Source organism: Miscanthus floridulus, chromosome 4 (assembly GCF_019320115.1).
Source record: "Miscanthus floridulus cultivar M001 chromosome 4, ASM1932011v1, whole genome shotgun sequence".
Taxonomy (NCBI): Eukaryota; Viridiplantae; Streptophyta; class Magnoliopsida; order Poales; family Poaceae; genus Miscanthus; species Miscanthus floridulus.
This window is the reverse complement of record NC_089583.1, coordinates 91,148,486-91,288,486: the sequence shown is the minus strand read 5'-3', so window position 1 is coordinate 91,288,486 and position 140,001 is coordinate 91,148,486. Positions and strand designations below refer to the sequence as shown.

Below are 140,001 nucleotides of genomic sequence, written 5' to 3'. Positions count from 1 at the left end.
TAGCTAGTCCGACACCTTAGTTTCTTAATTAGGATCTTTGCAAGGTGCTAGAGAACATAGATAGAGGGGTGTAGTCTTGGCTAGACCGATTGTTTTAATTCCATATTTATTTCAGTTAGCCGGCGTGATTAAATTTAGAAAGGACTATTCACCCCCCCTCTAGTCCACCATCTTGACCTTACAAGTGGTATCGAAGCGAGGTCTCTTATTTATGGTCTTCACCGACCTAAGAGGATGGCGGTTTATGGGCTAGATGTTGAGTGTCCATACACTTTTGATGGCACACACTTTGCACGGTGGAAAAATTGGATGACATGCAATTTTAAGTTTATTTCCCCCCAAATGTGGTGGATCATAGATGTGGGCTTTTCTTATGCGTTGGATGAAAATAATGCAACTAAAGTGCAAAAGAAATGCCTACATCTCGATTGCCAAGCTACTAACATTTTCTATCAATCCATGAAAGACAACATATTTGGGGAGATCATGTACATGAAGTCCATCCATGAGATTTGGGTTTATCTAAAGGAGAAGTATGGGGCGGTCTCCAATGATGATGATGATGATGATGAGCCCATGGAGGAGGTGCTTGAGGATGTTGAGCATGACCACAATTCGGTGATTGTGGAAGATTGCTCTACCTCATGGTCAAGTGATGGTGATGATCATCTTACCACAAGATCACTTGACAAAGTTGATGATGATGCCACAAGTGATGTACATGAAGATCCTACCCCATGCACACTTGATGCTAATGATGGTTCATGCTCAGGCTATGAGAGTGATGTTTCTTCAAGCTCTCTAACTACACCACATTGCTTTATGTTACAAGGTGATACCAAGGTATCAAATGATAATGTGGTTGATCATGTTGATTCATATGATGAGTTTGTTAGTAGACTTGCTAGCATGACCATGTCTTTAGAAAATGAGAAAGCTAAAATATTGAAATTGGAAAATGAAAACTCATTTTCTAAAGAACTCTTGTGAAGAACATAAGAAATTACTTGATGTTCTAAAATTGAATCATGAGACACTACTTGCATCTCATGAAGAATTATTAGAAAAACATGCTTCTCTCATTAAAATGTTTACAGAGAAACTTAAAAATAATGAGAGCTCATCACATGGATCAAATGATAAATTGTAAAATATTGCTAACCCTTGTGATGTAGGCAAGAAGAATGTATCCACCTCTTGTGATGATTTATTAGATATACCATGCTCTTCACATATAGATGCTTGTTCTACTTCTATGTTTTGTGAGACTAATATTTTGAAGGAGAACAATGAGCTCAAAAATGAAGTGAAGAATTTGAGTAACAAATTAGAGAGGTGCTACAACACCAAAGTCACCTTTGAGCATATGATGAAGAATCAAAGAAGCTATGGTGACAAGAGTGGCATTGGCTTCAAAAGAGCAAGGGCAAGAACATGAAGATGCAAGAAGAAAAGATATCTCATCTCATGTGCTACTGATGTCATGATATGGGACATCTTGCCAAGTATTGCCCAACCAAGAAGCCTCAAGTTGAGCCAAAAGCAAAACCCCAAGTTCAAGTCAAGATCAATCATCAAGATTGTGATTTGGGGATGAAGAAGAAGACAAGAAGAGGTGGTAAAGCAAGAGCAAGGCATCCAACTCCTAATCAAGATGCCAAGATGATGAGCAAGACCCAAGATGAGAAGAAAGTCTATGCTCACATCAAGTGCTTCAAGTGTGGAAATACGAGACACTTTGCCTCTAAGTGTCCTACCAAGTTTGAGAAGAAGGCTCAAGCAATCTATAAGAGGCAAGGCAATAAGAAGCAATACATGAGCAAGAAAGAAAAGGCTCAATCATAGAGAGTTTGCTACTCATATCGGGAAAAGGGACACATGGCACATTCATGTCCTCTAGGTAACAATTCTAAGCCTATTTCAATTGTTGATAATAATGTGCTTAGAAAGGATGGTAATAGTACCTATATGGTTGCTATTGCAAAATATCCCGCTACTCATACTAAGGCTTTGCCTAAGTATATTGCTCATAACTTGAGAGGACCCAAAATTGTTTGGGTACCATCAAAAAGTGGATGATTGATTGTAGGTACCATCGGCATTTGAGATTTTATTCAATTGATTTCATATTGATCATCATATGTTGAGTCAAGATATGAAGCCTAGTGCATATCTAAACCTAATGCCATGGTAATTGAGTGAAGTCCAAATGTGCTACATCATACAAGTGTTATAATTCAAGTTGTTGGTGATTCATTAGAATATTTGATGGCTTGCAAACAATTGAGTTGAAGCTTACTAGTTGGATGATCATGAGCTAACCAAGGTATATATCTTGTTGATCATTTCATTTGGGTGCATATAGTTGATTGAATTGGGTAAATATGCAATATTGCTTGCTATAGGATGATTGAATGGATAATTGCTTAGTAATCAAGCTTGGATTGATTTGTATTGGATAAATTCATGAGATGACTTTTAGTGAGTGGATTGAATGGATTTATGTCTTGTGAAAGTATTCAAACAAGTTGATTTTAAGTTTGATTCACATTTGATGAAGTATAGCTCAAATGATTGAAATATGTCCTATATTAAAAATCTGAGCTAGCTGTGATCTTAGCCATGGTTGACTGATCAAAACTTATTTGATTGGCATAAAAATTGATGTACATGCTCTAGACTTATGGTATAAGATGCTGTACAAATTTCATGAAAATTGGATAAGAGATACTTTGGTTATGGAGTGGATCTTGGCAGCTATAGTGCAGTAGTTTTCAGCATATAGCAGTGGTGGAAGATTTTATTTCTAGCAGTTCAAATGAAGTCAAATAAAGCTCAAATTTTTACAGTTGCTAGACAACTTGTAAAGCACATCTCTACCAAATTTCATGGTATTTGGATTTATACTTTGGGAGATATGCATTTTTCTTTGAAGAGTACAGAATCTGCCAGAAAAGTGACAATAATTGGATTTATTTGGAGTCACTTTGATTGAAAGGTCCTCAAGTTGGAATCATGTTTATAAGTGATTAAGGCACCTAAGTTTGGTTTTGAGATGATCTAGAAGCATGACAAACAAAGAGTACAAGGCCATTTGATTGAGGAGTGTACTTTGCACATATTTGGTACTCAAGATGAAGATCAAGACCAAACTTAAGATGAAGATAAAGTTTAAGTTATAGTGACTATTGGAAATCATTTGAAAGAAAGAAAAGGACTTAAAGATGGAATCAAGGCTACTCATCAAGTTAAGTCCATCACTTGGATCAATCAATCAAGTTATTTCAAGTGAGTGTCAAGAATGGTTCTTGGAGAAAGGTCACTTCTCCCTAGTGTAGGGGCTTGCCGTCTATGTGTAGGTAAACCAAGTGTGGTACTTGAAAGGCTAACATGGAAGTGGTGATCCGAGGGACATTTGAGATGCTTAGTTGAAGCAATCAAAAGAATTGATCAAGAAAAAGCAAGCAACACCCAAAAGAGAGCTAATCATGATATTTCAAGTGGTACTCTCACATTGTTGCTCTCATGCAAGCATTGATCAAAAGATGAAGCAAGTCAACCACAACAAGAAAGTGCACTTGATCACAAGTGGTATTCATTTCATATGGGTGAAGAATAGAATTCAAAATGGTATATATTGGTCTTCACCAAGCTTTTAATTGGACTTCACATTGCTATTGGAGTAATGAATTAGAATCTATGTGACTATTCTCTACTCCAATATAGCAAAGGTATCATTGTAATGTGCATGATCATTTCATCTATAATAGAACCAACCAATTATATGAGATTAAGTAAGGAAATCTTCCGCCGAAGCAGATAATTTAACAAACTTAAGCCCGTATAACCCGGTAGTCCGTGAAACCACAAAGGATTTCAAACCAATCGACATACAAACCAAGATCATAAAAGTTTAGCAATCACCGTCCCATGTTACATAAAGTTCGCAATGACAGTTAGATACATAAGAGTTTAGAGCATAAAGTTATTACAACCCAAGTTCAAACTGAAATAGTGGAAGCAAATAGTTTTAAAACCACACACACACTTTTGGTTCAGATACAGTGCCAGTAGGTAGCCATCTCCAACAAAAGCATCAGATGAGAGATACGGAGTGACCATTGCCCTTGGTCCTAGTTATCACCCATCGCCGGGTATAGGCAGTTAATGCAATAGCCATAGTGTAAGGAAAATGGACTCTTGGCCCATTTACTTTGGATTTTGGTGTTTGATGACCAACACAACCATATTGGACTAATGAATTTGCAAGTATTTATTTTGTAGTTCAATAGGGTGCAAGACATGACTTGGATGAAGGCGACGTGATGATCCGATAATCAACACCTTAAGAAAGACCTTAGGAGCACAAGAAAAGACTCAAGATATCAAGCAAAGTCCAAGCATGAAGATAGGAACCAAGCCATACGCAAGATCACGAAGAAATGAGCTCGTAGAGGTGACCAGACGTTGGAAGCATGACTGGACGCTAGACCGGTGGCTCGGCAGATAGGCGACCGGATGCAAGGACTGGACGCTGGCGGCAACCGACCGAACATAGAAACATAGCGTCCGATCGAGTACAGAGAGGTTCTAGGCACGAAACTGTGATCGGACACGTCCGGTGGCAGGCGACTGGACGCTGGCAGCGTCCGATTGGTGGTTCGCGGCTGCAACGGTCGAGACGACCGGACGCGTCCGGTCAGGACAATTCAGCGTCCGGTCAGTAGCAGATTTGCGGGAGTTTGACCCCAATGGCTACTTTCTCAGTGGGGCTTATAAATACAACCCCCAATCAGCCATTTGAAGAGAGGGGAGCTGAGGAAACATACCAAGGGTGTTGATACACCATTTTAGTGATCTCCACTTGCATAGTACTTAGTGTTTTATTAGGTGATTAGCATAAGTGCTTTGCGAAGTGCTTAGGTTGATTAGACCACCGCTTATGCGCTTGCTCTAGGTGTATGCCTAGTGTTTAAGTAAGGTTTGCATACCTCTTACCACCCCGTGCTTGTGAGCACAAGAGTTGTACATCGGAGGGGCTTAAAATCTTGCGAGATCGCACCAACCGCGTTTGTGGTGCGGCCGCCACCGTGTACCGAAGGGAACAAGGCCCGCGGCGTTTTGGCCGAAAGCTTGATAGTGAAGACGGCGGGGAGCATCCGGGAGAGGCTTGCCGGAAGGCATATCAGAGACCCACTTGCGCGTGGGGAAGGCCCGAGGCTATCCACAGAGTTACCCGACCAGGAGCTTGGCCCTTGCGAGGGATTCCTTGAGAGGGGCTCCAACGAGGACTAGGGGGAAGCTTGCGCCTTCTCGATACCTCGGTAAAAATACCAAAGTCATCGACGGGAGTTTGCATATCTCTACCTTGCTCTTTAAGCGTCCGCATTTACATTGATCATATTATTATCATTTGCGGTGGAGATAGCAACACACTAGCAAAACTGTAGTTGCACATCTAGATAGATTATCTCTTACATAGGTTTTGCTAGAGGTAGAAAAAGAGGCCATAGTTTTGGAGTTAGATTTTATAAGTTGCCTAATTCACCCCCCCTTCCCTCTTAGGCATCATGGTCCCTTCAATTGGTATCAGAGCCGGTTGGCTTATTTTGGACCTTTGGCTTAACCACCGTTGAGCCGATGCTATTTAGAGTGGTTGGGATGGATACCGCTAGGCCTCCGTACTTTGACGGCACTAACTTCCCATACTATAAAGCTAGAATGGCTTGCCACCTTGAGGCGGTTGATTTAGGTGTATGGAGAGTCACTCATGACGGGATGAAACCCATCAAGAATCCCAAAAAACCCACAAAGGGTGATGAAAAAGAAATGCATTTTAATGCTAGAGCTAAGAATTACTTGTTTGAATCTTTTTGCATGGATGTTTTTAACCAAGTGTTTACTTTAAATACCGCTCATGAAATTTGGTTAAAACTCCAAGAGCTCCATGATGGCACAAGTAATGTCCGTGAGCAAAAATATTGTCAAGCTAAGCAAAATTATGATTCCTTTACAATGAATGATGATGAGCTTGTTCATGATATGTACTCTCATTTGAATCTAATTATCAATGAGCTCCATTCTATAGGATTATTAAAGCTAGATGATGCGGACATCGTGAGGAAGATCATCTCTATGCTACCATAAAAGAAATATGCAAGCATCATCACCATCCTTCACAACATGGAGGACTTGAGCACCATGACCCCGAGCATTATCATTGGCAAGATAGTGGCATTTGAAATGTCACGCAAGATGGGTCAAGAAGAAGCCTCTTCATCGAGCCAAGGCAAAGCTCTCGCTTGTAGCGAGAAGAAGAAGATGAAGGGCAAGAAAGTTGAGACAAGCTCAAGCTCAAGCTCCTCAAGTGAAGATGAAGATGAGGATGATGATGATGAAGAAGAATCAAGTGATGATGATCAATCTTCCTCCTCCACCTCTGACCTTGATGAAGAATCAATCAAACTTATCAATAAGGTGGAGAAGATGATCCAAAGGCTCAATGTCAAGGGTGTGCCCATCCAAATTTAAGACCTCGTTTTCACTAATCAAAGAAACGAGCAAAGAAAGAGGGGATGCTATGGATGCGGCGAGTTGGAGCACTTTATGGAAGTTTATCCAAACAAGCCCACACCCAAGGCAAAGAATAAGGCATGCAAGTACAAAGCCCTCACATCAATAAGGTCATGGGATGATTCTTCAAGTGAAGAAGATCATCACAAGAGGCAAGGGCGCAAGCACTCATCATCAAGCTCTTCTCGTGTGTGCCTTATGGCACGAGGTAATGAAAGCTCATCCTCTAGTGAGAGCGATAGTGATGATGATTTGCCTTCTTATAATACAATTGTGCAACAAAATCTTAAATATGCTAAAGTTTGCACTAGTCAACAAAAGAAGCTCAAAAATTTAAAAGAAGAGCTAGGTAGTTCACAAGAAGCATACAAAAATTTGCTTGAACAATATGAAAACTTTGCAAATCTCAATGTTGAAATATCTACTAAAATTGAGCAACTTGAGGCTAGTGCAACAACAAATACATGCACAATCAAAGATAAGCAACTTGAAAAGAAAAATGAAAAATTAAAGGAAAAGTTAGCTAGCTCACAAAATGATTATCAAAGTTTGCTTGCTAAAATGGAAATCATGGGCAAACATTGTGATGAGCTAACAAATAAAGTTGCTAATCTTGAGGCCATCAAAAATACCCCGAACAAGGCATCTAAAAGAAATGACATAATTAAAAAGGATGCCTCTACTTCTTGCAATGATTTATGTTTAGACTCACCTTTGTGCAACCAAGTTTGTGTTGAGAAAGTTGTTGTAGATACATGCACACAAGAGGTTGCAAAGGAGAATGAGCAACTCAAGCAAGAAGTAGCTCGCCTCACCAAGGACTTGACTCAAGTGAAAGGCAAGGTGAAGCAAACCCAACTTCATCAAGATAACACCATCAAGGGAGTGAAGAAGCTTGATGAAGGACAAACCGTGGTTTGTTACGTGTGCCACAAGGAAGGTCACAAGTCCTATGAGGGCAAGGTGAAGAATGGGGGAGGAGCAAAGAAGAAGGAGAAAAAGCAAACAAGCAAGCTCTCCAACACCTACACCAACAAGGTAGACAAGAAGGCCTCCACACCTTATCTCTTGAAGAAGAAGAAAAATAACAAGGTGGTGGCCATCAAGGTGAACAAGCAAGCCAACAATGGGGTCAAACGCTTTTGGGTGCCAAAGGAAATCATTTCAAACATGAAGAGCACCAAGAAGGTTTGGATCCCAAAAGGGAAGTGAGAAGTCCATCGGACAATGGGGAATTTGGAGACTTGGCAATGTATGGGTGCATTTCATGGGGTGCATCTTGATGGACATAGTCATTGCCAAGTAGGTTAGTGAATACTATGGACCCAAATTCCCCTTCCCATGTTAGGTAACTAGATGTCATTACTTTCAATTAGTATTCATTTCAATTGGTTGTCCTTCAATTGATATACTCTTAAAGCATCTAGTTATCTTTCACGCCTATGTTTGCATTTACATGCTTAAATCTTCTATCATGCATTCAATAGGTATATCATATGGTAGGCTTGCTCGGTTTCATTATCAACCCTTGGAGCAAACCTACATGGTTTAAAATTATTTAGGAGCACAACACATAGCTTGTTTTACAATTATTTATCTAATATGTGCCAAAGTCCAAATTGTAGATAATCTCTCCCAAATATCATCTTTCCAGTAGTATTTTGATACTTAAATCAATGTGCACAAATTTTATAAGTATTCAACACTTGTGTGCACAAATTTAGGGGGAGCTTAATCTACAAGTTGGATGCTTTGAGACTAACACCTTTTCAAGCTTATCTTGTGTGTTGTAGTCTCATTGCATGGAAAATGGAGTCCCCAGAGTTAAGCATCATTCTTCAATTGGCATCATCATGTTGATTACATTTCTTTTTTATATGCTTTCTCCATGCGTTATATAGATTAAACTCTCTTGTGCAATAAATTGCTAATTATGCATATGTTTTGCTTTCTACCATATGTATGCATACTTTTAGGGGGAGCTTAGTCTATATAATGTGAGAGTCAAATTTTGTGATCCATTTCACTCTATACACAAAGGATCATGAAATTTGACCCCCCCTTGTGCTACTAATGTCTTCCTTTTCGGTGTTCGATGCCAAAGGGGGAGAATTTGAAGGACCAAAGGCAAGCATCAAGTTGATGTCTACAAGTGGTAATGGTCCGAGAAAGGGAGGAAAGTGAATTATGGATTAGTCTAAGTAATGGGAGAATTTTTTTTAGAAAGATAGGCTTTAATCCATAATATCACATGGGGACTTTTGCAAGGGCAAGACATCCTTTCAAGTAAAGTTTTAATTGGTATCTGTCAATTAGTATCATATAACCTTGCCCTTTGCATTACAACCTAGCAAGTAGGTAGTTTTTAACTTCCAAATTCTAATTATTTGCTTGCTTTGGTCGTGTTGGCATCAATCACCAAAAAGGGGGAGATTGTAAGGAAAATGGACCCTTGGCCCATTTACTTTGGATTTTGATGTTTGATGACCAACACAACTATATTGGACTAATGAATTTGCAAGTATTTATTTTGTAGTTCAATAGGGTGCAAGACATGACTTGGACGAAGGCGACATGATGATCCGATGATCAATGAAAGGATCAAGATGCCCAAGAGGGGGGTGAATTGGACTAATTCTAAAATCTCTTGCAATAATCAAATCCTACGGATAGCCCAATTAACCCCTTGTGCCTAGAAAAGTGTTTCTATTGAATTAACGCACAAAAGACTTGCAACCTATGTTCCAAACTTACTCTAGCATAGCAATTCTACAAATGTAAAGACAAGTATTGAATTGCTCAAAGTAAATGCTCAAAGTAAATGGAGAGAGGAACACGGCGATGTTTTGCTGAGGTATCGGAGAGTCGCCACTCTCCACTAGTCCTCATTGGAGCACCCACGCAAGGGTGTAGCTCCCCCTTGATCCACGCAAGGATCAAGTGCTCTCTACGGGTTGATTCTTCGACACTTCGTCACGGCGAATCACCCAAAGCCGCTCACAACTTGAGTTGGGTCACCCACAAGCTCCGCCGGGTGATCACCAAGCTCCCAATCACCACCAAGCCGTCTAGGTGATGGCGATCATCAAGAGTAACAAGCATGAATTCTCACTTGACCACGCGAAGCCTAATGAGAAGATGGATGCACACTTGTCTACTCTTGATTCACTAATGAGGTTTCTCTCTTGGATTCTCAAATCACAAACACCTCACTAGGACCTTGCTCTTCTTGGCACTCATAAATGTGTTTCTCAGCTATTGGAATGAGCAAAAGTAACTCCACACACGAGTGGAGCTTCTATTTATAAGGTAGCCTAAAAAATGAACTGTTATGAGCTTCTGCGGGATGACTGGACGCTTCGATCATTTTGACCGGACACTCCGGTCAGTTCAACCCGCGCAATAGTTTTCAAGTGATGACCGAACACTGTTAGGGTCTGGTCAGAACTGACCGGACGCGTTCGGTCGCTCTTGGATGCTTACTGTAATCGACCGGACGCTGGATACTCAGGGTCCGGTCACCACTGACCGGACGCGTCCGGTCACACTTTCTCAAGTCTAGATCCATACTGGAGTTGACCAGATGCTGGCCCTCAGCGTTCGGTCACATTGACCTTCTAGCGTCTGGTCACACCAGACTTGTTCTCCTCGGTCAAATGAACTGACCGGACCCTATGGCCAGCGTCCGGTCGCACCGAAGCCAGCGTCCAGTCAGTATTTGACCCTCCATTCACTTCCAACTCTCGATCATATGTGAATGAAGTTTGCTCCAAAGGATCTTAGGCATTCATAGGAGCTACCTAGAGCTAGTTTTAACAAGTGTGCACCACACCTAACTCACTATACTCAACTAGGTCAAGCTATCTGTTCATACCCCCCTTAATAGTATGGCCAAAGGAAAAACAAAGTCCTAAACTATTCTAAGTGTCTCTCCAACTCCAATCGACACTTAGAACTAGTCATCCTTAACCTTGTCGTCAATCCTTTGAAAACCGAAACGATTTCCATCGTAGGGGCATGACAACCTCGATTGCCCAATCGATCTCCATTACCATGACCTAACTTTATTTGCCTCTGCAAAACATACATTAGTCATAGTAATCTTGTATTGTTATTAATCACCGAAATTCAACTAAGGGCCTAGATGCTTTCAATCTCCCCCTTTTTGGTGATTGATGACAATACCACCTCGAGTATGTGAAAGAGTGAGGTTTTTGATGGGCTTGGTTCATATAAGCTTTTGTCGATAAGAACAAAAGTGTTAGTCAAGCTTATATGACCCAAGCCAACACAATGTACTGAAAGGATGTTAATTAAGCATGAGTACAAATAACAAAGCTCATTTGCTTTGAAGTTTAAACGCGGAAGCAAAAGCAAATGAGCATAACACAAGTGATATGACATTTAAATAAATGCAAAGTAGAAAGCACACATGTCATATATCACAATCACATAGATAGCACTACCACATATATATAATAGTATGCATGAAAGTAAACACACGAATGCATAAGTAATAGAGTATCACACAAATAAAACTCCAAATGTATATAATAAGATAATACTAGATAACTAGCTCCCCCTAAATGTAGCTTCCCTGAGACTACATACTCGAACTCCCTCTCCCCCTTTGGTGTCAAACACCAAAACCTAGAGGTCGGTCGGTGGGGCTGCAGCGGACGAGCCAGGCACTGAAGAACATGGGGCAAGCTGGAACTGGGCACCATCATCATCTGACCCTGAGCTCTGAACTAACTGACTCTCTATGGCAGGAAGTGTCGCTGAAGTGGTCTGGGTCTAAGCTGGGGCTGGTGCTGCCTGTGAAGCTGCTAGTATGTCTATCGTAGGATCTGATGAGGTGACAGACGAGGGGAGCCTCTGAGTGGTCACAGCGACTGGGGCTGTTGTAGATGGACTGATAGTATGCATATGAGGCGGAGTAGGCATGCTGGTCAACTCGCTGAAGGATGCTCCAAGACTCCTGGAGACTGACGTGTCAGGCACAAATAGCGAGGAAGACTGCTCTGGTGTGAAGCCCATCTGAAGTGGAGTGAACTGTGGGGCTACCACGGGTGAGGCTAACCACTGGGACACCTATACAAGAGGTGAAGCAAACTGAGCTAGAGGCTATCCCTGACCCTGAAGCCCGCTGGGCTGTATAGCTGGAGTCGTCATGGTGGAAGCAGGCTAAGCAAGCTAGGGCAAAGTCTATGGCTGTGGAGCCCCAAGAGCTGTCACTACGTGCTGCATGAAACCCATAAGCTGCTGCTACAAGAGTATCTATTGCTGATGCATCTACTGCTGCTGCTGCATGGCCTGCTGTTGCCTCTAGAACTCGTCTTGTCGAGTCTGAAACTGGGCAAAAGTAGCAGCCGTCTCCTATGCTTGTCTATCCTGTGTCTGCTGCATCCGCTCAAGAATAGCAATGAGAGTGGGGTCTGTCTGTGGAGCAGGTGGAGCAGAACTAGAGCTACCGGCCTCTGCATCATGTCTGCATGGAGGCATCTAAGGAATAGGCAGATAGTCATCGTCAGAGCTATCACTGTACTCGCTCACCTCCTGCTATGCCTCTAGCTCCTCCTCCTCAGTGGCTACAATCCCTCTAATGATCTCATCCTACTGAGATGTGGACTCTGGCATGTCGGGACGACGGCTAGGCTGTCTGGGTGCCTGAGAAGTGGTGTGTCTGATCCTCTATGACAGGTTGTAAGCTAGGAACTCTATGGTGGCACCTGTATACTCATCCATCATACCAGGGGGCTTATCAAGCACTACTCTGTGAATGAGGAACATGATCCAGTGAGCATAGGGAAGCTACCTGCGACCCTTGAATCCCTCAGCTATAGTATCCTCCATCTCTAAAAGAAGGAGGTCCCAGATATCAAATACTGTCTGCTGCATCAGGGCATTAAGAAGCCAGAGCTATAAGCGAGTCAGGCCCTCTCTATATCCCAACCTAGGAAGTAGTGTCCTCCTGATAATGGCCTCTAGCACTCTCGCTATAGGAGTCAAGTTACTGGGGTTCCTGCTCGACCCCTCTCCAAAAGGCTCCTTGAAGCAATGTCGCACTAAATCTGTAGGAGGCACCAACCCTCCATGAGGACGCCTGGGAGGCTCCTGCTGTCCATAACAAACCTCATGCATCTTGACAGGTTGCTTTTGTAGCCTCAGTATCTCTCTAGCCCTGCCACTCGTCACTCTATAGTCTTTGCCTCTGAAAGCAAAGTGAATGAATTTGTGATGTGGATCGATGAAGAGTGAGGCATAAAACTGATGAACCCAAGATGGTACATATATCCCCGTCTGTCCAACCAAATCTATCAGTCCTGGCAAATATGATAAGTAAGGCCGAATGTGCTCTCCGGCTGCTGCCACAATAGACTCTATCCGATAGACTCTCTGAGATCTAAACACTGCCCCACTGTTGAGATAAGCATTGTAGAAATCTTCCTGCAGTGGCGTGTAGAAACCCTTAGCTGCTCTCTCATCCCTCCTTGGAGGAAATCAAACCTCAAACTCAACAAAACGCAGCTACTGAACCTGTCTAGCAATGGCGGCCCTCAAGTCAAGATGCACCACTGGAGGTGGACCCTATGGTCTAGGTGGAGGACATGATCCTCTCTGCTGTGTCGGTGGCCTTGACGAGACTGGTACACAGGTCCATCCAGAGTGGCGAAGCTAGGGTGCCGGCTCTGTCTCCTCGGCCTCTTGGGTCTGCTGTGCCTGCTTGCCCTCTTGAGTCTATTGAACTGGCTCCTGCTCTGCTGACGGGCCTTCCTCAATGGCAACCCATCGTCCTACAAACATGGCAGTCCTAGCTGGACTACTGTGACAATGCTCAACCTCCTCAATTGTAGCTCTAACTACTGGTGAAACCAGCTGATCTACAATGACAACTCTGCTGTGGGTACCACCTCTCTCAGCACACTCTGCGGCCTCTGCGATAGCTACTTCTCTTGTTGTCTCTGCGTCAAGGTACTTCCGCTTCTTGGATGTCACCTGCTTGGTTGACTTGCCCTTCGATCCGGCTGGTTGGCGAGGCGGGGGCCTCCAATCATCATCACCTGGGCCACCACCAACGTTCTTGGTGTGAGCCATCTGAACTAACAAGATGATGAACTGACGTTGATTAAGATCAACAGACAAACTGAACCTCACGAGGCTTGGCCTCAATCCTTACTCGCAAGCTTGGCTCCGAGTTGACTGCCAACTGCCATAAGAACCACAACGGCACCGACATGCTGCACGATAGAATAGATGGATATACAAATAAATACAATATATATCTAATAGATGTGAAAACCTAGGAAGCAAGCAATGTAGGTATGAAATTGAGACGACAGGCAAGCTACCTGACGATCCGATGAACCGAGAAAAGAAAAAGGCGACACGCGGGGAACCACGGAACCGGCTAGGGTTAGGTCAAAAGCCCTAAATGCAATGGGGAATCAGTGCATTGTAATGCAATTTGATCTAGGCAAATCAAAATTGAACCAGGGAGCTAGCCTTATCGAGAGGAGGTGGGGCTAGGGCACACGGCACTTAGCGGTGGCGAGAGGGCTGGTCGAATGTGGTGGCACGGTGGCACGCGGGGAGGCTCGGTGGCATGGCAAGCTACGGGCGCGAGATGGCCGGCGCAGGGTTGCGGTGGCACGGTGAGCAAAGCGGTGGTGATTTGGCGGCAGCTTGGGCTAGGGCAAAGGCGAGGTAAGGGGTGAACAAGGGTACGGCTGTGGTTAAATAGTTCCCCACACGCGATGGATTAGGAAACGGAGAAAAGAGTCCTAAAGCCGCATGAGATCCACTGACTGGACGCTCCGGTGGTAGCGACCGGACGCTACCACCCAGCGTCCGGTCGATTCCAGAGAGGTCCAATTCCTCTGGAATCGGGACCGGACACGTCCGGTGGTCCATGACCGGACGTAGGCAGGGTTCAGTTAGTACTGCCTTTCCTTCCTTTGATCGACCGAACACTGAAGGTCCTCCTGACCGGACGCATAGACGCAGCGTCCGGTCACTCCATCGGTAGCAGTTCACCTCCTGTGAACTGACCGGACGCTGGACAGCAACGTCCAGTGCAGCATCTGGTGCCCCTTTTCCAGCAAATCTTTAAACTTCCTTGTCGCTGCCTGTTCCCAATCAAGTCCCAACTTGAATAAGATCCAAATAAACACCAATTGGGACTGATGTGAGTGACCTCTCTCAAACCCTCATATTTTTCAAAATATTTTGCCTTAGGCTATAATTCTTTTTAAGAAAATAGGCAACAAGAGGGCAAATGGAACAAAATGACAAAACAACATTCATGCATATGCAATACTTGTAAGTAAACCTAGTTGCTTGTCAAGTTTGATCCAAGGTTAAGCTTCTTCACACGCTTTTCAGCGGTTATCTTAACCATGTTAGACAAGCCCTATATGCATTGCCACAAATTAAGCATGTTGTATATTACAATGAATGCAAGGGACAACACAAGCTCAATTTTTAGTGAAGTTACTAAAATCAAGTACATTGAGCTCATTCCACAATCTACAAAATGTAGCCTCATCTAGCGGTTTTGTGAAGATATCCGCTAATTGATCTTCGGATCTTACACCTTCTAGTGATATATTATTTTTAGCCACATGATCTCTTAGAAAGTGATGACGGATATCTATATGCTTGGTGCGAGAGTGTTGAATCGGATTATTTGTAAGTTTTACCGCACTTTCATTGTCGCACAAAAGAGGTACTTTCTCTAGAACTACTCCATAGTCTAGCAAAGTTTGTTTTATGTATAATATTTGTGCACAACAAGCACCCGTGGCAATGTATTCCGCTTCGGTGGTGGATAAAGCCACACTATTTTGTTTCTTGGAGGACCAAGACACAAGTGATCTACCAAGCAAGTGGCACCCTCCGGATATGCTCTTTCTGTCAACTTTGCATCCAACGTAATCCGAATCGGAATAGCCAATTAATTCAAATAAAGCTCCTTGGGAATACCAAAGGCCAATGCTTGGTGTGTGCTTAAGATACCTAAGGATTCTTTTTATGGCAATTAAATGAGTTTCCTTAGGACTAGCTTGAAATCTAGCACTCATACACACACTAAACATGATGTTGGGCCTAGATGCGGTTAAATATAACAAGCTACCAATCATAGAATGGTAGAGAGTTTGATCAACCGGGTTACCTCCCTCATCTAGGTCAAGATGTCCATTGGTAGGCATTGGTGTCTTGATTGGCTTACATTCATCCATCTTGAATCTCTTGAGAAGATCTTTTGTGTATTTCTCTTGAGAGATGAAGATGCCTTCTTTCATTTGCTTGACTTGAAAACCAAGAAAGAATGTAAGCTCACCAATCATTGACATCTCAAACTCCTTCGACATCAATTCACCAAATTCTTTGCATGAGTCTTCATTTGATGATCCAAAGATGATATCATCAACATATACTTGACAAATGAAGATATGCCTATCAAACTTCTTGGTGAATAGTGTAGTGTCAACCTTCCCAATGGTGAAGCCCTTCTCAATGAGGAAGTCCCAAAGGCGCTCATACCAAGCTCTTGGGGCTTGCTTAAGCCCATATAGTGCTTTGGACAACCTATAAACATGATTAGGATATCTAGGGTCTTCAAACCCGGGAGGTTGATCAACATAGACTAGTTCATTAATAAAGCCATTTAAGAATGAACTTTTTCACATCCATTTGATATAGTTTCATTTATGATGTGATGCATATGCAAGTAGGATACGAATGGCTTCTAATCTTGCAACCGGTGCAAAGGTCTCTCCAAAATCCAAGCCTTCAACTTGAGAGAACCCCTTTGCAACTAGTCTTGCCTTGTTCCTCACAACAACACCTTGATCATCTTGCTTGTTGCGGAAAACCCACTTCGTTCCAATGACTCTTACACCTTTTGGTCGCTCTTCAAGAGTCCAAACTTCATTGCGAGTGAAGTTGTTCAACTCTTCATGTATGGCATTGATCCAATCCGGGTTTTAAGAGCTTCTTCTACCTTGGTAGGCTCATAGCAAGAGACAAAAGAGTGATGAGCAATAAATAAAGTAAGTTTTTGAGATCTAGTCATTACACCCTTTGATGGACTCCCTATGATGAGATCTTGTGGATGATTTTGTAGGAGAGGTGTATTTCTTCTATTGACCACTTGAGGAGGAGATTGTGGAGCATTAACATCTTGTGCTTGTACCACCATTTGCTCATGGGAGATATGAGTATCTTATTTTCCACTCTCCCATCTTTTTCACCATCTTGTGGTACACTTGATGAAGAAGGTTGGTTAATGACTTGTACATCATCTTCATCATCTTTTGGCTTGATGTCTCCCACCGGAATATTCTTCATAGCCTCCCTCAATGGTTCATCACCTACATCATCAAGATTCTCATGTGCTCCTTGGGAGCCGTTAGATTCATCAAATTCCACATCATATGTTTCTTCAACCAAGCCGGTGGCATGATTAAATACTCTATATGCTTTAGACTTCAATGAGTAACCAACAAGAAAACCTATATCACAACATCTTTGAAACTTCTCTAGGTGTTGCCGCTTCTTGTAGATGTAGCACTTGCAACCAAACACCCTAAAGGAGACATCTGGCTTCTTCTCATTGAGCAACTCATATGGTGTCTTGACAAGGAACTTTTGAAGAAATAGGCGGTTGGATGCATAACATGCGGTGTTGATTGCTTCCGCCCAAAGAGCTTCGGGGGTGTTGTACTCATCTAGCATTGTCCTTGCAAGAGTGATCAAAGTCCGGTTCTTCCTCTCAACTACATCATTTTGTTGAGAAGTATAGGTTGCGGAGACTTCATGTTTAATTCCAACTTCATCACAATAAGCTTCTATGTTTGTGTTGTCAAACTCTTTGCCATTGTCACTTCTTATCTTCTTGAGCTTCACTTCAAATTCATTTTGAGCTCTATTGGCAAACTTCTTGAAACAAGATGCAACTTCAGATTTGTCATGAAGGAAGAATACCCATGTATACCTTGAATAGTCATCCACAATCACAATACAATAGAGATTTCCTCCCAAACTCTTGTATGTTGTTGGTCCAAATAAATCCATGTGTAGGAGTTCTAGCACTCTTGTGGTTGACATGAAAGCTTTGGTTGGATGAGTGTTTGCAACTTGCTTGTCAGCTTGACATGCACTACAAAGCTTGTCCTTCTCAAACTTCACATCCTTCAACCCTCTCATCAAATCATTCTTCATAAGCTTCTTGAGTGAGCTCATCCCAACATGAGCAAGTCTTCTATGCCATAGCCACCTAAGTGTTGTTTTGGTGAATAGACAAGTCTTCAAGTTTGCATCTTTGGAGGTGAAGTCAACTAGATATAAGTTATTGTATCTAAATCTATTGAATATCACTTGAATGTCATCTACCTTGGATACAACAACCTCCTTCTCGGTGAATAAGCATTGAAAGCCAAGATCACACAATTGCCCAACGGATAGCAAGTTGAAGCTCAATGATGCAACATAGAGTACATTGGAGATGGAATGATCATTTGATATTTCCACTTTGCCCAATCCTTTAACCTTGCCCTTTGAATTATCTCCAAATATTATTTTCTCTTGTCCATCTACCTCTTCATCTAGTGAGGTGAACATACGAGGATCACCGGTCATATGTTGAGTGCAACCACTATCAATAACCCAATGACTTCCACTGGTCTTGTAGTTCACCTACACACAAGAGATTCAAGCTTTAGGGATCCAAACTTATTGAGGGCCCTTCACCTTCTCAACAAGTGACTTAGCCACCTAAATCTTCTTAGGCCTACTCTTGTTGGGGGGTCCTAAGAACATGACTTTCATCTTTCCACTAGAATCTTTTCTAAGCATGTAGTGAGCATTGAAAGCAAAGGGTCTAGCATGCTTGGGCAAGGGTTGTGGTGGTGGAGTTTGACACTCATGAGCAAAGTGGCCTTCTTGTCCACGCTCAAAACATCTCTTTGGCTTTAGCTTTGGCTTTGATTGTTGGTGTTGAGCTTGAGCCTTCTTCTTCTCTACACTTGCCATATATCTAATGCCACTTCTATCCATTTTCATGACGGTACTCATGAGTAGCTCACTTTGGAGATGCTTGCCTCTAGCAAACTTGCTCAATCCCACCTTGAGATGCTCTTTCTCCATCTTGAGCTTCTTGTTCTCTTCCTTGAGAATATCATTGTTCTTCTCTTCCTTGAGTTTCTTGTTTTCTTCTTTGAGCTTCTCATTCTCAAGAATCAATTCTTTGTCATGATCAAGAGTTTCTAGCACAATGGTGTTGTGACTTTTCATCTCTTCAAGATCTTTCATGAGCTTCTCATTGTCACTCTTGAGCTTGACATACTCATCATAGTCATTGCACTCAACCACTTGCTTGCCTTTGCTACTAGATCCATGCTCAATGCTCTCATCAATTAAATCATCACACGATGTAGCTATATCAATCTTGACAACATGGTTAGTAGCATCATGTGGCTCATTTGGTAGAAATTCTTGAGCAATAACAAGAGTATCATGATTAATCTTAAGAGTAGTGTATTCATCTTTTAGCTTGTTGTGACTAGTGATAAGCTCATTGTGCACCCACTCAAGTTTATCATGTTTATCTTTAAGCTCTTTCTTAGAAGATTTGAGCTCCTTGAGTTTGGATGATATAGAATCATTTGTTTCTTTGAGCTCATCATTAGCCTTTTCCAATGTATCACACTTAGCTAAGAGTGAATCATTTTTAGCATCAAGTTTTTCATTTGTAGCTCCACTCTTTCTAATGATCTTAGTGTATTTTCTTAGTATTTTGACAAGATCATCATATGTAGGTGAATCATCATCGCTATCGCTATAGGTGTGTAGAGGATGATGGCGATGGTGGCGGTGAGGATGCAAGATCAATAGCAATGGCGGCCACCTTCTCATTGTCACTCTCATCATCGGATGATCCACTTGATGAATCAATGTCCATGAGCCAATCACTGACAATGTAGGCCTTGCCACTCTTCTTCTTCTTATAGAAGTCTCTCTTTTTGCCATCTCTCTTCTTGTATGGCTTGTTCTTTTTCTTTTCATCTTCATCACTTGAATCATCTTTCTTGCCCTTGTTCTTGAACTTGTCTTTCTTGGGCTTTGTGCATTGATGAGCTAGGTGGCCAAGTTCACCATAATTGTAGCAATCCATCTCAGAGATTGGCTTTCTTCTTGAGCTAGTGAAGAACTTCTTCTTCTTGCCGTCAAACTTGATGCCACTCTTGTTTAGCTTCTTTAGCATCTTGGCGGTCTTCTTCACTATGAGAGCAAGACTTTCTTCATCATCTTCATTACTTGAGCTCTCATACTCAAGTCTTGCCTTGCCCTTATCTTGGCTAGCTTTGAATGCTAAGTCTTTCTCTTTCTTCTTTGTAGAGGATGAGCCATCTTGTGGTGTGATGTGCATATACATCTCATAAGCATTGATCTTTCCCAAGATTTGTGTCGGTGTAGCGGTGGAAAGATCACCTTGATGTAGCATGGTCACAATGTGCCCATATTTATCAATGGGGAGGTCACTCAAGATCTTTCTCACAACGTCGGATGGTGACATTTGAGTAAGTCCAAGCCCATTGACTTCCTCAATAAGAACATTTAAATGAGAATACATTTCATTAGCACTTTCTTTGGAAAGCATCTCAAAAGAATTTAGCTTTTTAATTACAAGATGATAGCGTTCCTCATGCTCACTCTTGGTTCCCTCATGGAGCGCACAAACATCCGACCATAGTGCATGGGTGTCTTTGTGGTTCCTTACACGATTGAACACATCTTTGCAAAGGCCTCTAAAGATGATGTTGCGAGCCTTTGCATTCCATTTTTCATAGTTTACTTCATTGCTTTGAAGTTGTGCGGCATTCTTAGGTGTTGGGAACCCTTGAGAGGCGGCTCTAAGAATTCCAACATCTAGAGCTTCTAGGTATGCTTCCATGCAAATTTTCCAATATGGAAAATCATCCCCCTCGAAGATAGGAGGAGGTCCATCCCCGTGAGACATCTTGCTCTAAGCAATTAAGCTTAAAAACGTGAGCACGAGGCTCTGATACCAATTGAAAGGATCAAGATACCCAAGAGGGGGGGTGAATTGGGCTAATTCTAAAATCTTTTGCAATAATCAAATCCTACGGATAGTCCAATTAACCCCTTGTGCCTAGAAAAGTGTTTCTATCGAATTAACGCACAAAAGACTTACAACCTATGTTCCAAACTTACTCTAGCATAGCAATTCTATGAATGTAAAGACAAGTATTGAATTGCTCAAAGTAAATACTCAAAGTAAATGCTCAAAGTAAATGGAGAGAGGAACACGGCGATGTTTTGTCGAGGTATCGGAGAGTTGCCACTCTCCACTAGTCCTCGTTGGAGCACCCGCGCAAGGGTGTAGCTCCCCCTTGATCCATGCAAGGATCAAGTGCTCTCTACGGGTTGATTCTTCGACACTCCGTCACGGCGAATCACCCAAAGCCGCTCACAACTTGAGTTGGGTCACCCACAAGCTCCACTGGGTGATCACCAAGCTCCCAATCACCACCAAGCCATCTAGGTGATGGCGATCACCAAGAGTAACAAGCATGAATTCTCACTTGACCACATGAAGCCTAATGAGAAGATGGATACACACTTGTCTACTCTTGATTCACTAATGAGGTTTCTCTCTTGGATTCTCAAATCACAAACACCTCACTAGGACCTTGCTCTTCTTGGCACTCACAAACATGTTTCTTAGCTATTGGAATGAGCAAAAGTAACTCCACACATGAGTGGAGCTTCTATTTATAAGGCAGCCTAAAAAACGAACCGTTATGAGCTTCTGCGGGATGACCGGACGCTCTGGTCAGTTCAACCCACGCAACAGTTTTCAAGTGATGACCGAACGCTATCAGGGTCTGGTCAGAACTGACCGGACATGTCTGGTCGCTCTTGGATGCTTACTGTAATCGATCGGACACTGGATACTCAGGGTCCGGTCACCACTGACCGGACACATCCGGTCACACTTTCTCAAGTCTGGACCCTTACTAGAGTTGATCGGATGCTGGCCCTCAGTGTCCGGTCACATTGACCTTCTAGCGTCCGGTCACACCAGACTTGTTCTCCTCGGTCAAATGAACTGACTGGACCCTGCGACCAGCGTCCGGTCGCACCGGAGCTAGCGTCCGGTCAGTATTTGACCCTCCATTCACTTCCAACTCTCGATCATATGTGAATGAAGTTTGCTCCAAAGGATCTTAGGCATTCATAGGAGCTACCTAGAGATAGTTTTAACAAGTGTGCACCACACCTAACTCACTAGACTCAACTAGGTCAAGCTACCCATTCATACCCCCCTTAATAGTATGGCCAAAGGAAAAACAAAGTCCTAAACTATTCTAAGTGTCTCTCCAACTCTAATCAACACTTAGAACTAGTCATCCTTAACCTTGTCGTCAATCCTTTGAAAACCGAAATGATTTCCATCGTAGGGGCATGACAACCTCGATTGCCCAATCGATCTCCATTACCATGACCTAACTTTATTTGCCTCTGCAAAACACACGTTAGTCATAGTAATCTTGTATTGTTATTAATCACTGAAATCCAACTAGAGGCCTAGATGCTTTCAATCAACACCTTAAGAAAGACCTTAGGAGCACAAGAAAAGACTCAAGATATCAAGCAAAGTCCAAGCATAAAGATAGGAACCAAGCCATACGCAAGATCGCAAAGAAACGAGCTCGCAGAGGCGACCGGACGCTGGACCGGACGCTGGAAGTGTGACCGGACGCTGGACTGGTGGCTCGGCAGACAGGCGACTGGATGCAAGGACCGGATGTTGGCGGCAACCGACCGGATGCAGAAACGCAGCGTCCAATCGAGTACAGAGAGGTTCCTAGCGCGCGAAACTACGACCGGACGCGTTCGGTGGTAGGCGACCGGACGCTGGCAGCGTCCGATTGGTGGTTCATGGCTGCAACGGTCGGGACGACCGGACGCATCCGGTCAGGATGATTCAGCGTTTGGTCAGTAGCAGATTTGTGGGAGTTTGACCCCAACGGCTACTTTCTCAGTGGGGCTTATAAATACAACCCCCAACCGGCCATTTGAAGAGAGGGGAGCTGAGGAAACATACCAAGGGTGTTGATACACCATTTTAGTGATCTTCACTTGCATAGTGCTTAGTGTTTTATTAGGTGATTAGCATAAGTGCTTTGTGAAGTGCTTAGGTTGATTAGATCACTGCTTATGTGCTTGCTCTAGGTGTATGCCTAGTGTTTAAGTGAGGTTTGCATACCTCTTGCCACCCCGTGCTTGCGAGCACAAGAGTTGTACATCGGAGGGGCTTAAAATCTTGCGAGATCGCACCAACTACGTTTGTGGTGTGGCCGCCACTGTGTACCAAAGGGAACAAGGCCCACGGCGTTTCGACCGAAAGCTTGATAGTGAAGACGGCGGGGAGCATCCAGGAGAGGCTTGCCGAAAGGCACATTGGAGACCCACTTGCGCGTGGGGAAGGCCCGAGGCTATCCACAGAGTTACCCGACCGGGAGCTTGGCCCTTGTGAGGGATTCCTTGAGAGGGGCTCCAACGAGGACTAGGGGGAAGCTTGCGCGCTTCTCGATACCTCGGTAAAAATACCGGAGTCGTCAATGGGAGTTTGCATATTTCTACCTTGCTCTTTAAGCGTCCGCATTTACATTGATGATATTATTATCATTTGCGGTAGAGATAGCAACACACTAGCAAAACCATAGTTGCACATTTAGATAGATTATCTTTTACATAGGTTTTGCTAGAGGTAGAAAAAGAGGCCATAGTTTTGGAGTTAGATTTTATAAGTTGCCTAATTCACCCCCCCCCTCTTAGGCATCACGGTCCCTTCATGTAGTACATTTGACCATCTACAACAACAATGGGAACAACGCCCTGAGTACGAGAAGGTACTCAGCTAGACTTACCCATCTTAAACCAAAATAAAATGACACCAAGGATTATGCATGGCTTTCTTTAGTGGGCTAGCTGACTTGTTTGTGAAAAGCATAAGCTATCATGAAGAAACCATTTTAAGTACTTTGCATCATCTTTATTATGACATATCCATCTAGGTAAGCACCTATACTATAGCAATCAATTGATTAACCAATAATATCCAATTACCAACTTAGATTTAGCATATCCCATACCATCCAGATAACCATCAGTGTTCCATCATAATTACTACGATGCTATAGCTTGAGTCAGTGCTCACTATCCAAGAGCGATAGCGATTCGAATCGATTTCTAACCAGCTGGTGATTTATTCCTCACACAAACCACACTCACCGATCAAGTGAGCTACAGATCACTAATGACACTTTCCAAGTAGCCACGGGATAACAGTCATGGACCGCACTACCCAGGGACCGCCAGATAGCCAGGACGCACCTTGGGCTCACTCTTCGCGTCCCCGTCATACCCCCTTCAGCACCAGTCTGCCAATCCGAGTTTATCCCGGCTTGAATAGTGTCACTAGCTTCACGGTCGAAAGGTACTTTATTCGGCCAGCTAAATGTGAGGCATATGTTCAACATGACAAGAGGGACGAGCAACGATCGGTCCTTAATCGACACAGACAGAAAACTAACAGCACCCTAGAACCCTGTCTGGTTGCCTCCAACTTTTCTGTTCGGTCTCCAATTATCCATCACACATGGTTAATTCTAGGATATCATTCTTTCCATAGCTAAATTCTTCCAGTAACCACCTATAAATGTCGGTGACCGTAAATCACCGATCGCTACCGGTCTAAGCAAGGCTAAGCAGTTATTTGATCCTGACCTAACAGGGTAAAAAGGTAATAAGGTAGGCAAGGATAGTAATAAATGCATCAACGGTTTCAATCAACTCCTACAACTTAATGCAACAATATATAAACTCATATATAGAAAGAATTGCTTTTATAAAGTAGGAGACTTAGAATGCTCTGGGGCTTGCCTCGTTCGAACGAACTAGGTTGATGATCCACGCACTCGGGCAAGTCCTCTCCTTGCTCCTCTTCCTCTAGCACCTCCTGTGCCTGGATTTCTTGTGGATCTGTCTTGGTCTGCTCTTCCTGAACTGCTACTAGCAACTCCTCCTGTGATCCTATATGATGCAGATGTATAAGTGCTCATGCATAGGTGCATCGGGGAGATAACATGTAATGATCATGATGCATGGAATGTAGATGAACATGTTTAACTTTATTAGACATAGTAGAAGTAAATCTCTTCTACAAGGTAGCCAACATCATCCAAGAACATGTACTACTATACTACTACTACAACCACTGTACTAACATGCCAAGTCACCACAGCAAGCTAAGATGCTTCAAAGATACACCAAAGCAAACATTATTAACTAAACATGCATTAAAGAAGATTATTTTATTTCATTTTAAACTAGGGCTACAACAGCAACATATATTTTTGGTGCTCATAAAAATCTAAGAAAATTACAGTAGCATAGTACTACTCTAAGTAGACTACCATGAAATTTTCATGGCATTTGGATAAGTAAAATAGCCTACACAAAAATGACAAGCTATGGCATAAATATGAGCATGAAAAATACTTTGTATTATGAAAAGTATCAAACAACAGATTTAATATTTTTCCTATGTTCTACACGGTAAACAAGCACTGCATAAAAATTATCATACACATGTTTTATACAATTTTTTCTCTCTATTAAAATAGCAAAAATCATCAATTAAAGGCACTTGAACTACACATCAATATTTCTCTATAGAACATGCATGACATATATTTTCACAGAAAGTACATCTCAAGAATAGATCAACCAAATTGGAATCATATTTTTCTGATGTATATTCTATTTATTAAGCATTTTCCAAGAAAACAACAAATACAAGAATTAAATAAAACCCTATACAAAAGTATCACAAAAACCACATGCAATATTTTTAACAGATAGATCTAGTCACAAGAAACCTAGCAAAATTTGTTTCATCAAATTTGGAGCAATATTTTTCGATTTATGAATTTCCAAAGCATTTAATTAAAATCTGTAAATCATTTCTTTTAATCTTTCTAAAATTCCCGGTTCAAAATTGCTAGATCCACCCTGGATCTGAACACGCGTGTACACACACAGGGGCTGACAAACGGGCCCGGGGGTCAGCGGGACCCCACCCGTCAGCCGAACCGAAACAGAGGAGATCACCGGTGGTGAGAGCTCACCGATGGTGAGGTCTCCGGCCAGCTAAGGTGACCAGCGTGCTCCCCACACTCGCACGAACCCAATGGTGCCTGTGGAAGGGGCCAAGGAGCTTGGGAAGCCGACCGCTGTCGTGCATGGTGGAGCGGCGGCACGGGTTGTCGCTAGTGGGGCGTCCCCTGGCCATGGCACGGTGAGCGGAGGCGCCTGGGAGCCTCAGTGACGTGGTGTGGTGCTCGTGCGCGAGAAAAAAGAGCGAGAAGGAGGACGGAGGGGCGAGGTCCATGGAGCGGAGCACTGTGGCGAGGAGGAGCTCACTCCGGTGAGCGATTCACGGCCGGTGGAAGCTTACCAAGGTGAACCGACGTGAGCACGGGGTGCGTGAGGTGGAGGTGGAGCTCAGGGCGAGATGGAGCGATCGATGGCGAGCTAGGGTGGTCGAGCGAGCTAACTCCGGTGAGGCACGGCATGCGGTGGCAGAGCTCGCTGCGCGCGCGGGAGCTGCGCTGCTGTCCAGGCGATGGAGAAGCGAAGAGAGGGAGGGAAAGGCGGAGAGAGGCTCAAACAGGGGTCTTGAAGGCGGGGCGGGGCCGGTCGGAACGGGGCAGGCCGGTGGTGCCGCGCGGCGATCTCGTCGGCGCATGGCCACCACGTGGCTTGCGCGCTCTGGCGCGGTCGGAGCGTGGGCGAGCGGGAGGCGCGGCGTGGGACTGGGCTGGCAAAGCTGCTACTAGGCCAGAGCGAAGCGCGCGGCTCGGGAGCGGGAGCGCGCGGGCGCTGCGGGCCAAATTCAGTGAGCGGGCCAGAAGCAGGAGCGGCGGCCCGGTAAGAAGCAAATCAAATTTTTTTTTCAAATTATTTTCTATTCCTATTACATTCAAATGCAAATTTTGAGCAATTTCAATCAGTTTCAAACTTTGGCCCAAAAATAAAAGTTGCTCTAAAATTTATTCTCTACAACTTTGTCAAAAAGAGCTAGGGCTAATTCCCACTAGATTTTGAATTACAAAATTAAGGTCAATTTAATTTCAAAACCGTATTTTGGAAGATTATTTTCAAAAGCAAAATTTGAGAAAACTTTTGAATATACACCTTGCTCCAAATTGCATCCTAATTACTTCTCAATGGTCTAAGTGATCAACCAAGGTACACACATGGCAAAACAAACATAGCATCCAATCTATTAAAACAAAACTATGCAACATACATGTTTCATTAGTATGTTTCAATTCTATATTTCATGTCATGCTTATGAATGCATAATAATGATTATGCTCATGATTTGCAAAATGTTAATGCATGCTTAACACTGAGCTGTTACATCATCCCTTACTAGTATATGGTTAGTGCATATAGTACATGCTTCATAGGATCATGTATAACAAATGAAATATTTAAATTCATAGCCTACCACTATTGCTTGAATGATTAGTTGATCTAATGGTTAGTATATGAATTTGTTCATGAGCTAGTGAACCCAAGTACTTGATTTAATTTGGATTGCTAAACAAGTGACAAGTACAACATTGGCAAGATAACCCTTGTAAGCGGTGTGAAGAAGCTTGTCATTGGTTTAAACCGGACTTAGGAAGCTTAGACAAATCAATTTAGTTCAAGTCAACTTAGAAGCTCATGATAAATAACAAGAGTACAAACACAAGACAACAATGCAAATGGATATCTAGTTTGTTTCAAGTGGTATCTAGACTCAAGTATTTCATCAAGAATTCAGAAGTGATGTCTAGATCAACTCACAAGTGATATCATATAAGTGGTACTCATGAAGATAGCAAATGTTCAAGAAATGGTCAAATTGACAAATCCAACAAGTAGTTCCATATTAGAAAATTCTTTCAAGTGGTCTCACATCTACACGTGGTATCAATCATGCAAGACGATGGTTCCACAAGTGATCCTCAACTTTAAGTGATCATCAAATGAAGAATGCATCATTCACCTATAAGAGCTCAAGTTTATCAAATGCACGACCCATACTATGACATTGGGGGAGGAGTCCCACAAATTGGTATCAACAAAGATCCTATGTGTGGTATCTCAAGAAGCCCTACAAGCGGTACCTACAGGTGGTATCTACAAGTGGTGTCATTCCAACAATCAAGTGATGTCTATAAAAAATGCAAGATTCAAGCTTCAACCATCTACCCCAAAATACAAACCTTTGCATCAATGAGAAGCACACCTTTTATGGAAATTGATGATAAAGAGGGGAGAGATTATACAAAGATATGAAAGCTTTGGAAGAGTTTGAAACAAATAAGTAGAGGTTGGACATGGACATAGACAAAGAAAGAGCAACATTGAAGAAAAGAGATGGATCAAAATTCTTGGACAAGAGAAGTACACAAGTAGGGGGAGCAAGCTCATGAACTTTGATTGGTTGTATTTGATATGTGCATAGTCATGTGCTTGCTTACATTGCATAAGTTTTAAAATTCAATATGCATTCTTGTGTGGTGTATGCTAGTTGAAGAATTTGATTGATGAAATGAAAACTAGCATGCATAGGATGATAGCTAGACACTTGGTATGCCTTTCAAATAATGCTAGTACCTTGCTTTTAATATTGATCTCATGAGGTATCTAGTGCTTTTATTTCCAAGTGATATTTAGCTAACCATAGTGCTAAGGATGAACTTAAAGGTGCAACTCCGATTAGTATCACACTTCAAAGGTTTACTCTATACACCTTAGCATCATTTGATAGTAATCAGTGCTGACCCTAGGGGTAGGGCACAAGGTGCAATGGCCGAGGGCCCAAGCCTAGGTATACAAACCTCGAGGTCAAGCCGGCTGGTTTTGGCTGGTACATAAGTCGGCTGGTTTCGGCTGATTCAATAGTATTCTATGAGGGAGAATAAGCTGAAATAAGCTGACTCGGCTAAAAAGTAGTTCAAGTGAACAGGGCATATCCATTAGGCATTAGCAAACTAATGAGAAGAGAGATATAGAACTGGCCAAGTGGTCCAAAAAAATAACATCGGCATTTCTTTCCTAGTTTTCTTTCCCCACGGCCCTCGGGTAGAGAGGAGGCGAGGAAGTCACGCTGCACACAGCACACTTTGATCAGTGAGTTCGCGACTTACGCCTTACACATGCGAAGCCAGCGAGCCACGTCACCTTGAAGAGCTAGACTACCGGAGACACGCATGAGGCTGATGACCAGGCAGGGCTCCACAACGACGAACATCTTGATTCTTGGCTTCTTACGAATTGCGATCATCGATCAATTGTTTAGGCCCAAGGTATTTTTTCCTTTTTATTTTTAATCCAAATTAATTATTTGTATAGTAGTCCAGACTTCTAGTACTTTGTACCCATATAGTCATATTTTTCTTCTAATTTAGGTGTTAGAATTTTAGAATGTTACCTAAGAAGCATTTGTCATGGGTGAGAAAAGAAAACAAATATATTACTTTTTTAGTCTGCATTGTTCCTCAATAATTATCATACATCTACAAATATATTGCTTAATCTATATTGTTCCTCGATAATTATCAGACATGTTAAATTAAAAATATGTTATTGAATTTACTTTCGTTTTGCAAGTAAAATTAGTGCCTATATTTTATAAGGTTTTATACATGGTCAAGAGGGGATCGTTGTGACTGAGAACGCCAGAGGGCCCTTAGAATCCTAGGACCGGCACCGGTAGTAATTACTCTCCCACAATTTCAATCTATGCATATGTGCGAGCTTCAAACCAAACACTCTAGCACATATGTAGGGGGAGCTAATACTTACCATTTCGGATTTGTGGTACTTGTCCAAAATCATTTACACATGGTAAAATTGCTTGGGTAAGCAACATGAATCCAAAAGAGCTTAATTTCAATATCTTTGTAGAGTTGTCATCAATTACCAAAAAGGAGGAGATTGAAAGGTCCTTGTGTGGTTTTGGTAATTGAGTGATAACCTAGGTGGACTAATTATGTTTATGTGAGATACACAGATGATTAGTCCATAGGTACATGTGTGTGAGCCATATATGCCATAAAGGTGAAAATTGCTCGGAGATGTTGCAAAGCTCACACATGTGATGATGAAGGAGCTCATTGAACATGAGACATGACATTGAGTCATGTGATCAAGGTGGAGAAGATCAAGACAAGACTTGGCTTGATGGACCAGTTGTAAGAGTGAAGGGTAAGTCAGGAGGCTTTGGAGTGATGGACCGTGTAGGCGGTGAAGCTTGAGCAAGACTTGGCGCTGATGGACGAAGGCAATGGTGAAAAGCAAGTGAAGTCAAGATCGATGAACCAATATGATCACGTGATGATATGAAGTGGATCATATCATTGTTGATCGTGTTGGTGCATGTGTTGCATCGACATTGGAGAAGATGGAATGGAATGCGCAAGGCAAAGGTATAACCTAGGGCATTTTATTTCATCGGTCATAGGTATGTAGAGAAGTTGATGACTGAGGTTTAGGATAAATGGTCATACTATCAAGAGGAGCAAACTTGTTTGTATATCGGTCATCTAGTGCCACTCGAGTGATCTAACTTTGCATCGTCGCTAGGATCGAGTGGCTGTGGCAAGTTGAGTGGCTAATCCTTTAGAAAATATTTGTAAAAAGCTAACACACATACACATGGTGGTGTACACTTGGTGGATGTTGGCACATTTATAAAGGAGAAGAAGTTGGAGTTGATGTGGATTAACTCGGTGAAGAAACGGAGGCAAAAGGAGGTCACTGTGAGTGACCGAACGCTGGTCACGCAGTGATCGGACTCTAACCCAGCGTCTGGTCAGTGGCGCACAGTGAAGGCCTCTCTCAGGTCTCTTGACCGGACGTAGGTGACTGGACTCTGACTAAACACTAGTTTAGCATCTTGTCATGCTGATGTGGAGGCACATAGAGAAGAGGGAGAGTGATCGGGCATCCGGTCATGACTAGAACCTTACTAGAAGTAATCGGACGCCGGGGTCCTGTGTTTGGTCCTACACTGTAGTGTGTCCGGTCTTAGCACTGTGCTATGTCATATCATCACTTGACCATTGACGTGTGGCAGCTGACCGTTGAGATCAAGCAACTGAGGTTGGATGGAGGTGACACGTGGTGTGCATCCATTGACCGGACGCTGGCAGGGTGCGTCCAGTCGATCTGACCAGAGCGTCCGGTCACCCTGAGCTATGCCCAGTAAAGGGGTACAACGGCTCTATTTTCATGGGGGCTATAAATAGAAGAGGGTCTCGGCCTTAGGCTAGTCGCTGAGCACACTAGAGCCTTGGTGGCTTATGTGGGAGTGCTTGGGAGCCCTCTAACTCAATGTAGCTTGATAGTAGTTCATCTGATTGAGTGATTGAGAGATTCTAGTGCAATTGCATTATGAGGTTGCATCGAGTGGCACTAGGTGGTCGTCTTACAAGCCAGTGGTGCTTGTTACTCTTGGTGGTTGCCACCTCCTAGATGGCATGGTGGTGGTCTCCATCGAAGCCCGCAAGAAGCTTGTGCGGTGCTCCAGAGAAGAGCTTTGTGAGGGGTATTGTGCTCGCCCCGCGGGAAGCCACAAAGAGCAACTCTAGTTGAGCATATCATTGAGGTGCCCTCACTTTCAGGGTAGGTTTTTGTGGTGCCTGACATGTGGGCTTGGTGGGTGATGCCAATTAGCCGCCAAACCCCCAAGTGAGCGGTCGACACAATAGGGATGTAGCGTGTTAGCAAGCACATGAACCTTGGGAGAAAATCACCATGTCAATATTGTTCTTCCCAGTTGGTTTGCAATCCCCTTACATAAGCTTGTGGTTACTTTCATATACATTGTGCTTGTGTAGTTGCTCTTGTAATTAGTTAGCTTGTGTAGCTCACTAAATACCTTCTTGCTTGTGTAGCATAGAAGTAGCTCCCTTGCGTGGCTAATTTGGTTTGTGTAACCTTGTTAGTCACATTGCTTAGTTTTTGTAGCTAAGTATTTATGCTCTTTAATTTGGCATTGGTTGCCTTGTTATTGAGCATTGCTAGTGAGCTTAGGAGCTTTGTGCTTTTGCTTACTAGAATTGTGTAGGAGCTCCTCGGTGTGCAAAATACTAGTGGCATAGGTTTGTGTGACCTTGCTCCTAGAATTAGGTTAGGTGAGCTCTAGCTAGCTCGATACCTTAGTTGCTTAATTAGGATCTTTGCAAGGTGCTAGAGAACATAGATAGAGGGGTATAGTCTTGGCTAGACCGATTATTGTAATTCCGCATTTAGTTTTGGTTAGCCGATGCGCTTAAATTTAGAAAGGACTATTCATCCCACCTCTAGTCTGCCATCTCGACCTTACACGGGTGCACCACACCATCAAGGCAACCTCAACCTCTCAGAATACGTGGCTATATGGGTACGCGAATTCATTTCTTTATTCTAACACTTAACTCTGCATAATTTCTAATCATATTGCTTTTTTTTGCAGTCGGCGGCACATGGTGACGAGCCTTGCTCCTAGTTCATGGCATATGCTTTGGCCCACAAGGGCAAGACGACGGCCAACGTTGTCTATAACCCAGAGGACCCACCCTCGGCGTACAACAATGAGTCCATCCATAGCCGTCTCGATGGATACACATTGATGGCAAGGGCAGGTCCATGGCCCAGAGTACGATCCGAGCGCCCATGACCATGATGGGGAAGTGGTCATGAGGACGGGAGGAGGCAAGAAGCATGGTCAGGTTCTGGATTGGCGACGACACAATTGATACGGTCAGTACTCCCACTCTCTCTCAGATTCGAGCACGGAGCACTCGTTCCAGCCCGATGATACGCCCACGGCTAGACTCTACACGGTTCTAGATGAACTGCACTCTAGGTTATTTCTGTTTTATTCATCGTTCATTGATTTTTATATACTTTTGCATTGTATTGTAATATTGGGATGAAATATTGTAGGCTCAGCTGGAACAAAAAACTGAGGAGCCAAGGAGGAGCTAGAGGCGAAGATGAAGACAGAGCGGCAGAGGGCCGAGGTAGAACGACAAAGGATGGAGGCAGAGCGACTGCAGATGTTTGAATATATGAGGGGCTGTTTACTGCTGCAATTGATCAACCTCCGCCACCAATGCCAGTCCCTCCTCCTCAACCTGCTCCAAATATTGTTTCAGGCACTGTGAATCACTTTATAACCTTATAATCATTGTTTCTAGTTTATGCAGAATCAATCTTACAAAGATGCCTAGACACTAGAAACTTAGTGACTAATGCTATATGTTTGTTACCAACTAGTACTTAAGCAATCATACTAGAGCATAATGCAACTGAGAAGATATTACTGATAGTTGCAAGGGTTATACTAGTTAGGCAGCAGAGAGACCATACGTGTTGTTTAATCTTATCTCACACATGTAATCTCTTCTCCTTTGTGCAGAATCAATCGGCGGTATCGAATGAGCCTCATAACCCAGCGTGGTCGTAGTGGAACTCGTGGCCTAAGTGACTACTTGTGATTTTATTTGCATTTGCATTTGTGGATTACCTGTGACTACTTGTGACTATTTATGGTTATGAATGAACATACTAGCCAGTGATTCTGAAGTTTATTTATATTTATGTGTTGTCGATATATATATATGAACTGTCTGTGATACTTATTATGAACTATGTGTGATGCTTGTAATGTTTATTTGAGTGAGGTATGTTATATGTGACCGAACAATAAAAACAGGGAATATATGGTCGCTTTGCCGAGTGTTACACTCGACAAAGAGGCCTTTTGTCGAGTGCCAGAGTAAAAACACTCGGCAAAGCGGACACGTGGCAAATTTCTGTGCATTCTAGGACTAAAATGGCTTCTTTGCCGAATGTCTGTGCTGTGACACTCGACAAAGATGCCAACATTTGTACGTTCTGGGTCAGTCTTTGCCAAGTATCCGGTATCTGACACTAGGTAAAGAAGACATGTTTGCCGAGTGCTCGGGATTTGACACTCTTATTTGCCGAGTGTCTAGGAGTTGACACTCGGCAAAGGAGGCAGGTTTGCCGAGTGTCAGGTCCGGGACACTCGGCAAACACGCCGTGACCGTCTCGACGCCGTCACGTTACTTTTTTTCATCGAGCGTCGGTTTCAACTTTCGACAAAGTATTTGCCGAGTGCCCGATAAAAAAACACTCGGCAAAGAGACGTTTGTCGGCACTGTAGATGTCGTGTGCTGTTTGACGAGTGTTACACTCGACAAAGCCTTTGCCGAATATTTTTTTATTCTTTGCCGTGTGCCCGCCACTATTTCCGGTAGTGCGTCCACGCATCCCACTAAACCCTAGACGTGCGAGGAGGCTAAGCCCCGGCAATTTGTGGTCGCTGCACTTTGCGGATCCACCATACACAACGAGCTTGACCGCAACGGCCAGCGTGTCTAGGGATGGCAGCATACTACGAATGCCTCCTCTGACGTGCAGGCGGTCTATGGAGGTCTGCTGTCCTGAAGTTCGAGTATTCGCTACCAGAGAGAAAGAAGAATAGAAGATCCAACCGTTACTTGGGCTGCTACTCTGGTGGGCTTAAGTCATTAGATGTAGAGGCCCATTTATGCACTTATTTTTGGCTTGGCCTGCCTGACCGTCTGTCCAACACGAAGAAAGACCAGACGTAATTGTTTCATCGCGACGTTTCATGTTTTGCGTGATCTGATCGTGCTCGTCGCCCAGCCACACACTGGCGCACTGCATGCCAGAGAGCAGGCCGCATGCCGCAGTCGATCGACGCCGTGCAGGCAACAGCTTATCAATATGAATGAAGGGCGGGCTCGGTTGCTCAAGAAGGGTTTATATTTAATTCGTTGACTGTTGGATATTTTGTTTTCTATTATATATGTTTTATACTTGACGTCGCTGCATGTGTATGTGCTACTTTAATTTAAAAGCTTACACTTTCCTGTTTATTATCTACTCTCTGACATACCTCAACTTTCTTCCGTCGTCCGCCACTGTTCACTCGTGCTCTCAGCAGCAGCGCTGCCACGCTGCCCCGAGATGAGCTCCTGAAACTATGGGGCTGATTGGTTAATCGCATTAGTATTGCATGGCATAGATGTTGTGTAGCATACTTTTAATCTGGACAATGCAATGCAATTTGATGTTGTTTGGTTTGTCCTGGATAAAAACATGTACAATGCTATGTATGTGTTGGTTTCCTGCATAAGTGGTCAGGCTGTGTCTTGGGCTGTAGTGTGGGTGCAGGAGGAAGGGTGCATAGCTGATAGGCAGGCTGAGCTTACTTTGAGGACAATGCTAGCCTGCTTCTAGACCCTATAAGTAACCAACAGAGATGAATTGCACCGCGGGGCCTAGATAAGCGATGCAAGCAACCAACTAGACCCTATAGGTACACAGTACATTTAGTTTTTCCTTCATGTCTCCTATGTTTTTTTTAACCTGGCGCAAAGACAATGCATGCAACTTTCTACTGATAAATCAAAATACAACCCATCTAACTCATTGTTCGTAAAAATCCCCATTTTCACATATAGAGGTAAACATGCTATGTGCTATTTCGCTACTGAATTCGTCTCGTCTATTACTATTTGTTAGGCCTGAATGGATTTAGAAACAGTTTAGGGTTCCCAATGCAAAATTGTTTATCCATTTCCATTATTTTCTGAAAATGATCAAATCCCTCGACATATGTGGGCAAAAAATTGTGCCCCGTGTAATGCACGGGTCCACTCTTCGAACTAATGTTCAAGGAAACAGAGATCACACAAGATTAATTAAAAAAAAGGGTGAAACTAATTTTGTTATGTTTCTATAAACTAGATCTACATGATATATGTGATAAATAAAGATCACTAAACAAGCTTTTATTTTATCCATGAATTAGATTTGTAGATTTCTTAATATATTCATCTGAGTCATAAGACAACAAATCATGCTCCCGTGCAATGCACGGGCATATATCTAGTAAACATAGATACTTGTATACATGTATATACACATATTTATAAACGTATGCATACACACTCCACTCTATATGATCACCTCCAGGTCGTTTACTAAAAAAAACTAATATCATCATTAAATGCAGAAATAAATTTCTCGCATTATGCTTCAAAGAGGAAACTCGGACTCACCGGGCAGTTCATGCAGGAATAATTTTGCTTCCTGACAGCGTTGGACTCAGCTAGCCTGGTCCGTCGATTCGAGAATGCCACGGATTGGCCCAAAAACTCATGGGCTTTAATTTGCACACCTGCTCCGGGTCTGGGTAAAACAATCCTGCACCTGCGATCCCGACGTAGCGAGCTGGTGTCATATACTAGCTCTTTTCTATTTCTATTAGTATATATAGCAAATATGCTTGTACGAGTTACAACGAGAAAAAATATTAAATATTTATGAAAATGAGTATAAATTTTTTTCAGTTGGGTCCAACTAATAAAAACTATATCAATAATGTGACGTGGAAATTTTCATTATTAAGGAAGGTGTCAAGGGCTAAAAAAGACCCATAATATTATATTTATTATTTCTGTTACATTTATTATTTGTTTTTGACATTTATAGGAAAAAAAAGAAGAAATAAGAATGGAGATGTTTGTTCAATATTAGGGTCAACGGTGAGAGATAAGAAAGAAAAAATGATATTGGTTTTTAATTAAGTTTTATAGGTTTTTTCATGTTCCTCCCCCTCCCAACACAACCATCAACAAAAGCTTCCGAGGATAAGAGGCGCAATTGCAAAGCCTGTTGAGACACGTCTTTTTTTACATAGTGCGACCCAATCTAACAAAAGCGTTTGACCATATTTTCCTTCCAATCTCTTAGATATTATCTCGTTTCGTTCCATGCGTGGCTTAAATTTTTCTTATGTCATACTATGACTCCTATTTGGTAGAGTTCCGAACGGCTCGGGCTCTAGCTCCTTTGTACATTGTAGTGGGGAGTTGTTTTCTCTCTTCTTAAAATGGACTAGAAGTCGATGATTATTTTTGTTTTACCAGCTCCGACTCCTTCCTACAATGTAGCAGGAGTCCATATGTCATACTACGTTCCGTATATTGACTACGAATAATCAATTCCCGATAGTTATTGATGTGTTTTCGATCGAATGATTTCATTTTTGATTTCCCCTAGTACCGATGTTGTATTTCCCAAACTCAAAATAATTGTTAAACCTACATGCATGCTGAGGAGTGGATTTCACGAAACTATGCATTCATGATCGGTCTAAGCATCGAACCAGGCTCGCTGCGCGTGGTGTAGTGCTCCTCTCATTCAATTCATACTCGTTCTGTTCCAAACAGAATGCAACTATGTGTCACGTCTAGTTAAAGTGGTCCATGTTTAACCAAATTTACAGTAAATGATATTCACATTTATGACTCTAAATTAATTTATTATAAAAATATATTCTAGAATTAAGCTAATGATATTCATTTTATATCATAAATATTTACACATTTTATCTATAGTTGATCAAATTTAAGATATTAAAATATAATATTTTGCTAAAATTGTGCTCTTGTTTGAACGGAGTACCATATCGATGGGTCTGATACTCAATATCGCACGGAAGCTTTGTATCCAACGGTGGTAGGTTGCCTGCCTCAGGTTTCGACGTGGGGCTACCAGCGACCAAACGCGAGCATTTTTCTTCTCCAAAACTGGAGTGCGTACGTGTCGTCACCCGCCTTAGTACTCTGTGGCGTGTGAGCTCAGTACGTACAGGTTACAGAATCGGCAGTTGCGCGTCGATGATGTGTCCCGGACTCCCGGATCTCTGCTCGGCTGCTCGTGCACGAGGACGGCCACGCACGCCTCCGGTTCGCCCCCTGTCGCATCCGTGTTTGTGTGCACACTCACCTCTCTCGATCTCGTCGCTACTGCCGACGCGACTGGGTAGACTGGTATTATTAGGTAGGTCTTGTTTAAATACAGAGTAAAGTTTTAGATGTCACGTAGGGGTGTCACATGAAAATATTGCACGGGGTTTGGATACTAATAAAACAATAAATTACAGAATCTGTAAGACGAATTTATTAAGCCTAATTAATCTCTCGTTAGCACATGTGTACTGTAGCATCAGTTATCCCATCATGAACTAATTAGGCTTAAAAGATTCGTCTCATAAATTAGTCGTAAACTGTGCAATTAGTTATTTTTTAATCTATATTTAATACTCTATGTAGGTGTCCAAACATTCGATGGGATAGAAAATAGAGTGAGGAACATTAGTACAGTTACGTAGCCTAACAGCTGGCACGTTTGATGGAATTTGGGTGTATATTGTCTTTTGCCCGATTGGACAAGCAAAAAAGGTTGCGAGCTCGATCGTTGACTCCACAGATATAGCCATCGTCGTCGGTGCTGTGCTGTGCATCACCCACCATTCATCCTCAGCTCTGAACCAAACCAAGCGTGCCCAACTCGACAACCGTAACTACTTCCGTTCGCGATCGGCGATCGATCCATCCATCGAGTCGAGACCCGCTGGTCGTTTCTCTCTGACACCGAGGATCCACCATTGGCTTAATTGGCGCGCTTCCTACGTAATGTCGCTTCCCCTTTTGTATGCCCCGCGCCAATCACGCCGCCATACGCAACGCGCGCGCGCACTGCTGCCGGTCAGGGTCAGCTTGCTGCGCGCGGCAACGGCAAGCGCCCAAGTGCTCACAGCCTCGCGCGGCCGATCGCCTACTACTACCAGCTAAGCTTCCAGCCACTACAGCCGACCGCGCGCCCATGCCGGCCACCGGCGCGTTGGCGCCCGTCGCGGCGCCTGGGGCTCGGCGGGCGCTCCTCGTCTTCCGCCGCGCCGCGCCGCGCCCGCAGGTGCCGACGACGACGACGCGGTGGCGGTGCCGCGCGTCCGCCGCCGCCGCGCACGGAGCGCCGACGCCGAGCTCGAGCGCCGCGGCGAGGAGGAGGCGAGGGGTCAAGGAGTACGTGGAGGCGGCGCGGGAGATGGCGCGGCAAAAGGACGGCGGCCCGCCGCGGTGGTTCTCGCCGCTCGAGTGCGGGGGCGCCGGCGCCGGCGGCCGCGTCCCCGCCGCACCCACGCTGCTCTACCTGCCCGGTACGTACGACCATTTTCCTTTGCTTGGTAGCAAAAAAGTACCATCTCGTTCCGTCATTCCCATGTGCGGTCTAGAAGTGCGCTGTTTGAATATTCTTTTGCAACTGGACTCTGACAAAGCACAGCTGATAGTAAGCTTAACCTGACCAATAATTAATAATCCCATGTGGAGCTATTGCCGTATTGATCTTTGTTACAGTATACCATCCTTTTCAGCCTGTGTATACATAGCCATCTACCATTCAAACCTTGTGTGTCATTGTCATTTGCGTTCCAAAGGCAGCAGTGCAGGATATAACATTTTCAAGGCACTAATAACAAGAATTGGTAACCACACAATAGTTCAGAACAGCAGTAATACTAATAGTATTTGTGCGCATTGTGAACAGAGCACAGCACAGCACAGCACTAAAATAGAAGCAACTTGCTCATCTGCAGATCAGGCCGATAACATAAACAAAGCGAGAGGGTTTGACAATTGACATGGCCCTGTTCGCTTGTCTTATAATTCGTATTTTTCGGCTTGTTTTTTTCAGCCGGAACAGTGTTTTTCTCTCACAACAAATCAGACGGAACAGTGTTTTGGCTTGTTTTTCAGCGAAGCGAACGGGGCCTGGAGTCTATGTGGCCCATGTGTTGCTTTCTCACTTTCTTTTGTTATCATATTTTTTAGAAAGGTTGCTTTCTCACCACTAGCATGCATGTGAAAATGGCTATTTTGGAACAGTTTACTGTGTAGCAGTTTTGTGGCTGATGACAGGTGCATCTGTGCTGTGTTTGACCATTAGATGGACAGCACAACAGATGTAGAGGCACTAACTGGGAACTTCGGTTGTTTTGCTAGCTTCAGACAGTTCTAAAAATACAATCTCGTGTTTTTTTTTTTTTTTTTTTTTTTTTTTTTTTTTTTTTTTTTTTGCTATCTCAGCAAAACTGTGCTGACCTGTGATGTTTTGGAACATATAAGCGATTGCCACCTTTCATTACTTTGGTTTCTGAGAAATTTTATCTGATTTCCATTCTCGGATCCTTGCAGGATTTGATGGAATTGGTTTAGGACTTGTACGGCACCATGAAAGATTGGCAGAGTAAGAATGAATTCTACATGGCCTTTTTTTTCTTACTTCGATGTGACTGATGATTGTTCTTTCTGAAGGATGTTTGAGTTGTGTTGCTTGCACATACCAGTTGAAGATCGAACGTCCTTTGAAGGTACGTCCTTTTCAAATGGATTTTTCAGAATGAAGGAAACAGCAACATGCCTTTTTCTGACTGTTGGAGGAAATAGACATGTACTTGCAAGTTTAGTTTTACACTGACAAATCTACCGGAACTGTATGATGGAGTACAGGACTGGTTGAGTATGTGGAGAGGACAGTAAAGTCACAGAGCTCAAGAGCACCAGACAGACCAGTGTATCTTGTTGGAGAAGCAGTAGGAGCGTGCATCGCTCTAGCCGTGGCTGCGCGAAACCCAGACATAGACCTGGTATTGATCCTAGTAAACCCAGGTCAGGCTGCAATTAACTGTGGTTTTTGTGTTTCTCTGATCTTACCAGTGATATGACTTTCTTTTCTAACTCATGGAGTTTGCCTCATCTTGCAGGAACATCATTCCATAGGTCACAGCTGCAAACTCTCTCAGCCTTCTTGGATATGGTCCCTGAACCCTTCCATCTGACCACTCCACAGCTGCTAAATTTTCTGACAGGTTTTTATTTACTTCTCTACACTAATTTTTTTAGGGATTCTACACCTTATTTTTTGAGGAATTATTCTTTTAGTTACTCGAGAGGCAAGTACTTTTGCCAAAAACAAAGATGGATGAGACACTGGCATGATCTGTTTCTTCAGTGTATAAGACACATCATTGTCCCTTGTTGTCAGATATGCTTCTTATAGTTGTACACTTCACATAGCACAATGTCTAGGGATAGTTGAAAATAGCATCAAAAGTGCAATCATTTTATTTGTATCTGCCGAGTTCTTATCATAGTTTAATACTTTTAGGGAACTTCATGAAGATGCCATCAACTTTTGTTGGACGTGGCTTCTCTCTAGAAGAAGCTGGTCAGACATTATCAGAGATCACATCCAATTTGTTGGATTCCCTTATGGTGAGTTCGAAAGTGTCAAAACATGTGAAGATATTTCTACTATTTGTTTTTGGAGACCATTTTATGAATATTCTGATGCTACTTTTTTCAGTTCAAATCAATGAATTTGTTGTTTTGTTGGACATACAGCAATTCAGTTTATTTCTTCGCGATGATCTTAATCCTTCTTTATTACGTTTTTTTTCTTACAGATTTTGGTTGATGTTCTGACAAAGGAATCTATCGTTTGTAAGTTGAAAATGTTGAAGACAGCATCATCATTTGTCAATTCCCGTTTACATGCAGTCAAGGCCGAGACTTTGGTGCTAGCCAGGTAAGACTTACAGAAAGCCACGCAAAGAAATAGGGAAGCATTCTTCCACACATCATATCTGCCCTCACTCTTAAAAGGTTGAGAAGATCAGTATGAAACATGCTTTACATGGAGAACCATGAGAAAAAAATAACTCTGAAAAATATTTTCCTACTTCAGACTGGGCCTGAATTCGATATTATTTTGTCAGTGGAAATGATGAACTTCTACCAAGCAGCCAAGAGGCTGAGAGGCTCCGTGGTGCTCTAGAGAAATGCAGAACACGTCTTTTCAGAGATAATGGACACAAAATCTTACTGGTGTGGTAGCTATTTTTTTTTCTCTTCTACATGACTAGATTGTTGCTATATTCCAAAATCTCATAAAATTGAGTTCCACACTCGTTTGCCAAGTTTTGCCTTTCATTTGTGTTCCTGTGGGTTATGGCCACAGCTAATTCCTCTTTGCAAGCATTTCTAAGCTTTGATCAACTATTTCACAATTCCTAAAAAGGAAGCCGATTTCGATCTCGCAACAACCATAAAAGGAGCTGGGTACTACCGCCGCACCAGGAAGACAGACTTCGTTTCAGACTACCTACCTCCTACTCCAGATGAGTTCCAACAAGCTATCAATCACGACAGGTACCATTACAAGAGACGGTTTAGGAATCCTATGAAATTGCCTCCGAACAGTCCCTGAAAAGCTACTGAACTGAACTTGTAAAACCTTTCAGGATCCTAAAGCTTGTCACTGACCCAGTGATGCTATCAACACTGCCTGATGGGAAGATAGTGAGGGGTCTGGCAGGGCTGCCAAGGGAGGGCCCTGCCGTGCTGGTTGGGTACCACATGCTCCTGGGGTTTGAGCTTGGACCTATGGTCACAGGCATCCTGAGCAGCACCGGAGTCCACATCCGGGGCTTGGCGCACCCCTTCATGTTTGACAAGAGCACCGAGCAGCTGATGCCCGACTCGGCGCACTTCGACCTGCACCGGATCATGGGGGCAGTGCCGGTCACAGGTGCCAATTTTTACAAGCTCCTTGCAGATAAGGAGTTTGTGCTGCTGTATCCAGGAGGTGCGCGGGAAGCGCTTCATAGAAAGGTGATGGTTTGGCAATATGTGATTTTGTTTCTCATATCTATGTTATATATATGTCTGAAGGCTGTGGTTCTCAGGGAGAGGAGTACAAGTTGTTTTGGCCGGAGCAACCTGAATTCGTGAGAATGGCATCCAGGTTTGGAGCAACGATCATACCATTTGGAGTCGTGGGAGAAGATGATATATGCCATGTAAGTGCCACAGTGCTTTCCAGTACGCTATCTCAGTTGAAGAACATGGCTTGGATGATGGTCAGTTACTCAGTTTACCATCTCAGTTGTTGTTAGACTACAACGATCTTCAGAAGGTTCCCTTCTATGATATACTCGACAACGCCTTAAACCGCGATGGACTGAAGCTAAGGTATGCTGGTCTAATTCAAGAGTCCTTTCTTCTCCTTTTTTACTCCCCCAAACCACCCCCCCCCCCCCCCCCCCCCCCCCCCCCCCTTTCATGTTATGTTTGAGTCTTTGAGATCCTGATGCTGAACTGTGGTTTCATAGGACTGATTCCATGGGAGAGGTAAAAAATCAAAGAATGCACCCCCTAGTGCTTGCACCGAAGGTACCAGGGCGGTTTTACTTCGTCTTTGGAAAGCCTATTGAGACAAGAGGTACATATTCAAAAACATTTCATTAAATCCCCTCGGTCTGTATTCTTCAGGCATTCTCTCAGTGTCAACTTTTAACAATGGTTTGAGCGTTTCTCGAACCTGAAGTTGGGTCAAAAAATTCTCATTCGGTTTGTTTGCTTGCATAGGGAGAGAGAAAGGACTACGAGACAAAGAGGAGGCGCAGCGCCTCTATTTGCAAGTCAAATCTGAGGTGGAGAGCTGTATCAACTATCTGAAGGAGAAAAGGGAGGAGGACCCTTACAGGAGTATACTGCCCAGGCTTCTCTACCAAGCAGTTCATGGTCCCAATGCAGAAATACCCACATTTGAACCGTGAAATGTTCACTTCGAGAATGCCAATTGTTTATATATTTTTTTTCTAGTCAACAAAGCTGTTTATTACCATTTTCCTCCAAAGAATTACGTTGACTGATTTTATCGTAGCCCATTCAAAGCATATAGAGGACAATAGAATTCATGTCATAGCTCATAACTGTAAATGTGTAAGTACAGCAGCAGAAGTATTTATTTTTGGCTCATACCATTGCAAAAAGCGCATGGGCTCAAGTCAAGAGGAGAAATGAAGAATAATCCGTGCCTGTTTGGATCCTAGCAGATTCCAGCTTTGGTATCCAAACAGCCCACGACCATCCAGCTTACACAATCTCACAGGCTGAGATAACCAAGCCTCTACCAGCTTGTGGAAACTGGTGGGGATCCAAACACTACCTTATACATAAAAAAAATTGATGAAATAAAGAATTTCATTGGAAGGTTAGTCTGTACATCAATGGCAATAAGCAGTAAAGATTGATAAGTTAGTGACGAAATGGTATGTACAAATTATCTGCAGCTTCACGAGTGTGGAAGGAGTTCTTAGTTGCTTATGTCAAAATACTTGGGATTTGCTGGGAAGTCATGCTCAACCCGCAGCTACAAGGAGACAAAAAAGGAATCTGTCAGCCGTGTATCTAAGCAGGAATGCAAAATATATTAGAATGACAGAGTCGAGCAACAACATAATAACTTAATCTTTGCAACCCAGCCGGTAGTTTTGTGGATCCTAGAATACTTTTTATGTTACAGGTTCAGATAATCCTATCTCACTAGTTCATAAAGAATTACTACCTCTGTTATAAATTAAAGTTTATAGTTCACTCTTGTCTTTAAGTCCAAATAAATCTAGCTTTGACCAACTTTAAAAAAAAAAACATGTACAAGTTCAAATAAATACACTATAAAAACATATTTCATGTAAAATTTAGTGAAACTAATTTTATGTTCCACATGTTGGTGGCTTGGTGCACACTTGCAGTTAGAAAAAAAAATTCGCTAAAAAAAGTTAGAAATTTTTGACTTAATATGAAGCTAAAGTGAACTATAATTTGTAATGGAGCTTAAACTAAAGTTGTGCTACAAGGGTGAAATAGACGGCCTAGACGTGTATCTTAATTGTCACATACCTTGCCTTCGTCAGAGTCTGAGTGCCTCTGAGGGAAGACAACTCTAATATCATTGTAAAGATAAAATCTTCTCTCTTCCTCAGTCCTACTGCGAGTGTGCGGTTCTGATGACAGATCCAATTTGCAATGTTGCCTTGATTTGGACGAGTTCTTGGAGAAGGGGCTCAGAAAACGTAAATGCAAAGCATACCGCAGTACCCCTCCAGCTGGAATATCATTGACCTTTGGAGATCTGCTGAAAGATTTCTTTCCACCTTGACATGAGTCTATTTGACAGCAGCAACCCTCAGCATTAGCATCATTTTCTGAATTCCCCGAAGTAGTGTATTCATTTGGTTCTCTAACGTCACATTCCATATCTGCAGAACCTCCCTTTTCCGACTCGTGCCCATTGTCCGAACCTGCAAAGTTAAAATAACTTTTAATTAACTTGAACTTTGTAATTTGGATTTATCTATCAATGGTATTGGATTTATTACATTCAGAAAATAGAGCACCGCACTCTCTAAGTTCACTTCCACACTGGACTGACTCGACCTTTACATCACTGGCCTTGCTTCCTTCTCTGGTCGGATAAGAGGGAGAAGCAGAGGATAGAGTGATCTTTTGCCGCATGAAAGTCTGTCCCATTTTACAATATCAGAATATGGATTTGAGAAAAAGAAGTAAAGGGATAAAACTAAATAATTGTGATTGCTAAAGGAAGGCACAAAACATCCATTTCATAAGAAAAGGCAGACATCATTCATGCAGCTGAAGATACTTGCAAGATGGTACCAGATGATTAAGGGTGTGTTTGGTAAGTTTGCCAGCTTCACCCTTGCCAAGAGTGGAGAGCCAATTTGGCTCGCTCGGCCTGGCATGGAAAAAGCTTGACAGCGCTGGCCCCGAGATGAACGGCAAGAGAACGAACTGTTACATTCCTCGCCCGGCTAGGCAAGGTGAGCTGCAGCAAGGCTTCCAAACAGTCCAAGTATTGTAACTTGTGAAACATCACAATTTACTCATTTCCACCCACCCATATACCAGTATAAATTGAAGTAGCAATACTTTCACTATAGAGCAGAAAAAAAATTGCTGGCTTAGTAATTGTTGAATGGGCCACGCTCACCGACCCCCCCCCCCCCCCCCCCCCCCCGAAGAAAAAAGGTCCCACCTACCCACAAAAAAAAAGTAAATAAAAAAATACTTTCTATAATCAGCTTTGCATAAAATCACGGAGATGGGATGCCCAAACACTTTTCTTGTTGTCTATCTGCCTAAAATATAAGTTCATAAATGGATCGAACCACATATGTGTCTCAATGAGTATATGGAGCCAGAATTATTAATCAAATCTCAACATAAATCTAACAAATTAAAAAAGAAAACATGCCATTTTAATAATTAACAAAATCAACAATCACAACAGAGTATGCCAATGCAATATTTTTTTTACCATCATACCATGTGAAAATAAGAAAAATAAGTGCCATGGTAGAAAAGACAACGAGCAAAAAACTGCAGTTAATATCAAATCAAAATACATTTAAAAAGGCAATAACATAATATTGATTTCTCATACCTTGGTTCCAGCAGGCATGTCACTCAAATCATAGGTACAGAAGAAGGTGTGAAGTGGTGTCTTCTCTGGGTTACTGACCACCTGCCGAGAGTAAAGAGTTTTGCTTGAAGTGAAATAGGCAAATCAATAGAAATGTGACAATCTAATAGAACTTTTCAAAGGACTAGATAAGTCTCAAAGTAAGCTCCAAATGTCGGTGCTAAAGTAGCAACATGAGCTCCATGTCCTATCAAATTTTATAATATGGAACTGAACTCCAAATAGTAAGTCCTATTTTTCCAGAAGCAGAAAAGTTCTGCAATTTCCTCCTACATGAGTCACCAGGTTACACAATGTTTCAGCTGATACACAAGAGAATGCAGACTTCAAGCTCAAAGTGTGATGTGCTATCATGTGAATTGATCAAAGCAAATGCTATTTACATATTTCATGCATACACAAGAAATTGTAAAAAAAAAACAAACAAACTATAATGCATTCACTTCCCATAACAAACTATACCAACTCAAAGTAAAATGTGCACATGCTAGTAAGAATAGGTAGTTAAACTTGCAGAAAACTTCCCATTACAATAGGTTCAAAACCGAGATAAATCATACAACTTTCTACTATATTATCATTAACTGAATAAATATCTTGGTATTACACCAATTCGAAAAATATATATAAAAGATGCACAGGCACAGTACATCCTGATCAAATTTTATTATAAGGTCAAGCAATTCAGTACCAGTTGTATGCGGCCTTTCACAGGGATGCGTAACCGACTATTTGTTGACCGCGAATCACTGTTATTGAGGCTTCTTTTGAATTTTGGGCCTTTGCTATTGTTTGTAGGCAACCTCCCCGCAAGATCAATCGATGAGTAGTACAACAAGGAGCTATCTTCATCAATGCTGGTCACTGTAAATGGGAGCTTCTGAGTTGGGGGAGAAAAGCTGCCGCCAGTCACATTAAGAATAGCCAGAAAACCATCAATGCTCTGTATTATGAGAGGATGGCATTAAGACCAAAAACATGCCTGGTATCCTCAACAAAAGCTGAGTAATTAGGAGTAACGGAAAACATGGCGAACCTGATTGTCCTTTCCACATGAATAGCGACCAGATAAGAGAGATTCCTCAAAGGAGCCAACCAATGACCTCCTTACAGGGAGGAGGTTCAAACTAATATATCCAATGTGTGCAGACACAGGGGCAGATTCTGGACCCAAGCATTGGAATCTCCTATGAAAACTTCTCTTAGGGGTCATTGTATCAAATCCATCATTCAAAATACTGGTTTCATCTAGCATATCCCTCATCCTTATTGTACCAACATATTCTGAATAATCGTCAAAATTTGATCTTCCCATTTCCTTCAAGCCAAGGAAATCATTTTCAATTTGTCCCGTCAAATCCCTCTGAGCTCTTGCAGCCTTCATTCTATTCATCCATTTTGGACAAAGTGGAGAAAGAGTGAGTGGAGGAGAATGTGATAATCTTGCAGGCGGTGTAGACACCTTTGCAAGATTCATAATCCTTTCACCTCCTGGTTGATCTGAGCATGGAAAGAATTCCCTACCATCAAGCAAAGGACCATCAGTGAATGTATTAGAACTAAGCTTACAGAAACCCTGCTCTGTACTCCAATCAGAGTATCCCAATGCTGGCCTAGTAGATGGCTGAAAGGAATAAAGAGTTCCAGTGTTAGCCTTTTTACTGTCATGGAAGCCAGAATAAGAGAGCTGTCTAACACGATGAGGGTTCTGTTTTTTTTCATCACCGGAACCAATATTCAGCGCATCACCATGGAACTGTCCAGAAGGAAGCATATTAGTTAATGGTGACAGCACCCTTTTCCTTGCCTGAACTTCGTGATGTTCAACTGATGAATCACAATTACCAATGACTAAAGATGAATGCATTTTGTGAGCTACCATTATATCAGGGCCACCTGTGGAATCAGCAGTTCCAGAATCAAACCCAACAACCCTCACTGCAGGCATCTGTACAGGAGATCTGATTTTAGGGCATGATCTATAACTTGGATCTCTCGATTCAGGATTTAGGCCTTGGTAGCCCGCAGGATCATCAACAGCATGTCTGGTTCTGATATGACTATTTAATCCATTCGAAGCACCCGATGCAAATTTTCTCTTGAAATCGCTGACGGATGGGTCTTGAAACCAACTTCTACTTGAGCTTCCCACACTAAGTTTACCTGAATCGCAGAGGCCACTGACACTGAAACTAGGACCGGTTACAGGTGTACTCCCTTCAGTAGGCTCTTCCTCCTTAACCATATGAATTTGAGGCAGACCCATCCCAAAATCGTTTCCTTCAGCAAACTGAAAAATGAACGTGCTCTTACTACCAAGAGGTGTATATTCAGATGCTACTGAGAAATGAACGTGCTCTTACTTTCCAACTTCCAGTGATACCAACACGAGAAGAAGGTTCAACTAATAATGAATCTCACTCTACCAACACGAGAGGGTTATACCTTAGAGCCACATTGAGATTTTTGACACAAATCCATCAATAGTGATTTTTGACACAAATCCATCAATAGTGTCTAGTGAGGATGTCCCACCACCAATCATGCTCCTATAGATACTGCAACTATTCCAGATAAAACACAACTCGGAGCCTGAACAAGCAACGAGAAACCTGGTACGAACAATACCGAGAGATCAGATTACAAATTACAATCCTGCAGATACAATCAAATGCTATCACGATCAGGGGCGGATCCAGTAAAGGACATAGATGTATACATTGCCCAAAAAAATCAAAGTTAGTAGGCATAATACTATATGTATAATACACTTGTAATTAGATCAGATCCACAGACAAATAGCATAAGGTAGGGGACGAAGAGAAAGTGTATGCGTACCTGATGTGTGCTCGTCGCCGGCGAAGGCCCCGAAAAGCACCTGGCCAAGGGCCCGACGATGACCTGGGCGTGGGGGGCGGCGGCGGCCGCCCACTCGTCGCCACGAGAGAGATCGCGCGAGAGAGAGAGCGCACGCGGGGGAACGGGGGAACCGAGAGAGAGAAAGATCGCGTAGGCTGGCGGACGCGAGAACAAAATGCACGATCGTAGGAGCGTGCTAGACAGATTAAGGGCATGTTTGATTCCCATAAGTCAATTGACTTATTAAATTAGGTGACTGAAAACTAGTGACTTATAAGTCATGTCTGTTTGATTGTAGATAACTTATAAACTGTGGGCCTCACATGAAAAATGGTGGCTTATAAGTTTTAAGCAGGGGTGAACTAACTTAAAACTTATAAGCAGGGGTGACTTATAAGTTGGTGGTGTTTGGCAAAATCAGTCACTTATTTCACTTTTTAATTTATAAGTGGGTGACTTATTTGGAACCAAACAGACCCTAAGGCAACAGACGAATGGAAAAACAGTCTCACATGTAGAAAAGTTGAATACCTAAAAATGTTGAATCAACAAGATATAAAAATCGACGCAATTCAGAAAATATCGGATCAATAATTTTGGTGAAAGTGTAAACTCGGTAACTAAAAATAATATTACTCCTTTCGTCATGTAATTCAATATAGCGCACATTTGAAATTTGTTCTAAAATATAGAGATCCAGGAAACAAAAAAGTACTCCCTCCGTCCTAAATTATACGTCATTCTAAGAATCTTGAAAAGTCAAACTATTGATCAAATTTATATGATAAGATAATAACATTTATGGTGCCAATTAAGTACCATTAGATTCTTTATTAATTATATTTTCATAGTATACTTATTTGATATCATAAATATTTATAATTTTTTCTATAACTTTGGTCAAACTTGAAATGCTTTGACTCTCTTCTTAGAATGTCTTATAATTTGAAATGAAGGGAGTAATGTTTACTAAATAGAAATACTTGATTTAGTACTTGTCATATTTTTGTATAAGAGATTGAGAGTTTATCCTTTAGTCAGGAGGAATAGAATCAGATTTCAATAAATTAAGAGGTTAAGTGAGGGGTACATGCCTCAGAATGGCTAGAATACACTGTATTTCAATAAATTAAAATAATGTTTAATAAAACTTTTTTTCACCTGCTTTGTTTGCGTTTTCGTTCTCCTGTCAAGAAACTTTATCATCCGGTATTTACTAGGTCTACTCGTGCTATCTAGATAAATAATTCTTATGTGTAAGAATGCATCTAGCTCGTTGAAACAAGTATACTACAGTATTTCAGTAAAGGAGTTACGATGCTAAAAGTAACAGAATTTGAACCATTCATCCCCGAAGATCATCATCAAAGACTTCATCAAAGTTCAAAAGGCAAAAATCCCTAGAAAAAGCAAGTGGTTTTGCGGCCGGCCTTCCGTATTCGACGTGCTCTTCTCTTTTTCTTTATATAATAACGAAGAACAAAAAGAAGCCGCATATAGGAATAGGAAAGCGTGAAGGGATGCTCGTGGGCGCGTGGCCACCGACCAAGCACATGGTGGCCAAGACCGTCACGTTGCGTGCCTTGAAAGCTGCGCCATGCCGTGCCGTGCCGTGCCGCGGAGAATTCACGGAAGGCACCGACGCGAACGCGACGTCCGGCACGGCACGGACCTGGATCTGACCATTTCGTTCGATCCGTTCATATCGCGAACAAGTGAAGACAGAAGAGTAGAAGACCATCTCAGCTGGTGAAATAGAAATACTTGCACGTTGTAGCGATAGCGTGTTGGTTTTAGCCAGAGCTTATCAGCCAGTCAACAGTATTTTTTTCTCACAACAAATCAGCACCAGCCGCACTTATAAGTCCAGAAACCAACCCACGGAGCATCTCGTGGGTCCTCTGATACCTGTACCAAACCGCTGCCTGGCCCACCCAGGGACCTCTTGCCGCCGCTGCTCATAAAGTCATAATAATCGAGGCGTGTGGTCAAGGCGCATAGTCGCCTGCCCGTCCTCTTCTGTAAAGGTACGGGTGGGCGTTGCTGTTGATTACTTGCACTCGTACTGTTGCTCCATGACTCACTGGGTCCTGCTCGATCATGTCATGGTTTGCTCAAAACCAAGCCGTAGAATCCTGCGAGTTTGCCAACCCAGAGTCGCACCCTAGTCGATGGAGAACGGATTGGTAGAACCGCATCCAGGGAACAGGGTCATTCTACAACTTTTTACAAAGTTTGGTGGATGTCGAATGTGGATGTTCTGCGCTTCTTTTCTGCACGCCCGTGGACTCAGGTTATGCTTTGACAGCTGCCTGTCTAAAAGGGTCATTCTACTGATCTGGATGTCTCTGTAATGTACGGTAGTGCAGCATACATCTGTACAAGCTGAGCGTAAATTTATTTGAATCCCAAATGGTTCACGAGGTCAAAAAGGAGAAAACATAACTGACAACTTTGTTGTTAGCCGAGTCATGGAGAAGCAATTGTGGAGCCAAACCCCTATGTAGAGCCAATACGACAACACAGCCCTTAGGGTGGTGAAACAGATGATAATTAATTACATAAGCACGGGAAACCAGGTGATAATTACATAAGCTGCAGAAAACAGATGGCATTCTGAACTCGCTTCAAGGCAAACAAGTTCAAGGGCACAACAACAAATCTCGCGCCAATCAATGAATCAATCAATCGGTGAGAAAAATGGGGATTTTATTTCCGCAAACCCATTATTTGCACAGACTACATCTTAACCAAAGGGCACGCGAAACACCAACTACTTCCGCGATACTGGCCACAGTTCACATGCTAATATGTACAGCATTCTTCCAGGAAGAGGGCTCAGAAGCCACTTGATAATGATAATAATCCACCTTCACACTTAATACTCTGCACATGAAAGGTAATAGAGAATAAGGTCAGTCCAATATTGCAGCACCGTGCTGTTGATTAGAAAGCACCAAGCAGGTGTCTACAGCTAGTTTTTTGGTTAAAGCAGAATGACATGTTTGGTGTATTTCTTATATGCTGGGACACTGATTTATATGTTTGCAGAATCCAAGGGAATTGATGAACTATATGGAGAAAAAATTGCAAAGCTATGTTCCAAACATGAAAATACAGTTATGAATGCTTTCTGTCATGACAAATGAGAAACTTCCAACTGCTGGTAGAAGCTCATACAACCCAACCTGAATCATTCATATTGCTTGTTTCCCTCTCATAGGAATGTCAGCTTTGTATCTATTTTGCATTTTTTTCTTAAAAAAGGGATATTCAACTTTGTCTTAAAAAAGGGATATTAAACCTTATTATTATGATCAATGTACACAGAACAGCTTCCTGTGGAGGCTGCAGGTGCACCAATGCTAAAAAACTGTGACGTTATAACATCACAGGTAGTGAAAACTCACCCTATGTTTTGCTAACCGATTCAGCAGCTGCTGACAACGGCTGACGATCTTCCAAGAATGTTTGTGCTGAAGGAAGAGAAGAAAGGCTCATTCTGGCAGCTCCCTTGTCTTGCTGATCTTCTGTCTCTTTACTGTCTGAAATACCTGATGTTCTCCCCCTAGAAGGTATAGAAAAACTGCGGGCTATAGAACCAGGTGGTGGAGTTGGTAAAGGTGAAGCAGTACTTGGCAGCGTTGGTCTTGCCCTAAAATGATCTTGAACTTTGGGTGCCAAAGATGCAGGATTTGGTACCAATGGGGCAGAGTGGGCAACTAAAATGGGAAATGTTGTATTTTTTGATGCATTAACAGGTGGTCGAGGAAGCTCATGAAGTTCCTTGATCTTCGGTGAGGAAATGGGTGGTGGCGAGTTGCCAGGGGATACTCTCATGTGCACTGGCTGATGTGCAGAGCTATGCCTGGGTGCTGCAGAAATAACATCAATGTTCTCTGTTGACCGTGGTCTGGAAGCTATTGGGCCAGAAAATGACCCTCTTTTCACTTTTTTGTTGTCAGATGTCTTCAAGTCATAATAGCCAGGTAAAGCCAGATCACCCACTGGGAGTACTTTCCTTGTTTCTGCTGTATTGGTGTTGCTCTCTTTCAGCACGGACTGTACATTAGACAATCTTGTAGGACTAGGTAGTTTATTGTCTGCAGATGGGTGGAGTGGAGATGAATGGAAGGCACCTTTGCTCTCGAGAGGTCCAGAAGTAGGATTTCCTGATGCTATCTGAGAAGTAGCTCGAACGTCATTTGGAGTAGGCAAAACATAAGTATTTAACTTCCTTGTCGCAGAACGCCGCAAATCTTTTATTCTCTCTTCTGTATTGAGCTTTTTCTCAGGAAAAAGTGGTGCTGACTGACTTACGATTCTTTGTCTTTCATGTGGAACAGAAGAATACTCTTCTTTGCTTCTGTTAAAAAATTCCTGCAGAAATCATAAAGTCGGATAAGAAACGGTCAATGGTAATAAAAAAAAAAGTTAAAATACATACTTGAGTCAGCTTCATTTTGAACCTTCCCATTTACCATTATCCATGAGCTAAGGATGATTGACTAATAAATAACTAAGTCTAATGCTGTGCTCACGACATTTGTCATAAACATATACAGCATAAAATGATAAGATATAACATTACTAGACTAGAACAACTGAGGATCATGTTGGCAGGGTCATTGTTGGCATTGCACATCAAGCAGTGTTCCAGAATATTGTTCAGTAGGATATTTGACCACAATTTAATAACAAGCTATGTTAGTACCTCTGTATGATTCCTAGAAGAGTTGTCAGATTCCTCAGCTTCCTTATTTTCACCATAATCAAAAGACAACTCTCCATCATGACTGTCATTGTAATCGTCATCATTATCATCCTCAACAAGGTAATCCTCTTCCTCAAGTGCGCTGAACTGATGATCAATGTGTTGCTGCTCAGCAGCGAGCCTAACATGTGGCTCTACAGCCTCAAGGGACTTGACCCCTTTTCTGAACAAATTTAGCTGGTTCACATGATACAATTATGTTTCACCAAATTAGTTTCCAGACAGGTTGCCTAAAGGAAAGGAGAGAATTTATAAGTGACCAGATGTGCACCTGTGCAGCATGATGGCGAGCAGCCTGTGTGAAAAGACTTCGGAACTGTCCTTGCTTCAATGACTTCAACCGGAATAGAAAAAGAGTTGCTTCCTCTTGATAATCTTCCTGAGCTTGTTTCAATTGCTCTGATGCTCCATTATCACCTTTAGCATTCTTAGACCTTCCCTTTCCTTTCTGTGCATTTAGCATGAATTCGTACAATTCTCTGAAAGGAGTATTGGAACTTCAAAGTTCACGTCAACAAAACAAAAAAAAAAAATGGGTGAGTTCTGTACAAATACCATACCTTTTTTCATCACATTGGCGCTTCATTTCCTGCAACGGGAAATACTCTACTAATCACACATAGTTGTCTGATGGGCATAGAACTAAAACTCTTAAAAGAGAGAGAACTTTTAACTCAAGAAATAAAGGCATCAACCAGCAGCATACAGAAATAAACTGGATGCAAATTAGAAATTTGATTGTGCCTACAAAGCAAGGCCATGTTTGCTTGGCATGCCTTTTGATAAACCTAGGTACTGTAGTCTGTAAGTATACGGGAAAAGTATGAGCCTATTTGTAAATATAAAACAGTATTACATTTGTCAAAGATTATTTTATAGTCCAGGGACAATGGTACAGATATGAGCATTTGACCACATAAAGCACATATCAATACATGGTTTTGCAAGTAAACATCGCCCAAACTACTAACTTTCTCCATTCCTGAGTAAACAGGGAGCTCATTTCTATTATATACTTAGAAGGCCACAGGCAGGATGAAAAGGTGCTGAAAATAGCAAACTTGATAAAGTGCACAGACCCAAACAATAAGAAAAAGAAAATATAAGCCTGCACATAACACCTAGAAGCACCAGCATGAGAGATCGTACCTCCACAGTTTGAAGCTCATTAAGAAGTGACAGCGATGGAGTGGTGATGGTATTAAGAACATGCACACGCTACAAAAAAGGTAGTTGTATGAACCAGCAGCAGAAGATTATAGTATATCAATTAGCAAGTTAAACAAATAAGCAATTAGAAACTTACATAACTATCTACAAGTTTCCGAAGTTCAAATTGTGATTTCCCAAGCAACAGCAAAACTTTATCTGGGAGATAAGTTATATGTAAGAAATAAACAGAAAATTGAGCAGCAATTAAAAGTTAGAAGACATGTTCAGGAAACATTAGGAGACCTATTTCACATTTTTGTTATATCTCTTTGTCTTTTTTTTTCTTAATAAGACAGTCTAGTGACCAGAAGTGAAGATGTCTAGTGCAATTTTATTTTTGGTTAACTCACTCTCATCCTCCTTGAAGAGCCTAACGGCAGATCCAAGACCATGAGGTTATTTAACTAAGTTTTGTAACATGGCATTTTTTTTCCTTTTTGTGACAAACAATCACAAGAGGATTAACAGTATCATCCAAACCCAAATGCCTTTTCTAGAGTAATTGCACCACTTTACAAAAGGACTGGAAATTTGTAAAAGAGACTCCAAAACTTATATAGACATGAGACCCCATACAGGCATTGGTATAAGACTTTCTGAATATTAAGTTAATAGCTTTGAAACCCTCAGGATAATGAGTTTAATGACAATAAAAAAAGGGCAGACCTAGTGCCGGAGGCTCCCACATGAGTGGGGTCTGGGAAAGGGAAAAACCGAGGCAAGCCTTCCCCCCGCAAAATCTGCGGAGAGGCTGCTTCAAACCCGCGACCTGGTGACTCAGTGAGACAGCTCTCACCGCTGCACCAGGCCTGCCCTTCTAATGAGTTTAATGACAATAATCTATCATAATCTAGAATAAGCATTATAATGATGCACATGCATTGCCATCAATTACCAAAACAAGCATGTTCACAAAGAAAAAAAACAAGACAGGACATAATTACCATTTATTCCATCCTTATTTGGTGTAACTCTTTTAAGCAAACAAGTTCCCATTTCTTGAAGTGCTTCAGAGAACTCTGCATATAACGCCATCTATACGTTAATATTTCACAAATACAAATGAAGTGAGGTTACACAAACACAATATCAGCTAGGTGAAATTAAGGTGTTTAAGATTTGCATTTCCTGCTTGATTAAGTAAATCATTAGGAGAAATATGTTCTAAATACGTTCAGCGTGATCTTTAGAGAGATGGGCGATTGCTATTTTATATTAAAAAAACAACGTGCAAACCTAAGTAATAAACATAAAAGAAAACATAGCCAATAACTAATATTTCCATGAAATGCCATTGGACATATATAAGGGGAAAAATGGACTTAATTAAGGGTCTCGGGAAGATGGGGGGCTTTAGACAGGAAAATTACCATATGCACTATTTGCAATTGCTGCAGCAACAGAAAGCAAGTTATCGTAACAGCTCCTCATATCTGTCATATCCTGTCAAAGAAAGCAACAATTCAAAACAAAACTAGCAGGAAGCAGACCCAGAACTTGAACCAAGAGAAGTTTTAACATCATCCATTATGGTATTCTGATGAAGCTATACAGCTGGTAAACAGCAGGACTAGGTTATCACTGCTTTTTGTTTTTAAGACACCCACACAAAATAGTTCAATTTTGAACAATTGAAGACTTCTGGACAAACTGATTGGGAATGGGGCACCCATTTGTCAGATCCAACTAGATTAGACAAGGTCCCAATTGGGCAAAATGCCACTTTCATTTACTGTAAGGAGTTCAGAAGTATCACGAGTTCTGCAGCTGCCCCACTACACTAGTGCATAAAGACCTGCCAAATGCATAAATGCATCTCCCACCAAAGCGACACCACACACAAGCATCGATGCATGATAATCACTCGATTACCACCTCATTGAACAGGAGAAAATGCATCCCAATGAAAACCAAAGCAAACATGACTCCGCCAAGTAACCACAGAAGTTGAGCTGAAATCACGCCACTAGCAGATCAAAGGAAATTCTCTCTCAAGACTATGCTAAACCAAATGTGAGCGGACGATTCCCACCGCACCAGGAAACAACCCCAAAGCAAAGCTCATTCCTCCCCGTGGAATCCCAACGACGTCCAACCGTGTGTTGTGAAATTGAGCACAGATCCGGACACTAGAATTTCTTATGCAATCCCCACGGCGACGATGCTCCACACTCTCACACACCAACAACCGAACTACGAACCGGCCATCAAAACCAATCGCGCGGAATCCATCAACCCGCGATGGCTGCTGCGGAAAACCAGAGCTCCCCCGCGAGATCTCCACACCCTCAACAGACTGACCCACCCACCCGGCTCGCTCGCTCGCCCACGAAGCGAAAGGGAGAGGCAAGGTCCACACACCTGGTCAGCCGCGAGGAGCTCGTCCGCCGCCGTGGCGGCGGCGGCGGTGGAGTGGCCCCGGCAGCGGTCCCGGTCCCGGTCCACCCGCTGCTCGTGGCGCTGCAGCGCGAAGCCCCGCAGCTTCCGCAGCGACGACTCCATGTCCTCGCCCCGCGAACCCGAGTCAGGGCGGGCGCCGGATCGAGCCCCAGATCGCCCGCGGCCGGGCGGCGATGTGCTCGCGGAAACCCTAGCGGCGCTAGTAGCCCCGCACGCACACTCCCACTGACGAGCGGGAGAGAGGGAGCGAGTGGGGAAATGGAGAGTTCTTTTTTCCTCCTTTTCGGAGCTCGAGTGCGGCGGGTGCTGCTGCGCTGGTGCGCGCTTTCTTTACTTCTTCCTCCCGCGGCCCGCGCACTGTTTTAATGTGCCCTTAATTAATTAATGGTAGTATTTTTTATTTAAAAGAAAATCTAGATGATCTTTTTCTCGGTTGCTTGCCTCGAATGAAGCTTTGGTCGCTGCTCCGGTCTTTGTTTGGTCAAACGGAGCCGTCGGCGTTGCTTATGCTAATAATATGCTTTGTGCTAGTCTACTACTACTAGTGCTTCACACAATGCTATATTTTCTTCGGAGCACAGAGGTTGTTGTTGCCCCCAGCTACTAAAATTAAAGAGGTGTATCGGGAGAATATTGCATAGAGGGTTCGGATACTAATAAAAAAATAAATTACATAATCTGTCAGTACTTGACGAGACAATTTTTTTAAGCCTAACTAATCTATCATTAGCATATGTTTACTGTAGCAAACATTGTCAGATTATAGACTAATTAGGCTTAAAAGATTCGTCTCGTAAATTAGTCGCAAACTATACAATTAGTTTCATAATTAGTCTATATTTAATACTCCATACATGTGTTTGATGGAACAGCGACTAAAATTTAGGAGGGACAACCAAACACCCTCTTAATGCCTTTGTTCTCTTATCTTGCCTTTGCTCTCTTATCTTTTTTTATATCCTTTTTCCTAACAGAGACTATCCTATTCTTCTTTGGCTTTGCAACAAATCGGTCCGCTCAAAGATGGGAGTGTTTGCGGAAAGCAGAGAAGAATGGGACGCAAATATCGCATGGGCATGTATGACCCATCTTTTCGTTCAACGACATCCGATGCCAATCAGCGGCGTCCTCGTCTCACGGGTTGTGGCTGTTTGGGTGGGCGTTGTTTAGGATTAGGAAAAGAAGACGGGACGCGTTCGGTGACGAGGACGTGCCATTATTATACCGCTACGACTACACTGATTGATGCTTACCGGCACAGGATCCGTGCCCAATTAAGCACACGGTCTTTTGACCGGACCATAATTTGGGCGTTTCATGATTAGCTGCGCCGTACTACGACCTTCTGACGAGGGTCGCCGTCACTGGCGGACCGCCCGTACCCAACATGTCGGTGGGGGATCGTTGTCGCGATAAAAGATGTATATGGGCAAGCAGATCGAACCGTCGGGACTCTGTTTGGGGGGCTCGTCTTGAGGTCTCAGCAAGAACAGAGCAATGCAGAAATCTCCAACAAATCCTAGAGTACAAGTTAACAAGATAGCAGAATGGCAACACATTTTGGTGTCCACTAATGTTAATTTCAGAGAGATACCCTGATTTTAATTTGAGACAGATAACAAAAGGGTGGCATGCATGATCGTTTTTCGAGAAGTTAATTTGAGGCAGGTAACAAAAGGGAGGCATGCACGATCGTTTTCGTGAGTAGTTTACCATCCACTGGCCTCGTGGCCCAAGTAGCAAAATATGCAATGTGATACGTTTGCATGTGTTGTAGCATTAAAAAACCGTAGGATTAGAAATCTGCAGTGTTAGAATCGATGTTTTAGGCCTTGGTAGCCCGCAGGATCATCAACAGCATGTCTGGTTCTGATATGACTATTTAATCCATTCGAAGCACCCGATGCAAATTTTCTCTTGAAATCGCTGACGGATGGGTCTTGAAACCAACTTCTACTTGAGCTTCCCACACTAAGTTTACCTGAATCGCAGAGGCCACTGACACTGAAACTAGGACCGGTTACAGGTGTACTCCCTTCAGTAGGCTCTTCCTCCTTAACCATATGAATTTGAGGCAGACCCATCCCAAAATCGTTTCCTTCAGCAAACTGAAAAATGAACGTGCTCTTACTACCAAGAGGTGTATATTCAGATGCTACTGAGAAATGAACGTGCTCTTACTTTCCAACTTCCAGTGATACCAACACGAGAAGAAGGTTCAACTAATAATGAATCTCACTCTACCAACACGAGAGGGTTATACCTTAGAGCCACATTGAGATTTTTGACACAAATCCATCAATAGTGATTTTTGACACAAATCCATCAATAGTGTCTAGTGAGGATGTCCCACCACCAATCATGCTCCTATAGATACTGCAACTATTCCAGATAAAACACAACTCGGAGCCTGAACAAGCAACGAGAAACCTGGTACGAACAATACCGAGAGATCAGATTACAAATTACAATCCTGCAGATACAATCAAATGCTATCACGATCAGGGGCGGATCCAGTAAAGGACATAGATGTATACATTGCCCAAAAAAATCAAAGTTAGTAGGCATAATACTATATGTATAATACACTTGTAATTAGATCAGATCCACAGACAAATAGCATAAGGTAGGGGACGAAGAGAAAGTGTATGCGTACCTGATGTGTGCTCGTCGCCGGCGAAGGCCCCGAAAAGCACCTGGCCAAGGGCCCGACGATGACCTGGGCGTGGGGGGCGGCGGCGGCCGCCCACTCGTCGCCACGAGAGAGATCGCGCGAGAGAGAGAGCGCACGCGGGGGAACGGGGGAACCGAGAGAGAGAAAGATCGCGTAGGCTGGCGGACGCGAGAACAAAATGCACGATCGTAGGAGCGTGCTAGACAGATTAAGGGCATGTTTGATTCCCATAAGTCAATTGACTTATTAAATTAGGTGACTGAAAACTAGTGACTTATAAGTCATGTCTGTTTGATTGTAGATAACTTATAAACTGTGGGCCTCACATGAAAAATGGTGGCTTATAAGTTTTAAGCAGGGGTGAACTAACTTAAAACTTATAAGCAGGGGTGACTTATAAGTTGGTGGTGTTTGGCAAAATCAGTCACTTATTTCACTTTTTAATTTATAAGTGGGTGACTTATTTGGAACCAAACAGACCCTAAGGCAACAGACGAATGGAAAAACAGTCTCACATGTAGAAAAGTTGAATACCTAAAAATGTTGAATCAACAAGATATAAAAATCGACGCAATTCAGAAAATATCGGATCAATAATTTTGGTGAAAGTGTAAACTCGGTAACTAAAAATAATATTACTCCTTTCGTCATGTAATTCAATATAGCGCACATTTGAAATTTGTTCTAAAATATAGAGATCCAGGAAACAAAAAAGTACTCCCTCCGTCCTAAATTATACGTCATTCTAAGAATCTTGAAAAGTCAAACTATTGATCAAATTTATATGATAAGATAATAACATTTATGGTGCCAATTAAGTACCATTAGATTCTTTATTAATTATATTTTCATAGTATACTTATTTGATATCATAAATATTTATAATTTTTTCTATAACTTTGGTCAAACTTGAAATGCTTTGACTCTCTTCTTAGAATGTCTTATAATTTGAAATGAAGGGAGTAATGTTTACTAAATAGAAATACTTGATTTAGTACTTGTCATATTTTTGTATAAGAGATTGAGAGTTTATCCTTTAGTCAGGAGGAATAGAATCAGATTTCAATAAATTAAGAGGTTAAGTGAGGGGTACATGCCTCAGAATGGCTAGAATACACTGTATTTCAATAAATTAAAATAATGTTTAATAAAACTTTTTTTCACCTGCTTTGTTTGCGTTTTCGTTCTCCTGTCAAGAAACTTTATCATCCGGTATTTACTAGGTCTACTCGTGCTATCTAGATAAATAATTCTTATGTGTAAGAATGCATCTAGCTCGTTGAAACAAGTATACTACAGTATTTCAGTAAAGGAGTTACGATGCTAAAAGTAACAGAATTTGAACCATTCATCCCCGAAGATCATCATCAAAGACTTCATCAAAGTTCAAAAGGCAAAAATCCCTAGAAAAAGCAAGTGGTTTTGCGGCCGGCCTTCCGTATTCGACGTGCTCTTCTCTTTTTCTTTATATAATAACGAAGAACAAAAAGAAGCCGCATATAGGAATAGGAAAGCGTGAAGGGATGCTCGTGGGCGCGTGGCCACCGACCAAGCACATGGTGGCCAAGACCGTCACGTTGCGTGCCTTGAAAGCTGCGCCATGCCGTGCCGTGCCGTGCCGCGGAGAATTCACGGAAGGCACCGACGCGAACGCGACGTCCGGCACGGCACGGACCTGGATCTGACCATTTCGTTCGATCCGTTCATATCGCGAACAAGTGAAGACAGAAGAGTAGAAGACCATCTCAGCTGGTGAAATAGAAATACTTGCACGTTGTAGCGATAGCGTGTTGGTTTTAGCCAGAGCTTATCAGCCAGTCAACAGTATTTTTTTCTCACAACAAATCAGCACCAGCCGCACTTATAAGTCCAGAAACCAACCCACGGAGCATCTCGTGGGTCCTCTGATACCTGTACCAAACCGCTGCCTGGCCCACCCAGGGACCTCTTGCCGCCGCTGCTCATAAAGTCATAATAATCGAGGCGTGTGGTCAAGGCGCATAGTCGCCTGCCCGTCCTCTTCTGTAAAGGTACGGGTGGGCGTTGCTGTTGATTACTTGCACTCGTACTGTTGCTCCATGACTCACTGGGTCCTGCTCGATCATGTCATGGTTTGCTCAAAACCAAGCCGTAGAATCCTGCGAGTTTGCCAACCCAGAGTCGCACCCTAGTCGATGGAGAACGGATTGGTAGAACCGCATCCAGGGAACAGGGTCATTCTACAACTTTTTACAAAGTTTGGTGGATGTCGAATGTGGATGTTCTGCGCTTCTTTTCTGCACGCCCGTGGACTCAGGTTATGCTTTGACAGCTGCCTGTCTAAAAGGGTCATTCTACTGATCTGGATGTCTCTGTAATGTACGGTAGTGCAGCATACATCTGTACAAGCTGAGCGTAAATTTATTTGAATCCCAAATGGTTCACGAGGTCAAAAAGGAGAAAACATAACTGACAACTTTGTTGTTAGCCGAGTCATGGAGAAGCAATTGTGGAGCCAAACCCCTATGTAGAGCCAATACGACAACACAGCCCTTAGGGTGGTGAAACAGATGATAATTAATTACATAAGCACGGGAAACCAGGTGATAATTACATAAGCTGCAGAAAACAGATGGCATTCTGAACTCGCTTCAAGGCAAACAAGTTCAAGGGCACAACAACAAATCTCGCGCCAATCAATGAATCAATCAATCGGTGAGAAAAATGGGGATTTTATTTCCGCAAACCCATTATTTGCACAGACTACATCTTAACCAAAGGGCACGCGAAACACCAACTACTTCCGCGATACTGGCCACAGTTCACATGCTAATATGTACAGCATTCTTCCAGGAAGAGGGCTCAGAAGCCACTTGATAATGATAATAATCCACCTTCACACTTAATACTCTGCACATGAAAGGTAATAGAGAATAAGGTCAGTCCAATATTGCAGCACCGTGCTGTTGATTAGAAAGCACCAAGCAGGTGTCTACAGCTAGTTTTTTGGTTAAAGCAGAATGACATGTTTGGTGTATTTCTTATATGCTGGGACACTGATTTATATGTTTGCAGAATCCAAGGGAATTGATGAACTATATGGAGAAAAAATTGCAAAGCTATGTTCCAAACATGAAAATACAGTTATGAATGCTTTCTGTCATGACAAATGAGAAACTTCCAACTGCTGGTAGAAGCTCATACAACCCAACCTGAATCATTCATATTGCTTGTTTCCCTCTCATAGGAATGTCAGCTTTGTATCTATTTTGCATTTTTTTCTTAAAAAAGGGATATTCAACTTTGTCTTAAAAAAGGGATATTAAACCTTATTATTATGATCAATGTACACAGAACAGCTTCCTGTGGAGGCTGCAGGTGCACCAATGCTAAAAAACTGTGACGTTATAACATCACAGGTAGTGAAAACTCACCCTATGTTTTGCTAACCGATTCAGCAGCTGCTGACAACGGCTGACGATCTTCCAAGAATGTTTGTGCTGAAGGAAGAGAAGAAAGGCTCATTCTGGCAGCTCCCTTGTCTTGCTGATCTTCTGTCTCTTTACTGTCTGAAATACCTGATGTTCTCCCCCTAGAAGGTATAGAAAAACTGCGGGCTATAGAACCAGGTGGTGGAGTTGGTAAAGGTGAAGCAGTACTTGGCAGCGTTGGTCTTGCCCTAAAATGATCTTGAACTTTGGGTGCCAAAGATGCAGGATTTGGTACCAATGGGGCAGAGTGGGCAACTAAAATGGGAAATGTTGTATTTTTTGATGCATTAACAGGTGGTCGAGGAAGCTCATGAAGTTCCTTGATCTTCGGTGAGGAAATGGGTGGTGGCGAGTTGCCAGGGGATACTCTCATGTGCACTGGCTGATGTGCAGAGCTATGCCTGGGTGCTGCAGAAATAACATCAATGTTCTCTGTTGACCGTGGTCTGGAAGCTATTGGGCCAGAAAATGACCCTCTTTTCACTTTTTTGTTGTCAGATGTCTTCAAGTCATAATAGCCAGGTAAAGCCAGATCACCCACTGGGAGTACTTTCCTTGTTTCTGCTGTATTGGTGTTGCTCTCTTTCAGCACGGACTGTACATTAGACAATCTTGTAGGACTAGGTAGTTTATTGTCTGCAGATGGGTGGAGTGGAGATGAATGGAAGGCACCTTTGCTCTCGAGAGGTCCAGAAGTAGGATTTCCTGATGCTATCTGAGAAGTAGCTCGAACGTCATTTGGAGTAGGCAAAACATAAGTATTTAACTTCCTTGTCGCAGAACGCCGCAAATCTTTTATTCTCTCTTCTGTATTGAGCTTTTTCTCAGGAAAAAGTGGTGCTGACTGACTTACGATTCTTTGTCTTTCATGTGGAACAGAAGAATACTCTTCTTTGCTTCTGTTAAAAAATTCCTGCAGAAATCATAAAGTCGGATAAGAAACGGTCAATGGTAATAAAAAAAAAAGTTAAAATACATACTTGAGTCAGCTTCATTTTGAACCTTCCCATTTACCATTATCCATGAGCTAAGGATGATTGACTAATAAATAACTAAGTCTAATGCTGTGCTCACGACATTTGTCATAAACATATACAGCATAAAATGATAAGATATAACATTACTAGACTAGAACAACTGAGGATCATGTTGGCAGGGTCATTGTTGGCATTGCACATCAAGCAGTGTTCCAGAATATTGTTCAGTAGGATATTTGACCACAATTTAATAACAAGCTATGTTAGTACCTCTGTATGATTCCTAGAAGAGTTGTCAGATTCCTCAGCTTCCTTATTTTCACCATAATCAAAAGACAACTCTCCATCATGACTGTCATTGTAATCGTCATCATTATCATCCTCAACAAGGTAATCCTCTTCCTCAAGTGCGCTGAACTGATGATCAATGTGTTGCTGCTCAGCAGCGAGCCTAACATGTGGCTCTACAGCCTCAAGGGACTTGACCCCTTTTCTGAACAAATTTAGCTGGTTCACATGATACAATTATGTTTCACCAAATTAGTTTCCAGACAGGTTGCCTAAAGGAAAGGAGAGAATTTATAAGTGACCAGATGTGCACCTGTGCAGCATGATGGCGAGCAGCCTGTGTGAAAAGACTTCGGAACTGTCCTTGCTTCAATGACTTCAACCGGAATAGAAAAAGAGTTGCTTCCTCTTGATAATCTTCCTGAGCTTGTTTCAATTGCTCTGATGCTCCATTATCACCTTTAGCATTCTTAGACCTTCCCTTTCCTTTCTGTGCATTTAGCATGAATTCGTACAATTCTCTGAAAGGAGTATTGGAACTTCAAAGTTCACGTCAACAAAACAAAAAAAAAAAATGGGTGAGTTCTGTACAAATACCATACCTTTTTTCATCACATTGGCGCTTCATTTCCTGCAACGGGAAATACTCTACTAATCACACATAGTTGTCTGATGGGCATAGAACTAAAACTCTTAAAAGAGAGAGAACTTTTAACTCAAGAAATAAAGGCATCAACCAGCAGCATACAGAAATAAACTGGATGCAAATTAGAAATTTGATTGTGCCTACAAAGCAAGGCCATGTTTGCTTGGCATGCCTTTTGATAAACCTAGGTACTGTAGTCTGTAAGTATACGGGAAAAGTATGAGCCTATTTGTAAATATAAAACAGTATTACATTTGTCAAAGATTATTTTATAGTCCAGGGACAATGGTACAGATATGAGCATTTGACCACATAAAGCACATATCAATACATGGTTTTGCAAGTAAACATCGCCCAAACTACTAACTTTCTCCATTCCTGAGTAAACAGGGAGCTCATTTCTATTATATACTTAGAAGGCCACAGGCAGGATGAAAAGGTGCTGAAAATAGCAAACTTGATAAAGTGCACAGACCCAAACAATAAGAAAAAGAAAATATAAGCCTGCACATAACACCTAGAAGCACCAGCATGAGAGATCGTACCTCCACAGTTTGAAGCTCATTAAGAAGTGACAGCGATGGAGTGGTGATGGTATTAAGAACATGCACACGCTACAAAAAAGGTAGTTGTATGAACCAGCAGCAGAAGATTATAGTATATCAATTAGCAAGTTAAACAAATAAGCAATTAGAAACTTACATAACTATCTACAAGTTTCCGAAGTTCAAATTGTGATTTCCCAAGCAACAGCAAAACTTTATCTGGGAGATAAGTTATATGTAAGAAATAAACAGAAAATTGAGCAGCAATTAAAAGTTAGAAGACATGTTCAGGAAACATTAGGAGACCTATTTCACATTTTTGTTATATCTCTTTGTCTTTTTTTTTCTTAATAAGACAGTCTAGTGACCAGAAGTGAAGATGTCTAGTGCAATTTTATTTTTGGTTAACTCACTCTCATCCTCCTTGAAGAGCCTAACGGCAGATCCAAGACCATGAGGTTATTTAACTAAGTTTTGTAACATGGCATTTTTTTTCCTTTTTGTGACAAACAATCACAAGAGGATTAACAGTATCATCCAAACCCAAATGCCTTTTCTAGAGTAATTGCACCACTTTACAAAAGGACTGGAAATTTGTAAAAGAGACTCCAAAACTTATATAGACATGAGACCCCATACAGGCATTGGTATAAGACTTTCTGAATATTAAGTTAATAGCTTTGAAACCCTCAGGATAATGAGTTTAATGACAATAAAAAAAGGGCAGACCTAGTGCCGGAGGCTCCCACATGAGTGGGGTCTGGGAAAGGGAAAAACCGAGGCAAGCCTTCCCCCCGCAAAATCTGCGGAGAGGCTGCTTCAAACCCGCGACCTGGTGACTCAGTGAGACAGCTCTCACCGCTGCACCAGGCCTGCCCTTCTAATGAGTTTAATGACAATAATCTATCATAATCTAGAATAAGCATTATAATGATGCACATGCATTGCCATCAATTACCAAAACAAGCATGTTCACAAAGAAAAAAAACAAGACAGGACATAATTACCATTTATTCCATCCTTATTTGGTGTAACTCTTTTAAGCAAACAAGTTCCCATTTCTTGAAGTGCTTCAGAGAACTCTGCATATAACGCCATCTATACGTTAATATTTCACAAATACAAATGAAGTGAGGTTACACAAACACAATATCAGCTAGGTGAAATTAAGGTGTTTAAGATTTGCATTTCCTGCTTGATTAAGTAAATCATTAGGAGAAATATGTTCTAAATACGTTCAGCGTGATCTTTAGAGAGATGGGCGATTGCTATTTTATATTAAAAAAACAACGTGCAAACCTAAGTAATAAACATAAAAGAAAACATAGCCAATAACTAATATTTCCATGAAATGCCATTGGACATATATAAGGGGAAAAATGGACTTAATTAAGGGTCTCGGGAAGATGGGGGGCTTTAGACAGGAAAATTACCATATGCACTATTTGCAATTGCTGCAGCAACAGAAAGCAAGTTATCGTAACAGCTCCTCATATCTGTCATATCCTGTCAAAGAAAGCAACAATTCAAAACAAAACTAGCAGGAAGCAGACCCAGAACTTGAACCAAGAGAAGTTTTAACATCATCCATTATGGTATTCTGATGAAGCTATACAGCTGGTAAACAGCAGGACTAGGTTATCACTGCTTTTTGTTTTTAAGACACCCACACAAAATAGTTCAATTTTGAACAATTGAAGACTTCTGGACAAACTGATTGGGAATGGGGCACCCATTTGTCAGATCCAACTAGATTAGACAAGGTCCCAATTGGGCAAAATGCCACTTTCATTTACTGTAAGGAGTTCAGAAGTATCACGAGTTCTGCAGCTGCCCCACTACACTAGTGCATAAAGACCTGCCAAATGCATAAATGCATCTCCCACCAAAGCGACACCACACACAAGCATCGATGCATGATAATCACTCGATTACCACCTCATTGAACAGGAGAAAATGCATCCCAATGAAAACCAAAGCAAACATGACTCCGCCAAGTAACCACAGAAGTTGAGCTGAAATCACGCCACTAGCAGATCAAAGGAAATTCTCTCTCAAGACTATGCTAAACCAAATGTGAGCGGACGATTCCCACCGCACCAGGAAACAACCCCAAAGCAAAGCTCATTCCTCCCCGTGGAATCCCAACGACGTCCAACCGTGTGTTGTGAAATTGAGCACAGATCCGGACACTAGAATTTCTTATGCAATCCCCACGGCGACGATGCTCCACACTCTCACACACCAACAACCGAACTACGAACCGGCCATCAAAACCAATCGCGCGGAATCCATCAACCCGCGATGGCTGCTGCGGAAAACCAGAGCTCCCCCGCGAGATCTCCACACCCTCAACAGACTGACCCACCCACCCGGCTCGCTCGCTCGCCCACGAAGCGAAAGGGAGAGGCAAGGTCCACACACCTGGTCAGCCGCGAGGAGCTCGTCCGCCGCCGTGGCGGCGGCGGCGGTGGAGTGGCCCCGGCAGCGGTCCCGGTCCCGGTCCACCCGCTGCTCGTGGCGCTGCAGCGCGAAGCCCCGCAGCTTCCGCAGCGACGACTCCATGTCCTCGCCCCGCGAACCCGAGTCAGGGCGGGCGCCGGATCGAGCCCCAGATCGCCCGCGGCCGGGCGGCGATGTGCTCGCGGAAACCCTAGCGGCGCTAGTAGCCCCGCACGCACACTCCCACTGACGAGCGGGAGAGAGGGAGCGAGTGGGGAAATGGAGAGTTCTTTTTTCCTCCTTTTCGGAGCTCGAGTGCGGCGGGTGCTGCTGCGCTGGTGCGCGCTTTCTTTACTTCTTCCTCCCGCGGCCCGCGCACTGTTTTAATGTGCCCTTAATTAATTAATGGTAGTATTTTTTATTTAAAAGAAAATCTAGATGATCTTTTTCTCGGTTGCTTGCCTCGAATGAAGCTTTGGTCGCTGCTCCGGTCTTTGTTTGGTCAAACGGAGCCGTCGGCGTTGCTTATGCTAATAATATGCTTTGTGCTAGTCTACTACTACTAGTGCTTCACACAATGCTATATTTTCTTCGGAGCACAGAGGTTGTTGTTGCCCCCAGCTACTAAAATTAAAGAGGTGTATCGGGAGAATATTGCATAGAGGGTTCGGATACTAATAAAAAAATAAATTACATAATCTGTCAGTACTTGACGAGACAATTTTTTTAAGCCTAACTAATCTATCATTAGCATATGTTTACTGTAGCAAACATTGTCAGATTATAGACTAATTAGGCTTAAAAGATTCGTCTCGTAAATTAGTCGCAAACTATACAATTAGTTTCATAATTAGTCTATATTTAATACTCCATACATGTGTTTGATGGAACAGCGACTAAAATTTAGGAGGGACAACCAAACACCCTCTTAATGCCTTTGTTCTCTTATCTTGCCTTTGCTCTCTTATCTTTTTTTATATCCTTTTTCCTAACAGAGACTATCCTATTCTTCTTTGGCTTTGCAACAAATCGGTCCGCTCAAAGATGGGAGTGTTTGCGGAAAGCAGAGAAGAATGGGACGCAAATATCGCATGGGCATGTATGACCCATCTTTTCGTTCAACGACATCCGATGCCAATCAGCGGCGTCCTCGTCTCACGGGTTGTGGCTGTTTGGGTGGGCGTTGTTTAGGATTAGGAAAAGAAGACGGGACGCGTTCGGTGACGAGGACGTGCCATTATTATACCGCTACGACTACACTGATTGATGCTTACCGGCACAGGATCCGTGCCCAATTAAGCACACGGTCTTTTGACCGGACCATAATTTGGGCGTTTCATGATTAGCTGCGCCGTACTACGACCTTCTGACGAGGGTCGCCGTCACTGGCGGACCGCCCGTACCCAACATGTCGGTGGGGGATCGTTGTCGCGATAAAAGATGTATATGGGCAAGCAGATCGAACCGTCGGGACTCTGTTTGGGGGGCTCGTCTTGAGGTCTCAGCAAGAACAGAGCAATGCAGAAATCTCCAACAAATCCTAGAGTACAAGTTAACAAGATAGCAGAATGGCAACACATTTTGGTGTCCACTAATGTTAATTTCAGAGAGATACCCTGATTTTAATTTGAGACAGATAACAAAAGGGTGGCATGCATGATCGTTTTTCGAGAAGTTAATTTGAGGCAGGTAACAAAAGGGAGGCATGCACGATCGTTTTCGTGAGTAGTTTACCATCCACTGGCCTCGTGGCCCAAGTAGCAAAATATGCAATGTGATACGTTTGCATGTGTTGTAGCATTAAAAAACCGTAGGATTAGAAATCTGCAGTGTTAGAATCGATGTGCAAAACTGTAGTTTAAGATAGAGAAAAGAGAGATATGAGCTTACTTATAGAACTCCTAAAAGACTACAGTTTTAGCAATACCATAATTTTCAAAACTACAAAGTTTATTGCTTCTAAACAGTTCATGTTACTCCAAAAGATACTTTGCATTCAATAAGGGCCTTAACAGGCACCCTGTTCGCTTGAGCGTTAAGCCGTACTTTTTCAACCAACAAACAGTATTTTTCTCTCACACCAAATCAGTCAACAGTACTTTCAGTCATGGCTTATTAGCCAAACAAGCAGTGAACAGGGCGAAGATAATTTGGCCGTGTGTAGAAATCATAGAAAAGCAAATGGACTTGAAACTAGAAAGAATGCAGCATATATCGACTAACGGAATAAATCACACCATGGCAGATCTACAAAATTAGGGCCTGTTTGTTTCCCATGGACTAAAGCATTTTAGACTAAAATTTGCACTTTAGTTGGACTAAACAGCCAAACACTTGGACTAAAAGTGGACTAAAATCCTTTAGTCCTTTAGTCCACAAAACTGGACTAAAATGGACTAAAAGTTGTTGGGGTCACCCATGCCTCTCATTTATTGCCCTCTCTCTCCACTTTAGTTCATTTTAGTTCAAGGAACTAAACACCACTTTAGTCCACTTTTAGTTCATGAACTAAAGTGGATTAAAACTTTTAGTCCATGGACTAGAGAACCAAACAGAGCCTTAGCTCGCTTGGAGTCTGGGGTCCGGCCAATTTGCCTGCACCTTATGAATACTACAGTTCTCTGGCTAGAGAGCGAAAGCCGAGGAAAGGAAAACAGAAAGGCTTGTCCACCAATCAGGCAGCTGCTGCCATTGGTACTGCCCTGTAGCAGGCCCGCTTTGCTGCCCGCACAATGTCATCGACCTGCAAGCAAGCACAGCCGTATGATCTGTTAGCCACGGCAACAACAAAATCAATGGGGCCTAAAGTAATACAAATTGCAGCAAATCAGAGAATTTTGCAATACATGCACATAAGCTTTCATGCAGACATGTTTAAAAAGTAAAGTATAGCATTGTAGCAAAAAAAAATATTTCGCTTTCCATGAGCAACCCAAAAAATGCTTCTCAATTATCTCCCGTATGAGTCATTCCACTACCAAACAAGATCCGGACCCAATTCTTACTAGTCTTAGCATCAAGCATTACAGCCAAGCAGCCAACCAATAATAGCGACGTTATGCTGTGTGACCACTTTGACCACAATGGCTACCTGGTAGGCACAACTAGACAGACAAAGAAACCACCCAACTCCTAAACATGGCAGGACAATCCTTCAGGCATATCCGGGTGGCGGATAACAGCTACACAAAGTGTGCAAAAATGCAGGTGCTGACAACAGTATCTGATTTGTGATTTAGAGTGGCCGTATGCAACCCAAGTTATGGTAAAATGTCATGCACATTTGATGGTTCCAAAGGAAACATTTTTTTATGACTACTACTGACCATACAACAACAACAACAACAACAACAAAGCCTTTAAGTCCCAAACAAGTTGGGGTAGGCTAGAGTTGAAACCCAGCAGACTACTACTGACCATCTTTTACACAATTAGCCACTGGTGGAATTTCTAAGGATTGGACATACAATTCATAAATGAAGTTAAATAAATAACTAGATGAAACCAGGGATACAGGATACGAAATGTTATCATAAATAGCATAAGAAGCATGGAAGAGGGAGCAGTCTTGAGCAGTGTATACAAGAGCTAATAGAAAAATCTAGGATGGAAGGCAAAGAAGAGGACCTGTGGAACAGCCATTCTCTCAAGGTTGGCAGCATAGGGCATAGGTACATCAGCTCCAGCGATCCTCTCAACTGGTGCATCAAGGTACTCAAAGCTTTCTTCTACAACAGACATGCTGCAACAAACATGTGTTAGAATACTAGATACCACACACAAATGTGTGAGAGGGTAAGGGTTAGAGAGAACCATATCTCGGCACCAATCCCATGTTGGGGGAACCCTTCTTCAACAGTCACCAATCGGTTGGTTTTCCTCACAGATGCATTAATAGCAGCTCTGTCAAGTGGTCTGATCGATCGAAGGTTGATCACCTGTAACAAATATGAACCAAAAGTAAGGTACTACAGATGGCATATGGAGAAAACTAGATGGCTATACTGAACAAGTGAAACTATAACATCTACAAAAGGAATTACCTCAGCACTGATTCCTTCCTTGGACAGTATCTCTGCAGCCTGAAGACAAACTGAGCATGAGAATGCACCAAAATAACAGCCCACTATGACGAAAAATGAAGATAGACAAGTGACATAAGCACTACTAAAACCATCAGTCACCTAAATATCCCTCTTAGAACAAAAATCAAGAGTACAATTTTCAAACAGACAACTTTGTAGATCAGTTTAATGAGTAACAAAAGTGCATTGATGCAGTACATCCAAATTCCTACAGAAGTAAACATATAATGGGAAACACATGCTAATTATTTGTCAACCTATAGGGTAATGATTAATAAATAATGGACTAATAATTAATCCTCCTTTACATTGTTTACAAAGTACATCATGACATACCTGGAGAGCATAGCCAACCATCTTGGAGAACGCAGTAATGGTAACATCTTTACCCTCACGTTCTATCTACAGAAAGACGAGGGCCACGGTAAAGTGCACATAATATCAAGTATAATGCGGAAATGGAAATGGGGGGAACCCATTTTGAAAGCATTCTTCCGTATATAATATATAATATATATACCTACAAGTCTGTATCTGATCTCTACACCCAAGGTGGTTCATCAATAGGAACTCCACTCAAAACCGTCCCAAGGTAAACTTGTGGAAATAGTCCTACCTAAACTAACCTCCTTCCCATACACCCATATGCACCCAAGACACAACATACCTTAGCTTTGCCAATTGGTAGGCAAAAACTAGAATCAAGCACTTCAGCAGAAACTGGGAAAGATTCTCCATAACTGCAAGTGGTACGATAGCATCTCAGCAAAATGATAGGTAGCTAGCAAAATGATTCAACAAGATCAGACTGACGTACAGCAATTCATTTTCCAGGAAAATAACAGGATCAGGATCCCTAATAGCAGCTTTGAGCAAGCCTCGGGCATCTTCTGAAGAGTATGGTGTGAGAACCTTAAGTCCTGGAACATGTGCATACCAAGCTGCATAACACTGCATACAATTGAGTTAGTAAATTCATGATAGTACAGTTATAATCTCATAATCAAGGTGCTAGCAAAAAGATGTATGAAAACAGGTACTATGTAATCATTAAAGCTCATGATCATAATGAAACAATTACAAAACAACTGCTCAGCTCCCTACAGTATAGACATGGTACAGTAACTCGCTGCACAATTTTTTGTAATTGCGCTAAAAACTTATCAGTTTATTTTACACCTTTAAGTTACAGAAGTGCTGCAAACAGGTTCACAGAGCATCAAAGGATTGACATCTTGACAGTGGCAAGTATAACTAATACAAACAAGCACAGAAAAGGATGGCAAAAACATAAAAATGAAAAATTAGGAAGTAAAAGGATGATAATCAGACACATAAGTACATAACTACATGAGCAATTCCGTCTGACAAACCTGTGAGTGTTGAGCACCAACTCCAGCAGCAGCTCCATTTGGTCCTCTAAAAACAATAGGAACAGATATCTGACCAGCTGACATATAGTTTGACTTGGCAGCTGAATTGATGATATGATCAATAGCCTGAAGATGCAGTAATGCAGTATAGATTACTCAGTTTTTTTCACAAAATATGGAACATTGAATTCGGTGGATGACATTAATGGGAAAAAAATCAGTATAGAAACTACTACTTGTCTCAGTCACATGAATTAAGCATGCACAAACGGTTGCCTTTTGACAGTAATTCAGGGAAAATAAGCATGAGGAATTGATGCAAGCAGCAATTGATAAAATTTCTCGATAATTATGGATCATTTGCAATCAATGTGGGAGAAAAAGTATGGTTTTGTTAGGGAGCACTTGCAAATTTGGAACTACTTTGAACCATTACTGCAAGCTTACCACTAGAAAATGGCAAAAATGCCACCAGAACTATCATTTGAGTGGCATTCTTGCAAAGACTAAAATCAGTAGCAAATTGGCCAATGTGTATTGCAAAGACTACACAAAATTTAGATAGCTAAGAATTCTAAAGACAGGTGTATTGCATAGCAACCACGGACCATTATAGTACTCAGACGTCCAGGGTATACTTTAAGACAAGCAAGTAAAAATCTTTTAATTCGTTACCAATATCAAAATCTGACCTGCATCGAGAAATTAAATGTCATAAATTCTATAATAGGCCGAAGACCATGATAAGCTGCACCAACACCAATGCCAGTAAAGCCAGCCTGAGGGTACAAAGAGAAAGCAGTAAGTGTGTGCCTGTGTGATCATGTTTACGCAGCCTGAAAGCAATGGTTTCAGGATTTTAATAGTGCACCTCTGTGATAGGTGTGTCAAGAACCCTATCAGGACCATACTTGTCAAGCAAGCCCTTAGAAATCTGCAACAGGACACCGATGAATATTATAAAATGGTAGGATTTAAGAGTGTTACGTTACCGACAGATAAAAGCAAACGCATTAATCCTTAGAAATTTTACAAACCTTGTATGCACCTTGATACTCTCCAACCTACATAAATGAGGAATATGAATTATATAAAAAAGACACTAAACAGGGAAAAAGGACCAGCAGCAAGAAAATTTTCAGGCGATACCTCTTCTCCCATCAGAAAAACGGAAGGATCAGCAGACATCTCTTCATCCAGTGCAGAGTTCAACGCATCACGGACAGTCATCTGAACATGTAGAATAATAATGTATATGACTTGCCACATAAAGATGTAGAAACTACAATATTGGAATAAAACACTAGCGGGTGCTGGCATAGGGACGAAATAAAACTACAGCATGGAAATAAAACACTAGCGGGTGCTGGCATAGGGACGAAGTAAAAAGAAGAAACAAAGCATAAAATGCATAACAAAATGTAGCTAAATGTAATAATTTGATCAGACATCAAATGAACCCCATGTACAATTTTAACATTTAGAAACTACCAAGCGCGCTTCATCTATATAGAAGGCACAAAGAATTGCAAAACCAGGACTTGGTTTTTCCCACATATAGCTTATCAGGATTCAGGAATCTCACACAAAAAGCTACTTCGACGAATATATTCTAGTAGCATTTCTCAACTAACATGCACCGCACAAAACCGAAGTGTATCCCACTAAGATGTAAGCCATAAATTAAAGCATTAAACCATTCCCTTGGCCCATAAACCACTGCCATAACAAAGCGACCGACCCATCACCAGACTATGAACAATTCGCTTCATGGGATCAAGACAACTACTGCAATAACTAAACTCGCAACCACACGTCTCCACCGCTTAAACCACCTACCCCCAGTCTACATTCTAGCCGCCGGTCGACAAACAAGACAACACAATTACGATTTGCATGACGTCTAATACCAACACAACCTCCTCGCCTCCACGGTTAAAATGAAAAGGTAGGTTTCGGTCAAGCGGCGCCTCACCTCCTTCGCCGCAGCGGAGTAGCCCCTCGCCACCTCAGCCGCAGCCGCTGGGCGGAGCCTTCGCAAAACTTGTCCCAGCATCTGCGAACAGAGACCCAAAAAAAAAACAATAACACCGTTACAGATCGAACCTCGCGAGGCGATCAGAAACCCACGGCGGTAAGACTGGTTCGGCACTCACGGGACCGGATCCAAACTGCCTCCTCGCGGCGCCCAGCATCCTCCTCCTCCTCCTCGACCGGACGGCGCGGTGGATGGAGGAATTCGACGCGGGCCTGGAGATGGAGGCGGCGATAGAAGCGGGATGGAAAGGAGGGAGGAGGAGACGCCCTGCCGGGATGGGAGAATGGCAGGCAGGGAGGAGGAAGGTGGGCCGTAGGGGGATTGGTTCGTTGGCCTTGGCGAAGGAAAGCGTGGATTTGTCTCCTGGCTGCGTGAGATTTTTATTTGCGCGCTTTTTCCGCGTGGTGTGATTTTACTGAGAGCGTCAGCAATGCCATTCGCAAGTTGGCCCACGTAAATAATATGGTTAACTTTTTTATTTAGACACTGAAATTTGGCTAAAACTGGCTCCGGCTGAATTGTTGTGAGAGAAAAACACTGTTCTGGCTAAAAAAAGAAGCCGAACAAACCATTTTTAAGACAAGCTCAAGACAAGCGAACGGAGCCTTAGGGTGCGTTTGGTAGGTTCAGTTTCTTATGTGAATGATGGAGCTAGAGCCGTTTTAGAAAATATTTGACAAAAATAGCTCTATAGACAGTTTTATAATGATTTGTATTGATTTTGTGAGGAGCATCCAAGAGAAGCCACTTAGTAAGATAATAATCGCGTCCTCAACAGTGTGGCAACATCGTCGGCTGACATTACAATCGGCACGTTCGTTAGTTGGTTTTTGGGCTGGCTGGTGCTGGTTTATTGTGAGAGAAAAACACTGTTGGCTGACTGATAAGCCCTGACTGAACGTGTTCAACGTGCATAAGAGATGTTGCTAAAAAAAACTAACTCGCTAGCGAGAAAGGGATCGATAGGCTCGCTCGCTTCCAAAAAGCTCACGGTGTCTGCTCTCCCTAACTCGTGTAGTACAAGCTTTATTTATTTATTTTGTACTATTTGCCGGCACCACTTAAGCAAACAATTTCTTAGTCCCACTTGAGACGCACTAAGACAAATTGGTATATATAAAGCGTAATTACCTCTGGTACAAAGACCAAAGAATGTCTTTCTCAATGCTACTAGTACTACTGCTGCATGGATGCATGTGCATCTAGAGAGGGAGAAAGATACCACGTCTTGTATTTATATTATAGGAGTTGAATAAGTAATAATTACGCCTTGTATATTAGGACGTAGAGGAAGTATTATGAAATATTCGTGGTAGGGCAGCCGTCAGCCCGTCACTACAATTCTATACATCAAGGATTCCACCGTCCACCTCAAATTAACTGCCATTTTAGATTCTACACACTATTGGGCCGTCGCAGCGCCCATTTTCTAGCATCAAATCAAAGTGCATGCCACTCCACAGATGAGCCGTAGCAACTATCGCTCCTGATTCAAACTCAGGTTGCCAAATCTGTTTGACATGGTATTCCGGGACCATTCTTGCGCTGGACTTGCCTTAAACCTGATTATCTGATGCTTAACGCATCATTATACGTTACCAGGAAAAGTACGGGCAACGGGGCAAGAGAGAGGGGAAAACACTTAATAAAATCCCTAGTAGGCCTCTCTTTGAGGGGCAGCTGGGGCATCTCTGGTTATGCCGCCGCCGCTGACTTCGTCGTCTTCGTCTGACAAGTTGGTAACGCCGGTAACGCAGCTTGAGGACGACAACTGCGGCGCCGAGAACATCAACGGCTGCTGTCCCTGTCCTCCCACGTCTTCCCGGTGCTGCTGCTGCGGTGGCGCAGCGGAGGCGCGGTGTCCCAGAGTTTTGCTGTTGGCGTCCCGGTTCGGCCTGTTGTTCTTCAGGAAGACCCGGCACACGACCCACTCTCCCGGATCAGCAACGCAACCCTGCAGTTCGGGGGCAAATGTAAGCGATCTGTAAGGCAAAACATCGCGATCGAGGTTGCAAAGCGGATCAAAGTTACTTCGAACGGAGGCTAGATTCTCATATCTGCATGATCTGAAACATTAATTGCATTGTGTTGTATTCCATTTAGTAGTCGATGTTAAGCTGTCACAGTCTCAAGTTGCCCCAAGACGGGGAACTTTCTGGTTTTAGACTCAGTGAGTGAGTGTACAAATGCTACTGACTAACTGACGTCGATCTTTCACTTCTTTTGCAATGAGCCATAGTTACAGGCTTACAGCAGTAAATTGGGAGTGGTATGTGCTCCTCCCAATTGGGAGTATTTGCGGCAGAGAATGAAGTCGGCGACTCTGTAAAATTTCACAGCAAAGACTGAGAAAGACTGAAGCCTAATGGTTGAAATTATGGTGGGAATTCTTACCTGGCTCGCATTCTTCTTCCTCTGCTCGGCCACGCCGCGGGGCACGGCGAGCCGGTACTCGTGCATGATCCAGCCGGTCCGCGAGGACGACGGTGGCGTCTCACTGCGGTGGAAGGCGAGCGCCGTCTTGACGCCCACGAGCAGCTGCCTCTTGCCGCCGCCGCCGCCGCACTGCAGGAACACCGGCTTCTCCTTCCCCGTGGCCTTCCAGTACCCGCTCCCAGCTCTCCTCCTGCGGCTGCCACGCCCGGTCGCCGGCGCTCGCCGCAGGCTAAAGAAGTAGCCCTCCCCTTCGTTTGCCCCTGCGTAGTTTAGTTACACCAAATAATCAGGAAAACTCGGTATCGATAAGCTTCCATTTACGCTAATCTGAAGGTGTTCGTGGTTGTGCCGCAGCAGCGCAGCTGCAGCCTGCAAGCGAGGCGGCTCAAATGAAGAGAGCATGCGTGCGCACGCACCAGGGAGGTCCCATGGATCGAGCCTGGCGACGTCGTGGACGACGGGGATGACGGCGGCCGGCAGCGGGCGAGCCAGGGCCTGCCGGCGGAGGTACAGCATTACCAGCTCCTCGTCGGTGGGGTGAAACCGGAACCCCGGCGGCAGCTGCGTGGGCGCCTGCGCAGGCCTCTCCATTGCACTGCAGAGCCTCTCTGCTCAGGGCTCACAGCCGAGCCGGACTCTGCTCTGCTGCAGCTTGGCTGGCTGTGCACAGTAGCAAGCACCGAAGCAGAGCAGGACAGTCTAGCTGGAGCTTGGAGAGGGAGCGAGCGCGAGAGAGAGAAGAGGAGGAGAGATTTGTGATGAGTGGAGTGGAGAAGAAAAGGCGAGGAATTTATAGGATCCGATGTGGCGTGGAGCGGACTCCATCCTGCATCTACTTCTTTTGCTTAAATAGTATGATTCCGTCTCCAATTTGACATGATCCCGTCCCAATCCGAAACAAATCTTCTCTAAATCTCTTCTCCATTGCTGTCAATTTCAAGATGGAGTAATGATAATTGCAAACTAGAGAGAGGGAAAACAAAAAAAAAACGTAGGAAAAGGAGGAGTGCTAATTTAACTCAAGCAATCTAACCTCTTTCTTATATTTAGATACAAATGAACCCATTTATTTGTCTTCCTTCATATGCTCGCTTTCATTTATCTAAGCCTAGATTCCAAAATTTAGTAAGTGCTGCTGCTTTTTGTTATGCTATATTGGTTGAGGAGAAATGATGTGTGAAAGGGGGCCGTGACGCATAAGAGGAGGGGTAAATTAGGTAACTTAAAATTTTAACTCTAAATTATGGTATCTTTTTTTACCCTTAACAAAAATTTATGCAAAAGATAAAATATCTAAATATGCAACTATAATTTTACTAGTATGTTGCTATCTCTACCGTAAAAGGAGTTATGCAACCTAGGTTCTAATCCTATCAACTAGTCTGTCACTAAGCTAGAAAAGTAAAGCACACATCAAGATTGCAATATAAATGCGGAAGCTAAAATGTAAGGTAAAGATATGCAAACTCCCGTCGATGACTCCGGTATTTTTACCGAGGTATCGAGAAACGCGCAAGCTTCCCCTTGTCCTCGTTGGAGCCCCTCGCAAAGAATCCCTCGTAAGGGGCAAGCTCCTGATCGGGTAACTCCATGGATAGCCTCGGGTCTTCCCCACGTGCAAGTGGGTCTCCGACGTGCCTTCCGGTAAGCCTGTCCCGGATCCTCTCTGTCGTCTTCATTATCAAGCTTCCGGCCAAAACGTCGTGAGCCTTGTTTCCTCCGGTACACGGTGGCGACCACACCACAAACGCGGTTGGTGTAATCTCGCAAGAGTACAAGCCCCTCTGATGTACAACTATGATGCACGCAAGCACCGAGTGATAAGGGGTGTGCAAACCTCACTAAACACTAGACCTAAACTTATAGCAAGAGCATAAGCGGTGGCGGTTGTACCGACGGCTTCAAGATTTGCAACTTTATTAGTTAGCTCATCACAATGTTTGCACATGGTTTTTATTTTAGCAAGCAAACTTTTATAAGTATCTTGTCAGCTAGTTCACTTTTCTTTTATTTTTTATTTTTCTTTATAAGTTACTCATTATTGATTGTGCGTGCATTTGTTGTTGCACTAGCCTCAAGTTGCTCAATTTTAATAGATAGTTTAATATTGAGATTAGCAAATGTCTCAAATTGTTCCAGCAAAGTTTTATATGCTTCTTGTAAACTATCTAGCTTTTCTTGCAATATTTTTAGCTTCTTTTGTTGGCTAGTGCAAGCCTTAGTATATTTAAGATTTTCTTGCACATGTTCATTAAGAGAAGGTATTTCATCATTACTATCACTCTCGCTACAGAATGAACATTCGTTACCTCGTGCCATAAGGCACACACGAGAAGAACTTGATGATGAGTGCCTGTGGCTTCACCTCTTGTGATGGTCATCTTCTTCACTTGAAGCATCATCCCATGACCTTATTGATGTGAGGGCTTTCTCTTTGCACGCCTTCTTCTTTATCTTGGATGTGGGCTTGTTTGGATAAACTTTCACAAAGTGTCTCAACTCGTCACATCCATAGCATCCTTTCTTTCTTTACTTATTTCTTTGATTGGTGAAGATGAGATCTTGAATTTGGATGAATACACCCTTGATATTAAGCTTTTGGATTATCTTCTCCCCTTATTGATAGGTTTGATTGATTCTTCATCAAGGTTGAAGGTGAAGGAGGAAGATTGATCATCATCACTTGAATCTTCATCATCATCATCATCATCATCATCATCATCATCATCATCATCTTCTTCTTCTTCTTCTTCTTCTTCTTCTTCTTCTTCTTCTTCTTCTTCTTCTTCTTCTTCTTCTTCTTCTTCATCATCATCATCATCATCATCTTCTTCTTCTTCTTCACTTGAGGAGCTTGACCTTGAGCTTATCTTAACTTGCTTACTCTTTTATCTTCTTTTTCTCACTACATGCGAGAGCGTTGCCTTTGCTTGATGATGAGGCTTCTTCTTGACCCATCTTCTATGACATTTCAAATGCCACTATCTTGCCAATGACTATGGGTGGGGTCAAGGTACTCAAGTCCTCCATGTTGTGAAGGATGGTGATGATGCTTGCATATTTCTTTTATGGTAGCACGGAGATGATCTTTCTCACGATGTCCGCATCATCTAGCTTCGTTAATCCTATTAAATGGAGCTCATTGATAATTAGATTCAAATGAGAATACATATCACGAACAAGCTCATTATCATTCATTTTAAAGGAATCATAATTTTGTTTAGCTAGACAGTGTTTTTTCTCATGGACATTAGTTGTGCCGTTATGAAGCTTTTGGACTTTTAACCAAATTTCATGTGCCGTATTTAAAGTGAACACTTAGTTAAACGCATCCATGCTAAAAGATTCAAACAAGCAATTTTTAGCTCTAGCATTGAAATGAATTTCTTTTTCTTCACTCTTTGTGGGTTTATCAGGATTTTTAATGGGTTTCATCCCATCACGAATGACTCTCCAAACATTCAAATCTACCGCCTCAAGGTGAAAAGCCATTCTAGCTTTATAGTAGGAGAAGTTAGTGCCGTCAAAGTATGGAGGCCTAGAGGTATCCATCCCAACCACTCTAAATAGCGTCGGCTTAATGGCGGTGAAGCCAAAGGTCTAAATTGAGCCAACCGGCTCTAATATCAATTGAAAGGGGACCGTGACGCCTAAGAGGGGGGGTGAATTAGGCAACTTAAAATTCTAAGTCTAAACTATGGCCTCTTTTTCTACCCTTAGCAAAACCTATGTAAAAGATAAAATATCTAAATGTGCAACTACGGTTTTGCTAGTATGTTGCTATCTTTATCGCAAAAGGAGTTATGCAACCTAGATTCCAATCCTATCAACTAGCCTATCACTAAGCTAGGAAAGTAAATCACACACCAAGATTGCAATATAAATGCGGAAACTAAAGAGTAAGGTAGAGATATGCAAACTCCCGTCGACGACAATGATATTTTTACCGAGGTATCGAGAAGCACGCAAGCTTTCTCCTAGTCCTCGTTGGAGCCCCTCGCAAGGAATCTCTCGCAAGGGCTAAGCTCCTGGTCGGGTAACTTCGTAGATAGCCTCGGGCCTTCCCTACACGCAAGTGGGTCTCCGACGTACCTTCCGACAAGTCTTTCCCGAATGCTCCCCGCCGTCTTCACTATCAAGCTTCCGGCCGAAACACTGTGGGTCTTGTTCCCTCCGGTACATGGTGGCGGTCACACCACAAATGCGGTTGGTGTGATCTCGTAAGACTACAAGCTCCTCCGATGTACAACTATGGTGCGCGCAAGCACCGAGTGATAAGAGGTGTATAAACCTTACTAAACACTAGGCCTAAACCTAGAGCAAACGCGTAAGCGGTGGTCTAATCAACCTAAGCACTTCGCAAAGCATTTATGCTAATCACCTAATGAATCACTAAGCACTATACAAGTGGAGGTCAGTAAAATGGTGTATCAACACCCTTGATATGTTTCCTCAGCTCTCCACATCTTAAATGGCTGGTTGAGGGGTCTATTTATAAGCCCTATGGAGAAAGTAGCCATTGGGAGCGAAACCTAGCTTTCTGCTACTGACCGGACACTGTTGTTATTCTAACCGAACACGTCCGGTCGTCCCAACCGTTAGAGCGCGCGCGTTGATTGGACTCTAGGACGAGTCCGGTCGCACTGGCGTCGCTCTGGAACCTCTCTAGACTCGATCGGACGCTATACTTTGTGCGTTCGGTCGTCTAGTGCCACTATGTCCGGTCATTGCTGAATTATTGTCACGATAGTGAACAGTGTCATCGTCGCGTCCGGTCACTACCTCGCTCAGCCCGGTCGCTGCTGCTGACACCTGTTGTTGCCGAGCAACTGATCGGACGCGTCTGGTCCCTATAAGGGCCGCGTCCAGTCACCTCTGTCGTGCTCATTTCTTTGCGATCTTGCATCCGGCTTGGTTCCCATCTTCGTGCTTAGACTATGCTTGATATCTTGGGTCTTCTCTTATGCTTCTAGGGTCTTGCTTATGGTGTTGATCGTGGGATCATCATGTCGTCTTCGTCCAAGTCACGTCTTGCACCCTATTGAACCACAAAACAATTACTTGCAGATTCATTAGTCCAATTTGGTTGTGTTGGTCATCAAACACCAAAATCCAAAGTAAATGGATCTAGGGTCCATTTTCCTTACAATGTGGTTTTCAAGAAAACTACAACTAATTCTTTCATGCAGGTTATTTTCAAGGGATGTGTTGGGGATGTGTTAAATTAGAAGTTGGTTGCCACTCTTAAGGTCTTGTTTGGATGTATGTATATCTAGTCCAATCAACATGTGTTGGAGTGGAATAGAATGAAACTGAGTTTAATTTCACTACAATCCACTTCAACACATGTGGATTGAGATGAATACATGCGCATCCAAACAAGGCCTTAAAAGAGTTTAAAGATATATAGAGAGGTGTTTCAAAGATGGATGCAAAAATTTGGAAGTCACCATTATGGAGATTTTTTTTTTGGTTGGGGTTTAGCAACAGAATTGAGCTTAAACTAACTTTAGGCCATGTTTGGATGAACTAGAACTAGTTTTTAGTCATGGCTAAAACATAGCCAGCTAAAAATCAGCTAACTAGTTATTAGTCTATACATGTTTGGATTCTAAATTAATTGTTGGGTTCTATATATTAGAACTAGTTGCTAGCCCTTGATAGTTGGGTTTTATGGAGTAGTGAACTAAACTAGTCATGGCTTTGGGGATAAAGTTTAGCCAACTAGTTGTTAGTACAAGTGATCCAAACAAAGCCTTAACTTTCTTTAGTATGTCACTCTTCTCAACATATATTTCGTGTAGCCTCAGTGCTATTTGGTATTTGGTTGTTTGTTGGGCTATATACAATCATGCATCAATGCAGAGGTGGAATTATTTTCCTTTATCTAGGAAAAAAATGCTCTCCTTTCCTGGAAAGGATAAATCTCTTCATTTTTTATACAAAAATAGTGTTCTTCAGGTGAGCTTTCAGCTGGTTTGTGCATGTTTTGCAACTTGCATTGCAAGTAGTTGCTTCAAAATGAAGCGGCATAGCATGGACCCTGACATGGCAAATCGGATGGAAGCCTGATTGATATGGCCTTTTTTTTGTAAATGATTGCTAAAAGAAAGAAGAGTTGAACAAACGTTTTGGTAGTTGGAAATGCTATCCAACACACATTTTTTTTAATATATTAAGAGATTTAGCATATGGATATCTTCCATGTTAATCAACAGCGCCAGCTGTTTTTTTTTTTCCCAGAGAAGAACTCAGCTGAGCTGATCATACATATCCATATATGACCATGTGTTGTACGTGCTGTATGACTATCAGGCCACTTTATATACTCCTTAATCTGGATTGCAAGGAATCATTAGCGCTTTTTCATTGCGTCTGATTATAATAAAAAAACATGCAGCAGCAACAACATGGCGCTTTCTTGCAACCCTCCTGAACTAGCCTTGCTTGACGCCTAGCAGCAGCACGCGGATATTTTTTAAATTTTAACATTTTTTTAAACTAATTCTAAATCTAACACGGGCTGTTTTTTATTTTCAAATCTAACATTTTTAGCCGCGACTATTGCCATGGCGCGGCCAAATGCCTGTGACGTGTCATGCATGGTGGCGCGGTGAGAGAGCTGACATGGCGACGACCGGAGCGCTGACCGGTGACGTGGCAGGGTCTGCCGCGCCACCGATCTTGGCGCGGCGCCGCCGCGCCATCACTCACGGCGCGGCAGTCGCTGTCTGGTCGATTCACCACCCATGCCTTGCTGCTGCGTGTGCGACGTGATTGACCTGGGACGTGATTCACTGCTGCGTGTGCGACCTATGACGTGATTCACTGCTGTCTCTCCTTGCTGCCTATGCTGCTGCGTGTGCGACGTGATTAATCTAAGTCTTGCTCAGTAGTCACATCCCTTGCTATTAGGTAATACTAAATCCGTTCCAACTAGTAGTATGGTTCAGTAGTGTTCCTTTTCCCATGCCATGACTCTTTTCTGTGTTGCTTTGTCCATAAACACAACACACAACCGCTGCTACTATTCCACGAGGGCCTAGCATGTTGCAATTCCTGACTGTAGGTGAAAGCCTACAGTAAAAGCATGGGACCTAACACGTGAAGTAACGCTTCACTTTAATTTTAAAGTGCAAAAGGATAGTAATTCTTCAAAAAATAATTGATAGTTAAAAGAACTCTATCTAAAAATCGAATAGATACATAAAAATAGGACTTTAGGAAAAAAAACAAGTACTGTTGGATCTGATAGCTTTTCACCTGGACCAAAACACTCATAGGAACACCAGAATCAAACATCACACAAGTTTACGGCGAGCTTGCATTTTCTATTTCTTCTTCTCTCTTGCTCCCACTTTCTCAAGTTTACGGGGTGTTTGGATCCCGTGACTAAAATTTAGGAGGTGTCATGAGAGGGTATCGCATGGGGTGTTCGGATACTAATAAAAAAAACAAATTACAGAATCCGTCGGTACTCCACGAGACGATTTATTTTTGTAATGTACGCGCTCCTTGCAATTGATGGTTGGTGCACTACTACTGTGCATGTGAGGTCGCCTGACGCTGCATGGTTTGGTTTCATCGATCAGATCAATCATTTACCGACGACTTCATCAACTATCTTAAATTTAAATTTGATTAACTTTATAGAAAATAATATTAATATTCATCACTCCAATCAAATAGATATATTATAAAAATATATTTGATAACAAACCTAATAGGTATTCAGTGTGATAAATATTAGTATCTTTTTTATATAAATTTATATAGTTAACCTTTAGATCGTTTAACTTAGCGTTGTTCTAAAACAAGTAAAGTCCACAACGGCCTCTCAAACTTGTTCATCTATGTCATCACAGACTCTAAACTCGTAAACTTGTTTGACTGCCGATCCCTAAACTTGAAAATTGTATATTTAGATTCTTACACTCGTTTGGCCATATCATCTTGAGTCCTAGACTCGCTAACGGACTATTTGGGCAGTCAATCTATGTTTGGATCTAAAGGGTGATTTGCAAATTAAGATGATATAATTGAACAAGTTTGAGGACCTAAGCAGTCGATTTGCATGTTTAGAGATCATAATGATATAGTCAAACAAGTTACCAATTATAATCTAAATGAACGATTTACAAATTTAGAGACTAGAATGACATAGCCGAACAACTTTTGAAGAACATAATAAGCTTTACTCTCTCCGTCTAAAATAGAAGTCTTTTCGCTTTCTGAGAAATTAACTTTTTTTTAACTTTAACCAATTATAGAAAAGGGTCATGGCATGGAGAAAGGAACACTACTGAACTATACTACTGGTTGGAACAAATTAGTAGTACCTAATAGCAAGGGATGTGACTACTGAGCAAGACTCAGGTCAATCACGTCGCACACGCAGCAACATAGGCAGCAAGGAGAGGCAGCGGTGAATCACGTCACAGGTCGCACACGCAGCAGTGAATCACGTCCCAGGTCAATCACGTCGCACACGCAGCAGCAAGGCATGGGTGGTGAATCGACCAGACAGCGACTGTCGCGCCAAGATCGGTGGAGCGGCAGACCTTGCCACGTCACCGGTCAACGCCCTGATCGTCGCCACGTCAGCTCTCTCGCCGAGCCACCATGTATGACGCATGGCGCGGCCAAAAGTGTTAGATTTGAAAATAAAAAAACAGCCCGCGTTAGATTTAGAATTAGTTTAAAAAAAAAAAGTGTTCAAATTAAAAAAAATATCCCAGCACGCTGGTTGCTTCCTGCCTCCTCCTTCCAAGCAACCGAGCAGCGAGCACCACCAACCGGTGCCTGAATCTTGCGGGCTCCTGGGTCCACTTGTGGTCAGATATTTCTCAAAGGCGCTGTCAGAATTGCATTTTTAACGCAGATGAAGTTCTCAGCATCTGACTTTTCACTCCTTATGATACAACACTTTTGAATTTTCTTTGCTTCTAGTTCTGAAGAAATGAAACATTCTTTGCGTGGCTATGCATAACATGTATTAAACTGGCTTGTTTGTTCAGACTTCGGAGTAGTAAACAGTTTCCTCTGCTCTCAAATCGCCGGCATCAGCAGAGCACAAAAGCTACACGGAATAACGGAACAGTTCTTGCTGGGAAAAGATCTGCAAGCCAGGCAGCCCAGGTGTAGGGTGTAAGAAGATTACTGCGCAGCAAACAAAGAATGACGTCGTGGAGGCGTATTTCTTCCGTGAAAAAAGAATAAAAGATGACGCCAAGGCATGGATCATCCACACCCAGCGGCAACTACGTACGCGCAAATGAAAGCAAGCAAGCCAGGCCAACAAGGTAACTACACTCTCTGGTCGCCCTGTCGCCGTTAACCGTGACAAACACTTGCTTGGATCGGAATAACCCCAGCATGACGAAACCTGCATTGCTGGAGTTGCTTTGCCTGCCAAGTGACTGCTGACCTTTTGGTGAACACACAAGCACCATTTGTTTAGCCTTGCAAGGGTAACTTGCTCGCCAGTTCTACCACTTACTAGCTACCAAGTACCAGGTGCTGTAGCTTCTGAACTTGTAATTCTTCCAGCACAAGTGCAGTGCTCTACACGTCATGTTTTCAGGTGTACATCTATATATTTCACTTTCTCTTTTTTTTCCTAAAAAAAGAAAACTTGACGATCGAAGAGCAGACATGCATGCCTGCAGGTTTACACTTGATGGTGTTCGTAATGGGGACAGACAGGGTTAGGCCAAAGTTAGCCTGCCCAAGCAACAGGTCCCCTTCAACTCTCCAAGCCAAAGGAGCAGCGCCATATGTCCACACCGCAAGCTAGCAGCGCAATAATTGCAAGTGTTGACAGGAATTAACGCAAACACATGACAGGGTTGGCATCAGGAGGCAGGCGGCAATGCCGGACGGGACCAGAAGTAGGAACCCCGCCCGAAGGCAAAAATCCTCTCCCGGCCATCCCATCGCCTCTTTTTCGTCGATTTGCTGTCGCTTGACGTCGACATCGACCTGCTCGATCGACCGAATTCCATGAAACACTGAGCATGTCCTAAGGGCGCCCCGGCCCTTTTCAGGCCTAGTTGCAGTAGGGGCCAGGGGGACGTTTGGATTAAGAGAGCATCTGCCTCACAAAGTCCAGTCCAACAAGGCTGTCAGCTCACTTGATGCCATGCCTATTCCTTAAACAAACAGCAAGAGCCCAGAGATGGCTGCCGAGAACAAGCAAGCAGGCATGAAAAAGAAAAGGTATGTGCAGTAGGTAAAGATCAATCATAGGGGGAGAGGGGGAGGGAGATGAAGAGAGAGAAAGAGAGGTAGAGAGAGAGGGAGAGGTTAGTAGCTAGGACGTCCTACATTTCCACAAACACAAGCTAGCCAATACCAATTGACGTAGGAACCCAGAAACCCTCGGACGATCGATCATGTGCAGGTGTGATCGTGAACAGTGGCGTAATCTATCGCCATTACTGAAAAGAAAAAGACTAGAGCCTGATCAATACACTTCTCTTCATCAGATCCGTCGTCTCCATATACTAGCTCGTGACTTGTGTGGTAGCAGCTCGTCTGCTCGATCATGCACGCGCCATTGCATGCAGCAAGCATACATCGATGGCAGGCGCCTAGCTGTTGGCCGGCCGGGCGGCCGGGCGGGGTTGCTTTCGGAGGCCGGCCGCGGCAGGGCCCCGGGGCGTAGCGCATCGTCAATGCCTTTGGAGTGCGGGTGCCTCTGACTTGTGCGCTGCGAGAGAGCTTTGCCCGTGGAACGAAGCAACTCCATCCGGCATCCGCATTCATAATCGTCTTGGGTAAATTATGGTGAAGGAGAAACCACCTGATCGAAGCAATAGAAAAAGGGAAGGTTACGTTGATGCCTTCTGTCGCCGGATAAGCAACTGGACCAGGGAGCTAGCTCACCCATGAATATATGATTCCCCCTTGTGCAAATATTCTTTCTTTTTATTACCAGACATGACCTCTGGACCTTTTTTTTTTGCCGGATGGAGCTCGACGTGTTGGTAGACGACGACGTGCTAACGTGTTGAAAATATGTAAACGATAAATAAATCGCTTTATCTATAGAATATATATGTAATAAACAAATTAGACAGAATTTTGAATTTTGACTGTGATGATAGTTCTGAGCCTTAGGTTAGGCAGGCTTTGACAGGGTACGTATTCTCGTCTTTGCTCCTTGTTTTGTTGGGCTCGATCCCCCAGTGGGTGAATTGCAACGTCGGAGGTAAAAAAAACCCTCGTCAGCCCCGCATCACACAAAGCACATGTTTGTGGCACCGGCCCACTCACATGGTAACATACCCTTGTGTGCGGATAGGATACGAGGTTCGGGGTTTTTCTCGGACTGAGCAAGGAGTCCTCTACCTTAATGCGAAATGCTCGGAGGCGCATACTATCCCCCCGCAGTCCGAGTTTTTTTTGTTGGCCAAAAGCATGGGGTGCTCTTATATGTATCCATCCAAAGGTTAAACAAATGTTTGAAGGATGATTATTGTGCGATGGGCCTTGTGACCGGGAACCATGCAACCCTTCTTCCTCCTCGCCCGCGCCACCCCCACCCTCATTGAGCTCGCTCACGCACCCCTCTTCTGCGCCCCCTCCCTTGCGCTTCCACCACCGGGCGCCCGACAACCCTCACTAGCTACCTCGTCGTGCCACCCACCTCCCATCGTCGCCTCTCGACCCCGTCCTCCCCTAATGACAGGGGTGCTGGCAACCACTTCGCTCCGACGCCCTTGCCGCCAGCCCTGCCCAACTGTCATCTCCCACTACCCCGCGGGCAACACCCCCGCTGCCCCACCCTGTCGCCATCTCGACTACCACCACTGCCATGCCACGACTGTTGTCCCATAAACCCCCTACTACAGCCACCGGTGAGTACATCCCGTAACCCCCGAACCCTAACGTTGGTGAGCTCCTTGTCTCGCGCTGAATGCCGGCGACCGGGGTAATGGGCTCATGGGCCGCGGGGCCGCACTGTCCGCGCTTCGCGTGATTGATCATGTAGTAGAGTTTGCGAATGTTTGGATAGTGGGAAAGGAAACTGAGCTAGCGCAATTGATCGAGGGTGTGGATGTAGACCACCTAGGTGCAAGTCCCGATAGAGACGAATTTGATTGCCTATTTTCTTCTTAACATATAAAATGTCTCCTAGGTTGGTCTAGCTTTTTTAACAGCGAGAATTGTCGCACACACGTGAGAACGAATCACTTCCCACGAAATTCGTTCACACGAAGTTAGCCACATAAAAAAGGCGAAGAATAGTCTAAGATGATATCCTGAGAAGCAACATTGCCATTGCTAACCGAGTAACGAGGCGGCGCACATGTGTGAATTGTGATGATGTGAAGTGTCTCACTTTCGGAAGGAACGGCTTGCTCCCAAAGTCCCAAGGGATTATTGGTAGGCCAGACCGCCAGGGCGCCAGGCCACACATGCACGGGCTTCGCTTCTCGCTTGGATGATGATGCGTCAGGATTAGCTTTGCTTTAAGCTGATTGATTGCTTGTTCAGGAGGCAGGATGGGCCATGGATCAGAAGTGCCACCCTGATGCCTCCATGTGCATGCATGCTGTTCATTTCTGACGGCCGCAGCTCGCTAGCTCATGGTGTGTGCCAGTGTGTGCAAATGGTCAGAGGTTCAGAACGGTAATTGCTTGGATCTGAAGAGTGTAAGCTATCATTATCCCAGGAAGTGATGGTGATAATGGAGAATGGTAACGTACGCTAATGATATCCGACGTATATTTGTATATTGTTATTGGTAGTGGAGCACGTGTTCTGCGGCTGCATAGTTACCCGAAGTTGTCATGGTTATGGACAACCGGGTTGGTATGGCCAATGAGCTAGTTTCATCCCCAAAAGAATAAGATCATGTTCTGCCGGTGGTATTTCGGCTGATTCAATAATGTTTCTGTGAAAGAGAATAAGCTGAAATAAGCACAAGTCGGCTGAAAAGTAGATGAGCAGAACATGGTGTATAATTCTTGCTGTTAAGGTCAAATAGTTTTAAATCTAACTAAATCTATAAAAAGGTACCAACATGATACTGAACAAGTATCATTATAAGGAGTATTATTATAGAATACATTTTCATATTAAACTTGTTGGGAGGTATTAATATTTATATTATTTTCTATAAGCTTTTTTAGAAAAAAAACCCGACTTGTTTCAAATCTTTTTTTTTTAGACAGTGGGAATCGCTTGACTGCTTGTGAGCGTCAAAACTAAGAACTGATGAGGCCCGGTTTGGCTGAGTTTTCACTTCTCAGAGCCCTCTGCTTCTCGGACGAGTCAGTTCGCAAGGACTATGGGCCGGCAATTCAGCCCAATAAGGCCCACTTCTCTTTTTAACAAAAAAGCCTAGTGGATTCTAAAAAAAAAAGAAGTCTAGTTCGTGACGGTGATCTCTAGTCACCTCGACGAACGGGCAACTTACGGCAACTAGATGTATAAATAGCAACGCCAGAACGCCACCTCCCAAAAACTATTCTTGAGCTCCAATCCAACCACGCAAACCGCGGAAGCAAAAGGAGTTTTGGGAGTTCTTGCACGATGACGACCAGGGACGTGGACAATTCACCCGAGTCGGCCGAGCTGCGGCGATTACTTGAGGTGAGCGCAGCCTTGTACTCTGTCCCTAACACTGTTTTTTTTTTTTTTTTGCTTTCATATATCTCCGACCCCGAGATTTCTTCTAATGCTTGGTTTTAAGTAAAGAATATTTTTCAAACTTCAAATTACATGTCAATCCGATTTTCAACCCACAACTACGAAATTGGATGTCAAACACCCTCTATCTATCTGAATCAGATAAATTTGATCATCTAACTGGCCTGAGAGGCGGTTTTCTATTTTCCAAAAAACAATTGAGATATTGTTTGATCTCTTAAATTCATAATTAATTTGTCTGTTAAATAAAAATATATTAAACTAATATCAATTTTCTTATAAAAGTGCTATTCACCTGATGGTGCCCTATTTAGAGTTCATTTGGACCGTATTTGTTTTAAGTAAATAGTGAGCACGACTATAAATAATAAAACAATAGAAATGGAAATAAATATGTTTAGTTGTCTATCAGCCTGTTCGCTTGTTGGTTTCAGCCAGGGCTTATCAGCCAGCCAACAGTATTTTTCTCTCACGACAAACCAGCACCAGCCTAACTTATCAGCTCAGAAACCAATCGACGAACAGGTTGTATATGTACATCATAAACAGGTACACAGTTTCTTTTAGAGAAAAATTGGTATTAATGTTGTCGGTGCAGAAAGTGACCAACAAGTAAATATTTGTAGTTTTGTCGTATGTTGTGATCGGAGGTGGCCTAGCACTCAATGGCACAGGGTTTATACTGGTTCAGGCAACGTGCCCAACGTCCAGTTTGAGTCGGTCGGTGACTTTATTCCTAAGCCAAGGTGCTCAAAGTTTACAGTAGATTACAAATGAGAAGGAGAAAGATGGGGAGTATAAGAGGTCCGGTCGGACTCCAGTCGGAAGGACCGAGAGCGATAGGAGCTCCGCTATGAGCTAAGTGTTCAAACGTGTGCTTAAGGTTCGAATCTAGTGGTTCTATGGTTGTCAACTAGTGAACTTAATCGATCTAATGAATCTGCAATCAATTGAATGTTGGGAGAGAGCGCATCCCCTTTTATAGATGAAGGGGATGGCCTTACAAGTGAGAGGGAGAGAGTATGTATGTTTCTAAGCCTTGTTGCCCACGCCGATGGGTACAGGATGATGGCAGGTGTCCACAACATTGTTGGATGTCGGGTGCACGTGGAAGGTTACGTCGTTTTGTTCGGGTATGGCAGATGTCGGTACCTGCTATACTGTTGATGCCTAGAGACATGTGAGAAGTTTCACCATGTTCACTCGGTACGGTAAATATCGGCGCCCACAACACTGTCGATGTCCAGAGGCATGTTGGGGGGAGCCTTACCGTATGGGAGTTAATGGCACCCACAATACTGTAGGAGAAAATATCGGCGCCTATAACACTGTTTGGGCTCTGTTGTGCCAGGAGGTTGAAGAGTACTGTTTCTATAGGTGTACATGGTACGGTCCCTAGTATCGTAGTTTGACTTGTGCGTCCTGCCTCGCTTTCTCTGCCCGTTTCCTGGTCCTTACCGAGCGGGCGTCCCTGGTCGGTTGGTTCCAGTTGGCTCTGATCGCGCCAGTCAGAGAAGAGCAGTGGGCAGGGTTTTGGCATAACCCGGTCGGAGGCGTGGGGTCAGAGTCGTAAGTAGTGTTTTGGCCAGGCCTTCTAGTCGGAGAGGCCGTCCGGAGGCGAGGTGGAGATCGAAGTGAGCGCTCCAGTCGGAGAGGTGGCCCGGAGTCGGAAAACGGGTGCCGCTCCTCCTCAGCCAGACCTTTCGGTCGGTGATTGGATCACCCATCTGGCCTATTGTTCAGATACTTGGGCCGACCCATGAGTTGCGCGTTGTCTGCTAGGGCCGAGCCTTTGTTGGAAAGCTGGTCTGCGAGGGCCCCCGGGTTTATGAACTCGACAGGAGCCCCCGAGCCCCTAGGTGATTCGGGCATAATCATCTACGGTTTTTTTTTGTCTTGACAGCGGGTGCGCGTGAGCGCACCCGTAGGTGTAGCCTCCGAGCCCTCGGGTGATTCGGGCAGAATCATTTGGGGGGTTTTTTGTGTTGCCAGCGAGGGAGGTTTTTGTTTTATCAGCAGGTGCGCTTGCCGCGCACCCACGGGTGTAGCCCCCAGGCGATTCGGGCAGAATCGTCTGGGGGTGTTTGTTAGTGGGCGTGTGTGTGTGCCTTTTAGTGGAGTTATCAACCAAGGCGTCGTTGCGCAGCCAAGGCGGTTAGTTTTTTAGGGATAGGGTGAGACGGAGATCGTGGATCCTAGCGTCGATGCGTGCCGTGGGATCGGCCGAGGCAGTTAGTTTTAGGGATTGTACGAGACGGAGCTCGTGGATCCTGACATCGGTGCATGCCGCGGGATCGGACGAGTCAGAGTCATGGATCCTGTCCTCGGTGTAGCCCGCGTAGCCGAGGTAGTTAGTAAGTTAGTTTAGGGATCGGGTGAGCCGAAGCTCATGGATCATGATGAGGAAAGTTTGGGGTCACAGACTCAGGCGTTTGGTGTGCAGTCAAAGTGTAGCTGAGGGATGGGGCAAGTTCAGGGTCACAGACCTAGGTGTTTGGTGTGCAGTCGAAGCGTAGCCGATGGATGGGGCGAGTTTGGTGTCGTAGACCCAGCCGTTTGGTGTGCAGTCAAAGCATAGCCGATGGATGGGGTGAGTTCGGGGTCACAGATCGGGCGTTTGGTGTCTTGAGCCCCTGAGCCCCATTGGACTTTGGTAGAGGTCGGTTTGAGTTGTGTGCATTACCCCATCCTCGGTTTCTCACAACCAGAGGGGCTGGGTTTTGTCCCTTATCCCGATCGCTCGGGCTCGAGTGACGCACTCGGTGAGTTCGCTAACAGGTATGATTGAGTGGAATCTAGGTATGTCGTTCGTGACAGGGTCGGCATAGCCCTCTTGTGACATTCCACTGCTCTTTTACTTGTAACCCGGTAGATGCCTAGGTCGTTCTAGAGATCTACCCGGTTGGCCTGACGACCTCCCCTCGATGGAGATTCTGTGGGCTTGGTAAGAGGTTTAGGATCGAACAAGAAGGTTGAGTTGACCATGTCTACTTTGGGGCAGATGGGGTAAGGGCTACATGGGGCTCATCTGCGTTTTCTCCTCTAGCTCTATTTGATGTGGGGCGGCCTCGAGCCCTTCATGGGCTGGCCTTCGAACCCTGGTCGGTCATTGCTCATGTCAAATGAGGCAACTGCCGCTCCATGACGCAACACGGAGCATTGTGATGCATTTCGCTGCACGTGCGATGGCTTAGTTCCCGAGCCCTCGGGCGGTTCAGGGCCCGAATCGTCCAGGGGGCACAGGCGTATGGAATGAATGCGCGTATGGATGTATGAAATGATTATAAAGAAATAGCGGGGGTTGACAGTGTTACCTTGATGACTCGAGTGATGGGGTTTGAAGAGCTCCAATCTAAAATGTCTGACCAGGACCCGTGCTTGTTGTTTGTGATGGAGTAGGTGTGGCCTATATGGGGCATCCTTTCGCTCCTTACCTATCTCTCGGTGTTTTCTTGAGCCGTTCGATCGAGTTAGGAAGCCCGATGATTTCTCCTAGCGGAGATCCCGTCCTTTGGGTTTTTCCAAATCTTGCCTGGAGAGGCAGAGAGCTACCTACGCATGGTGATGCTTTGATTTTCGTGTGCCAGTATGCAATAGTGGTGGGGCATACCCAAGCCATGTCCTATCTTACAAGGCGGCGTTCTGTCTGACCAGGCGTCGTTCCGTCAGTCAGTGTGCATCCCATCGGTCAGGGGGCGTCCTATCATTTCCCATATGTATTGAATTGGGGAAGGAAGAGAGTTTTTTGCTCTGATCTTTTGTCCCTCTTTAGCTGTCGTGTTTTCTCCTTAAATATGGGGAGGAAGAGGACTCTCCGTCGTAGTCCTTTGCTTGTTCTCCAATTGTTATCTTTCCTCCTTCTTCCTCCTCACCGAGAGTGCCTATATGTTGCGGCGGTTCCTAAGTGAGAGAGAGGATAAGCGAGGGGGAGGACTTATAGATCCTTTCATGAATCTAGAGTGCGATGTCGAGCTGGAGGCTGCCCGGGGTGGTGCTGGCCATTTTTGCCTGAAAAGGGGCGACTTCCGTCGAAGGGGGTGGCGTGCTGGATTCGTCTACGAGGCCTTTTTGGGATGGAGCCGTGTGAGGATTTTCTCTAGTGGATCTTCACCGGACGAGCCTTGTCAAAGGGGAAGTTGCTTAGGATCATGCTGGTGGAGGGTTCTACGCCTCGGTAGCAGTGTCCTTGCCTAGGAGCTACCTTGACTGCATGAGAAGGTTAGGAGCTCCATGCTCTTCTGCTGAGCATCTATGGGTGCGACGACCTTGAGGTACTCGTTGCGCTCACCAAAGTAGAGGGGACGGAACCGGGCGGGTCCCTTGAGGTACTCGTTGTGCTCGCTGAAGTTGAGGGAACGGAACCGGGCGGGTCCCTTAAGGTACCCATTGTGCTCACCGAAGTCAAGGGAATAGAATCGGGCGGGGCCCCTATAGTAGTAGTTACGTCTGGCGACATGTGTTGTGGTCTCTCCTTTGGCGTTAGGCGATGTCGTCGTGGGGCCGCAGTAGTATTTGGATTAGAAGTAGTTAGAAAATGTAATAGTTGTGGGTGAGCCCTCGTGTGAATAGTTTTTGTATCAATGAATCCACCAGTTCTATTTTTATGATAGAACCACTATCTGTTCCTTGTTTTTTATCCTGGCATAACTTTTGTTTTTATCATTTTCTTTTTCGCACCTACCCGTTAGTTCCGTAGGCTGCAGCTATTAAGAACCTAGGGATGGCTCGCGGGGCTTGGCTGTTTGTAACTGTAGGTCGTGGCGGGGTGCGTTCGGTTGGGAATAAGAACAGAGTCACGTAGGGCAATCAAAGGAATGGAATGTGCTTCTGTTCAGGGACAAAGTTGTTTACCATGATGAATATGAAACACCTTCATATGATGATGTTGTTAAATTAAGAAATCAATATACTAGGATCATTAGAAAGACTAGAGCTAAGAATGACAAGCTAGAAGCTAAGAATAATTCTCTTTTAGCTAAATGTGATATTGCCGAAAATGCTAGTGTTGAGCTTAGAGAAGCAAATGAAGCTGTCATCCAAACTCAAGGAGCTCAAATCTTTTAAGAAAGAGCTTAAAGATAAACATGATAAACTTGAGCGGATGCATAAAGAGCTCATCACTAGCCATAATATGCTAAAAGAAGAATATACAACTCTCAAGATAAATCATGATAATCTTGTTATTGCTCAAGAATTTTTATCCAATAAGCCACATGATGCTACTAATGATGTTGTTAAGATTGATATAGCTACATCATATGATGATTTAATTATTGATAGCGTTGAGCAAGGATCTAGTGGCAAAGACAAGCAAGTAGTTGAGTCCGATGACTATGATGAGCATATCAAGATCAAGAATGAGAATGAGAAGCTAAAGAAAGATCTTGAGAAGCTATCAACCACCAACACCATTGTGCTAGAAACTCTTAATCATGATGGTGACTTGATTCTTGAGAATGAGAAGCTCAAAGAAGAGAATAAGAAGCTCAAGTTAGAGAAAGAGCACCTCAAGATTGGATTGAGCAAGTTCATAAGAGGCAAGCATCTTCAAAGTGAGCTACTAATGAACATCGTCATGAAGATAGATAGAAGTGGCATTGGGTACTTGGCAAACCAAGAGAAGAAGGCTCAAGCTAAACAACAACAACACTAGTCAAAACCAAAGCCAAAGAGGTGTTTTGAGTGTGGACAAGAAGACCACTTTGACCATGAGTGTCAAACTCCACCACCACAACTCTTGCCCAAGCATGCTAGAACCTTTGCTTTTAATGCTCATTACATGCTTAGAAAGAATTCTAGTGGAAAGATGAAAGTTATGTTCTTAGGACCTCCCAACAATAATAGGCCTAAGAAAATATGGGTAGCAAAGTCACTTGTTGAGAAGGTGAAGGGCCCTCAACAAGTTTAGGTTACTAAAGCTTGATCTCTTGTGTGTAGGTAAACTACAAGACCGGTGAAAGTTATTGGGTAATTGATAGTGGTTGCATACAACATATGATCGATGATCCTAGTATGTTCACCTTACTAGATGAAGAAGTAGATGGATAAGAAAGAATCACATTTGGAGATAATTCAAAGGGCAAGGTTAAAGGATTAGGCAAAGTGGCAATATCAAATGATCATTCAATCTCAAATATGCTATATGTTGCTTCATTGAGCTTCAACTTGCTATCCATTGGTCAATTATGTGATCTTGGTTTCCAATGCTTGTTTACCGAGAAAGAAGTTGTTGTATCTAAGAAGGATGATGATTGAGTACTATTCAAAGAATTTAGATACAACAACTTATATCTAGTGGATTTCACCTCTGAAGATGCTAATTTGAAGACTTGCCTATTCACCAAAACAACACTTGGGTGGTTATGGCATAGAAGACTTGCTCATGTTGGGATGAGCTCTCTCAAGAAGCTAATGAAGAATGATTTGGTGAGAGAGTTGAATGATGTGAAGTTTGAGAAGGACAAGCTTTTAGTGCATGTCAAGCCAGCAAACAAGTTGCAAATACTCATCCTAAAAAGCTTTCATGTCAACCACAAGAGTGCTAGAGCTCCTTCATATGGATTTATTTGGACCAACAACATACAAGAGTTTAGGAGAAAATCTTTATTGTCTTATGATTGTTGATGACTATTCAAGATACACATGGGTATTCTTCCTTCATGACAAATCCGAAGTTGCATCATGCTTCAAAAAGTTTGCCAAGAGAGCACAAAATGAGTTTGAAGTGAAGCTCAAAAAGATTTAAAGCGATAATGGAAAAGAATTTGACAACACAAACATTGAAGCCTATTATGATGAAGTTGGGATCAAGCATGAGGTCTCTGCAACATATACTCCTCAATAAAATGGTGTAGTTGGGAGAAAGAACCGGACATTGATTACACTAGCAAGAACAATGCTTGATGAGTACAACACTCCCGAAGCTCTATGGGTGGAAGCTATCAACACCGCATGATATGCATCCAACCACCTATTCCTTCAAAAGTTCCTTGGCAAGACACCTTATGAGTTGCTCAATGGGAAGAAGCCAAACGTCTCCTTCTTTAGGGTGTTTGGTTGCAAATGCTACATCTACAAGAAGCGGCAACATCTAGGGAAGTTTTAAAGATGTTGTGATATTGGTTTTCTTGTTGGTTACTCATCAAAGTCCAAAGCATATAGAATATTTAATCATGCCACTGGCTTGATTGAAGAAACATATGATGTGGAATTTGATTAATCTAACGGCTCTCAAGGAGCACATGAGAATCTTGATGATGTAGGTGATGAACCATTGAGGGAGGCCATGAAGAACATTCCGGTTGGAGACATCATGCCTAATGATGATGAAGATGATGTATAAGTGATCAATCCATCTTCTTCATCAAATGTGCCACAAGATAATGATAAAGATGGGAGAGTAGAAAATGAAGATACTCATGTCTCCCATGAGCAAATGGTGACATAAGCATAAGATGTTGATGCTCCACAACCCCCCTCAAGTGGTTAATAGAAGAAACTCACCTATACTACAAGCTCATCCACAAGATCTCATCATAGGGAGTCCATCTAAGGGCATAATGACTCGATCTCAAAAGCTTGCTTTATTTATTGATCATCACTCTTTTGTCTCTTGCTTTGATCCTACTTAGGTAGAAGAAGCTCTTCAAGATCTAGATTGGATAAATATCATACATGAAGAATTGAATAACTTCACCCACAATGAAGTTTGGACTTTTGAAGAGCGACCACAAGGTGCAAGAGTCATTGGAACAAAGTGGGTGTTCCACAACAAGCAAGATGATCAAAGGCGTTGTTGTGAGGAACAAGGCAAGACTAGTTGTAAAGGGGTTTTCTCAAGTTGAAGGGTTGGACTTTGGAGAGACCTTTACACCGGTTGCAAGACTAGAAGCCATTCATATCCTCATTGCATATGCATCACATCATGATATGAAACTATATCAAATAGATGTGAAAAGTGCATTTTAAATGGCTTTATAAATGAACTAGTCTATGTTGATCAACCTCCCGGGTTTGAAGACCCTAGATATCCTAATCATATTTATAGGTTGTCCAAGACGCTATATGGGCTTAAGCAAGCGTCAAGAGCTTGGTATGAGCACCTTTAGGATTTTCTCATTGAGAAGGGCTTCACCATTGGGAAGGTCGACACCACACTATTCACCAAGAAGCTTGATGAATATATCTTCATTTGTCAAGTGTAAGTTGATGATATCATCTTTGGATCATCAAATGAAAATTCTTGCAAAGAGTTTGGTGAATTAATGTCAAAGGAATTCGAGATGTCAATGATTGAAGAGCTTATATTCTTTCTTGGTTTTCAAGTCAAGCAAATGAGAGAAGGGATTTTCATCTCTCAAGAAAAGTACACCAAGAATCTTCTCAAGAGGTTCAATATGGATGAATGTAAGCCAATCAAGACACCTATGCCATCTAATGGACATCTTGACCTAGATGAGGGATGTAAAACGGTTTATCAAACTCTCTACCGCTCTATAATTGGTAGCTTGTTATATTTAACCGCATCTAGGCCCGTCATCATGTTTAGTGTGTGTATGTGTGCTAGATTTCAAGCTAATCCTAAGGAAACTCATTTGATTGTCGTTAAAAGAATCCTTAGGTATCTTAAGCACCTACCAAGCATTGGCCTTTTGTATCTCAAAGGAGCTATATTTGAATTAGTTGGCTATTCCGATTTGGATTATGCCAGTTGCAAAGTTGATAGAAAAAATACATCCAGAGGGTGCCATTTGCTTGGTAGATCACTTGTGTCTTGGTCCTCCAAGAAATAAAATAGTGTGGCTTTGTCTACCATCGAAGCAGCATATATTGCTGCGGGTGTTTGTTGTGCACAAATACTTTACATGAAACAAACTTTGCTAGACTATGGTGTAGTTCTAGATAAAGTACCTCTTTTGTGTGACAATGAGAGTGCGGTAAAACTTGCTAATAATCTGGTTCAACACTCTCGCACCAAGCACATAGATATCCGCTATCACTTTATTAGAGATTATGTTGCTAAGAATGATATATCATTAGAAGGAGTAAGGACCGAGGATTAATTGGCGGATATCTTCACTAAACCACTAGATGAGGCAATATTTTGTAGGTTGAGGAATGAGCTCAATGTGCTTGATTTTAGCAATTTCACTAGAAAATGAGCTTGTGTTGTCCCTTGCATTGCATTGTAATATACAACATGTTTAATCTTTGATAATGCATATAGGGCTTGTCTAATATGATTAAGATAACCATCAAAAAGCATGTGAAGAAGCTTAACCTTGAATCAAACTTGACAAGCAACTAGAATTACTTTCAAGTATTGCATTGCATATGCATGAATGTTGTTTTGTCATTTCTCTTCAAATCACCCTTTTATTGCCTATTTTCTTAAAAATAATTATAGCCTAGGGCAAAATATTTTGAAAATTTTGAGGGTTTGAAAAAATTGAAAAAAATCTGTCCTAATTGGTGTTTATTTGGATCTTATCAAAGTTGGGACTTAATTGGGAACAGGCAGCACAATGAACTTTGAAGAATTGCTAAACAGGAGTGACCGGACGTTGGACTGGACTCTATTCCCCTGTGTCCGGTCAGTTCATAGGAGATGAACTTTGCTGTGAAGGAGTGACTAGATGCTGGAACATTGTTCTCCCTATGTCCGATCAGAAGGTGATCCTGCGTCTGGTCAAGTGAAGAAGACAAAGTCAGGATCGATCAGACTCTGGCTGTGTCTGGTTAGTTGTGATCGAATGCGTCCGATCGCGACTCTAGGAGATTTGGACCTCTCTAGAGTCGACCAGACTCTGGGTGGCAGCGTCTGGTCATTGCCACCGGAGCGTTCGGTCCATTTAAAATGTGCAGGTTCCGAACTCTTATTTCTTTCTTTATCTCTTTAGTCGGGGGCAACCATAAAATCCGCCCACACCCACACCGACATCGCCACATCCTCATCGTGCCATGCCTGAGCCATCTGCCCACTGCCTCACAGCCACACTATTTACGTGCCCACGCCGCCGCATAGCCGCACCTTCTCGCGCCTGTGCACTGCCGTGCCCTACACCACGCGCCTTGCTGTCTCCAGCGTCGCCATGCCTTGCTCCAACGCCGCCGCCATGCCCTTCTCCTTGCACCTCACTGCCTCCCTCGCGCCACCGTGTCTTGCTCCAGCACCGCCGTCGTATCAGCACTATGCGCCATTGCCCTAGCTCACACCAGCGCTACCATTGCATTCTCCACGACCAATCTACTGTGCATTGCAAACCCTAACCCTAATTCCCATCCCGGTGGTCCTCCGATTCATTCCTCTTCTCATCGATTCACCGGTTCATTAGGTAGCAAGCCCTCATTTCTAATTTTGTATCTTTTGCTTACTCTCTTAGGGTTTCGTATCTCTAGATATATATTGAAATTATTCATAAATCTGATCTATTCTAACGTGCAGTGAGTCGGTGTTGTTGAGGTCTCTTTGGTAGTTGTTAGTCAACTCAAGGCCAAGCTTGTGAGTATGGATCAAGGCCAAGCCTTGAAAGTGACAGTTGACAGTTGATTCTTATTAGTGATGTTGTTCTTTTTAGTTCCATCAGATGGCTCATGTCAAGAACATCAGAGGTGGTCCTGGTGATGAGGATCTGAGGCCCCCACCTCGCCTGCCTTCTGAGGCAAAAGGCAAGGCAACGAAGAAGCTCACACAAAGAAGTGGAAGTATGCAGATGTAGATACAGTGAGAGCAGCCACAGTTGTAGCCACCATAGAGCTTGCTGAGAGAGGAGGTGCTTGGAGTGGTGTAGTCATTGCAGATCAGCTTTCACCAGCTCAGAGGGCCGCTATCTAGGAGGTTGAGCGTCATCATAGTGGTCCAGCTGGGACGACCATGGTTGGAGGACGGCATGTCGCTATAGATGAGAGTCAGTCTTAGGGGGAGCCACAGCCGTAGGCACAGCCAGCAAAGCAGACTTAGGAGGGAGAGCAGGCTGAGCAGGTCGAGGAGATAGAGCTAGCACCACAGCTTCGCCGTTCTAGTCGTACCCATATCTAGGTAACACCGAGGGCAGAGACATAGCGGAGGGGTTCTCGTCTGCCTCCTAGACCACAGGGTCCACCTCTAGTGACTCATCTAGATTTGAGGGCCGCCACGGCCAAGCAGGTGCAGCAGCTCAGGTTTGTTCAGTTTGAGGAGTGGTTTCCACTGAGGCGGGATAAGCGTGCATTAGATGGCTTCTACACACCACTGCAGGAAGATTTTTATAATGCATATCTCAACAGTGGGGCAACATTCAGGTCTTAGAGGGTTTGCTCCATTGAGTCCATTGTAGCAGCAGCTGGAGAGCAGATTCAGCCTTACCTATCTTACTTGCCAGGGCTGACAGACTTACTCAGACGGACATGCAGATATGTTCCATCTTGGGTCCGAGAGTTCTATGCTACACTTTGGATTGACCCGCAACATAGATTCATTCACTTTGGTTTTAGAGATAGAGATTATAGGCTGATGAGCTTTAGGGTCAGGGAGATTCTCAGGCTTCAGGAGCAACCCATCCGGCTACATGAGGTGTGCTATGATTGGACAATGCCTCCCAGATGTCCACATGGTGGTCTTGTGCCTCCTACTGATTTGATCCGCCATTGCTTCCTAGAGCCATTCGATGAGGGATCGAGCAGGACACCAAATGACCTCACTCCTACAGCTAGAGTGCTTGATGCTATCATGAGGAGGACACTACTTCCGAGGATGGGATATCGCGAGGGCTTGACTTGCATTCAGTTATGGCTACTGAACTCTCTGATGCAGCAGACTATATTTGATATTTGGGATATCTTACTTTCAGAGATGGAGGATACTATTGTAGAGGGGTTCAGAGGTCACCGATAGTTGTTCTATGCTCACTAGATCACATTCTTGATTCACAGAGCAGTTACAGTAAGGCTACCTGAGATGCTAGGAGAGTACAGTGGTGCTACTACAGAGTTTCCTACCTATAACATGACTCAGATGCTTCGCCATAGTGCAGTGAGGACACCTAGTCAGCTACGCCATCGTCCAGAGGTGCCAGAGACTATAGCCCAGCAGGATGAGACTATTAGGGGCATTGCAGCTATAGAGGAGGACCAGTTAGATGCTCAGCAGGAGGGTATGGTCGAGAGTGACCCTAGTGACAGTACTAATGATGACTACCAGGACATCCCTTAGATGCTTGCATGACAACATGACCATGAGATCGGTGGTTCTAGTTCAGCTCCACATGCACCATAGACAGATCCCGCTCTACTTGCTATCCTTGAGCGGATGAGGCGGGATCAGACTCGCCAGACCTAGGAGACAACAACTGCTCTAGCATAGGTTTAGGCTAGACAGGATGAGTTCCAGCGTCAGTAGCAGGCTATCCAGCAGCAGCTGTAGGCCATGCAGCAATAGTAGCTCCTCATGCAGCAACAATTACTTAGATTCATGTAGCATATAGTTACTGCTATTGGGGCTCCACCGCCATAGTCTTCACCCTAGATCAACCAACCTACCACCACTTCTATGACTCCAGCTTTATAGCCTAGTGGGCTTTAGAGTCAGGGACAACCAGTAGCACAGTTTCCTTCACCTACAGAGTAGGTGTCCTAGTGGTTTGCCTCGCCAGTGCTAGCCCTATAGTTTTCACCTCTACAGACGGGCTTCACACTGGTACAGACTTCCTCGCGGCTAGCGCTAGATACCATAGTTTCCAGGAGCCTTGGTGCTACCTTCAGTGAGTTAATAGGACAACCTACTCTATCATATCTACATGTCCCTAGACCTTCCACAGTTGCACCGATTACCAGGACTACAGAGACGCTCCCTTCCTTAGTTGCATCATTAGAGCCATCTACCACAGTTATACCTATAGAGTCACAGGTCGCACCAGTCCCTGATCTGACCTAGACGGCTTCAGCGTCGCTTCTAGCTATAGAGAATCAGACTGCTTAGAGCTCAGGATCAGATGATGATGGCACACAGTTCTAGCTCGCTCCTCGCACCTCAGCGCCCAACTTGTCCGCTGCAGCCCCGCCAATCGACCCCTAGGTTTTGGTGTTTGACACCAAAGGGGGAGAGGGATCGAGTATGTTAGACTTAGGGGAAACGATACATTTAGGGGGAGTCTATCTATTATGTTTGGCTTTTTATGTGTGATACACTATTATGCATTCATGTGTTTACTTTCATGCATCGAACTATATTTATGTGATAGTGATATCTACGTGATTATGATATTTATGTGATATGTGATATGTGTGCTCTCTACTTTGAATCATTTATATGTCATATCACTTGTGTTATGCTCTTTTGCTTTGCTTCTGCATTTTACTCTGATGCAAATGAGCTTTATTAATTGTACTCATGCTTATTTCATATCTATTGAGTACATCATGTTGGGTTGGGTCATATAAGCTTGCCTAACCCTTTTGTTCTTATTGCCATAAGCTTATATGAACCAAGCATGTTGAAAACCTCATCTCTTACACATACTCGAGGTGGTATTATCATCAATCACAAAAAAAGAGGAGATTAAAAGCATCTAGGCCCCTAGTTGGGTTTCGGTGATTAATGACAATACGAAATTACTGTGACTAATATATGTTTTGTAGATGCAATTAAGTTAGGTTATGGTAATGGCAATTGATTGGGTAATCATGGTTGTCATGCCCCTATGATGGAAATAGTTTTGGTTTTCAAAGGATGTACGACAAGGTTAAGGATGGACTAGTTCTAAGTGTCGTTTGGTGTTGAAGAGACACTTAGAGTAGTTTAGGACTTTGTTTTTCCTTTAGCCATACTATTAAGGGGGGTATGGATAGGTAGCCTGACCTTAGTGAGTCTAGTGGGTTAGGTGTAGTGCACACTTGTCAAATCTAGCACTAGATAGCTCCCAAAAAGCCCTTAGATCAATTGGAGCCAACTTCATTCACATATGATTGCGAGTTAGAAGTGAATGGAGGGTCAAATGCTAACCGGACGCTGGTTCCGGTGTGACCAGACACTGGCGCAGAGTCCGGTCAGTTTATTTGATCAAGGTGAAGTCGTCTAGACATGACCGAATGCTGGGTGCCAGCGTCCGGTCGACTCCAGTAAGGATCCAGAGAGGGAAAATCCTGATCAGACACGTCCGGTCAGTGCTGACCGAATGCTGGTCAGGTTCCGACTACTGACCGAACGCTGAGCAGCAAAGTGACCGGATACTGGGTGTCAGAGTCCGGTCAACATCAATAAGGTTCCAGAGGGCAGTTTTTGTGATCGAACGCGTCTGGTCAGTGCTGACCGGACGCTGGCCAGTGTCCGATCACAACTTAAACTGCACAGAGGCGGGTGAACTGATCGGAGCGTCCAATCACCTTGACCAGAGCATCCGGTCACCCCATAGAGGCACATAATGGTTCGTTTTGAATAAGGGGTTATAAATACTTCCTTTATTCACTCAAGGGATTACTTTTGCTCATTCCAATAGCTGAGAAACATCCTTGAGAGTGCCAAAAAGGGTAAGGTCCTAGTGAGGTGATTGAGATTTGAGAATCCAAGTGAGAGACCTCATTAGTGAAAGCAAGAGTAGCAAAGTGTGCATCCACCTTTCTCATTAGATTTGTTATGGTTAAGTGAGAGTTCGTGCTTGTTACTCTTGGTGATCGCCATCACCTAAACGGCTTGGTGGTGATTGGGAGGTTGGTGATCATCCGACAGAGCTTGTGGATGACCCAACTCAAGTTGTGAGCGGTTGTGGGTGATTCACCGCGATGGAGTGTCATAGAATCAACCCGTAGAGAGCACTTGATCCTTGCATTGATCAAGGGGGAGCTACACCCTTGCACGGGTGCTCCAATGAGGACTAGTGGGGAGTGGTGACTCTCCGATACCTCGGCAAAACATCGCCATGTTCTTTCTTCTCTCTTTACTTTGAGCATTTACTTTGAGCAATTCAATTCTTGTCTTTACATTCATAGAATTGTCATGCTAGAGTAGGATTAGAACTTAGATTGCAAGGCTTTTTGTGCGGTAGAACATTAGAAACACTTTCTAGGCACAAGGGGTGAAGTTGAGCTAACCGTAGGGTTCAATTATTGCAAAAAAATTAGAATTAGCCCAATTTACCTCCCTCTTGGGCATCTTATCCTTTCAATGATGTCATATTTTCTCACTATCTCTGATGGTGTTTTTCCAGACTCAACCCAATGACTTTTATCTCGCACATACCACCTCTTGAAGGGGGCAACTACAGGGTATGCCGAGAGAAGAATGAACTAGCACTTGCGCTGTCTGAAAATAACCTAGCGCTTACCTCCCTGTGTTTGACTAAGCTAGTGGACCCGATGAGGGCAGATAATGAGACTGATGCTGATTTCACTGCTCGGTAGCGAGATCATGCAGAAGTGCGAATAAAGTATAATCTTGAACACAAGAAATGGGGCATTTCAAACCGTAAGTGCTTGATGGTGGCTAAGCCCACAATTTTAGATGCTATAAGGGAGTCCATCCTAGATTGCGATACCACCACAGAGTATCTTAAGAAAGTGGAGAGTCAGTTCACTAGCTCTTCAAAGGCTTATGCCAATACTTTGATCAAGAAATTATTCAATGAGAAATACACTGGTGGCGGTATCAGAGAGCACATACTAAAGATGAGCAACACGGCTTTGAAGCTAAAGCCAATGGATTTGGGGCTCAAGGATGAGTTCCTAATTCATTTGGTTTTTGCTTCCTTGCCCAAAGAATATGAAACTTTTGTTGTGAACTACAACATGCCACCCGATAAGTGGATATAGAGAAGCTCATCGCAATATGTGTTCAAGAAGAGAAAAGGCTGAAAAGCTCACAAGGTGATTCTACTAACCTTGTGAAGGATAACAAAAAGAAGAACTTTAACAAGAATGCCAAACTTCAAGGGAAAGCCCCTCAGAATGACCACCATCAGAAGAACAACAATGCTCAAGTTGAAAATGATCAGTGTAAATGGTGCAAGAAGTATGGACATTACTAGTGGGACTGTCCAGACTTCCTGAAGAGCCTTCTGAAGAGAGGTGAGGATTTCATTACATTCATAGATGAATCCTTGTATTTAAGTTATGCAAAATCTACTTGGTGGATTGATTCAGGTGTAACGGTTCGTGTTGCAAATTCATTATAGAGATTCTATACGAGGAGGACCCTACAAAGAGGAGAAAGAAGAATTAAAGTTGCAAATGGAGTTGAAGCTGAAGTTGAAGCCATTTGAGATTTCTCTCTAGAATTATATGATGGTTTTAAACTACAACTTTCAGATATTCTTTATATACCCTCTTTGCGTAGAAACTTGATAAGTGTCTCACAACTTGACGACGATGGTTATGATTGCCATTTTGATAATGGCAAATGTCAGATTGTATATAATAATAAGTGTGTTGATCTTGACTTCTGACAAGACAAAATTTATTTATTATCACTTTCTGAGAATGTGAATGCTATGAGCACTGAGAATGAGAATGCTTCCTCGTCTATGAATGCAATAAATAAGCGGAAGAGAGTGCATGATGTATCTTTGAAATTATGGCACTATCGTTTAGGCCATATTTCAAGGGGGAAAATAGAGCGATTGATTAAGAAATTAATTCTTCCGCCTTTAGAATTTTCATATTTAGAACAATGCATAGATTGCATAAAAGGAAAGTATATTAAGAAAATAAAGAAAGATGCCAAACGAAGCGCATGAATTTTAGAAATAGTTCACATAGACATCTGTGGTCCTTTTCCTGTGAAAAGTGTAGATGGTTATGATTCATTTATAACATTCACAAATGATTATTCTCGTTTTGGCTATATTTATCCAATTAAGAAAAGATCAGAAGCATTGGATAAATTTAAGATATTTAAGGCTAAAGTAGAAAATTAGCACAATTTAAAGATTAAGGTAGTAAGATCCGATCGTGGGGGAGAGTACTATGGTCTACACATCCCATATGGCTAAGTTCCTAGACCTTTTATAAGGTTCTTATAGGAAAATGACATAGTAGCCCAGTATTCTACACCAGACGAGTCTCAGCAGAATGGAGTAGCTGAAAGACATAACCATACCTTAATGGATATGGTGAGAAGCATGATAAGTTACTCTTCTTTACCGATAAGTTTATGGATGGAGACGTTGAAAACCGCAATTCATATTCTTAATCGATTGCCAAGTAAGTCGATGCCCAAAACACCGTATGAGTTGTGGATGGAAAAGGAACACTCACTTAACTATTTACGTGTGCGGGGTTGTCCAGCTAAGAAAAAAGTCTTTAACCCAAATATAGAGAAGCTAGACTCTAAGACAGTCAGTTGCCATTTCATTGGCTATTCAGAAAAGTCAAAAGGTTATCGCTTCTATTGTCCTGATAGACAAACGAAGTTTGTAGAAACAAGACATGCTATCTTCTTGGAGGATGATATGATCAGGGGGAGCATGGTAGCGCGAGAAATTAGTTTTAAAGAGAAGCGGGTATACGCGCCCACTCCTATGATTCAAGAGCCATTCTTCACGCTACCTGTTGTTGTTGTTGTACCAATAGTGCAAGACACTATAGTAACAACACATATTGTTAGTTCTCCGGTTGCAACAATGAATGAACATGAGAAACCTATCCTTCAGGACCCCATAGAACCTACTGTCACACATGAGGGAGAGCAACAACAGCCTCAAATAGAACGAGCGTCATCTAACGAGGCCCCTAGAAGGTCTCAAAGAGTTAGGAGATCAGCCATTTCTAATGACTACGAAGTTTATGAATGTGAGGAATTTCAAATGGAGGGTGATCCCACCTCATTTGAAGAAGCCATGAGAAACGCTCACTCATCCAAGTGGCTTGAAGCCATGGAGGATGAAATGAAATCAATGAAAACCAACGGTGTTTGGGACTTAGAAATAATTCCTAAAGAAGCCAAGACAGTGGGCTGTAAATTGATCTACAAAACTAAATATGACTCCAAAGGAAATATAGAAAGGTTTAAAGCACGACTTGTGGTGAAAGGTTTCACGTAAAGAGAAGGCATAGATTACAATGAGACATTTTCTCCAGTCTCATGTAAGGATTCTTTTAGAATCATAATGGCGCTTGTAGCACATTACGATTTAGAATTACATCAGATGGATGTAAAGACGACGTTCCTAAATGGGGATCTAGAGAAAAATGTTTACATGGCACAACCAAAAAGTTTTGTTGTGGAAGAAAAAGAACGTATGGGATGCCATCTGATGAAATTCATCTACGGATTAAAACAAGCTTCAAGACAGCGGTATTTGAAGTTTGATAGTACAATAAGAAAGTTTGGATTTCAAGAAAACATAGAGGACAATTTCGTTTATGCAAAGTTCAAGAATGAGAAATACATTTTTCTAGTCTTGTATGTGGATGACATCTTGCTCGCTAGCATTGATGTTAATCTACTACTAAAAATAAAGAAGTTCTTGTCCTCGATGTTTGATATGAAGGATCTCGGTGAAGCTTCGTTCGCCCTAGGAATAGAGATTCACCGAGATAGAGAAAAGGGGTTTTAGGATTATCACAAAAGGCATACTTAGAAAAAGTTCTAAAGAAATATAGTATGCAAAATTGTAAGTCTTCATCTGCTCCCATAGTTAAGGACGACAGATATGGGGAATTTCAATGTCCCAGGAACCAATATGAGATCGATCAAATAAAAACGGTTCCATATAGTTCAGCTGTCGGAAGTTTACAGTATGCTCAAGTGTGTACTCGCTCTGACTTAGCATTTGTTACCGGGTTACTCGGCAGATATCAGAGTAATCTAGGAATAGAACACTAGAAATTAGTAAAGAAAGTTTTACGTTACCTGCAAGGTACGAAGGGTCTTATGCTAACATACAAAAGATCCGATTCCCTGCACATAGAGGGGTATAGTATACAAATTCTGATTATGCAGGAGATGATAGAAAATCCACGTCAGGATACATATTCATTCTCGCAATAATTCAGTCAGAACAATGTTTTTCTCTCACAACAATTCAATCAGAATAGTGTTTTTAGCTGGAACATTGTTTTTCTCTCACAACAATTCAGTCAGAACAATATTATTCAATCAGTTTCGGCTAAAATTCTGCCAACCCAACGGAGCCAAGAAGCTGCCCCTTATGACCCAAAGTACCATGAGCAGTGGCTGAGAAACATTGCACTCGACCACTGCTATGTCAGGCTTCGTAGCTCAAGGAACGTTGAGAGAAGAGAGATCATGCAGAACTTCTAGAGCAGAGACGCGCCCCCTCCTGAGCTGATGAACCCAATGCCGCCTCCTGATGCTCCTTCGATGCACCATGGTCAGGGAACACATGCGGCCGCCTCCACTGTGAAACCCGTCCATCCTGTTGAAAGGACCTTCATTCCGTTTCTGGGCCGACTGCCCACATTGATCGGTTGTCTCCTCCACATTCAAGTTTCTGTGCGGCCGGGTTACTAGCTTCTCCTCAACTTGTTTTTTTCAACAATGAAAGTGTTTCTGAAGTTGCTGCATTGACACGTACTACACGTATGGTCCGCTATTCCGCTGCCCGCCTCCACGTATGGACGGTTGTGGTTGGACGGGCCTTCACCCTCACGCGCCTGACATGGCGAGGCGTACTGCCTGCTCCAGGTGCTCAGGTGGGCAGGCTCGAAGATTTTCTACTGACACGTGGCTTTAATTTTTAAACCCAACAGTTCCCATTCGTGGCAGTGGCAGGTAAATGCTTCTGCAGACGAAACTCTAGTGCTGCCAATCCTGCCACTGCCATGCGTGGCCTCTGGCGATGTCCAGCCAGCCGCGCGAGAGGGAGGTGGGGGTGCAAAATGGCGTGGAATGGATCCTTGAGCAATTCTATTGCCACCTGGGTCTGGTTTAGATTGAGGTTAGGAATTAGTATTTGGCATAATAGCATTTTCGTTTGTATTTGATAATTATTGTCTAATCGTGGTCTAACTAGGTTTAAAAGATTCGTCTCGTAATTTACAATCAAACTATGTAATTAGTTATTTTTTTATCTACATTTAATACTCTATACATGTGTCCAAATATTTAATGTGATGAAGAGAGAGTGAAAAAACTTGTAATCTAAACAAGGCCCTGATGAGTTGTTCCTCTTCTTCGCAGAATCGCAGTCATGGCCCCGTGTGTCTTTGAACCAGTGAAGTGTACATTTTCATCAAGGCCACGTTTAGTTGGTCACCAAGTTGGCGCCGACCGATTTCGCGAAGTACTGTAGGTACAGTAACTTGTTCGTTTTTATTTGGTGATAATTTTCTAAACATTGACTAATTAGGCTCAAAACGTTTGTCTCGTAAAGTACAACCAAACTGTGCAATTAGTTTTTTATTTCGTCAACATTTAGTACTCCATGTATATACTACAAGTTTGATGTGACAGGGAATCTTCTTTTTCATAGTGTCAAAGTTGGTATTTTGGATGAACTAAATAGGGAAAAAAGAAAGAAAGAAAGTGAAGTTAGTACGCCTGCAGCTGCGGCGGAAGGTTCGAAGTTCAGAGATGGTGACATGGTGTGCCAAAGTGCAGGCGTCCATTACTACGGTCTTTGATTGAGCCTGCTGTGTGTGTTTTCCAACTGAGGTGACGGTGCCCAACTGCCGGTGCGCGCGCGAGAGAGAATTGTTGGACGCGGAGAAGGAGCGGCAGCGCAGGTAATGCCCATTAAGGCCGTGCTCGTTAACGGGGCCGGGGCAATCACTCCGTTCGCCGATCCGCTGCTTGTGGACCGCGACCGCCTTGGGTCAAGGTCAAACACAAGCATGTGAAGTGGACTGCGAGTGCGAGGCCGCCGAGGAAGACGAGCATGGAGCATGGAGGGGACTCTTTCCATCGCTCATTCGTCCCGTGGCATGATGGCGGCAGCCATGGAGCCTGGAGGAGACTGGAGAAGACCGGCGGGACAGCCCGTGCGTGGAACCTGGTATGCATGCTGCCGGTGGACGGCGTGTGCTGTGTGCATGCATATGACTGCATGTCACAGAGGCAGCGGTCGCTGCCGGTACACGGAAGTAGTAGCTGCTGTACTATCAGATGCGCGCTCTACAGTCTACACCAGCCGTGCTGTCTGCGCGCCCACACTTTTGGAGTCAGTGACCAGGCCATATCGACGAGCCAAGCCACAGCACATGCCCGACCACCGCTAGCGACTTGCCGACTTTGGACAACGAGCAGAGCGCGTAGGCGGGTCAAACTCAGACCCGGCTTAAATCAAATCGCACGGCGCGGATCGCCACCAGCAGAGCAGCCGAAACGCGCGGATGGCCGGCGCTCTCGTCTCGGCTGCCGACGCGCGGACCGACGGGTGCGCACGCGCGCGATCAGCGACTCCTGGACGCTCGCGCGGCGGATCCGTAGACCGCATGTGGGCGTACGCATACTATCAGCGCCACCGTGCCATGCTGCGCGCGACGAGCGGCGTGTTCCCGTCCCGAGCCGAGCGGGTGCCATTGGGGGTGGGGGCGCTACGTACTCTGCTAGTGCCACGGCGAGTTCTACGGTTTCGAGGCCGGAATGGACGTGGACAGCCCAATCAACTCCACCTACATTGCATGCATGCGCGCGAGCAGCGAGTGGTGGAACACCAACATCCGGGCGAGGCGAGCAGACGCGAGGACCTGCCCGGGGTGACCGTCGGCGTCGGCACATCATTGCCATGCGTGGCAACATGTAGCATCATCCCCGAGTCTCCGACTCCGATCGCCGAGACGAATGGTCAAGCGGATGCGTCCACTCCACTGCCTGCCGGCGTCCCCGAGGGGGCGAGTGCGTTTCAGCCTTTCAGGCGAATGTGACTTGGAGGCGCAGGATTGAAAAAACATCAGCAACGATTAATCCTTTTTTTTCATTAAAAAATGAAACAGAGGGCAGGGCGCTCGTGTTGGCTCGGCCATGGCCCATGGCCCATGGGCCATAGCTACCGCATTGTGTTGTCGCGTTGCTCGCTGCTTGCTGCTTCTCTGTGGGTGGACTAGTACGTACCACTCCTACGCCGATGGCAGCAGTGTGGTGGGATAGACAGTGCCCAGTGATAAATGGCCACTGCCCCGCCATTAAAGCGTGTGCCTGCCATCTCCCACTTCCCTCCCTCCTCCCTTTCCCCAGGCCATATGAGACCGTCTTCAGCAACTGGGATACGAAATACAAGATTCATTTATCATTTAGATATCGCTACAGATAAAGAGTTTAATATCTATTTTTGATCTTCTCTAATAATAAAATCTAAAAGACAATTTTTTCTATAAATAGATCTTTAGGAGAGATAATACTTAGATTTGAGTTATGCTTTTCCTGACACTTATTCATTTGTCTTATAATCCATACTTTTTAGCATATTTTTTTAACCAAAATAATATTTTTTTTCTCACAACAAATCGATCAATAGTACTTTTAGCCATGACTTATCAGCTAAATGAACAAATCTATGTTGAATGCTATATGTATTACGTTCAGCCCGATCGGCTGGAGCTTGCTGGCTGACAAACCCCCTCACATAGATACTATTTATATAAATCAGCCAATAATATTTTTCTCTCATATAAATAAATCAGAAACGATACGAACAGGCCAATCGAACCAACCGTTTATTGATCTATTTTTATATTTGTATTCCGCGATGCGTTTTGCCAGGCAATAAATGCCTGCGCTACGCCCATTAATGTCTCGAGATGGAGAGCTACAGCTACTGGACGGTGGTGACCACACGTCCGCCTCTCCCTCCCGCCCTCATCTCTACCTACGGGCCTTTCTTCTTCCTCCTCGCGTCTGTCTGTCTCGCTATTCCCCCATAGGACCTGCTCCCCGCTCGACAGCGAGGAAGAAGAGCCGATCGAGCAGGAACTTCGTTCCCTCGGCGGCAGGAAACCAATGCAATCAGGCGTGACAAGTTGGGCCGACCTTGGGATTAGGCCTTGACTTTGGATGCTAAATTTAAACCACATGACCTATCCGTATGCATGTGCCGTTTGTTCGGCAGTCGAGATCACCATAAACTCTGGATCTGAGATGTGTACCCTTTTGCGATCCTTGAATGATTCCTCCTCGTGTACCATCCGACTCGATTTCTTGAGGACGATGCATACGATACGGATACGGCTGATTCATTCACTCCGTAGTGAAGTCGCAACGCATATACGGCTGACAGTTCAGTAATCGACAGGTTTAGCCAATTTCTACTATGGCGTCTGGTTTTCGACTACGGTGAAGAAATGTTACTCCGTTCTCTTGAGCTTATTCCGAACTGCTTCTCAGTCACGGAACACTCCCAACATTTTAGCATGTCCTAAGCAGGCAGAGAAGCACACAACGTTCCGAAAAGATGATGCATATGATGTGATTTTTTTGTAGAAGGCTACAAGACATGTGTGCAGGCAGATTGCAGAGCGGAAGAGATGATATGATACGATTGTTAACACGATAGCATGGCTTCTACTGAAGCCCTACAACTATATTCAAATATGTTCATCATCCATCTAAAACCCTTCACAGCTTCATCATCATGGCCATGGATACCTTTCTGATGAAGATCTCATCATCTAGATCCTGGTCACACACACACACAGCGAGTAGTTGACCTCGTACACAACTTTTGTACAGAGAAAGTTGTGATCAAAATTCCCCTGAAACAACAGAGCCGGGCTCATGTAAAGGCAAATCTAGACGATTGATTTCTCCTCTTGTTGCGCTTCACAAGCTGACCACGTGCTCACGCCCTCTTGCATGCATCTGAGGAGGGCGTCGCCGGGCCATTCCTTTCCTCCTTGGCTGGCGGAGGCCGCCGCGGCGGGGCGGCGCACACCGGGATCACCGACCGCACGCTCACAGCCGGGGCGTGGAACCCGCCCGTGGCGAAGGTTCTCGGCGCCGCCGGCGAGCCGCCGTGGTGGTACGCCGAGGCAGCAGCAGGCGCGTAGTAGCACGGCGAAGGCGGCATTGCCTCCGCGGCGACCCTGTCCCGCACCATGGCCCGCTCCAGCATCCTCACCAGCTCCGCCGCCGCGGCGTCCCTGGAGCCGCACGCCGGTTGCTGCAGCAGGTGGAGGGGAGGCAGGATCCTTGAGCTGGCCGGTGGCTGCAGGGGCCCCGTCCTCGGCGGCTGAACAGGGGTGTTCCGAGGCTGCCATTGGTGTCTGTACAGCGACGGGTTCGGAAGAGCAGAGGAGGAAGAGCCGTTGCCGCTGTGCTTCTGCAGAGGCGCCGACGCCGCCTTGCCGTTCCCGTCGCCGTCGTCTCGCGGCTTCAGCGCGGCGAGCACTCTGGCGACAACCACGTGCTCCTGCTCGTCGCCGGCGCCGGGCTCCTTGCGAGCCTCCGGCACTGCAAAGATCATGGCGTGGGCCATTAATGATGCTCTGTGACGCGAAAAGATCTGCAAAACATTTGTCTTTTCGGGCCTGGCAGGCTGATGACGTACTCTGTTTGAGCGAGGACCAGGCGGCCATGGCGGCGTTCTTCTCCGCCTGCTTCTTGGTCCTGGCGGGGTCGCCCGCGAAGCTCATGCCAGCGAGCTCGACGGTGGAGGAGAACACCGGCGAGTGGCCCGGGCCCGAGCGCACCGTGGTGTACGCCGGCAGCTTCAGCCCCGCCCGGTGGGCCGTCTCCTGCAGCAGGTTCTTGTACACCCCCGTCTCATCCTACACAATGCACGCACGGTTTCACTTCCACGTCAAGCTCGGTGGCAGGCAGCAAGAAGCAGAAACAGAGCACGATGGAAGATGAATGGTGGAGTGGTGACTTACGAGGACCCGGGCGGCGAGGGAGGTGGACGGGCCGCGGAGGGAGAGGCGGGCGAGGGCGATCTGGGCGGCGGCGTGCTCGGCCTGGCGGAGAGTGGTGCAGCCGCTGGGGCCCTCGAAGGTCTCGCCGTTGAAGGTGACGGCGGCCCGGAAGCGCGGCGCGTGGTCGGGGCCCTCGCGCGTGCACACGTATGTCGGCAGGCTGAAGCAGCTCCTCTGCGCCAGCTCCTGGAGCTGGTTCTTGTACATCCCTACTGCTGGGCAGGTGTGCTCCTCCCTCCGCTACTTCCTAGCTGTATAGTTCCTACTATAGTATCCTACATGTAGTACCTATCTAGCACTCCGTCTTCTTCTTGTTGCACGACCAGGACGCCATGATCTCTCCCACGAACGACAAGAAGAAACAAGAGAGAGAGAGAGGGAGGCTGTGGTTATGGCTATGGCGCTTTTGGAAGGAGATGAGGAGGGGAGGAGGAAGATGAGGGGGAGGTGAACGTTTAAGCAAGTGAGGGTTGTATAGACTGCAGAGCACCCCCAAATGGTGCAGTGTTCTTTATCTGCAAACCCCCCCCCCCCCCCCCCCCCCCCCCCCTTCTCTCTCTCTCTCCTCCCCTTCCTTTCTCTCTCTATTTGTATTGGACTGATGGTACGCTCGCTGCTTGAGAAGAGAGGTGGGTGGAGGGAGATGGGCACAGACTGACAGACACCTTCCGGTATTAATGGGGCATTTATGGTGCTTTGTAAGCATGCTGGATCAATCACACTTGCCCAGAGCCCGTCAGCTGGTCAGAGCCCAGAGGCCGTCCCTCTCCCTCCTCCCCGCTCGATTCCGGACCCGGAGAATCCACCAGTCCACCACATGTTTGCATGTGTGCCCGCGTCGCATGTTCGCAACACCTAACCTCTCATGTATGCGGAAGGTTTTTCTTCTTGCTGAATGCGGCAGAAAGGAGAGGAGAGTTGGAGGGGGTTAAGATCTGCGTTGATGCACCGAGTGTTAATCACGTATTGTTTGCCGATGATTTAATGAACGAAGTGCACATCATTTGCAAAAAATTCTTGACTTGTATGAGATTTGCTCGGGGCAAACAATCAATAAAAAACAAATCCTCAGTCATGTTTAGTAGGAACACAGCTGAGAGGGATAGGTGTGACGTGTTGTCCACTCTGAACATTACTACAGAGGCTAGAACAGAGAAATACTTGGAGCTCCCTATTTATTTGGGTCGGTCGAAATAAAAAACTTTTGCATATTAAAAAGATCGGGTGTGGAAACGAATACTTGGAAGGAAAAGCTCCTCTCTTAAGCAGGGAAGAAAATTTTAATAAAGACAGTGGCCGAAGCTATCCCATCATATGCTATGTCTTGTTTTGACCTTACCAAAACACTATGGCCTTGGCCCTCGTTTAGTTGCCCGGAATCGGCAGCGGAAAAATTATCATAGCGCACTGTAATATTTCGTTTGTATTTGGTAATAGTTATCCAATCGTTGACTAATTAGGCTCAAAACGTTCGTCTCGCAAAGTACAACTAAACTGTGCAATTAGTTTTTGATCTCGTCAATATTTAGTACTTCATGTATGTACCGCAAGTTTCATGTGACGGTGAATCTTCTTTTTGCATAGTGTCAAAGTTTGGATTTTGGGGTAACTAAACACCCCCTTGTTTAGATTGCAAGTTTTTTCACTCTCTCTCCATCACATCAAATCTTTGGACGCATGCATGGAGTATTAAATGTAGATAAAAAATAACTAATTACACAGTTTGATTGTAAATTACGAGACAAATCTTTTGAGACTAGTTAGGCCATGATTGGACAATAATTGTCAAATATAAACGAAAGTGCTACAGTGCCAAATACTGATTTCTAACCCCAATCTAAATAAGGCCTATGTGATGAGATCAGTGCCATGATCTGTCGTTATTGGTGGTCATAGCAAGATAATGAAAACAAAATGCATTGGTTGTCTTGGGAAACCAGCATATATGGGAATATTTTTATTTGGGTTCCTAAGTTTCTTGTGACTAACATGCAAGGCCTCAATTGTAGTTGATGACCTAAATTTGGCAACTAAACTTGTTTTGCAGGCATATTCCTCCGGTGGATCAAGTTGGGTGCCGGATAGTGATGTACAAATCATATGACCAGAGAAAGGAATATGTTCTCATTATATTCCCCGATGACACATTCAAATGAAAATATTGTCTTTGGAGACAATTCAAAGGGGGATATGATTGGTCTTGGTAAAGTTGCTATAACCCTTGAGCATTTAATTACAAATGTATTATATGTTGATTCATTAAGTTATAATTTGTTGTTCGTTTCTCAATTGTGTGAGATGGGCTACAATTATCTCTTTATGAATAAGGGTGTGGAAGTCTTTAGAAGGGATGATTCCTCTGTTGTCTTTATGGGTCGAATAAAGAATAAGCTTTACCTAGTTGATTTCAACAAAAGTAAAGCTAATCTTAAGGCTTGTTTAGTGATAAAATCTAGCATGGGTAGGCTTTGGCATCGCCGACTAGCTCATGTTGGGATGAGGAACTTGGCAAAACTTCTAAAAGATGAACACATCCATGGACTAACAAATGTTTACTTTGAGAAAGATAGGATTTGTAGCGCTTGTCAAGCCAAAAAGCAAGTTGACGTGTCTCACCCACCAAAGAGCATCATGACCACCAAGCAACCATTAGAGCTAATACACATGGACCTCTTTGGATCGGTCGCCTACCTAAGTCTCGGGGGTAACAAATATGGTCTTGTTATTATTGATGACTATTCCCGTTTCACTTGGGTATTTTTCTGTATGCCAAGTGCCAAGTTCAAGAAACAGTAAAGATATTTGTTAGAAGAGCACAAAATGAGTTCAGTCTCCCAATCAAGAAAGTGAGAAGTGATAATGGGACCGAATTCAAGAGTACTCTAGTTGAGGAGTTTTTTATGAAGATGACATCAAGCATGAGTTTTTAACTCCATACACCCATCAACAAAATGGTGTAGTTGAGAGAAAGAACCAAACACTCATTGATATGTCAAGGACAATGCTAAATGAGTACAAGACGCCGGACTTTTTTTGGTGTGATGTCATCAACTCCGCTTGCCATGCAATCAACCACCTCTACCTACATAAGAAGTTGAAAAAGACTTCATATGAGTTTCTAACCGGTAACAAGCCTAAGGTGTCATACATTAGAGTGTTTGGGTGCAAGTATTTCATACTTAACAAGAAATCCAAAACCTCTAAGTTCATATCTAACATTGATGAAGGTTTTCTTCTTGGTTTTAGATCAAATGAGCTTGCCTACCATGTTTTCAACAAAACCTCTGGGAGAGTTGAAATAGCGGTAGACATGACATTTGATGAATCTAATGGCTCTTAAGTAGAGCAAGTTGATTCAAGTGTTGTAGGAAAGGAAGATCTACCATGTAAAGTAATCAAGCAATTGGCTATTTATCAGGTTCATAAACCTAGGGTCCCTCATGGACCTGCTTCCTAGCAAAAGCTTAGCCTAGCAGACGACATTGCGAACGACGCGTAACTCCTAGGCCGGCCCAAAAACCTAACGATAGGCCAGAAAGACGATCTAATCTCCGACTAGAAGGTCTGGCCAAGGAGGAACGTCGCTCGCTTCTGACTCTGGCCCACCACCTCTCACCAGAAGGCCTAGCCAAGGAGGAATGGCGCTCACTTCCAACACCGACCCGCCTCTCCAACCGGAAGGCCTAGCCAAGGAGGGAATGACGGTTGCTTCCAACTTCGGCCCACTGCCTTCGACTGGAAGGCCTGGCCAAAGCAGAACATCGCTCGCTTCGGACTCTGGCCTGTCTCTCCGACCGGAAGGCCTGGCCAAGGAGGGAATGAAGATCGCTTCTGACTCCGGCCTATCTCTCCGATCAAAAGGCCTAGCCAATGCCACTTCCGACTCCAACCCACGTCTTCGACCGGGGATGTGACTGGCGTAGTCGGAGCCGACTAGGGCCAATCGACCAGGGATGCCTGCTTGGTGAGGACCTAGAAAACGAGCGGAGCAAGTAAGGCAGGACTCAAGTCAACCGCAATACCAAGGACCGTACCCTGTACACCTATAGGACAGTACTAATAGGGCATGTTAAAAGGGTGTCCTACCACCTTCCAAGCATGTCCAAAACCCAAGCAGTGTTGTGGGCACCGATATTTGCCCTATAGTGTTCTAGGCGCCCTCAACTCCCATACCAGGCAAACATGATAAAATCCCCCACATGCCTCTGGGCATCGATAGTGTTGTGGGTGTCGTCATTTGCCATACATAGTGAACGCGGTGTAAGTGCATCTAGCCCTTTAGTGGGTTTTGGTAAATTGAATGACAACACAATTAAAGGTCTAACAAGTTTGCTAAGTATTGAACAGGAAATTGAGTCTATTGCATATACTTGTGGGTTGTATATTAACAAGTATATACAAGATTCAACTAGTAGGCAAACTTGATGATATGCCACATTGTGTTAAAGTGAATGCCAAACTGTGTATTGTTGTATTGGAAGTTTATGGAAGCAATCTAGTTCAAGCAAAAGACAACAATGCAAATGGAATCAATGAAATGGCTTTTATGTTATGGGATATCATAGCATCATGTGAAAGCAAACATACTTGATAAATGACAATGTATAGTGGATATAAGTCGGTCTCTATATTGGTTTGCTTACATGGATGAATATATGAAACGTCAATTGGAATGTCAAGCCAAAATGAGAAGGGAATAAGGAATCTTGAATTAGCTTGACCATATTGATGTTGATCCATGTATGTCTCTATATGAGACAAACTAAAGCTTGATTAATCTCAACATTCATATCTAGAAAATATTCAAGCAAGGATCAAAATATTGAAGAAATGGTTTTCAATGGATGCTTAATATAATGTGACTTAAGTATGGCTTGATAGGGTGAAGATAGCAAGGAAAGGGCTTCGAGGTACTAAGCGAAGGTGAAGGGCAAGCGACGGCTTGGCGACCGAGGTACCATGGCTAAGGTGAAGAAGAGAGTACTTGCATTGAGTCAAGGTACTATTCAAGCTATGAGGAGTCATATTGTGTTGAGGATCAAATCATTAGTGGAAGTGACTTGAAGCCATGAAGGTGAACTCATATGTATGGAAATGGTTCAAGTCACATAATCAAGGTATAATGAGAATGAGGAAAACATATTTGATAATAGAAGTCCTCAATTGCCAAATGAAGTGGCAACCAGCTCAAAGGCATTTACATTATTTTATGCTTTGATTTTGAGTTTAGAAAAAGCCGTACTATAAAGAGGGATTCTAGTACAGTTGGTCAACTGTGCAACCAGATACTCAAAACTATAGATCTATATCTTCTTACTTAGGCAAAGCAGCCAGCCAAAAATCTTCAGACTCTACCTATTTTGGCTAGGGCGGCAGTGCCGCTCATAAACGATCATTGGGACCCAAGAGGTATAAATACCATTTGGGCCGGCCCACAACGTAGAGCCTTCTTCTCCAACAGTTCAGTTTGAAACTGAACAGACCAAAGCTCACCTCTCTCCTCCATTTTTGCTCCTTCAAGCTCCCAAGCAATCCTTGATTTCCACCATCAAAACTTGAGAGAAACGACAGCAAAACTCAATTGGAGAGCAGATCCACTGATTCCTAAAGTCTAAGAGCGTTTGGTTCACGTTTGGCCGGCGGTTCTAGGGTTTGTTACTCTTGGAGCTTGCTCCTAGCTAGTTAGGTGTCGCCCTTGTGCTTGCCAACTCGTGTGGCAGTCTTGGGATGTTTGTAACCTCATCCTGTAGCTAAGAAATTACACCTCACTTCAAGAGTTCATTCTCTTGATTTGAGAATGAGGGCAAGGCAAGCCTTGGTGGTGAGCCAATCCTTTTGTGGATGCCTCAACAATGTGGACTTAGGCAAGCCTTGGTGGCGAGCTAAACCATGGGATAAATTTTATATCTCGCGTGCTTCACTTTGTGTTCTTGCTGGTTCAGCTCTTTGCTAGCTGTTGTTAGGGTTTGGTAGCTCAATCCTCTCTTGTGTGAGATTTCTATGGTATCCAGTCTTCGAACTAGATTTTGTCTTTCTGTTGTAGGATTGAGCAGTTGAGAGGGTCAGGTTACTATCTGTGAAATATCAACGCTGTCTGCTTTATTTTTGAAGAGCGGTAGTGCCGCCCTCTGTTCTAACAGAGTTTCGAGTTGAATTTTTATAGGCCTATTCACCCCCCCCCCCTCTAGGCCTCCTAAGCGACATCAAGGTCCTTTCAATTGGGATCAGAGCCTGGCTCTCAATTTTGGGCTTAACCGCCTTGAGAGAACGATGTCGACAAGTGAGGAGGTATCTCTAGAAGAGCTTCTCGTTGAAAAGATCAAATGCTTGGAGAAGTTGACCAAAAAGCATGAAAAGCTTAAGTGCTCTCATGCTAGCTTGGTCCAAAGGTATGAAAACTTGTTAATTAAGCAAACTCATACTATTAACTCTCTATCTTGTGTTGCTCAATTAGAAGATCAGAATTATATGCTCAAAGACAAGTTGGAAAGGCTTACTAGCAAAAATGAGACTTTGCAAGAAAGTCATGATGGGCTTTTGTGCTCTCATGAGAAGCTTATGGAGTCTCATCTCATGCTAGAAGTTGCTCATGAGGTTGTGGTAACAATGGTAAAATCATACCAACCTCACACTCACAAATGCACATATACATAAGTTTCATCTATTTTATCATGTGCTAACAAGTGTTGCTCTCAAGCAAGCCAACCTTCCATTGAGCATGTAATTGTAGAAACTTGTGATGATTCCATTGCAAAAGAAAATGAACAGCTCAAGGAAGAAGTTGAAATGCTAAAAAGGGACTTGATTCAATAGAAGGGCAAGTGTAATGCTCAACCTTCTCAAGATAACCATGAAGACATGGTGAAGAAGCTTAAGAAGGAATCAACCAATGCATGCATCAAGCCTTATCAAAAGGGTTGCAAGTCCAATAATGGCAAAGTGAAGGGGATACTTAAAGAAGTGCAATCTATCCAGAATGCAGTAGTTCAGCCAGCTACATAGACTACGGTAGTGCCGCTCCCCAAGGGCGGTAGTGCCACACCTGGACAGAATAGGAAAGTTCCCAAGGCCATCAAGGTGCAACGTCAATCAAAGAAGACTCTCATCACTTGCTTCAAGTGTAAGAAAGATGGTCACCATGTTAGAGATTGCCCCTTGAAGAAAGAGGAGAAGGGCGTGAGGAAGATCCAAGAGAAGAACAAGATGGCTCATGTCAAGTTCTCCAACATGGGACACAATGCTTCTATGTGTTCCAACAAGGTCGATGATCAAGCCACACTTCCAAAGAACAAGACAAGAAAAAGCAAGAGAAAGTGTTGTGGTTGTCATGAGAAGGGACATGAAATTGGCTCATGTCCTAATAAGAAAAGTGAAGGCTTATCATCATCAACAAAGAGGTTCATTAGCAAGGTAGCAAGCAAAGTGCAAGAAGAGAAGGCTAGAAAGAACAAGAACCGCCGATGCTACACTTGCAAAGGAAAGGGACATTTAAGTAAGGATTGTCCCATGGGTAACACTTCTAAGCTCAACTTATCAATTGATTTAAATATGCTTAGGAGGCCCAAAAATGACACTTGTGCTAGAAAGGTGATTGATTCACCATGTGCTAGCACATAGGCCATTTGGGTGCCTAAGTCTCTTGTGACTAACCATAATAGACCCAACATAGTTTGGGTACCAAATTGTGCTTAGTAAGTGTTGTAGGTACTTGAAGGTGATATGAAGCTTCGGGGTGCTTGAGCAAGTTGATTGAAAATATTCACTCAAGCTATCAATCAATTCACATTGCATATTCTTATATGGTTGACCCAAAGATGAATCAATGGAAATACTTCAAACTTCATATTCACCTCGGTAACTAGTACCTAACCCTTGCTAGCTAGCCACTTGACGTGTGTTGTCTCTAATAGTTCACAAATATATGTGTGTTTGTGAATTATTAAGAGTGGCTAGAGTACTTCAAGTCTAAATAAATCATTTATCATATGATGCTTTTAATGGCCCTCTAGTAGAGCAAGATCTTATTCATGTTGTAGGTAATGAGGAACCACCTTATGGGGCAATCAAGAAAATGGCCATTGATGATATAAGACCACAAGAAGTACATGCTACAAAAGTGGAAGCTCCTCAAGTTGCTGTTGTACCAAATTCCACTGACAACTCTGATGTAGAGGTGCAGCACACCCCTGCTGCAAACCAGCAGGGCGGCAGTGCCGCACCCAAGGGTGGTAGTGCCATCCCTCCTACATAGTAGCAGCTGACTCCACTCTAGTTACATCCCTCCTACAAATCATTAGTAGAAGTGGCTTGAAGCCATGAAGGTGAACTCATATGTATAGAAATGGTTCAAGTCACATAATCAAGGTATAATGAGAATGAGGAAAACATATTCGATAATAGAAGTCCTCAATTGCCAAACGAAGTGGCAACTAGCTCAAAGGCATTTACATTCTTTTATGCTTTGAATTTGAGTTTAGGAAAAGCCGCACTATAAAGAGGGATTCTAGTATAGTTGGCCAAGTGTGCAACCAGATGCTCAAAACTACAGATCTATATCCTTTTACCCAGGTAAAGCAGCCAGCCAAAAATCTCCAGACTCTATCTATTTTGGCTGGGGCGGCAGTGTCGCCCATAAACGACCGTTGGGATCCAAGAGGTATAAATACCATTTGGGCCGGCCCACAACGTAGAGCCTTCTTCTCCAATGGTTCAGTTCAAAACTAAACAGACCAAAGCTCACCTCTCTCTCCTCCATTGTTGCTCCTTCAAGCTCCCAAGCAATCCTTGATTTCCACCATCAAAACTTGAGAGAAAAGGCAGCAAAATTCGATTGGAGAGTAGATCCACTGATTCCCAAAGTCTAAGAGCATTTGGTTCATGTTTAGCCGGTGGTTCTAGGGTTTGTTACTCTTGGAGCTTACTCCTAGCTGGCTAGGTGTTGCCCTTGTGCTTGCCAACTCGTGTGGCAGCCTTGGGAGGTTTATAACCTCATCCTACAGCTAAGAAATTACCCCTCACTTCAAGAGTTCATTCTCTTGATTTGAGAATGAGGGCAAGGCAAGCCTTGGTGGTGAGCCAATCCTTTTGTGGATGCCTCAACAACGTGGACTTAGGCAAGCCTTGGTGGTGAGCTGAACCACGGGATAAATTTTGTGTCTTGCGTGCTTCACTTTGTGTTCTTGTTGGTTCAGCTCTTTGCTAGCTGTTGTTAGGGTTTGGTAGCTCGATCCTCTCTTATGTGAGATTTCTATGGTATCCAGTCTTTGAACTGGATTTTGTCTTTCTGTTGCAGGATTGAGCAGTTGAGAGGGTTAGGTTACTATCTATAAAATCTCAACGCTGTCTGCTTTATTTTTGAAGAGCGGTTGTGCCGCCCTATAAGGCCGGCAGTGCCACCCTCTGTTCTAACAGAGTTTTGAGTTGATTTTTTATAGGCCTATTCACCCCCCCTCTAGGCCTCCTAAACGACATCAAGGTCCTTTCACACGGTAGAAACCTCCCACATGCATCTAACATAAACAATATTGTGGGCGCCTACAATCATCTTATATCCGACGGCGTGGGCAACAAGACTTAGTAGCATACGTACACTTTCTCTCTCACTTGTAAGGTGGTCTCCTTCATCTATAAAAGGGGATGCGCTCCATCCACAATACATAGATGATTTGACGACTAGGAGGATCGATTCATAGACGCGAACAACCTACGATTAAAATGATTCCAACAGAGCACATGCACAAATACTTAGCACATGTAGGAGCTCCCGTCTCTCTTAGCCCTTTGGTCTAGAGTCTGACCGGACCTCTTGCACCCCCCATCTTACTCCCTCTTGTTTGTAACCCCACAGCAAACTTTGAGCACCTAGGCTCAGGAATAAAGTTACCGACCGACTCAAACTGGACGTAGGGCATGTTGCCTAAACTAGTATAAACCATGTGTCATTGAGTGCTAAGCCACATCTGATCACAACATACAGCAAAACTACAAATATTTATATATTGGTCACTTTCTACACCAACAGTTGGCGTCGTTCATGGGGAAGACGTTGTATGTTCATGACTTTGGTCATCGGATGGCCCACCTTTCCACCATCTTCAGCATGGCGGGCTCAAGTGATACGACTCGCTTTGTCTCGCTAGAGTTTCCCACACTCCCAGCTATTGGGATGTGGGTTCCTCCCATCTTCGAGCCATCCCTAGCCTTCCTCATCGGAAGCCTAGACTTCATTGCCCACCGGCTCGGCGTGCTTCACCTCTGCGAGGAGGCACTCGTCCCAGCGCCCATCGGAGGAGGAGCGCCCTCTGACGGCTCTGGACTGCCTGGCGACCTCAATGACGAGGTGCCTGTGCTTCACTCTAAGCCTATGCTAGGCTCAAACCTCACCGTGAGTAATATACATACTGTTATTTACTCACTATTTACTATTTTCCGCCGATTCTTCGGAGGGACCCTGTTGTCCCTATCGCGACCATCGTGTAATCGGTTCCCCTATGGCCTCACATCCCCTGTGGACGGATACACATAGGGGCTCCAAAAGATGCTGGCATCGCCCCCTCTCACATCTGAATTCATAGGGATGGCGGACTACGCTCCCGCCTCTTTTCATGACCACATGGATGACAATGTTGAGAGTGATAGCTCCAGCATCAACAACGTTGTGGCACCTAGGCCACCCTCTATTCTACGAGTGCGTAATGGTGGATGCTCTAGGATAGGCACCGATGGTGGTGGAGTCTCTTTAGACCCATACCCCTCTGGACCCTCGTGCAGATGCCCTTGCATGTGCCTGGGAGAGCGGCGAGGAGCTACGACAATGACGACAGAACCAAGCACCACCTGCGCTGGTGTGCTCAGTGTAGCACGCTGCACCCCATGCACGTAACCCAACAAGTGGCGCTTAGGGTCGTGGCCGCTAGGTCCAACACAACATCATTGGTGGGGGGAACGATCCTCCACAGTTTGCTCAAGCTAGCTAGAATATCACCGCGGCGTTGATGCTTCTGCGTAGCCTTCTCGAGCCTACCAACCCATAGGAGTAGGCGATCCACCGAAACCTCTGGGTGCTTGTGGAGACCGCCGCTTTCCAATAGGTAGAAAGCTCCACGTTGCGCCACCGACTCATGACCTCTCTCCCTACTAGGGGAGCGAGGACACACTAGATGAATCGCTCCATCCGCTCACCACTATAGCCACTAGGTGAGAAATAGGAGGGCGCAGCTATGCCATGTCTTGACCAGACGCCCGCTCCACACTAGCCACCCATGCGTGAATGCCTCGAGCTGAACTGAGACACTCATAGTGTCATCAGCAACTGGCGTCGAGCCCGGCATGATGATGACATCTATTGGGCGGCGGTGAGAGCAGACGACATGGGCTCCAGCCGGACCATTGAGGGGACCAGTGAAACGCGCCCTAGGCACAGTTGCAACACCTTAGTGTTATGGTTGCACTAAAACACTTGCATCACATGAGCATGTGCATCATCATCTCATTCATAAGAATCATACCATGATGAATGTTATCGTTTCATGTGTGTTTCTATTTGAATTGCTTGGTTTTATGCTAGCATTTGTGTGTGCTCATGTGTGGTCTATGCAAATGCATGTCAAATGTCCTCTTAAACAACTTAGCTACACTTAGAATATCATTAGGAACAATGTTCATGTTGACCATATTGCCTAATTATGCTTCCAAGTAATAGTTTGACTTATGTTGACCCCTAGAGCTCTTTTGTTTGACTGTTTAAAAAGTATAGGTTAGATTGTTTGCATGGCTATGCACCCTTAAGCAAAGTTGTAGGAAATTTTATAAGGAACAAAAGTTATTTTATGACCATCTCATGAAAATGTGTAGAACATGCTCAAAAAGGGCCCACAAGTTAGTTTTGGGGGCTATTTAGAGACTTAGAAATTTTCTAAGTCTGAGGACTGAATTTCAGTTTCAAGTATCGATGTTTGGAGCCTTGTATCTCCCTAACTAGGCCGAACTAGCTCTAGATCCAATTGGCAAAGTTGTAGTCCTTACTTAGATCTCCAACTTTGTCAACTATGCCATGAGCTAGATCATCACAGTTTAGGAGATATGAAGTGAGGAACTTGCTTTGTCAGTCGGCACCGATGAACACTGAATCAGAAATTCAGACCGGCACAGTGGCCGATCGGCCGCTGCCGCCACATGGCCATCATGCACCATGGCCAGCCTGGCATTGTTGCCCACTGTCGACCGCAAGAGGCCGCGTCCGTCTGCCCTCCCACTCGGTCTTATTCGCTCGCTCCCTCTCACGCGCGTCTGAGGCACCAAGAAAGCAGAGCCGCCGCCGTCGCCATTGCTCCGCCGAGCCATGCACCCTTGCCATCATGTTGTTGCTTGCTCTAGCTAGCCCACAACTCCACCATAGTCTCCTTTATTTCGTCCACCTCACCATTGAGCTAGAGAGTCAAAGTAGAGGCCGCATTTCTTCTTCCCCGTGATGGAGCGCCATTGCCGCCGAGAGTTCCGTCGAGCTCTCGCGCGCTCGCCGCCACGTCTCGCCTCGCTCCATCTCACCCATAGCCCTACCTTGAGCTCCTCTATCACATCGTCATCTCCGCATAGTCGCCCAACCTTGGGTGTGGCCGCATTATCATTCCTACCGCCGTCTGGACCTCGCCTGAGTTGGAGCTCACTGTGACCGACCACTACCGGAGCCCTCTCACTCCCTTTTCTGCCTTCCCTCAGTTTCCCTACAAGCCCTTGAAACTTGTACCGAGCTTAGCTATGCCCTACATGGCCAGACCTCATCGGAGCACCGTCGGATCCCCTCCGACGTCTGCCATGCACGCCGCCGTCCTAGCTAGAGCTCAGTAGCTGTTGAGGGGATGGCATAGTTAGGTGCAACTCGTCGAGGCGAGCACGCCGGTGCCCTTGGCCTCGCCAGAGTCCTCACCGTCGATGAGCAAGCGTGGGTCAACCACCGCTCCTCTGCTCTGCTCCCTCTGGCCGGTGGGACCATTGACCCCATGGGTCCCGCGCGTCAGTGACCCATATTTAGGTTTTTGGTGATTTCAATGCAGATTTTGATGTTGTTTTGTAAAATTTAAAGCTAGAGTTTGGTAGATCTAAATTGGTTGGTTCCAATTTTGTTAGGATCTTGGTAAAGTGTAGTATATAGGAAAATATAATATGAGCACTTGTAGTAAAGTTTCTGGTGGAATTAAATTGTAACTTAAAATGTGTTTTTAAATGGATGCAAACTTGCTTAACTCATATCTAGAGTTCCTGTGATCCAAAAATTATGAAATTTGTATGGTGAGCTCTTCTTGATGAGTAGAAGCTCTGGTAAAAATTTGAGAGTCAGTGCATGAATAGTTTTTGAGTTATTAATTTCCCTTTTATAATTAGATGATCCTTGTGTGAATTTTAATAATTAATCTATGAATCCAATGCCCATGAAATTTATTGGAGGTTGTCCTGGTACCTTAAGAATGCTAACAAAAATATTTCTTCTGTTGTTTGGCACTTTTCAATATGGTTTCTAATTTAGGCCAAAATCAGCCTCGCTGCCTTGTTATTGTTGTGTAGGATGTTTCTATTGGTAACTTTGGGTGAAATTTTTACAGTAGCCTATTTAGAGCATGTAGTACCTATTGTAATTTTTATAGATTAAATGGTGTAGTTTTCATATATATTTATTATTCATCTTGAATAACTAAATAAATTAAGAAAGGCATTAAAAGAAATGAATTGGTGGTGAACACCTTACTTTCTGGTGTTCTTTTGATATGTGTGATGAGTTAGTAAAGTTGGTTTTGTCTATTTATATGTTTGCAATATAAGTTAATAATTATTTTCTTGCATTATGTCTTTCTGGACAGTTCTGAGAACTTTGCAATGTTCACCATGGTAATTTGGTTTTCTAGGAATCATGTGAATACCAAAGTTGTAGTGCACTTACTAAACTAGCTTGTGTTAAAATTTGGTGGTATTTGGCCAAGTAGTTTAGGAGATATGATTGCTCTCAATTTGAGTCCAGTTTTGGCTGCTCTTTGTCTTGTGAGGATAGATTTCTGTTGTTAAGTGATTTTGACCTGGTAAAAGTTGTAATCATGCCTTGAGGTCTGAAAATGAATTTTTGGCAATTTCATAAGCTTTCCAAATTGTCTTGTTGAATGTCATTTGGATTTGTAAATCTCCAGTTATGGTCAATTTACTATGCTATTGTAAATTCCCAGTTTTTGCTGAAATATGAATGATGGTGTGAATGCTTTGTAGCATTGTTCTTGTTGATTATTTAGGTGATAGGCTAACTTGAGAAAATGCTTAGGTGCAGGTGCTAGGTCCTTAACTGAAGATGAGCAATTGTATATTAGGTTGTCTAAACTTGCTAAGTTAAAGTGATTTGAATAGAGCTTAAGTTAGAATATGTATACTGCAGTAAGCATGTGCATTCCCCGAGCATCCCTAACTTCGTTCATATGCATCCATGATATTTATCTTACGCATACATGCAATAGGTGTGCCGGAGGGAATGTCACTTTTGGAGTTCGTGGGAGCAAGCCAGGAGGAGGAGCCCGAGGTTCAGGCAACCGACGAAGCAGCCGCCGAGGAGGAGTTGCCCGAGTGCCCTGACCACCGCCCATCCTCTTTCCTGAAAGGTAAGCCCCAGAGCATTCTAAGTCTCCCATGTTTTTACAAATATCTTGAGTATCTTTTATTATTGATGATGCATTAAGTATAGGAATTGGTTAGAACCAATTGTTGCATTATATCCTTACCTTGTCCAGATAAAATCCTATGACTCCTAATTAAGTGTAGGATCGAATGATGCTTAGCTATGTTTAGACTGGTAGAAGTCGGGTGATTTTCTGTCACCTACGAGATGTAGGATGAGCTCTGGTCATGGTTGGCTATATTTGCTATCATGGAAAAGAACCATAGGTTAATAATGAAAAGAGACCAGACGGGGATGATGGTAGTGCAGCAACAAGGCATGGGGGTCTTGGGTGTGAATCTATCCCCGTCTATGTCATTTAAGGACCGATTCGCTGTACGTCCTCATGTCATGTTGAACGCAGCCTAACACTTAGCTGGCCAGATAAGTTGTTCCGACCGCAAAGCCTAGTAGTTCGACTCAAGCCGGGAACCAGGGGGTCATGTGCATTCTGCAAGCAGTAAGGATGTGCTTGGGGACATTGGCGTGAGTCCAAGGGGTCAGGTATTTAAAAGTCCTACACTTCCTGGCAGAGTGACACCCTTAGGGATGCGGCGCTGTTCGGACCCACAACTCCAGAGTTGTACCAAAGGTGACTTGATTGTGACCCTGATGGGGGAAGCAGGGTTTGTGTTAGGAATACCCCTCCAGCTGGATAGGAATCAATTCGAGTCGCTGTCTCTCCCGGATAGTGAGAACTTAACTGAGCAGCGGCAACGTAGATTCACTTAATTTAACGATATGGTTAAATGGAGGATGATGATAATGTTGCCACAGTTTATACCTGATATGGTTAATAATGTTTGCATCTTAATCAAGTGATTACTTAGTACAGGTGCTAATATAGATGATAGGCTAATGGCTAAAAGTTACTGCTAGCTTAGGTTAAGAGTTGATCATTATTACTTATGCTTTTCTACAAAAATAAAGTGTTAGCCAAATCCACTAAATTAAGCTATGCATGATCCTTGGTGTCAATTATTTTTGGTTTCCAACGGGTAAGTCTAGCTAAGTACATTCTCATACTCAAGGTTTATTCCCTCTTGTTGCAGATGACCTTCTTTATCAGGGCTTCTATAAGTACTGTCTGCACCCGACGGGTGACAAAGACTAGATCACGGGCATGATCTCTATTTATCTTATTTGAATGCTTTTGTGGGATGTGATCGGCAAGCTGGTACCTGTATTTGAACTCGTGTGTGTGAGTTAAACTATTTGCTTCCACTACTTTACAAGACTTGGTTTGTAATAACTATGACTCTGATGTGTTGTAATCTATCTGTGAACTGTTTCTGAAATGTTGTAATGTGTGATGTGTTATGTTGAATCACTACGATCTTGGTTGTATGCAAGTTGGTTTGAAATCCTTCGTGGTTTTAGTTGACTACCGGGTTTATATGGGCTCAAGTGTGAGAATTTGATCGTTTCGGTGATCGCTTTTGTACTTGTGCTCTTATAAATTGGTCGGTTCTGTTATAGCAGTCACTGACCCAATGACCAGAGTCCTAGCCTGGATGGCCTGGGACCATGGGCCTTTGGCCGGTGCATCCAGAGAGCACCATTTCCACAGCGCTTCTGGCCGCCTACCAATATCACAAAGTATACTGGGGAGACGTATCTCGGTATATGGCTCGAAGACTTCTGACTCACCTACCGAGCTAGAGGAGTGGATGATGATCACTTCATCATTTAGTATCTCCCCATCTGTGTGGGGGAACATGTTCGAGCATGACTCGAATTCCTCCCACACAACAACATTCATGATTGGGCGGACCTTAAAAGGATCTTTGTCGGGAATTTCTAGGGGACATATGTCCACCCTAGAAACTCCTAGGACCTCAAGAGCTACCAACAGGAATTCAACGAGTCCCTGCGAGATTACATCCATCGGTTCTCAAAGTGATGCACTCTCTTCTAGATGTTGTCGACGTGGACATCATCAATGCCTGCCACTCTGGGACAACCTGTGAGTCCCTGATCCACAAGCTTGGATGCCTAAAGCCTGATACCACCCATGACCTACTCAATGTCACCACGAACCATGCCTTCGGTGAAGAGGCGGTAGGAGTGGTCTTTAATGGAGGCCAGGACAAGGGCAAGGCCAATCGTGAAGACCAAGATGAGGGCCCCTCCACGTAGAGGGGCAAGAAGAATAAGAAGGATCAGCGTCGATAGGCCATCTCCGCATTGGTTGCTGCAGCTGATCGAGTGGGCAAGCAGCCTCAACAGGGCCTGCCTGACCACGTCAACAAGATCATAGATAGCTCCTGCACCAACCACACCTACCCCATCAAGCACCTCTACAAGGACTATGAGCTCCCCAAGCGCTTCCTACGATAGGCCGATGGGCCGAAAGAAGGAAAGGGCAAGGAGGCAGCAGCCAAGAAAGGAGGCGCATCGGGCAAGGATGGGGATGACTTTCCTAACCCTGAGGAGTGCATCATGATCTTTAGGGGGTCCGATGCTATCTACTCCAAGCACCAGCACAAAGTGTGCTACAGAGAGGCGTGCATCGCTGAAACGGCCATCCCCTCCTTCCTTCACTGGTCAGAATCTCCGATCACCTTTGACCAAAGGGACCACCCTTCCCACGTCGCTAGACTAGGTCACTAGCCACTCGTCATCGACCCCATCATCCGCAAGAAGCACCTCACCAAGGTGCTGATGGATGGAGGCAGTGGCCTCAACATCCTCTACGTCGACACCCTCGACGCCATGCACATCCCTCGGTTGGAGCAACATCCAGTGTGCTCTCCCTTCCATGGCATGATCCTAAGAGCACAGGCATATCCACTTGGGCAGATTGACCTGCCTGTCACGTTTGGTAACCAAGCCAACTTCTGCTTGGAGGTGCTTACCTTTGAGGTGGTGGACTTCTCGGGGTCTTACCATGCCATCTTGTCATGGTCATGCTATGCTAAGTTCATGGCTGTCACCAACTACATCTACCTAAAGTTGAAGATGCTAGGATCGAACGACGTCATCACTATGGGTAGCACCTTCTCGCACACCTTCACGTGCGACCGCGAGCATTACGAGCTTGCCACTGCCATCATCAACTCTTCCAAGCTCCCACGGCTTGAGGAGTTGTCGACCCTAGTAGTCCTAGACTGCAACAAACCAACATCCTTGGCTACCTTCTGCCCACTCGAGGAAACTAAGGTGGTGGGGATAGACCCCACTAACCCAACCAAGACGGTGCGGATTGGGACACAGCTCCTGGCCAAATAGGAATGCGAGCTCGCTGACTTTCTACGCGCCAATCATGATGTCTTTGCATGGAAACCTTTCAACATGCCAGGCATACCGCGGGAGGTCACCGAGCATGCACTACGCCTCGTCCTAGGCTCGAGCCCGCCAAGCAGCGCTTGCATTGCTTTGATGATGAAAGGCGTAGGGCCATAGGCAAGGAGGTCACCAAACTCCTGGCGGCCAGATTCATCAAGGAGGTATACCACTCCAACTAGCTTGCCAATCCTATTCTTGTCAAAAAGAAGACCGAGAAATGGAGAATGTAGCCTCAACAAAGCGTGTCTTAAGGATCACTTTCCTTTGCCGCGCATAGACTAGATAGTTGGTTCCACCTTGGGATGCGAGATCCTCTCCTTTTTGGATGCCTGCTCAAGCTATCACCAGATCATGATGAAAGAGTCCGACCAGCTCGCAACCTCGTTTATCACCCTATATGGTTTGTACTATTACGTAACCATGCCTTTCGGTCTAAAGAACACCGGCGCCACCTACCAAAGGTGCATGCAGAAATGCTTCACCGATCAAATCGACCCGCTCGTTCAGCCTGATCAAGCCGAGCGGCTAAAACCAACAATCACCATCTATGTTGATGACATAGTGGTCAAAATGGCTCAAGCTTGTGACCTAATCGCGAACTTGTCTATGACATTCGTGAACCTTCGAAGGTTCAACATCAAATTGAATCCCGAAAAATGTGTTTTTGGGGTTCCAAAGGGGAAGCTGCTTGGATACATCATGTCCGAACATGGCATCAAGGCCAACCCTAAAAAAATCATAGCCATCTCCAATATGGGCCCTATACGCAACGTCAAGGGCGTATAGAGGCTCACCGGCTGTTTGGCCACCCTGAGCCGATTCATCTCCCGGCTCAGCGAACAGGGGATGCCCCTCTCCAAACTACTCAAAAGGATAGACACATTCGTCTGGACTGAGGAAGTACAGCAGGCTTTGGAGAGCCTCAAAGCATCACTGACATTGGCCCTAATCTTCGTCACTCCTGAATAGGGAGAACCCCTCCTCTACGTCGTGGCAAGCAACCATGTGGTGAGCGCTGTCCTAGTCGTCGAAAGGGAGGAGCTAGGACACCATCTTAAGGTCCAGCGACCCATATACTTCATCGGGGAGGTACTTACCGACCCCAAGGTCCGGTACCCCTAGGTACAAAAACTCCTATACACCATGCTGATGGTGACCTGGAAGCTCCTACAGTACTTCACCAACCACGAAGTCGCGGTCGTCACTTCATACCCGCTCAGAGACATTGTCCACAATTGTGACATCATGGGACAGATCTCCAAGTGGGCACTCAAACACATGGGCCATGACATCAGGTACATTCCCTGTACCACTATTAAATCTTAGGCTCTCATAGACTTTGTCGCTGAATGGATGGAGGTCTAGCTTTCGACCTCAGACGTCACCCATGAGTACTGGATGATGTACTTTGATGGGTCTGTAATGGCGCTTGACTCAGGGGCTAGAGTGGTTCTAATCTCCATGGATGGGAGTAGGCTCTGCTACGTGATTTGCCACCACTTTTCAACCTCAAGAAACACCATGAAATACAAGGCCCTCATCAACGGACTGCGTGCCGCCATTGAGCTCGGTGCTACGTGACTCTACGTTCATGGTGACTCAGAGCTGGTCGTCGGCCAGGTCATGAAGGAGTCCTACCCCAAAAGCCCCCTCATGGTAGCATACTGCCATGAGGTGTGCAAGCTCGAGGATAAATTCCAGGGGATCGAGCTACATCATGTCCCCCGAAAGGACAATGCTGCCACCGATTTTCTCACAAAATTGGTGGCTAGGCGGGTTCCGTCTCTAGATGGGGTCTTCATCAATGACCTTCACAAAATGTTTGTCCGCATCCTAGAAGGTCCAATCCAGACACACCCCGATGCAGACCCAGTGCTTGGGGGCTCTGAGCCTAGTGCCTCTGTAATGACATCGCCCGCCGACATTGCCGTGTTGGCACTCGATCAAGCCAACTGGTGAGTGCCGCAACTCGCCTACCTCCTCGATGAGCTTCTCCCACCCGAAAGGATTGAAGCACAACTGATCGCTCGATGCACCAAGACATTTGTCGCGATCGGTAATGAACTCTACAAATGGAGTCCATTGGGAGTACTCATGAAGTGCGTCCCTACCAACCAAGGCAAGCAGCTCCTCCTCGAGGTCCATGCTAGAATCTACGAACATCACGCAGCCCCAAGGTCGATGGTTAGAAAAGCCTTTCACCAAGGTTTCTACTGGCCCATTGTGCTATGAGATGTAGATGAGGTCATTCCTAGGTGTGAAGGATGCTAGTTCTATGCTCGACAAACACATTTGTCGGCACAAAGAGTTTCAAACCATCCCCATCACCTGGTCGTTCAAGGTCTAGGGCCTTGACATGGTAGGATCCCTCAAAAAGGGTCTGGGCTACTTCACTCACCTACTCATAGCGGTCGATAAATTCACCAAGTGGATAGAGGTGAAACCCATCACCAACATCTGCAAGGAAGAGGCAGTCAAGTTCTTCCTCGACATCATCTACCGGTTCAGTGTTCCTAACTATATCATCACTGACCATGGGACTAACTTCACTAGGAAGAAGTTCTTGGACTTCGGTGATAGATATGGCATCAGGATCGACTAGGCCTCGATTGGACACCCATGTACTAACAGTCAGGTCAAGCGTGCTAATGGCTTGGTCCTCCAAGGATTTAAGCCATGCATCTTCGACCGACTCAACAAGTATGCTAGGTGATGGGTTGAAGAGGTCCTAGTGATCCTCTAGAGCCTAAGAATGACCCTAAACCGATCCATAGTGTTCACACCTTTTTTCCTGGCCTCCGGAGCTGAAGCAGTGCTGCCCTCTGCCCTCGACCACGACGCCCCAAGAGTAAAGGCCTTCGACCATGACCAAGCCATAGAGGCTCGGCAAGACACAGTTGACCTGCTCAAGGAGGCCCATGAGACAACCGTTATCCACTCCACTCGCTACCAGTAGACTCTCTATAGGTACCATGAGAGGAAAATTAGAGGAAGGATCCTCGAGGTTGGAGACCTCATGCTTTGAAGGACCCAATCGACCAAGGAGAAGCACAAACTCTCTCCACCTTGGGAAGGACCCTATACGATGACTGAGGTGATCCAACTAGGCAACTATCGACTGAAGGACGACAACGACAATGTTCTCACCAACACTTCGAACATCGAATAGTTACGTCGATTCTTCCCCTAAAAATTCGGTATTTACCGCTTTCTTTCATTCAACATTTGCTCCTACAAAAGCACCCCGGCCCGAACACTTTCTGCACGGGTCGCTCGGGGGCTCCACGAGGGTGCAATACCACCTCTCTTTTTTACTATCTTATGATAAATACTTTTCTGCCCGAACAAAAGGATAGTCCATTCCTTTAATTGCCTTATGTAACTTTGCTTTAACATTCCGACCGATCACACCCCGCCACTACCTACGGTTATGAGCAGCTGAGCCTCGTGGGCCACGCCCAAGCTCTTAAGGTTGTAGCCTATGGGACAAATGGGTAGGTGGGAAAAGAAAGAATAAAAAACAAAGTATGCTAGGGTAAAAATAAGGAATGGATGGGACAAGCTTCCCCAAACAAAGTGGTTCATCACAAAACAAAATAGATGTATTCATGAATACGAACTGTTCACATAGGGGCTCCCCCACAAACTTTGCTTTTACATCTGCTAAAATACTTTTACTCTAAATTCCTATTGTGGCTGCCTGACTGCATCGACTGACGGTGCGACTGATGAAGGTAGGGGCTGCTCGCTCTCTGGATGGATGACACTTGGCTCGGTCGGAGGTGGGGCGATGTTCGCTTCTGACCCGAACTCCACTCCATCCATAGGCTGGGTGACGTCCTCCTAGTGCACTCCTTTAGCCATGTTTGCCGGTGAGCATCCATCACCCACTGCGTAGAGACTTACTCTACCACCAACTATGCGTGTGGCAGTAAGCTCTCCCTGAGCGCATGGATGGCATCCGGGCTCCAACCATCAACGTACCCACTATAGATGGCGGCGATGTCTAGTTTTGGGTGGTGCATCGCCACCGATGTCAGCACCCCCAATGTTCCATAGAACATCCCATTGGAGAAAAGGGCCTGAACCTTAACTAGGACCTCCGAGTTGGATGGCGGGCATGCTGGTGCTTGGCGCTGACCTGAACACCTCCAGGATGACAACCTAGGCAATGTTACAGAGCTGGTCAAGCTCCCCCTCGAGAGCACGTCTCTCCTCAAGGGACTTGGCTAGTGCCTCCGTGCTCTGACCAATCATTGCCTTGGCCATCTCTAGGTCCTGCTCTAGCAACCCAACCTTTTTGCCCAGCTCTGGAAGAAGGATGACGAGCTTAGAAGCAAGTTAAAGGAAAACCAAGGCATCAACCAAAAGCAGTAAAGATACGTACTGAGCGAGTGTTCTCAAGGATGGAGAACCCTTCCTCCTGCCGAGTCACCTTCTCGCACAGCCGAGCGTTCACCTCCTCCATCCCGAGCACCCAGCCTCAGAGTGCGAGCACTTCTTGGTCGACCTCCGACCGAGCCTTCTGCTCCGACTCTAGGGCCTTCTTCTCTAACTCTAGGGCCTCCAAGGAACCCTAAAGTGCTACCTTGGTGTCCACCAAGGACTTCTAGAGCATCGCCTCAGTCTCTGCCTGGTGGACCTTCACCACCCCAAGCCCCTACTCAGTTGCGGTTGCCCACTCCACCATGAGCAGCCCTGCTGCCCGCACCTCTATCGCCTCGCTCGCCTAGTCTTGAGACTCACGATGGGCAGACTCCATCTCAAGCTCGAGCTCGGTGACCCACTATGACATCATGGCCTCCCAAGAGTGCACCTCCTGGTGGAAGAGAGGCTTGCGGGTCAACATCTCCTCCAAGCCCTACAAAATAGGAGGCAAACACACTAAGATAACTGGTGAAAGACCAAGGAGTCAAGGATGGATGTAGAAGACTTACCTCCATGACATGGGGTAGGTTGACCATAACTGCCTGCTAGACGGACTTGACCCACTCCAAGGCCTCCTCAAGCTTCACCCTAGTTTGGGCGAGATCGTATTCCATGGCGAGTCCTCTCCCCCAAGAATGTCCTAGAGCTACACCTCCTGCTCATCCTAAAGGATGAACCGAACCTTCCACAGGTCACCAAGGCAGAGCCACACTAGGTTGGCGGCCGCCTCTGGCCCGCTGGAAGGCCCAATCGCTGACTAGACCATCGCCAGCTCCTACGACAGCTGAATGGTCGTGGCTCCACCCTAGTGCCCACCTCGCTAGGGTAGGGGACCTCCACCACCTTGACCTTGTAGCCCACTGGCGGCTGCTCTACCTTTGGTCTAGCCATGTCTCCGCCTGACCCCGATAGCTCTGACCAGGAGGGCGAGCCATGCGTCCCCCCGCTGAGCGAGGCAGGGAGCCCGATCTC

General features: G+C 44.1%; 8 protein-coding genes and 2 long non-coding RNA genes across 12 annotated transcripts; 3 read left to right on the top strand and 7 right to left on the bottom strand.

The window, feature by feature from the left end:
- Window positions 1-38,131: 38,131 nt before the first annotated feature.
- Window positions 38,132-43,240, top strand: LOC136549999 (phytyl ester synthase 1, chloroplastic-like). 2 transcript variants are annotated; one of them, XM_066541430.1, is made up of 14 exons: window positions 38,138-38,779; window positions 39,816-39,867; window positions 39,936-39,991; window positions 40,131-40,289; window positions 40,385-40,489; window positions 40,789-40,895; window positions 41,087-41,208; window positions 41,399-41,507; window positions 41,701-41,831; window positions 41,924-42,293; window positions 42,368-42,481; window positions 42,568-42,653; window positions 42,794-42,903; window positions 43,050-43,240. In XM_066541430.1, exons 1-14 carry the CDS (start codon window positions 38,275-38,277, stop codon window positions 43,238-43,240), a joined length of 2,217 nt encoding a protein of 738 aa, XP_066397527.1. In that variant the 5' UTR covers window positions 38,138-38,274. The 2 variants fall into 2 exon arrangements, with proteins under 2 accessions (XP_066397528.1, XP_066397527.1); XM_066541431.1 differs by lacking the exon at window positions 43,050-43,240 and having other exon boundaries at window positions 38,132-38,779; window positions 42,578-42,653; window positions 42,794-42,904.
- Window positions 43,241-43,700: 460 nt separating this feature from the next.
- On the bottom strand, window positions 43,701-49,018 carry LOC136549998 (uncharacterized). The gene is made up of 8 exons (XM_066541429.1): window positions 48,808-49,018; window positions 48,415-48,581; window positions 47,006-48,259; window positions 46,661-46,912; window positions 45,931-46,011; window positions 44,846-44,987; window positions 44,367-44,767; window positions 43,701-43,836 (listed from the first exon to the last, which is right to left on the bottom strand). Exons 2-8 carry the CDS (start codon window positions 48,475-48,477, stop codon window positions 43,780-43,782), a joined length of 2,250 nt encoding a protein of 749 aa, XP_066397526.1. The 5' UTR covers window positions 48,478-48,581; window positions 48,808-49,018; the 3' UTR covers window positions 43,701-43,779.
- Window positions 49,019-51,263: 2,245 nt separating this feature from the next.
- LOC136549997 (uncharacterized protein At2g33490-like) lies at window positions 51,264-57,678 on the bottom strand. Its single transcript, XM_066541428.1, has 10 exons — window positions 57,176-57,678; window positions 56,185-56,257; window positions 55,759-55,833; window positions 54,909-54,970; window positions 54,752-54,820; window positions 54,163-54,191; window positions 53,874-54,081; window positions 53,543-53,779; window positions 52,239-53,208; window positions 51,264-51,714 (listed from the first exon to the last, which is right to left on the bottom strand). The coding sequence occupies exons 1-9, from the start codon at window positions 57,314-57,316 to the stop codon at window positions 52,240-52,242; spliced, it is 1,863 nt and encodes a 620-aa protein (XP_066397525.1). The 5' UTR covers window positions 57,317-57,678; the 3' UTR covers window positions 51,264-51,714; window position 52,239.
- Window positions 57,679-59,051: 1,373 nt separating this feature from the next.
- LOC136552097 (uncharacterized) lies at window positions 59,052-60,081 on the bottom strand. Its single transcript, XR_010782756.1, has 3 exons — window positions 59,871-60,081; window positions 59,478-59,644; window positions 59,052-59,322 (listed from the first exon to the last, which is right to left on the bottom strand). It is a non-coding gene; the product is annotated as an uncharacterized lncRNA (long non-coding RNA).
- A 2,245-nt stretch (window positions 60,082-62,326) lies between these two features.
- On the bottom strand, window positions 62,327-68,712 carry LOC136549996 (uncharacterized protein At2g33490-like). Its single transcript, XM_066541427.1, has 10 exons — window positions 68,239-68,712; window positions 67,248-67,320; window positions 66,822-66,896; window positions 65,972-66,033; window positions 65,815-65,883; window positions 65,226-65,254; window positions 64,937-65,144; window positions 64,606-64,842; window positions 63,302-64,271; window positions 62,327-62,777 (listed from the first exon to the last, which is right to left on the bottom strand). The coding sequence occupies exons 1-9, from the start codon at window positions 68,377-68,379 to the stop codon at window positions 63,303-63,305; spliced, it is 1,863 nt and encodes a 620-aa protein (XP_066397524.1). The 5' UTR covers window positions 68,380-68,712; the 3' UTR covers window positions 62,327-62,777; window position 63,302.
- A 1,707-nt stretch (window positions 68,713-70,419) lies between these two features.
- LOC136549993 (pyruvate dehydrogenase E1 component subunit beta-2, mitochondrial) lies at window positions 70,420-76,102 on the bottom strand. The gene is made up of 14 exons (XM_066541424.1): window positions 75,871-76,102; window positions 75,690-75,770; window positions 74,864-74,944; window positions 74,752-74,778; window positions 74,586-74,648; window positions 74,407-74,493; window positions 73,715-73,840; window positions 73,159-73,292; window positions 73,009-73,081; window positions 72,678-72,743; window positions 72,300-72,338; window positions 72,070-72,194; window positions 71,884-71,998; window positions 70,420-70,999 (listed from the first exon to the last, which is right to left on the bottom strand). Exons 1-14 carry the CDS (start codon window positions 75,907-75,909, stop codon window positions 70,931-70,933), a joined length of 1,125 nt encoding a protein of 374 aa, XP_066397521.1. The 5' UTR covers window positions 75,910-76,102; the 3' UTR covers window positions 70,420-70,930.
- Window positions 76,103-76,971: 869 nt separating this feature from the next.
- LOC136549995 (NAC domain-containing protein 83-like) lies at window positions 76,972-78,953 on the bottom strand. 2 transcript variants are annotated; one of them, XM_066541425.1, is made up of 4 exons: window positions 78,605-78,953; window positions 78,147-78,448; window positions 78,004-78,075; window positions 76,972-77,706 (listed from the first exon to the last, which is right to left on the bottom strand). In XM_066541425.1, exons 1-4 carry the CDS (start codon window positions 78,777-78,779, stop codon window positions 77,407-77,409), a joined length of 849 nt encoding a protein of 282 aa, XP_066397522.1. In that variant the 5' UTR covers window positions 78,780-78,953; the 3' UTR covers window positions 76,972-77,406. The 2 variants fall into 2 exon arrangements, with proteins under 2 accessions (XP_066397522.1, XP_066397523.1); XM_066541426.1 differs by lacking the exon at window positions 78,004-78,075.
- Window positions 78,954-115,252: 36,299 nt separating this feature from the next.
- On the bottom strand, window positions 115,253-117,147 carry LOC136552096 (double-stranded RNA-binding protein 3-like). The gene is made up of 3 exons (XM_066543641.1): window positions 116,586-117,147; window positions 116,261-116,480; window positions 115,253-116,163 (listed from the first exon to the last, which is right to left on the bottom strand). The coding sequence occupies exons 1-3, from the start codon at window positions 116,829-116,831 to the stop codon at window positions 115,553-115,555; spliced, it is 1,077 nt and encodes a 358-aa protein (XP_066399738.1). The 5' UTR covers window positions 116,832-117,147; the 3' UTR covers window positions 115,253-115,552.
- A 1,538-nt stretch (window positions 117,148-118,685) lies between these two features.
- Window positions 118,686-132,436, top strand: LOC136552095 (uncharacterized). The gene is made up of 3 exons (XR_010782755.1): window positions 118,686-118,827; window positions 131,117-131,257; window positions 132,366-132,436. It is a non-coding gene; the product is annotated as an uncharacterized lncRNA (long non-coding RNA).
- A 1,541-nt stretch (window positions 132,437-133,977) lies between these two features.
- LOC136548809 (uncharacterized) lies at window positions 133,978-134,544 on the top strand. The gene has a single exon (XM_066540196.1). It carries the CDS (start codon window positions 133,978-133,980, stop codon window positions 134,542-134,544), a length of 567 nt encoding a protein of 188 aa, XP_066396293.1.
- Window positions 134,545-140,001: the final 5,457 nt, after the last annotated feature.

What these genes read in the sequence shown, in the direction of transcription:
- LOC136549999 (XM_066541430.1), top strand. Translation starts at nt 38,275, where the DNA reads ATGCCCCGCGCCAATCACGCCGCCATACGCAACGCGCGCGCGCACTGC. An exon ending in GAGAAGATGATATATGCCAT is followed by an intron (nt 42,482 to 42,567) that starts GTAAGTGCCACA and finishes TTACCATCTCAG; the next exon opens with TTGTTGTTAGACTACAACGA. An exon ending in CGCGATGGACTGAAGCTAAG is followed by an intron (nt 42,654 to 42,793) that starts GTATGCTGGTCT and finishes GTGGTTTCATAG; the next exon opens with GACTGATTCCATGGGAGAGG.
- LOC136549998 (XM_066541429.1), bottom strand. Translation starts at nt 48,477, where the DNA reads ATGGATTTGTGTCAAAAATCACTATTGATGGATTTGTGTCAAAAATCT. An exon ending in ACATGCCTGCTGGAACCAAG is followed by an intron (nt 44,988 to 45,930) that starts GTATGAGAAATC and finishes AAAATGGGACAG; the next exon opens with ACTTTCATGCGGCAAAAGAT. An exon ending in CGGTGCTCTATTTTCTGAAT is followed by an intron (nt 44,768 to 44,845) that starts GTAATAAATCCA and finishes TTAACTTTGCAG; the next exon opens with GTTCGGACAATGGGCACGAG.
- LOC136549997 (XM_066541428.1), bottom strand. Translation starts at nt 57,316, where the DNA reads ATGGAGTCGTCGCTGCGGAAGCTGCGGGGCTTCGCGCTGCAGCGCCAC. An exon ending in AATTGCAAATAGTGCATATG is followed by an intron (nt 55,834 to 56,184) that starts GTAATTTTCCTG and finishes CGTTATATGCAG; the next exon opens with AGTTCTCTGAAGCACTTCAA. An exon ending in GGAAACTTGTAGATAGTTAT is followed by an intron (nt 54,821 to 54,908) that starts GTAAGTTTCTAA and finishes CCTTTTTTGTAG; the next exon opens with CGTGTGCATGTTCTTAATAC.
- LOC136549996 (XM_066541427.1), bottom strand. Translation starts at nt 68,379, where the DNA reads ATGGAGTCGTCGCTGCGGAAGCTGCGGGGCTTCGCGCTGCAGCGCCAC. An exon ending in AGCTCCTCGCGGCTGACCAG is followed by an intron (nt 67,321 to 68,238) that starts GTGTGTGGACCT and finishes TTTCTTTGACAG; the next exon opens with GATATGACAGATATGAGGAG. An exon ending in CGCCAATGTGATGAAAAAAG is followed by an intron (nt 65,145 to 65,225) that starts GTATGGTATTTG and finishes TACTCCTTTCAG; the next exon opens with AGAATTGTACGAATTCATGC.
- LOC136549993 (XM_066541424.1), bottom strand. Translation starts at nt 75,909, where the DNA reads ATGCTGGGCGCCGCGAGGAGGCAGTTTGGATCCGGTCCC. An exon ending in TTGGTGCTCAACACTCACAG is followed by an intron (nt 73,293 to 73,714) that starts GTTTGTCAGACG and finishes AATTGTATGCAG; the next exon opens with TGTTATGCAGCTTGGTATGC. An exon ending in AGGAAGGAATCAGTGCTGAG is followed by an intron (nt 72,195 to 72,299) that starts GTAATTCCTTTT and finishes TATTTGTTACAG; the next exon opens with GTGATCAACCTTCGATCGAT.
- LOC136549995 (XM_066541425.1), bottom strand. Translation starts at nt 78,779, where the DNA reads ATGGAGAGGCCTGCGCAGGCGCCCACGCAGCTGCCGCCGGGGTTCCGG. An exon ending in CGATCCATGGGACCTCCCTG is followed by an intron (nt 78,449 to 78,604) that starts GTGCGTGCGCAC and finishes TAAACTACGCAG; the next exon opens with GGGCAAACGAAGGGGAGGGC. An exon ending in GGAAGAAGAATGCGAGCCAG is followed by an intron (nt 78,076 to 78,146) that starts GTAAGAATTCCC and finishes GAAATTTTACAG; the next exon opens with AGTCGCCGACTTCATTCTCT.
- LOC136552096 (XM_066543641.1), bottom strand. Translation starts at nt 116,831, where the DNA reads ATGTACAAGAACCAGCTCCAGGAGCTGGCGCAGAGGAGCTGCTTCAGC. An exon ending in CCCTCGCCGCCCGGGTCCTC is followed by an intron (nt 116,481 to 116,585) that starts GTAAGTCACCAC and finishes TGCATTGTGTAG; the next exon opens with GATGAGACGGGGGTGTACAA. An exon ending in CTGGTCCTCGCTCAAACAGA is followed by an intron (nt 116,164 to 116,260) that starts GTACGTCATCAG and finishes TGATCTTTGCAG; the next exon opens with TGCCGGAGGCTCGCAAGGAG.
- LOC136548809 (XM_066540196.1), top strand. Translation starts at nt 133,978, where the DNA reads ATGGATGGAGGCAGTGGCCTCAACATCCTCTACGTCGACACCCTCGAC.